We start from the raw sequence: 112898 nt of genomic DNA on the forward strand, positions 1-112898 counted from the left end.
TTCACAATATTCTGAAGATCCCTGTCCAAATATTTAGAAGGACCAGAGTTCATTTTTATTTTCTTATCCTGCATTCTCTCATTTCAAACAGTTGTTGCATGTATTGCAACTTTAAAACCAGAGCATAAGGAGGGGCAGGGAACATTGCCTGATCAACACACTCTAATCTCAGCAGATAAACACTTTAACTGAGTGTTTTTGTTCCCTGGTGAACATTTTCCATCACAGGAATGAGAATAAAGCAACAACAAATGATAAAACCCAAACCACTTGCAGAATGCGCCCATTATTTTCAAGCTAAGGCACAGAAAAGCAGTTTCTGAAGCCTTTCTCTTGTATATGTTTTCCTTTTAGTAAGTAAATAAGTACTTTTAATAAGTAAAGCTTGATGCTGATAAAGATTTTTAGTATCATGTGAAACTGCTGGTATTTTGGAAGTCGGTAATTCTGAAAGCAGGGCAAAGATGTTATGTCGAGGGCGACACCCTTCAAATATAGACAGAGCTTCCATTGTGGCTGCTGCTCGGACTTTTGAGACCTTATGGCCATCCCTGACATAAAAGGTAAATAAAACAGTATTAATACGATTTTTATTCACACTTACAGTAAGTAAAAAATGAATCCCTGAAGAACAATATTGCAAGATCGTAACGTCACAAGGCCTAACGTGAGTTTTAGTTGTTCATCAAGAGTTAATTTAAACGTAGGGAAATCGTTTGGATGCGACGGACAGTCTGAGGAGTTTCAGCGAGCATCCGAAGATGGATGGGTAACTGTTACCCACGCGTAAGTTAAAAAAAAAAAGAAAAGAAAAGAGATTAGTTGCCTTCAGAAGCGATCTCTGTAGATTCCCAAATATCTTCATCCACAGCAGGAAACGCAGAGATTTCCTCGCTTTGAAATACTTCCTTTGGTTGTGTTTTGTTCGGGTCAAAATCGAGAGGGTGGATTAATTGGCAAGGTTCGACTGCTGCCAAATTCTGTGCGTGCTCAGGAGTTAGCTCGCGGTCCGACAGTGCGTCTGAATGACTTCCTAAGTGCAATCCAAGGCCGTCGTTCTGTAGGATGTAGCGGATACACTGCAAGATCACATTCCTTTCGTGCCGTATGTCTTTTGCTAAAAGCTGCAGGGAAGGAAGAAAAAGTAGACGGTATATATTAATCCCCAAGAAGCTCTATTAAAACAATGGTGGAGAAACATCTGTAGAGCTTCTCCGTCATTCAGGTCTTGGTTCTCCCAAAGGTGCTTTTTCAGGAGGCATCTGGACTTTCTTGGTTTTTCTTTGCTTCCTGAAAACAGCACCTTTGGGACAACCATGCCCTGAATGACGGAGAATCTCTACAGACTTCGAGCTATACAATTTGGGATGAAGACTCTTGGAATGGGGTGGGAGGAGGAATGGATTTGCAGAGGAAAAAATTGCAGACTACAGGAACCATTTGCACCACTCAGGTGACCCTGAGGACACAGGTAAACCTCCAAGTGGCCTCAACGACCCTCTAAAAGGATGCAAATGACCAGCTGTCTGCAAGGAGTATAAATCCTTCCATTCCCCACCATCCAGTCAGAGCTGAAAAAGCTTCTTGGATGATAAGAGAAACGTCTTCAAAGAAAAACCAGAAAGTCCAGTTGCCTCCTGAAAAAAGCACCTTAGGGACAGTGGTGCAAAATACAGGTATTCCTCGACTTTCGACCACAAGTGAACCCAAATTTTCCATCGATAAATGAAACAGTTGAGTTGCCCCATTTTACAACCGTTCTTGCCACAGCGGTTAAGTGAATCACTGCAGTTCAGTTAGTAACATGTTTTTAAGTGAACCTGGCTTCTCCGTTGATTTTGCTTGTCAAAAGGTCGCAATAGGGGACCACGTGACCCCAGGACATTACAACTGTCGTAAGTACATGCCAGTTGCCAAGAGTCTGAATTTTGATCACGTGATCGTGAAGCTTCTGCAAAGTTCGTAAGTGCGAAAAACGGTCAGAGGTCACTTTTTTCAGTGCCGTTGTAACTTGGAACGGTTATTAAGTAAATGAACTGTTGTTAAGTCGAGGACTACCTGTAATCGTATGACATTACTATCCCATAGTTTTTCAATTACTCGTAACATCCTGTACAGATCTTTTTTTCTTGCGATATTGACGATGCCGGAGAGATTTTTTTTTTTGCCATGAATTTTAACAGCTGCTTTTCTTTGCCATTTATAGTTCCTGCTATGCATGTGATAAACCTGAGTCGAGGCCATCGGTTCGAAAAGCCCACGGTTTGTAAATCGAGGCACAGCCTGGAGCCTTGGTGGCGCAGCAGACTAAAGTGCTGTTAAGTAGCACCACTGCCTGCAATTACTGCAAGTTCAAATCTCACCAGGCTCAAGGTTGACTCAGCCTTCCATCCTTCCGAGGTAGGTAAAATGAGGACCCGGATTGTGGGGGCAATAAGCTGACTTTGTATATATAAAAAAAAGAACACCACTTAGGGGGGGCCAAAAGCCCTACTAAGCAGGTATATACAAAAGTATGAAGGCTTTTGCTTAACGCATTGTAAGCCACCCTGAGTCTCCGGAGAAGGGCGGCATATAAATCAAACCAATAAATAAATAAATAAACCTTCTGAGGGTTTTCTGAACAGGCAGGGTTGGAAGGAAGCTGGTCACCTGCCTTCCAGCCATAAAAAGGTACAGAACGTCAACAAGAGATTTCAAGTTTATCAGGTTTCCAACAAAGTAGATTTTTGAACTCTACAGCTAAACTCGCATATCGTGCTCAAAAGCAGTTTGCTGAATAAACACAACGTGCTCAGCCCAAACCAAACAGTCTGCCTGGATATACTGGATAAAACCCAACCTGGTTTTGTAATATATATTTTGAGGAAAGAATTTGGGGGGGAAAAGACTGCTTAAATCAACATTTCCATAAGAGACCTTTTTATACGTCCCGTTTTACTTCTGATATATTGGAATAATGCTAAAGTCTCTGCTTTTCAGGAGGTCTAGTCTAAGTCCCGATTCAATCTGATCAATCAATCAGAATAGAGATGGAAGGGACCTTGGAGGTCTTCTAGTCCAGCTCCTTGCTTGAGCAGGAAACCCTATACCATTTCAGATAAGTGACTATCTAGACTCTTCGTATAAACCTTCAGTGATGGAGTGCCCATGATTTCTGGTGGCCAGCTGTTCCACTGGTTGATTGCCCTCACTGTTAGGAAGTTTCTCCTTAATTCCAGGTTGCTTCAGTCCTTGATGTGTTTCCATCCATTGTGTCTTGTCCTGCCCTCTGTTGCTTTGGAGAATAGCTTGACTCCCTCTTCTTTGGGGCAGCCCCTCAAATACTGGAATATTGCTCTTACGTCCCCCCTGGTCCTCCTTTCCTCTAGACTAGCCAAACCCAAATCCTGCAACAGTTCTTCATGTGTTTTAGTCTCCAGGCCTTTAATCATCTTACTTAATCTTCTTTGCATATTTTCCAAGGTCTCAACATCTTTTTGTAATGTGGGGACCAAAACTGGATGCACTAATTTTTTTAGAAAGTTACGAAGAGCGATTGCTGTTGCAGCAAGATGAGCAGCAAAATTTTTTAATAATCAATAAATAATATTTCTGCCAACCTCTGGGCTAGCTGGATTCTTTAAAGTGCCTTGAAATGGTTTAAATCAGTGTTTCTCTTCTCTTCTTTTCTCTTCTCTTCTCTTCCTCTTCCCTTCTTCCTATTCCTATTCTACCATCGTGTGAAAAATGGTCATGATTTTTCAGTGCCGTTGTAACTTCCAACGGTCACTAAACGAACTGTTGTAAGTGCAGGACCACCTGGGGAAAAAAATACCAAAAGTAACAGGCCTCTTACCATTTCTAGCAAAGTTGGATGGTGGGTTCGCAATGCCGGAAGCGTTTTCTTCTGCCTTTTCTGATTCCTCGTGTTCCTTGAATGTGATTTTGATCTCCCTAATGTGGCCCCGTTATGTGGGTTAGAGAGAGTTTCTTGAGCCTCGTGCTCACGGCTTTGAGAGTTATTTGAAGACCCAGGGATCTTTCTGAGAATGGCGTCATCATTTTCAGTTACCGTCTTTGCCCTGGGAGCGGTGGACTCTAAAAGAAAAGATTGAGCAATGAATTAATATGCAAGGGCTCAAAATAACGAACAGCTGTGAAAAGATATTAAATTATGAGCATTATAGAGCAGGTTTCATTTGCATCGAATGGATCAAGTTACTGCTGTTATAGTTAACACAGGCTATCACAAAATTAAAGCTCAACTTAACTCATATTTCTTAGAAAGAACAAAAATCAAGGCTATCCATGCACCCTATTTTATCAACTTTTATAACATGTCCCGTTATAGGTTTAAAATTAAACAGTTTGAAGACTGAACATCATACAAACCTATCGGTCACAGTTTCTTCATGTAGAATTATTTTATGCTCAGATAACTTTTGATACAGTACAGATTCATCAACTGATGATAGCACAAAACCCAAGTTCCTTCCATCTGGTGTTTTTTTTTTTTTTAAATCACCGCATGGATGGTAGGAGTTGATGTGCTCCATAAATTAGTCTTAATCTTCATCTAAAAGCAGCTAAACAAATGCTATTCACTTTGGGCACAGTAAATTCTCCAAGTCTGTCGTGCATGCATTCATGTATGAAAAAATATTTTGGCCTGAACATGTCATTTTCATAGATCAGTTATTATAGTGGTGCATAACCTACTTCGTGGGTCCATAATGAAACATTAAGGTGAACAGTCCTCCCAATTTTTTTTTTCAGGGGAACTAAAGTACCCTAGTTTTTATAGTTTAGATATTTTGTAATTTAGATGTTTCTTTTAGAAACTGTTGCTTTTAGAAACTGTGACTGCATAAGGTGGATATTTGTTACTTGCATATAAAAAGGAGAAACAATGTTAATATGGACAATCCCTCCTTATTCCTGCAGATAAAATTAACTATTTGCTAATGACAGAAAGGAACATTTGTAGCTCAAGGTTGAACTGTGGGGTCAATCTTGGTGGTTTTCTTGCACTGATGATGTTACCTGGCTGGGTAGTGAAACGTCTATAAGAAAACCACTCAGCTTAGAGAGCACTGAGGAGCTTGCAAAAAAAACATTGGGAAAATCTTAGGGTAAAACTGCACACTTCAAAATGGGTGCAACATTCCAGCCAACAAATAAGGTTAGGAGTGGAGGAAAGCATCCCTGGAAACCAGCTAATTAAGCTGCAATCCAGCTAAAAATAAACCTAGGAGGAGCGAAGGAGATATCTTTGAAGAACAGTTACTGAGTTTGAAATGTTCTTAAGAGAGGAATAAAATACTTTATGTTGATTATTAGACGTGAGTTAAAAGAAACATTGAATTGATTTGGATCTTTGAAGTAAGGAGAATACATGAAATACTGATCGTTAAAATGATAAATGAATATTATAAAGAGCTGTTTAGATTTTAAGTTTAAGATTTAGGGTGATTACATAATAAAATATTAAATGTTAGAATAAGATGTTAGATTGAATGATAAAAATTGGGTTTAGATTTGTTCTTCTTTTTTTTTTCCTTTAAGATGTTAACTGATGAAATTTGGAATTTATACTTATTTTATCCCGGATCAAACCCTTGCTCTAAAAAGATGCTGTTTTATGTTTTATGTTTAAAAATAAATAAATAAAATTTCAAAAAAAAAAAAAATGGGTGCAACATTATTTTAGAAAACCCTGGTGAGGGAGGGAAGGAGGGAGGCAGGCATGAAGGAAGGAAGCGGAAAAGGGAGGGAGAGAAAGAAGGTAGGAGGAAGCAAAGGAAGGAAGGAGAAAAGAGAGAGAGAAAGGAAGGAAAGCAAGCAAGCAATAACAATAACAATAGCACACAGACTTATATACTGCTTCACATTGCTTTTACAGCCCTCTCTAAGCAGTTTACAGAGTCAGCGTCTTGCCCCCAATAATACTGGGGACATTTTCCACGTTTTTTTTAATTTCACCTGCTTCCGTAAACACCCAAGATGGATGGAAGGCAGCTCAGTGGGCTTACCTTCCTGTTCACTCTCACTTTCGGACAAGCTGCCATAGTTCACCACCAGTGAGCTCAGGGCTGAGGTCAGCTGTTTCGGAACGATACTAGTTTCCAAAGCTTGATCTTTGGGAGTTCCCGCCTCTTTGTCGGATTCTGGGAAGAGACAGACATTATTTATTGACGGCTTTATTCGACACGCGGATGGTAAGCGGGCAAAGGCAACACTTTGGCAAAAGCTGGCCACAAAAATAAAGAACGGGAAGATACAAGGGAGTGGCAGGAGAGTAGACACTTTGGGATTTGTTGTGGTCTGCCCGCAGCCTGCGGAGCTGGCAGCAGAGTCAGACAGCGATGAGGCTGAGGAAGAACATGGGCCAGTCTTGGAGGCTGGAGAAGGCCCGGATGAGGGCTCTGCGTCGGAGGCAGAGATGGGGCCAGAGCCATCGGGGAGTGATGCGCGGACTCCGGAGCCTCCAGAGGCTGACAGTAGAGAGGCAGAGGAAGAGGAGGAGCCTGTTCCTAGTGCACGCATGAGAAGAGCTGCCGGAAGGCAAGAGCAGCTAAAGCAAAGAGGACAACTCGGGAGTAGGGCCAAGAGATGATTGGCCCCTCCCATAAGGCTTAAAAGACCAGCAACGGCTCTTGGGCTCTTTGTCGGAAAACAACGTTGATAAACTTGGTTCTTATCTTGCTTGGCATCCTCTGCTCCTGAACTTTTGCCAAGAGAAGCCTGTGGCAGCTTGCCTAATTATACCAAGGTTGGTGATAAGACTTTATGAAGACTTTGTTTGATTTTGTTTGGACTGCGCTAAGAATGAGTTAATTCTCAGCTGTTCTAATAAAATCTGTTTGTTTTCGAACTGTTTGTGTTTAATACTACCTACTTGGGCCTGGGTCACAACAGGATTTCTCTGGAAAGGCTCATGGGCTGGATGTGTTGGGGGGGAAATGCCCACTGAAATCAGGAATGAAGTTTTGAGATGGACAAGGCAAAAAGAAACCTTTATGGGCCGACATAGCCAGAGTGAAGGAATGCAGCAAAACCACAAGATACACTGAGTTTCACACCCTCTGGAAATCATACACAGACTTATAAAAATGGTGTGATGACACAACCTTTCCCTCAGGAATGTAGGATGTGATAACAACGTTTGATAACAGGTGACCTTACTATGGGTTAAAACATTTTTAAAAAATGAATAAAAACAAGATTTTGGAATAACTTCTCTCTAAATACAATGCAACCATCCCGCAGCCCCGTCTGGGGTTGCTTATAAACATTGTTAAGTAATTTGTTATTTAAAAAGTAAAAGCCTTGTTTCTATTAGCTTATTTAATGTGTTTCCTTTAGATTTCCTTAACTGTAGCTGTGAAATTCTCTCTTCTGCAGGACAATCACGGATGTTCATCTGGCTTTGGAAGCTTCTCCTGGTTTATTAAACCAATTATTCTTCTCTTAACCCAAACAAGCTTTCTTACAGTGATGGGTTAGTTTATTCACATGGTCTCCCTCTAAACCAGAGTCCCAACACCCTGAGCTATTTCGATCTCTCCTAGACGCTGAAGAATTCATTCGGACGGACTACTTCTTTTCCTCATGCGATTACAAATGCTATCAATCTCACACAGCTACCTCAAATCCCCAATTCTCTACTGCTACCCTTCCTTCAACCAAATTTCTCTTAAATTCGGAGCTTCTAAAAGGAGCTTCTCTCCAGCTGATTGCGCAAAGCAACAACGTGCATCATTTTAAAAAATAATAATTAAAATATGCAAAAATAATGGCACCGGGTTTATTTTATTTATTAGTGAAAGAAAACATGATTTCTTCTGTCGTTGCTTCACTAACTGTAAACAAAAACCAAAAGAAGTTATCTTACCAGGATCGCTGCTGGCCAGAATGCTCAAAGGGTCTTTATCAGTCATGGAGCCTTCTGCATCTCCGCAAGGTCCTCTTCTAACCTTCTCCTCAGCTTCATGGTTGTCGGAACTGGTCCCAGTCGAAGAGTTCAGTTTGTTATTAGCAACATTCCTAGATTTATTCCAGCGCTGATTTGTTCTCCGCTGTGCGTTTCCTTGCTGCCTAGAACCTTCGTTTGGAGGTTTCCACATTCCCTTCATCTTGCTGAAAGAGAGAACGTTGGTTCCAGGCCACGTCTTGGATTAATTGTGAGACGCGCAAATGCCATCCTTCACAAACACCCGGATTCCTGATTTTTTTTTTTTTTTTTACAAAACCTTTTGAAACGTTCACATTTCTAGCCAAGAATCAAAGAATTTGAGAAACGCTCAATCCGGAAAAACGACAACACGAATGAAGAGTGAGGCTCCACACTCCTTTAGCCAGTTTCTGGCAGGAGAGCAGCGTACATGAATCTTTAAAAGTGGAAGATGTGGTTCTGGAGTGGGTTTTAAAGGGTTCTTTACCTGTACCTATCTGGAGAAGAATGGAATGGAATAGAGAATGGAATAGAGAATGGAATGGGATGGAATGGAATAGAGAATGGAATAGAGAATGGAATGGAATGGAATGGAATGGAATGGAATGGAATGGAATGGAATGGAATGGAATGGAATGGAATAGAATAGAATAGAATAGAATAGAATAGAATAGAATAGAATAGAATAGAATAGAATAGAATAGAATAGAATAGAATAGAATAGAATAGAATAGAATAGTTGGAAGGGACCTTAGTCCAACCCCCTGCTTAGGCAGGAAACCTTACACCACTTCAGACAAATGATTATCCAACCTCTTCTTAAAAGCTTCCAGTGTTGGAGCATTCAGAACTTCTGGAGGCAAGTTGTTCCACTGATTCATTGTTCTAACTGTCAGGAAATTTCTCCTTAATTCTAAGTTGTTTCTCTCTTTGATGAGTTTCCACCCACTGTTTTTTGTCCTGCCCTCAGGTGCTTTGGAGAATAGCTTCACTCCCTCATGTTTGTGGCAGCCCCTCAGATATTGGAAGACTGCTATCATGTCTCCCCTAGTCCTTCGTTTCGTAAGACTAGACATATCCAGTTCCAGCAACTGTTCCTTATATGTTTTATCCTTGAGTCCCCTAATCATCTTTGTTGAGAACAGCTATATCCCCCAAACAGCAGCCATTTTAAAATGCTTCCCATGTTACCCAAGTGTTTTTTTCATCTTTTCAAAAAGATGAAAAGCTGGTTTACTAAGAAGAGCCAAGAGGTTACAAGAAGTCTTACCCAAATTGTAAAGTTGTCAGCACTTCTCCCCGACATTCTTTTTCCACCTTTAATGCTTTCTTCTTTTCAATATTTGCCAAAGTCGGGAAATTTCTACAGCGAGACACAGAGGAGGCTGAATTAGCAACTAATTTTAGGACAATAAAGTGCTTAGTAAGTTTGACAATCAGCCTCACCATTGATCAAATGGCTACATCCATTGTCATTTTTGGGGCTCATCATAACCCTAACTGAGACAGCTTTCCTCTATTACAGAGAGTCCTCAACTTACAACCGTTCGTTTAGTGACCATTTGAAGTTACAACAGCATCCCCATGGTCACGAGATCAAAATTCGGGCGCTTGGCAACTGACATTTATTTATTTATTTATCTATCTATCTATCTATCTATCTATCTATCTATCTATCTATCACAAGTTTTTATTGGCAATTTGGTACAATTTGAAGGAAAATGTTGATTTACCAAACATCTGTTAAAAACAGTTGCTTTCTCCCATTCAGGACGCAGCGTGGCCGTTTTTCCTAACACAGCTAAAAGCTAAACTCATATTTACGACGGTGTCAGTGTCCCGGGGTCACATGATCCCCTTTTGTGACCTGACAAGCCAAGTGAACAGGAAAGCCAGATTCACTTAACAACCGTGCCGCTAACTGAACAACTGCAGTGATTCGCTTAACAACGGTGGCAAGGAAGGTCGTAAAACAGGGCAGAACTCACTTAACAACTGTCTCGCTTAGCCACGGGAATTTTGAAATCAGTTCTGGTTGTTAGTTGAGGTCTACCTGCGATTGCTTGGGGAAAAAAATCAATCAATCCTGCAAATTGAAATTTACCTCCTGCAAATTTGCAGGCAGAGAGATGGAAGCAAGAGAAATTTAGGAGGGAAAAAACCCCACCTACCCTCCTTTTCTGCTATTAATAATCCAGCATTCGTATCGTTACCGACTAAGACCTACTCACTTTTTCCTCTCTTCTCTCCATCTTGCAATTTCATCTGGGGTATCTAATTTGATCCGCTTGGCACCAGAAGAATGCATCTGAGGAGGAAGACACAAACAAAGACACCTCAAAGCATTCGGAAACGTGCACCTCTTTTAAAATTATTTGTAAAAAAAGTACTGTGTAAAATAAGAAAATAACGCCAATAGCTCCCATTTCTACAGTAGTGGCCAAAATTGTGGAAACCTTTTGGGAAAAGTGTATTTTTTGAGGTTTGATGGCTAATAACACCACTTTTTTTTTGGAGTTTCAAGACAATCCTATTCCACTGCTGGAATGGCCTGGGAATAGCCCAGACCTTCACCCAATTGAAAATCTATGGAACTGACTAAAGAAACTTGCTAGTCAGAAGCGACCCAGCAATAAAACCCAGTTAATAGAAGCCATCCTTCAATCTTGGTTTCACATGATAACAGCTGCAGAACTAAAAGACTTGGTTCACTCCATGGGAAGACGTTGTAAGGCCGTCATTCATGCTAAAGATTACCCAGCTAAGGATTAACTGACATGGTGGTAATTTTTGTATATCTCATTTTTTCTATGGCGATAATTTTTGTAGATCTCATTTTTTCTATGCGTTTCACTTTTCTTCTTTATACTGTAACTGCTATTCTAATACCAAATCCTTCATAAAAGCTATTGCATTATATTCTTGATTAATTTATCTTTCCATTAATACATAATTTTATGGTACTACTCCAAAAAAAAAAAAGGGATGTTATTAGCTAGTTTTAGAAAATACACTTTTCCCAAAAGGTTTCCACAATTTTGGCCACTACTGTACTGCGTTTGTCTTGTCCACAGTGACGGAAGGCAGTTCAATCCCTTATGAAGCCTTGCTGAATAAATAAAAAAAAATGTTGGAGAGAAGACTGATGTATTTAAAACTCCAAAAAAAAAAAAAAAAAAAGGAGCTTGTCAACTATTTATGACAGTTGCAGTGTGATTTCCCTTTTGTGACCTTCCGACAAGCAAAATCAATGGGGAAGCCAGATTCACTTAACAACTGTGTTACTGATTTAATGACTGCAGTGATTCACTTAACAACCGTGGCAAGAACGGTCGATAAAATGGGGCAAAACTCACTTCACAAATTTCTCCCTTAACAACATAAATTTTGGGCTCAATTGTGGTCTTAAGTTGAGGACTTCCCGTATGCAATCAGTCTCAAGACTTGACCATACATTTCGTAATACCTAAAGCTCATTGCACAGCCTTCAAAACAGCTCCATAAAAGTGTTCTGCTATTTATTCGCTGTAGCCGTTTAACAAACATTTGCAGCTATGTTGGTCAAATTCCAAAAAAACAAGATGTGTAAGGTAGAAACACTCAGAAGAAAATTCTTAGAAAAGAGTTATCAACCTGAACCAGGCAAAAATACGTACATTTCTCCAGTGGATCTGAACCAGTTTCTCATGTGCTCTAAAGTTACAGCCATCTTCAGTGCACTGAAAGAAGAGAAATATTCCAAATCAGTTTAGCAAGCTAAAAAGGTGGCAGCACCACATGTTGAAATTACAATTTGATTCCTTTTTTTCTCCCTTTTAATTCTTCTGCATCCTCACTGATACTGGTTTTCCTCTTTTTTCCAAAATGGATTAATTCTCTAATTATAGGGAAGTTTGCTGCTTAGTCCCAGCTTAATTGAGCAATCTGTAACAATCCTTATTCCAAAATCTTGACATTGAAGACCGCAATAAATTTTAATTTTAAAACTATATAAGTGCGGGTCACTTCAGGAATCTCTCTCATCATATGTAGCTGCAATTCTACAGAAACCAGAAGTAACTGACTGAGGTTAGCTGGGACACCAAATGCCATTTCTGGAAAGGGGGCTTCTCTTCCAGCTGAACGGAAAATTATCACCCAAGGTGGGGCAAACCACAGTTAAAATCACTGGCTTGCAGTGCTTATGTGTGAAACAGGCTTGTGTTTCAAGCTTCCGTGCCAGCTTTGAAAGACTCCATGATTATTCAATAATTTATGCAACTAATGCTGCCTGCAGCTATTATCACACACACCTGCTTGTGCTGAGAGATATGTTCCTCATATTTCTCCTTGTTTTTAAAGCCACGATCGCACGTATCACAGTAATGGGTAAAAACAGGTTCCTTTCTCTTTTTGTTCTATAAAAAGAAGAAAAGAGGCGTTAATGATGAATTGTTGGACTGCACTACTTCAAGGGCCTTACAATGAATTAAAAACAACAACAACATGCCATCTCAGGCACCACAGAGCTGCTCAAAGGATGCTTGTACTGAAGTTGAACAAATGGCACCAACCATTAAATGTAATCTTACGAAAGTGCCATTCAGGCAACATGACAAACCATGGTTTATTCCAAGAATGAGCCCTATGAAAGCAACCAGAGCAAACCTTTGAAAGAATGGTTGGACAAAATGAGCACAGGACCCCTTTGCCAACATGTCTCCAGCAAAGAGAAAGTCCCTACGGAGAGTAGTGAGGACAGCCGAGAAGATTATAGGAAGCTCACTTCCCTTTATTCAGGATACAAGTGCTACTTGCTTAGAGCTCAAAGCAACGTTAGAGACCCCACATACCCACTTTATGGTCTGTTTCTGTTGCTCCACTCTGGGAGGAGGTTTCAAAGTAGTTCTAGCAGGCCTATCAGATCCTGTAACAGCTTTGGTAAACTCACAAGATTCTTTTTTCTCGCCATGTGCATCTATACACCCGAACTAGACTGTGTTGTTTCTCTGTGTCATATAATATATGTGGGTATATGCATAATTTTGTATTTATTTATTTATCTTGTCATTTTTATGTAGGGTAAAATTGGAGGCGGTGACCCTTTAAGAGCTGTAGGCAACGAAATTGCATTTTTAACCTATGCCAATTAGTGTACGTTCAAAGTGACAATAAAGTTATTCTGCTCTATTCCATTCCATTCTATAGTGATAGTCTAGAATCTTTTATTTTTTATTTACTCATTCGTATCCTGCTTTTATTATTTTTATAAATAACTCAAGACAGCGAACATGTCCAACACACATTTTGCTCTTTCCTGTTTTCCCCACAACTGCTACCCTGTGGACTGGGCTGAGGGAGAGGAACTGGCCCAGAGTCACCCAGTTGGCTTTTGGGACTAGAATTCTCAGTCTCCCATTTTTCTAGTCTGGCACTCATCTTTGCTTCCCTTTTTGCTTTGCTCGCTGCTGTAATAAAAGTGCCCCTGATCTGAACTGTTTTAGTGAAACAAAACAACTTCCAATGATGACCTGTGAAACTAGTTTGTTTTCAAAGATCCATTGTTTAAAATTAAGTACGATTTAGCATTTGGACAAAGTGCAAATCCGCAGTTAATCAAAGCATAAAGAAAAAGCTTCAATCTTATGGCAGCCATCCTTGAAGGAAAGGGTGTGTGCCGAGTGCAATTTGTTCCTTTTGTGACTTTATCAAAACAACCAAACACAAGCACAAATAGTTTAGTCCCAGATGTACAAACAGAATGACGTTCATGTATACTTCTAGGATTATTCACGTCCATCTCAGTAGCCAGGAGGAGAAATAAAGCAGAGCCTGGTTTCACTTTAACAAACTCTTGGGTGTTACATGTGAACCAAGAATTGTAACTGGAAAAGGAATTTGCCACTGGGTTGTTCACAGGAGTCAAGATGTCTTCCTCTGTGAGATCTAATACTTTGTACTTCTCTACTAACTCGAATATTCTCTACCAACTCGAATATTCTTTTCCATCGTACTGGTGGTATATAAATCAAGTAATCCAATTAACTGATGGATTAAATCCTGCTTTACATCAATTATAAGCCAAATAAACTGGAAGCTGCCCAGAGTCACTTAAAACGAGATGGTCGGCAAATAAATTCATGAATAGAATAGAATAGAATAGAATAGAATAGAATAGAATAGAATAGAATAGAATAGAATAAGGGAAGGGAAGGGAAGGGAAGGGAAGGGAAGGGAAGGGAAGGGAATGGAATGGAATAGAATAGAATAGAATAGAATAGAATAGAATAGAATAGAATAGAATAGAACAGAACAGAACAGAACAGAACAGAATAGAATTCTTTATTGCCAAGTGTGACTGGACATACAAGGAATTTGTCTTTCTTGCATATGCTCTCAGTGTACATAAAAGAAAAGATACGTTCGTCAAGAATCATAAGGTACAACACTTAATGATAGTCATAGGATACAAATAAGCAAATAAATCATATTAGGAAACAGTCAATATAAATCTTAAGTATACCAGCAACAAGGTTACAGTCATTCAGTCATAAGTGTATGTATAAATACATAAATAAACACGAACTTCCGTGAAACTCTACATTCTGGTTGATTTCCTCTTGGCAGAGAAATCTATTGGAATTAAACGATACTGTAGCTTAGCATGACGACATCATGAAAGGCTAGTGAGGGACCATTCCAATTGCTTTATTTTCATTCTTCCTCAGTAGCAGGAAAAGGAACCCAACAGTTACAAAGGTTCATCCTAGATGAACCTGCAAAGTCAACTTTTCTTTTTCACAACAAGGGAGTATTTGCCACATACGCTATTGTTCCTAGGTCCACAATGCTAAGAATTACAAAACTGGGATAAATACATAAGGATAGTAAAAATACCAAAATGTCAGGGTTCCAAGGAACAGCCCCAACAAGGGAAGACTCTGAGGCTAGAAGTTCCTCAAAGTTCCATTTTATTAGAGATGTCATTTTGGCACATCTGGGAAAACCCAAATCTGAAAGCTTCCAGGTTTTCCCCACACAACAGAAAGTCCCAAGTCCCTTCCCCTGCACCCACATGTCCATCACATGGTCCAATCTATTTATTTATTTATTTATTTATTTATTTAGTTAGTTAGTTAGTTAGTTAGTTAGTTAGTTAGTTAGTTAGTTAGTTATTTTTCAAATTTATATACTGCCCTTCTCCCGAAGGACTCAGGGCGGTGTACAGCCAAAGTAAAAACATAAATACAAACATTAAAACCAATTTAAAAAGATATATATATGTTTGGCCCCAAAATGAAAAGAACAATAACAAAGCTATTAAAAACATTAAAAAAAAAAAGTGTTAAGCCGTCCCAAGTGGAGAGGACTCCCAGTCATGCCACTCCAGGTGGAGGCAGAATGTCCTGGACTCCCAGAGTCAAGTTATTGTGGCTAGATATCTCTACAACTCGATACAATCCCCCCTCCCAGTTTCCCACAGCACTAAGTGTGGCAGCCCTGAAGATCCAAAGAAAAAGATGGCCTCCAGGGCTGATACAAACAGCTTAATAGCATTAGCACTTAAGACTTATATACCGTTTCATAGTGCTTTACTGCCCTTTCTAAGCGGTTTAAAGAGTCAGCCTATTGCCCCCAACAATATGGGTTCTCATTTTATTGACCTCGGGAGGATGGAAGGCTGAGTCAATCTTGAGCCAGTCAGGATCGAACTTCTAACCACTGCATCCACAGGGTTCTTTCTGTCTACAGCATGCTTATGAAAACGTCTGTGTTCCTTTTGTTGAAATCAGAAATACAAACGAAAGTGGCTCCATACAATTTGCTCTCAACTTGCAATGAAATACCTTCTGTCTGTGCTTCCTGCCTTGACAGGCTCCAGCTTGTGGCAGTCCAGTTTGTTTCACCTGCCAGTCTTCACCAAAATGAGGATGTCTGCCTTCAGTTGGAATTAAGGGTTACAAAATAAATAAAAAGAAATAGAATAGAAACATAAATGCAATTCTATTCAAGAAAGGAAAGCACCGTAAACCCTGAGCATAAACTCAACTTTCCCATAAAGGATGCATTAAAATTTGTTTGCTGCTCATCTAGTTGCTAGGCAACTCTGAGGAGTTTGCAACATTGAAAATAATAAAAACTAGATAAGATAGATAATGAATATACAGATACATACACACAAATATGAGACAAATAGCAGATTCCCATCTCTCCCTATACATTCTGCTCCCTTTTCGTTATAGCCTGTATTTTTACTGTGATTTTATATGTGTGTGTGGGGGTGTGTGCGAATGCATCCATGTGTGTTAGAGCTTGGAATATGTATGTATGTATAACACACATGGATCCATAGGTAGACTATTATTAATATTGTAACAATAATTATAATAGTTATAGATGAGCTGATGCCATCTTCCCTCTCTACATTCTGCTCCACCCTTCCCTCCCCACCTTTTACTTAAATCCCATATTTTGTGTGGGATTTTACTGTGATTTGTGTTTATGGGATATGCTATCGGTCATGTGCCTATATGTATGTATGTATATATGTGAGTGTGTATACACACACATATAGTATATATAGATTTATGGGTGTTATATATAATATATAGAGTTTATATACACTGCTCAAAAAAATAAATGGAACACAAGCAGAAGACATCCGAATGAATGAATAGCCTTATTAAATACTTTGTTCGTTACATACAGTAGTATTGTGTTCCCTTTAGTTGTTTGAGCAGTGTATAAACTACTGTATGTAAAGAACAAAGTATTTAATAAGGCTATTTCATTCATTCAGATCTCGGATGTCTTCTGCTTGTGTTCTCTTTATTTTTATGAGCAGTATATATAGTTTATATAGATATGCGCACAGACAAATATAGTTAGTATATATATATAGATTGTATATAGATATATTCAGTGGTGGGATTCAGCCAGTTCGCACCACTTCGGGAGAACCGAAGTTGTTAACTTTCTGAGCAGTTTGGCAAACTGGTTGTTGGAAGAAATCATTAGGGCAGAGAACCGGTTGTTAAATTACTTGAATCCCATCACTGGATATATTATATATAGATATAGATATCATTCCTCTTTTAACAACCCCATTATCCCTTGCGGGGTGGAGCCTGGGCAACTGAATGGAGCTAGCTAATGGAGAGTGTTTTACTGGCTAGATGCCCTTCCTGTCGCCAATGCGGAGTTTTGTTCAGCAGATATATTCTCAGTGTGCCGAGAGAGAGAGAAATATCTGCCTCTACCTAGGATCGAACTCACAGCCTCCGGATTGTGAGGCGAGAGCTCCACCTCTAGGTCACCGCATCACTGAATATTGTATATGGATATATTGGTGTTTTATACACACACACACACACACACATATACATACATTTATTTTATTTATTTTTTATTTCAAACATACATGCGTTCTCACAAGGAGGGCCTTCTCCGGGTGCCGTCGGCTCGACAATGTCGGCGGCCAGCCCCCAGGGGTAGAGCTCTCTCTGTGGGCACGCCCATTCTTTGGAATCAACTCCCCCTGGGGCTTCGGTTGGCTCCTGATCTGCGCACCTTCCGCCATGAATTAAAAACATGGCTGTTCACATCGCCCAGCCTGGACTGAGGGTTTTTTTGATTATTTTAATGGGTTTTAATATATGTTTAAACTATATATTTATACACTCATGTATTTTATGTATGTACACTTATGTATTTTAGGTCTTTTATTGGGTTTGTTTTTATTTGTTGTGAGCCGCCCTGAGTCCTATGGAGATAGGGCGGCCTGCAATTTCTGCTGGTTCGAATCTCTCCAAGGCTCAAGGTTGACTCAGCCTTCCATCCTTTCTAAGGTAGGTAAAATGACGACCCAGATTGTGGGGGCAATAAGCTGACTTTGTATAAATATACAAAAGTATGAAGGCTATTGCTTAACGCACTGTAAGCCGCCCTGAGTCTCCGGAGAAGGGCGGCATATAAATCAAATTAAAAAAAATACAAATTATATTAAATTTAAATTAAATTAAATTAAATACATACACACAACCAATAACATATCCCATAGACACACGAACCACATAATATAATAATTATAATATAAACATAACATAATAATTATATTAATAACATAACCACATAAATAATTTAATATAATAAAATCCCCATGAAAACAGGGGATTCAGGTAAAAGAGGAAGGAGGGAAGGAGCAGAATGTAGAGATCCAGAACTCTTGTAACTCTTATTACAGTATTAATTTAATAGAGTCTGACTCTGCCATATGGATTCCGGCTCCCCCCTAATTGCCCTCCGCAGCAGCAGCAGCAACAACAACCCTGTGAGGTAGGCCGCTCAAGGGTGTCATGGGACTTTCGGGGCTGAAACCGACCTGGGTGTGGGGGTGGAGGCTGAAGCGAGGCCCAGTGCCAGGGCCCGGGGGGTCCCGGCTGCCAGTGCCCAGCGGCGCCCCAGGCTGGAAACGGAGGAGGCGGCAGCGGCGGCGGATGATGGTACCAAACATCCATCTTTTTCCGCTGGGCCACACGTGCGACTCCGTCCCCTCGGCGATGGCGTCACTTCCGGCGCACCGACCCTGACGTGGGTGGAAAGCGCCCGGAAGTCGCCTTTCTACGCGCCGGAAAGAGCGCGCTGGGGGAGCGTACCGCGCAGGCGCACCAGGGTTCCTCTGGCCATCATGGCGTCCCGTGATGTTATCGGGCCGGCGCTGCCTCCGCAGTTAGCTGATTCCGAGGCCGCTTCGGTGGACTCCGGGTCGGGTGAGAAGGAGGAGGAGGCCCTCGCTCGCGGGAATGAGACGGGAAGGCTCCGCGGGGGAGAAAGGCCCCGCTCGGGGCTTTTTTTCAGCTTTCTGGCTGAGCCAATCTGGGAGGGAGGGAGGAGGAGGAGGGGGCTGGCTGGAGGGGTAAATGGAAATAGGGGCCCTCCTGGCTTCCCTTGGCGGATCCCAACCAGGTCTGGTTTCCTTGGCGGTTTATTGGACGTTTTAGCTTTTTAGATTATTTTAGTATTCAAGGCAAACATGCCTTCGCTTATTTTCCCAACAACAACCTTGTGAGGTGGGCCGGGCTGAGAGGAGAGGAAAGAGCAGCTGGGTTTCATGGTTAAGACGGGACTAGAACTCCCAGTCCCCTGGTGATTGGCCCAAAGTCAGTCAGACACTCTCTCTCTCTCTCTCTGTCTCTCTCTCACACACACACACACACACACACACACCTTTCAGACTAAGGTGGAACTAGAACTCCCAGTCTCCTAGTGATTGGCCCAAAGTCAGTCAGTCAGTCAGTCTCTCTCTCTCTCTCTCTCTCTCTCTCTCTCACAGACACACACCTTTCATGCTAAGGCGGGACTAGAACTCCCAATCTCCTGGTGATTGGTGGAAAGACACACACACACACACACACACACACACACACACACACACACCCCTTTCAGACTAAGGCGGGACTAGAACTCCCAGTCTTCTGGTGATTGGCCCAAAGTCAGTCAGTCTCTCTCTCTCTCTCTCCCTCTCCCTCTCCCTCTCTCCCCCTCCCTCCCTCCCTCTCTCACACACACACACCTTTCATGCTAAGGCAGGACTAGAACTCCCAGTCTCCTGGTGATTGGCCCAAAGACATTGCACTATAATAGATCAGTTAGCCCAAGATAGATTTGTATTTATATAAATAAACATATTTATAAGAGACTATAAATCAGTGCTCACATAAAAGAACGTGCCTATTTTTATTCTTATCTCCTTAAAAAAAAAAGTTGGATAGTCCAAAAACAAATAAAGCAATATTCATCTGAAATATATAATGATAGAATAAAATTTAGTTGCAGGACCAGCATTGCCTCCTGGCTTCAAGGAAAACTCTGAAAATGAGGAGAAACGTGTGTCTGCTCAGACGTCCAGAGAGACAGATTCTGATTCCGAAGAGGAGGAAGGTTCAAGTCCAGTTCCCAGGTTTGTGCATTGGCTTGAAAGTATGGAATTGTTTTAAGGGGCAGCTGATGCCATTATGTCAATGATAGTTAAATTTTGCGTTCTGACTATTGCTCCTGATGCCAGTATGCCTTGGGGGAGGGGGGGTACTAAAATATATAAATATCACATACTTAGGACGTCATCGCCCACAGACATAACAGAACAGAATAATAGAGTTGGAAGGGACCTTGGAGGTCCAACCCAATGGTATAGGATTCCCTATAGCATTTCAGACAAATGGTTGTCCTATCTCTTCTTAAAAACTTCCAGTGTTGGAGCATTCACAACTTCTGGAGGCAAGTTGTTCCATTGTAAACTTGTCCTCCAGGAAACAAATTGTTCTCACTGTCAGAATATTTCTCCTTAGTTCCAGGTTGCTTCTCTGCTTCATTAGTTTCCACCCATTGCTTCTTGTCCTTCCCTCAGGTGCTTTGGAGAATAGCTACCCCCCTCTTCTTTGGGGCAGCCCCTGAGATATTGGAAGACTGCTATCATGTCTCCCCTAGTCCTTCTTTTCATTAAACTAGCCATGCCCAGCTCCCACAACTGTTCTTCATATGTTTTAGCCTCCAGTCCCCTAATCATCCTGTTTGATCTTCTCTGCACACATATGCAGCAACATCTTCATCAGCCTGCCTCTTTTTTAAGCAGAAACATGAAAATTAGGGCACCTTTTTCTTCCAGCAAAGAAAGTTGAGCTTCCTGAACTTTTCCTTCAGTTCATCCCTCAGCTGCTCATTGACTGTTAGCACAACCTCAAGGCATTTTCCTTGAAGATTCCTTGCATAAAAACTTCCAGTCGTTGCACTGTCTTTGAGATGTAAGCAAAACCGCTCTTTGTATTTCAAATGCCCTTATTTCTGCCTTCCTTATCTCTATAAAGGAAACTGAGAAGATCTCAGGAAGAGGATGATGATGGGTTTTTTGGGCCTGCTCTTCCTCCAGGATTTAAAAAGCCAGAGGAATCACCGGAAAGGTAATTCACACAAGGATGTTAGAACCACACTAACTGCTAACTCAAGGAGCAGGCAAGGAACCCGTGACTCCTGCAAGCAAGCTAAATTCCTCTGTAACATTAGCTGAGTTAGTCCTTGACTTATGACCGCAATGGAGCCCAACATTTATATTGTGAAATGAGAAATTTGTAATGTGAATTTTGCCCCCTTTTACAACTTCTCTTGCCACATTTGTTAAGTGAATCCCTGCAGTTGTTAAGTTAGGAAGACAGTGGTTCAGTGAATCTGGCATACCTCTCAACTTTTCTTATCAGAAGGGATCCCATGACCCCAGGACACTGCAAGCGTCACAAATATGAGTCAGTGGTCCAGCATCCGAATGTAAATCACGTGACCATGGTGATGCTGCAATGGTCAAAAGTGTGAAAAATGGTCATAAGTCATTTTTTCATTGCCGTTGTATCTTTGAATGGTCACTAAATGAACTGTCGTAAGTCGAGGGCCACCTGTATCGCAGAGGAATGCGGGGGCAGATGTGTGTAAGTGGGATATGAATTCACCTGCTTGCAAATATAGCTTTGAGAGTAACTTTTTAACAGCCCATTCTTTATATGCTTTATATAGGGGAATGTTATTAAAATCTAATTCTATTCTTGAGACCTATTATAGGTCCTGCTTTGCCACCAGGCTTTAAGAAACCGTCAGAAGATGCTGAAGAAAAACGAGGTAACAAAAGCCAGGTATGAGAAATAATAAAAACAAAACACAAAGAATTCAACATTTGTTTGTGGGATGTGTATGTGGAGCAAAGTATTTTGACCCAAATTCCTTTGCCTGGTAAAGTTTCTAGCTTTGAAAGAACTCTGGGTGATTAATCATCCAATGGATTTAGATGTAATTCAGTTGTCAGATGATGTGTGTTCTCAGTTCACTGGACATTAAAATATGTAGGAGACACCTGTATATGTGAAGGATATCTCTACAACCATTCCTATCTTATGATAGTAATAGAAAGGCTGGGGGAAAAAATCAGAAATGTGAGGCAAGCTTTGAAGAAACTTGACCTTCAGTTGAAGGAGGTCTCAACTTCTTCAACTTTTTTTTTCCTTTTGTGACCCCCCTCAACTCACTCAGGGCCAGGAGCACCATGCTGTGGCACTGCAAAACTTTCTCTTCTGGTAGGCCACCTCATGGGAAGAACTAGCTTCTAATACTTCATAGTTTCTTTTTTATTGTTTCCTTAACTGGAGTCTGTTGTTGGCTACCTTCCCATCAGCTCTCATGGAGAAAAGGAACCTCAGCAGGCGTCCCAATTCTACAACTTTCTGAAATTCAGTACTGTATCCTGAAAGGATGGGAGTTAAACTGAACACAGAAATATTGTGAAACTCAATTATACCAATAGAATCCCGAGCAATTGTCATGATAGATTCATGCTGATGTTGTCTCTGAAAAATAAGTAGGTGGCGTCCGAGATTAGACCCTTGCAATAGCGTGGAAGACGAGGATTTCAAGCAAGGACACGAGAACAGTTTGTTCCTTATTAATCAAGGCAAATCTACGTGTCCCAGGATAATATTGCAGGATCCAATCTGTCACCAGGAACAGAGGTTTAGTTTTCCCAAGTTTTCAGACTCATGCTGGAACCCATCCTCAGGGAACTGCTCATTGACTAGAATGTGTGTTTGTACCATATGTATCTCACAACAAGAGTTGATATTTCTATGTGAAATGACCCTCTTGTTTTTTACAAACGTAAATCAGAAAACTACAGGTAGATGTGCTACATTCTTTGCTGCTAAGAAATGATGTCTTGCAGTACCCTTGAAAGGATTGTCATGCACAGGAAGCTTTAGAGGCCAAAGGGCTGCCTAAACACTTGGTATTATTTAAAATCTCCATTTGGCTGAACCGCCAGGATTTTTGTCTTTATTCTGTGTTGCGCTAAAGGCGAGCGATAATGAGGAAGAGGGAGATATATTTGGCCCTATGCCAGCCAAGGGATCGGTGGACTCCAACCCAGGTGCTGAGATTGAGGATCGGGCTCGAAGAATGAAGGAGAAACTTCTGGGAGATGCTGATGTGAGTTGGGTACATCGTTTCTGTTGCTTTTTCTCAAACACCCAACAGCGTTCCGAAGGCATTCGTTGGCCGGTCCTTCACGGATGCTTCTCAATTTTGTTTCCTGTCAAAGGACGAATCCAAACAAGCTAAAAGAGAATCTTGGATGACCGATCTTCCCCCAGAACTCAAAAACTTTGGTTTCGGTCCACGGACATTCAAAAGAAGAGCCAATGATAATTCTGGGGACAGATCCATTTGGACGGATACTCCAGCTGATAGAGAAAAGAAAGCTAAGGTAAGTCTTTATTCCCACCTGGTTTGTCAGTGAAAATATTCTTCATATTTTTGGGTTGGCAGATCTGGTATTTATCCAGCAATAAGTCAAAGAGAAGTTTGGAAAGTTTAAAATGGACGCTGCTGACGTGGATTTTTAACGTTTCAAACGTCCTTGGCTTATAGTTTCTTACTCAATAGAAATGATTTTATGACCTTCTGTCTTCCTGACTCTGAATGGTTCCCAAGCAAGAAAACCAATCAATGCAACATTAGTAAATCGAATTGTTATAAAGCCAAATAATGAAGATCATAAACAAGTCTCATAATCATAATATAGCCCAGAGGTATCAAACTCAAAGCCTGTGGGCCAGATGCAGCCCATGATGTGGTCAGATGCAGTCTATGGGCCATCCTGGTCTACCCGTGTCACTTTGGCCCGGTCTACCCAATGTGAAGAGGAAACATGCCAGCAGTTTGGGGAGTGGTGTCAAGCTGGCCACGCCCACCCGGCCCCCCAAGGTCAACCACAGCCCTGATGTGGCCCTCATTGAAATTAAGTTTGACACCCCTGATATAGCCAATCCTGATCCTAGCAATGCCAGCCATTCCAAGCACAGCCAACAATCGCCTGTCTGTCATCAAACACTCTTCAAAATAGTTTCAAAAACTTTCTGATGATGGAGGGAGGCACAGTCCCAGAAGATGGGGACCCAGTGGGGATCCTTTGCTACCACTCATCAGGCAGGCAAATTTTATTTGAATAATCTCTTTTGCTTTAATTCAAGGACGTTGTCCTTTATGGATGGAGGCAAATATACGTGTCCCAGAATGATGTTGCAGGAACTAATCTGGGTTGGTTACCAGGACCGGAGGTTTTGTCTTCCAAGCTTTCGGACTCATGCTGGAGCCCATCCTCAGGGAACTTCTCTCCAGCAGAGCGTGTCACATGCTGAAAAACACACATTGACACATTCCAGTCGAGAGAATTTCCCTGAGGATGGGCTCCAGCACGAGTCCGAAAGCTCAGAAGGCCAAAACCTCCGGTCCCGGTGACCGACCCAGATAAGTTCCTGCAAAATTGTTGCTACTTTTGCAGACTTAACAGTGTGGTTCTGTGGTGTGTGAATTCCTCTCAATTCCTCCGATTAGCAGTGCAGCTTCGTTGCCAAGAGACAGCTGAGCCAAGAACTTTTGAGAGTTGATCCTTTTCTCGGTCCTCCCAAGATTTGAAGCTGACCTCATTAAAACAAACTGTTGCTATGCTTACAACGGTCCAATTTTCCCACCACGTCTGACACAATAGAAGTTGTTGCATGCTAACTCTTTCCTTACGTCTAGCAGGCTGTAGCATGCCTGGTGTTACAGAAGAGGTCAGATGGTTGAGTACTTTGTTCCTCGGATGCTTCTAAATGGTTTTCTGTGGGAGGTGAATGTGGCCAGACAGGCCCACCCTCCACAACTTAAATAAACCCAGCTGTGGAATCATTTCCAACATTGTTTCATTTCTTAAGATTTCTTAAGATCTATTGACTTTAAAAAAAAAAAAAAAAGCTTATAAAGATAATAAGTCCTCGACTTATGACCACAATTGAGCCCAAAATTTCCATGGCTAGGCAAGGCAGTCGTTAAGTGAGTTCTGTTCCATTGTATGACCTTCCTTGCCACCTTTGTGAAGTGAATCACTGCAGTTGTTCAGTTAGTAACATGGTTGTTAAGTGAATCCGGCTTTACCGTTGACTTTACTCGTCAGAAGGTCGCAAAAGGGGGAATCATGTGATCTCAGAACTCTGCAATCTGTCATAAGTACATGCCAATCGCCAACTGTCTTGAATTTTGATCACGTGACCAAGAGGACACAGCAACAGCTGTCAGTGTGAAAAACGATCATAAGTCACTTTTTTCAGGGCCGGTGTAACTTTGAACAGTCACTAAACAGATGGTTGTAAGTCAAGGACCAACTTTAAAGCAAAATTCATTGAACTCAGTTCAGCAAAATAGAAATCTGACAGAGCTGGGGGGGGGGGAATGGAAAATGGCATATGAAATACTGGAGAATTATAGGGCAAATACAGGTTTTACAGATTACAGAATACCAGAGTTGGAAGGGACCTTGTAGGTCATCTAGTCCAGCCCCCCGCCCAAGCAGGAGACCCTACACCATTTCTGACAGATGGCAGTCCATTCTCTTTTTGAAAGCCTCCAGTGATGAAGCTCCCACAACTTCTGAAGGCAACTTCTGTTCCATGGGTTGATTGTTCTCACTGTCAGAAAGTTTCTCCTTATTTCCAGGTTGAATCTCTGCTTGATCGGTTTCCATCCATTGTTCCTTGTCTGGCCTTCAGGTGCTTTGGACAATAGCTTGACCCCCTTCCTCCTCTCTGGGGCAGCCCCTCAAATATTTGAACACTGCTATCATGTCTCCCCTGGTCCTTCTCTTCAGGTAGTCCTCTACTTACAACAGTTCACTTAACTGACTGTTCAAAGTTACATCATCACCGAAAAAAGTGATTTACGACCGTTTTTCACACTTACGACCATTGCAGCATCTCCGAGGTCACGTGATCAAAATTCAGCTGCTTGGCAACTGACTCACATTTATGACGGTGGCGTTGTCCTGGGGTCATGCGATTCCCTTTTGCGACTTTCCGACAAGCGAAGTCAACGGAGGAAACCAGATTCCCTTAACAACCGTGTGACTTAACCATTTTGATGATTCGCTTAACATCGGTGCCAAGGAAGGTCATAAAATGGGGCAAAACATGTCACAATTGTCTCAGCAACATAACATGGGCTAACTCGAGGACTGCCTGGTATTTGAACTCCAGGAGGAAACAGATTTGGGTCAATAGGATTGCGCAGAGCTTCACTTTGGAGATTAGGTGCCAATTCAGTCCAATTTCTCCCATCGAATTGAAACGTTGGGTTGGATTCGATGTGCCTGCATTGACCTGATGGCTGTTTTTTTCCCTGCTGGCCCCCTGTCAAAAAACTGGACCCTGTCAGTCAGGGTGGATTTGATTTAAATCGAGTTGATTTAAATCCCTATTTAAATCATGATTTAAATCACTAGTGAAAAGGCTTGATTTAAATCAACTCGATTTAAATCATAATTTTTAAAGAGCAACTGTCATCTCTGCTACTCCTTTGACCCGCTGTTGACTCACCGATAGTCCCAGTGTTGCAGAATATACAGCCTCCTGCTACATAACTAAGCTCCGTTTCATGCTGAATAAACTAAATTATTTCTGTATCTTAAATAGAAAACTATCTTACGATAGATTTTTACCCCAAACGTTTTTTATTAAAATAAATTTGATAAAAATCAAAAAAATCCAATTTAAATCAAACAAATCTGATTTTTTTGATTTTTTTAAAAAAAATCATTGATTTTTATCCACCCTGCTGTCAATGGGACTCTTCAAATGGAAAGGTCCAAAGCTGAATTGGCTTGCAAATGAAACTCGTTTTGAGATGCAAAATAGAAATCTTGCTAAGGATTCCAATCGCATCGGAGCAGCTCGACCAGGCCCTGTAAATAAACGTTAGCGCCCCCCCCCCCCAAAATACAAGTTGAAGAACCTCTTTAGCCTTCAGCAAGCGAGGGCTCTCATTCTCTGTGAGGATAAGAGAGAAATTTACAAAACCCTAGTAAGGCCACACCTGGAATGCTGCAACCCATTTTGGTCCCCATACTGCAAAAAAAGATGTTTTGAGACTTTGGAAAAGGTTCAGAGAAGAGCAACTAAGATGATCAAAGGCCTGGAGATGAAAACATACGAAGAACGGCTGCAGGAATTGCGTAGGTCCAGTTTAGAGAAAAGAAGCACTGGGGTGAGATGATAGCAGTCTTCCAATATTTGAGGGGCTGCCACAATGAAGAGGGGGGGTCAAATTATTCTCCAAAGCACCTGAAGGCAGGACAAGAAACAATGGATGGAAACTAACCAAGGAGAGAAGCAACCTGGAATTAAGGAGAAACTTCCTAACAATGAGGACAATTAACCAGTGGAACAACTTCCCTCCTGAAGTTGTGGGGGCTCCATCACTGGAGGTTTTCAAGAAGAGAAGAGACTGGACAGTCACTTGTCTGAAATGGTATATATATGTTCTGCTTGAGCAGGGAGCTGGACTAGAAGACCTCCAAGGTCCCTTCCAGTTCTATTCTAAATATATTTATAATATAATCTAGATTATATATAATAATATATATAATCTAAAAATTCTAGAAATGGAATTTTAAAGCATGATTCCCACCTTGTTTCTGAGAGTTGATCTTGCACAGGTTAAGAAAAGCCGAAATCTCTCAGCTGGAACCTTTTGAGTCAACCCTAATAATGTTGAGAACGTCCCTCTCCACTGGGTACATTCTCAGCATGAATAGATAAAATTCTCAGCATAACATAAATAACATTTTCTTTTTTCCTGGCATAAAACATTGTGTACCAAGGCTGTGCAGCCATGATTTTTTCTACCGCGAGAATCAAAACTGTCCATCGATCTTATCATTTGGCTGCCTTAAGATACCATAAAGAAGATCTCAATTAACCAAGGTTCTCCTCTGGTTTGTGCGTTTCTTTGGGCGCCTGCTAACTCATCTTTTCTTTTCCTTTTTCCCGGTCTTCAGGAACAGCAGGAAGCAAGAAAGCCCGTCTCCAAGGACAAGGCAGAAGAAGCCTTCCCCTCCGAGAGAGACAAAAAGCTGGCTGAGCAGATATCCTCGTACAATGTAGGTGTTTCGTCATCTGTCATCCGTCCCCCTCCTTCCCCCAGCGATGCTGGTTTCTGTGGAGATGTTTCTTTGGCTCAGACCCTCTTTTCTTTTCAGAAATGTCCTGCTGGTTTCAAAAATACTGGGCCTGAACCACAATTTCTTTTTCGGCGTTTCTATGGAAACGTGATCATACACTGCATTCTAGCAAAGTTATCGAGACTGAAGTCACTAGCATAAACATTGCTTTTACTTGATGAGCAGAACTGACAATATCCTGGATTGTCTGTCTGTCTGTCTGTCTGTCTAAAATTATCTATCTATCTATCTATTTACCTACCTACCATTTATGTATCTATTTATCTATTTACCTACCTACCTACCATCTATGTATCATCTATCTACCTACCTACCTACCATTTATGTATCTATTTATCTACCTACCTACCTACCTACCTACCATCTATATATCATCTATTTATCTATCTACCTACCTACCATCTATGTATCATCTATCTATTTACTTATCTATCTACCTACCTATCATCTATATCTACCTACCTACCTAACATCTGTCTGTCTGCCTGTGTCTGCCTGCCTGCCTACCTACCTACCGTGTTTCCCCGAAAATAAGACCTTGTCTCATATTTTTTTGAACACTGAAATAAGTGCTTGTCCTTATTTTTGGGGGAGATCTTATTATTTTGGGGTGCATGGAGCAAGACGGGGCTCCTCTTGGCTTCTTACCTGATTTCCAGCTCTGTCTCCCTAACCAGAGGAAATGGCGAGGACCGGCTGCGCATACGCTTAAATATTTTTGGGGAGGGCTTATTTTCGGGGAAACACGGTACCTATTTATCTAACAAACATCTGTGTATCTTATCTATCATCTAACATCTGTCCGTCCGTCCATCTTTTTTTCACGTGACCATTTTCACACTTATCACCATTGCAGCATCCTCATAGTCACATGATCAACATGCAGACACGTAGCAACTGGTCCATATTTATGACGGCCGCAGCGTCCCGGGGTCACATGATTCCCTTTTGCGACCTCCTCTCAAGCAAAATCATCACCGGGGTGGGGGGGGGAGCCAGATTCACTTAACAACTGTGTTACTAACATCAGCTACAGTGATTCACTTAATGGTGGCATCATAAAACGGAGCAAAATTCACTTAACAGTTGTCTCACTTAGCAACAGAAGTTTTTGGCTCTATTGTGGTCAAAGGTTGAGGACTGCCTGTATGACCCTTATAATTCTTGATGAATGTATCTTTTCTTTTTATGTACACTGAGAGCTTATGCACCAAAAACAAATTCCTTGTGTGTCCAGTCACACTTGGCCAATAAAAAATTCTATTCTATTCTATTCTATTCTATTCTATTCTATTCTATTCTATTCTATTCTATTCTATTCTATTCTATTCTATTCTATTCTATTCTATTCTATTCCTATTCCATTCCATTCCATTCCCATTGCATTGCATTCTATTCTATTCTATTCTATTCTATTCTATTCTATTCTATTCTATTCTATTCTATTCTATTCTATTCCTATTCCTATTCTATTCCATTCCATTCCATTCCATTCCCATTGCATTGCATTGCATTGCATTGCATTCTATTCTATTCTATTCTATTCTATTCTATTTCTATTCCTATTCCTATTCCTATTCCTATTCCATTCCATTCCCATTGCATTGCATTGCATTCTATTCTATTCTATTCTATTCTATTCTATTCTATTCTATTCTATTCTATTCTATTCTATTCTATTCTATTCTATCTATGTAAACAGTAGTCTTTGAATACTTAGATGTCCCTTCTCTGTGGTAACTGAGTTGCTGTTACTTGTCTATGTCATAATTCCATTGTCTTTCTTCCAATTTTCTAATTCTTGTAACATTTATTATTCTAAATATTCTAAATTCCAGGACTCTCAGAGATCTGAATCTCTGCTGGACATACACCGGAAGAAGCTAAAGAGTAAAACTGACGGAGAAAAGAATCAACCTCAGGAGAGAAGGCCCTTTGACCGAGATCAAGACCTTCAAGTCCACCAGATTGATGAAGCCCGAAAGAAAGCCCTCATCAAACAGTCCAGAGACTTGAACACCAGGTTTTCCCATGGCAAATGCAACACGTTTTTATAATGGATGCCGACCGAAATGGCAAGCGTGCTAAATAAAACATGTCCTTTGGACATATAAACACATACGTGAAAAAAATTACGTTCCTTTAAATTGAAGTTCTACCACATTCTGTTGCATGGATGACTGGATTTTGGTTGCACGAGTCCAGCTGTTGGTGGCAGGGAGGAATCTAACAGTGGGATGAGTAGAATTTCATTCCTATAATTTCCTCCCCTTCCCCTGCACCAGTGGTGGGTTGCTCCTGGTTCAGCCCGGTTCGGGCGAGCCGGTAGTGGTGATGATGTGATGTCAATGAACTGGTTCTCTTTGACTGTGAGCTGGGCCCTCTCGTCTGCCCCTGCGTTATACCTACCTTTATTTGACATTTTTTAGCCCAGCTGATAGGCATGGCAGAGTGGATTGCTGCGCCTCAGCTGGGCAGAAATCTAATGCACTTCCACGGAGTGCAAGTTCAGCGCGTGTGCGAGCAAAGCCAGCATGCACGAAGAGAACCAGTGATAACACCGGTTGGAACCCACCACTGCCTTGCACAAACGTAGAAATAATTGCTGTGCCTCTTCTTGGTGATCTTCACTGCATAGTTTCCTTCCCCAAGAATGGCGAAAGGGGAGTTGTGAAGACTCCACCTGCTCTTGGGAAGATTTCCTTTTACATTGTTCTGAAAAGGAATCGGCCCATTTGAAATATTTTACGTTTTAAATAACCCGTAGGTCTACTACTCCGTAAACGGAATTTTTAAAAGAATACATTTCTTCAGCTCAGATTACCTTGGGATTTCAAATGTCACAACGGTAGGCGTGTAACTCGACATTTGGAGTCGAGAGAGAGAAAGAGAGAGAGAGAGAGAAATCAGATGGCTGCTGCAAATACTTGGGGATCTGATCATAATTTATCACAGGAAAGATTATTAACCTTACCTGTACATTTGACAGGGTTATGAATAAAGCATAACCATCTCTGTTAAAATTGTCCCAAACTGTCTTTCTCACACCCCTGCTCTCTCTCTCCTGCTTTTTCCAAGTTGATGGACAGGAGCCATTGATAAACTGCATTGGAATTCATTAAAAAAAGGGTTTTAATTCCGAAGAGTTTCCCTCAAGATTTCTCTGAAATCTCTGTTGGAATATATTCCTTATTTAATAGATTTCTAAAAGCGTATCCTATTGCAAAGCATCTTGAAGCGGTTTCCAATAGAAACCACACTAGCGTCCATAATAAACAGTGCATTAAATGAAGTAAAACATTAAAGCCAAATATATTCATTAAAAAGGGGAAGGGAACAGGTGGAATGGGCAGACATTGTTTCCATATCCTTACCAGGATATTCTAGGTCAGGGGTCTCCAAATTTAGCAACTTTAAGCATGGCTGGCTGGGGAATTCTGGGAGTTAAAGTCCACAAATCTTAAAGTTGCTAAGTTTGGAGATCCCTGTCCTAGGTGGAAAGATTGTAAGGAATGAAGTAGCAAAAGAGGAGCCACCTTGCTTTCATGACAGTAGCCAAAACAGCCATTGACTAAGAAAGGTTATTTGAGATGATGGCCAAAGATAATGTGGATTTTAACCCCTGGAACTTAAACCCTATATTGGTTGTGATCTTTGCACGCTGTACTCTCCTGGCAAAAATCTGTATATATGGCTTCATTCTTGTCTGCAATAAAGATCTTCAGTTTTGTGTCTGCAGTCTTTCTGCTCTTCAATCACATCTCAAAGCTTGGGTGAAGTTTTCCAACGGATGTCTAAAGACACCGAAGACACTTCCTGAATTCTAGTGGATAGTGGATGAAGGTGAGTGGACTTCCATTCCCAGAATTCCCTAGCCAGCTGACTGGGGAATTCTGGGAGTTGAAGTCCACACCTCTTCATGTTGCTAAGGTTGGGAAACTGGTCTAGACCAGTGTTTCTCAACCATGGCCACTTGGAGAGTGTGGAATTCTAACTCCCAAAATTCTCCAGCCAGCCCACTGAGTTAGGGGATTCTGGGAGTTGAAGTCCACACCTTGAGAAACACCTGCCTAGGCAAGATTAAACTCAGCCAGTGTGTGTTTTTGTGCCTTCCTTTTATACATCCTGCCATTCTCCCATTTTTTAGCAACAGAATCCCTTCTCTTCCTGGTCTTAATTCCTTGTCCCAGAAAGTTGGGCCTGCTTTGATCGAAATCCAAGGAGTTAAAAGACCATGTCACGTCACACTCCTTAAACCAGCACTGATGATGTTACCTAGTTGGGTAATGAAACGTCTGCAAGAAAACCAAGGTCAGAGAGCACCAAGGATCCCACAATACTACTACCCCGCCTCCTAGCAATTCCCATTCCCTTCTAACACTGATGATGTTACCTACATGGGTAATGAAACGTCTGCAAGAAAACAACCAAGCTGAGAGCACCAAGGACCCCACAGTTCCTACTCCTCTTCCTCCTCTTCCTCTCCCCAAACCCCACTCCCTTTTAGCACTGATGATGTTACCTAGTTGGGTAATAAAACATCTGCAAGAAAACAACCCAGCTCAGAGAGCACCAAAGAGCCCTCACATCGCTTCTCCAATTTTCTCTTGGTTGAGGAGAGGAGGGGGAGGGATAGATTATCCCCGCTGGGATAACATGCAAGGGTCATCTGATTCATGCTTTGAGCACTGAATTGCTTATCTTAATTTATAAATCTTGATTCCAGCTCTGGCTTGATGCCTTTATTAGTCATTCTGTGGGAGGAGGAAGTAATAGACATATAACCCCTCTCCCTTCCCCTCATAATACAATATATAGGGAACACTCTACTTACATCATTTATTCAATGACTCCTCAACGTTATATCATTGAAAAAAATGAGCCTTACGACCGTTTTTCATCCTTACGACCGTTGCAGCAGCCCTGTGGTCATGTGATCAAAATTCAGAGGCTTGGCAACTGACTTGTCTATATGTCGGTTTCAGTGTCCCCCGGAGGTCACGTGATTCCTCTTTTGCGACCTCACAAGCAAAATCCACGGGGGGGGGAGCCCAATTCACTTAACAAAATGTGTGACTAACTTAAAACAGCAGCGGTTCACTTAACAACGGTGGCCAGAAGGCCATAAAATAAATGGGGCAAAACTCACTTAAATATTGTGTCTTTAATTGTAGTCGTTAAGTGGAGAACTACCTGCAGAAGTCTAGATTCGGTTAGCTTTGCGAGATCCTGATGGAGATGCTTCCCAGTTCCGCCGTCTCAAATTAACTTAACCTGAGATTTCTGCAATCCCCCCCCCCGTTAGAAGATCCCCCCCCTCCCGGGGCTTGCATTAGCAACATCTTCCTTGTAAGTACCCCCAACTCATGCTAGAAAACCTTGCATGTTGTGCAGTGTCCCTTGGGGATGTTAAACCATTCATTGCAAGGAGAATATCGCCAGTTTTCCCAGCCACGAAATCAACGGGAACGAAGAACGCTGGAATTACAGATTAGATAACAGATTAATAGAGTTGGAAGGGACCTTGTAGGTCATCTAGTCCAACCCCCCACCCAAGGAGACCCTACACCATTTCTGACAGATGGCAGTCCAGTCTCTTCTTGAAAGCTTCTATTGATGAAGCTCCCACAACTTCTAAACGCAACTTCTGTTCCATTGATTTGATTGCTCTCGCTGTCTGAAAATTTCTCCTTATTTCTAGGTTGAATCTCTCCTTGTTCAGTTTCCATCCATTGTTCCTTGTCTGACCTTCAGATGCTTTGGAAAACAGTTTGACCCCCTTCCTCTCTGTGGCAGCCCCCCAAATATAGGAAGACTGATATCCTGTCTCCCCTGGTCCTTCTCTTCACTAGACTAGCCAGGCCCAGTTCCTGCAACCGTTCATCAGATGTTTTAGCCTCCAGTCCCCTCATCAGGGCAGCAGGGCTGTCAATATAATAATTTTAAATTGGGGTATTTTAATTTTTAGGGTTTTAAATCGGCCAAATCTATTTAATTATTTTAATTTTTAATTATTGTTGTGTCTTGTGTTTTTAAATTGGCTGTACACCGCCCTGAGTCCTTCGGGAGACGGGCGGTATAGAAATAAATAAATAAATAAATAAATTTATTTATTTATTTATTTATTTATTTATTTATTTATTTATTTATTTAATCATCCTGGTTGCTCTTCTCTGCACTCTTTCCAGAGTCTCAACATCTTTTTTATAGTGTGGTGACCAAAACTGGATGCAGTACTCTAGGTGTGGTCTTACTAGGGCTTTATAGAGTGGTATTAGTACCTCCCTTGATCTTGATTGTATTCCTCTGTTCGTGCAATTTAGGATTGGATTGGCTTTTTTGGTGGCGGCTGCACACGGCTGGCTCATATTTAGCTGGTTGTCCACTAGGACTCCAAGGTCCCTCTCACAGTTACTGCTATTAAGCCTGGTTTCCCCCAGTCTATATGCGTGCTTTTGGTTTTTCTTGCCTAGAAATGGATGGAATCGAAATGGAAGAGAAAACAAGTGAAGCCCCGGAGGCTTTTCTGTGTCGAGTTTTTGTTTCTCGATTAACATACTGAGCACGATCAAGAGTTCAACTCTTTCGAAAGTATTGAAGCCTCGGCTGGAATTTCACTAAGCCCAGAGGGAACAAACAGTCAAGGCTGCCAAAACTTGATGTCAGGCTGTAGGAGACAAGCACACGGTCTCCCTGGCAACCAGCACCGGCGGAGGGAATTCTTGCTAGCAGAAAGCATCTGGAGAGCTATTAATGCATCAGATTGCATGGGTCAGATGCTGCTCGAATCGCTCGCAAGCAATTAAAAATCACAGCGACGTCGGCTAAAGTGTTTGTGTGTGTTTTTTTTTAAATCAGCATGGAAAAAGGGAGAACAATTGAAGCAAGTGGTTTTGTGCTAGCGGGCAGGTCACACAAGCAATACTGTACGCTCCAAACGGTGAAATTAGAAATTATTAGATGTCCAGATGCTTCAAAAACCTACTTCAAGGCACTCGTTCATAAAAGCCAAATCATTTCCCTCTCCTTTGGCAGTAAAACTAGTTAGATTTCTACAACATGGTTAACCAAGACAGTTAAAAATCTTGACTTTTGCAGAACAAGGAAAATTAACTTTTAACCTTAGTTAATTTATATGGGGGTCTTAGTATACTGTTCAAATCCTAATGGTTGAGGTAGTTTATAATTTGTTTAATTGTGGACAGCCAACAAGTGTAAATGGAAGAGAAAGTACCAGGTGGATCCAGAAGTTTCTTATTTGCTAATCATCAGAAACTGAGTAGCAACTATTGGGATTAACACAATTATTAAAAGGCAGACACAATGCCTTTCAATAAAATGTGTTCATCTGAAAATGGGACGCCCAATCCTAACACAGCTGTCCTTTTACCAGGATGGATTATTTGCTAGGAACTCAAGAGGATTATGGTTGTTCTAAATAAGTCATTAGAAGGGAGTAGACAATACCTTTTTTCTTAGTCTTAAACTCATTTAATTTAGAAATTCCTTGAATTCTTAGGGATTTCTGCAGGAAGCAACATTCTGGAAAGATTCCTTATATGGGTTTTTTTGATGGATCAAGATTATGTTTCCAAGATGGTCACTAATTTTCCCACTCCCTGAAATTTAGTTCAATTCCTCTGCCGTGTTGCTTCCTGACAGAAACAACGGAGCACAACTGTTAAGTCCTTGACTTAACAGCCACAACAGTGACAATAATTTATGTTGCTCAGCAAGACGGTTGTTAAATAAGTCACACCTGATTTTACAATATATATTTTTTACAATATTTGTTAAGCAGAGCACAGCCATTGTTAAATGAATCGAGCTTCCGCATTGACTTTGCTTGTCAGACGTTCTTGGAAAGATCAATATTTATCTATTTGGTATACATCGTTGAGTAATAATTTTGTTTGTACAACATCTGATGGTTGTGAGCCTTGCAGGGTGACCCTGGTAGTTAGAAGGCACAAGTTAACTAACTAATTAACTAACTGGGCTGTTGGCATGTTTTAGTTTAGCTACCATCTCATTTGCATCTTCTGAAGTGGCTTTGCTTTTTGCTACGTGTCTTTTCTAAATGTCAGATTGTTCTGATCCTTCCAGAAAAAAAAAGGTTTTTGCCCTGACATTTTATTGCTTTACTCATGGCAAAAATGTCAGTTAGGTTTGCTGACAAGATAAGATCATCCATCAGATTGTGGAAGATCACATTCCCCCAAAGGGCCATTCTTTCAGTAGCGTCAGCCCTTCAAACGAGGTCTAGAAACAGAACCTGCAGAGATTCCAAGGACAAATTAAAGGTAAAGGTAAAGGTTCCCCTCGCACATATGTGCTAGCCGTTCCCAACTCTATGGGGCGGTGCTCATCTCTGTTTCAAAGCTGAAGAGCCAGCGCTGTCCGAAGATGTCTCCATGGTCATGTGGCCGGCATGACTCAACCCCAAAGGCGTACGGAACGCTGTTCCCTTCCCACCAAAGGTGGTCTCTTTTTTTCCTACTTGCATTTTTTATCTGCTTTCGAACTGCTAGGTTGGCAGAAGCTGGGACAAGTCACGGGAACTCACCCCATTACGCAGCACTAGGGATTTGAACCGCCGAACTGCCGACCTTTCGATCGTCTCCATCTCAAATTCCTTTTGAAATAGCCAATAATTAAATCCTAGGATGTTGGGATAAGGCTTTAGGGGCATAAATTCAAAGCATAAATTGGTAATTGAATTCACCCTTTTTCTGACCTTGCACTCTATTTTGAATCCCCAGCCAAGCGAGTTGTGGAATACTGAAGTTGCCAAGCCACGAAATAAATAAAATTATTTATTTAATCACATTTTATGATGAATGTATTTTTACAATGACTATGATAATGATCTATCACTATTGTTGTATGTACACTGAGCTTATGCAGTGGAGACAAATTCCTTGTGTGCCTCTAATCACATTTGGCCAATAAAGAATTCTTTTTTTTTTGTTCGAATTTTTATTTATTTATTTTTCATCAACATGTTTAAATGTACAGTCTTTTATCCATCCTTATCCATTGTTCGTTTATCTTCTTCAACTTCCATTAGGTAATTAATTATTTGTTCGGGTCTGCTCTTTTACCATTTCCTTCTTTTGTTTTCCTACAACCTTTCCTTTTTCCCTTCCCTTCTTTCTCCTTTCTTTCTTCTTTCCTCATTCCTCCTCTCCTTTCCTTTCCTACTTCCTTTCCTCTTTCCCCTCTCTTCTCTTCTTCCTCCCCTTCTTACCCTCTCTCCTGCTCTTCTTTTCCCTTCCTTCTTCCTCTCCTTTTCCCATTCTTTTCTCTTCTTCTCACCTCCCAACTCCCTTCCTTTCCCCACTCTACTCCTCCCCTCTTTTCCATTCCTTTGTTGTTTCCTTTTTTAATTCAATCTGAGATGGTATTCGAGCAGACCGGATTTCTATTTACATACGTCTTCATTTCCAATTTCACTTTACTATTTTTTACTTTACTTTACTTTACTTTACTTTACTTTACTTTACTTTACTTTACTTTACTTTACTTACTTTACCTTACCTTACTTTACCTTACCTTATCTTACCTTACTTTACTATTATTCCTCTAGTATTCCTGTACATTTTTTAATCAATCCATGTATCATCTGGGTATAACATTTGTGATATCTTTTTTTTTTTATTTGATTTATATACCGCCCTTCTCCGGAGACTCAGGGCGGCTTACAATGCGTTAAGCAATAGCCTTCATACTTTTGAATATACCTGCTTAGTAGGGCTTTCGCGCCCCCCAAGTGGTGTTGTTTTTTATATATATACAAAGTCAGCTTATTGCCTCCACAATCCGGGTCCTCATTTTACCTACCTCGGAAGGATGGAAGGCTGAGTCAACCTTGAGCCTGGGGAGATTTGAATCTGCAGTAATTGCAGGCAGCTTGTGCTACTTAACAGCACTTTAGTCTGCTGTGCCACCAGGGATCTTCAAAGTTTAGCATTATTTCTTAATAAAGAATTCTAATTCTATGGTCGTCCACCTCACAAAACCCAACTCTGGAATCAAACAACAGATTAATTAATGATCAAAACAACTAAAAAACCCGAATTCTTTAATTAATAAGTTTCATGAATACATTTGAATGAAATGCATTTAATTAAATTGATTAGATTAATTAAAATGTTTTATGGATTAAACTTTAATTCATAACATTTCCTTTCATTAATTTAACTAATTAATTTCCAAAGCAACTGAAAGCACCAGCAAAATTAGCCAATGGACAGATTATAACAGAGTTGGAAGGGACCTTGGAGGTCATCTAGTCCAACCCCGCCCCAAGGAAATTAAATTCTATTAAAGCGAAGCACAACACGGGCACCCTGGATGTGACTCATGCGGACCTGCCTGCTTTGCAGCCCATTAATACCCACAGCCTAAAATTGGCAACTTTATTCCTTAAAAAAAAAAAAGGATCCATGAGTTTAAAAAGCTTTGGCAGAAAGCTCCGCCTCCGCATGCGCAGCTTTGGCTCCTCCTCCTTTTCCTCTCGCCCGCCCCTTCCTTTTGGGGCCACGCCCCGTCGTCGAACGTGCCGCCCCGGCAACGCGTTGGGGCGCCGAAGCCTTTTTTTTTTGTGTGTGTGTTTTGACCCCGGTGAGGATCCGTCGCCTCTGGTCCGTCGCCGATTGTGGTCCGGGTGGCTGCCTTGGCTCTTTGCGGCCGGTAAAAAAAGTGTCCGGCCTCGCCGCCGCCGCCATGAGCGACAAGGGGGAGCTGGATCTGACCGGCGCCAAGCAGAACACGGGGATGTGGCTGGTCAAGGTGAGCCTCGGGGGCCGGTGGAGGAGTGTCGGCCTTGGGGAAGGAGGTAGGGGACCGGGGAGGCTTCCCTTCCCCCTTTGGGGATGGGGGGTTGGTTTAAAAACGACCGTTCATCTGCGGAACTCCCCGCCACGAGACGGAGTAAAAGCTCCCCCCAGGAGGAGAGTTGGGCTCCTGAAGGCGGGCGGGTCCTCCTAGTGGAGCCTCCATGGTCAGGAGCAATCCGCCTTAGGGGTGGGGGTGGGGGGGGGTCCAAGGCTGATTTATTTAATTAATTTAATTTAATTAATTAAATTTATATGCCTTGATAAGCAAGCCTTGCTGGACCACCGGCTCCCCTTTTGCGTAGGGCTGGGGGTGAAGCTCGATAAAATGCAGAGTAGTCCTCGACATACGAGCCCAAAATGCCCGTCACTAAGCGAGATGGAGAGTTAAGTGAGGTTTCACCCCGTTTTTACAACCTTTCTCGCCCACCATCGTTAAGCGAATCACCGCCGTTCAGTTAGGGACGCGGTCGTTAAGCGAACCTGGCTTCCCCGCCAGAAGGTCGCGAAATGTAACCCCAGGATGCTGCAACCGTCGTTAAGTGTGAGTCACGTTGCCAAGTGTTTCGATTTCGATCACGTGACCGTAGGGACGCTGCTGCGGTCGTAAGTGTGAAAAAAAACCCAGTCACATGACTTTTTTTCCCAGCGCCGTTGCAACTTCGAACAGTCAACTAAATGAAAGGTAAACTCGACTTGCGAGTCACAATGGAGCCCAAGATTTCTGTTGCTTAAGCGAGACATTTGTTAAATGAGCTTTGCTCCATTTTACGACCTTCCTTGCCACTGTCGTTAAGGGAATCGTTGCAGTTCTCATATAAGTAACGACATTGAACCTGGCTCCCCCATTGGCTTTGCTTGTCAGAAGGTCACAGAAAGGGGATTTTAATTATTTTGGGCTTCACTGAATACTGGGTAAGCCAGGATCGATTGGACCCTACGTTAAACCCTCATAAGATTCTTCTATTTCAGCTTTGCATGCTCTTAGCCATGATGCTGTAAGCTAATCAGCTTCTGTTTAGCAATTTGGGAAGGAAAAGTGAAACTCAGCATTCTCAACGATGTAAGGAAGGCTTCTAAAAAGTGGATTTCAGAGCAGTGATAAATAGCATCCTATTGCAAGGCATAGTACAGGTAGTCCTCGACATACGACCACAATAGAGCCCAACATTTCTGTTGCTAAGTGAGACGTGGGTTAAGTGAGTTTTGCCCCATGTTACAACCTCTCATGCCACAGTTGTGAAGTGAATGACTGCAGTTGATACGTTAAGTAACCCGGTTAAGTGAATCTGGCTTCCCCATTGATTTTGCTTGTCAAAGGAAATCACATGACCTTGGACACAGTCATAAGTATGAATCAGTCGGAATTTTGATCACATGACTGGGGCTGCTACAAAGGTCGTAAGTGTGGGAAATGGTCATAAGTCACTTTTTTCAGTGCCGTTATAACTTTGAATGCTCACTACATGAACTGTTGTAAGTTGAGGACTGCCTGTACAAGAAATCAACATAGGTTTGTCTATTTCATCTTATTTTACTTTTTTGCAAGGATAGCTTTCTATTAGCGGGAGTGCAATAGTCATAATATCTACTTGACGTCAGGAAAGAATTTGACAAAGAGATTGGACAGCCATTTATCTGGATTGGGATAGGGTCTCCTGCTTGAGCAGAGGGTTGGACTAGAAGACCTCCGAAGTCCCTTTCAACTTTATGCTGTTATTGTTTCATTTTCCTGATTGTCCAGAACATACATACATACATACATACATACATACATACATACATACGTAAACATTGCTCGCTCAGCCTGTCGCATCTATTCAAGTAGGTTTTCTGAAAAGGAACCGATTTACATTCTGATTATGAATATACTGTGGTTTCTTTTTGCACTGTACAAATATATAACCAATCTAAATTACTAGCAATTTTCATCAAGCAGAACAGGGGAACAAACCGTACAGAAGAAATGGCATAAAAGTTCTGGTCTGAGCCGAACATTAAAGCTGGAAAACAATAATCTTTTGGTGGTTCACTAACTCCAATTAAGCTTAATTAGGTAACATCTCTAATAGCTGCAGGAGATGGAAATCTGAAATCATATGGCTCTTTTTCATATTGGGAAAAATCGTTTTCTGAAATGAGATTTCACCCGGGGTGGCTATATGTAGTCTTTTTCAACATGTAGAATCTGCATTTCAGTTTTATGAAATATCTAAATCAGAATGGTTGGATTTCATTAGATTTATAAATCATTGGCTACAATCCTTCATTATTATGTTTATAGTAATAATGTAGAATAGAATAGAATTTTGTATTGACCAAGTGTGATTGGACACACAAGGAATTTGTCTTGGTGTATACGCTCTCAGTGTACATAAAAGAAAAGATACATTCATCAATTATTATAAGGTACAACACTTAATGATAGTCATAGGGAAACAGTTAATATAAATCTTAAGGATACTAGCAACAAGGTTACAGTCATGTTGTATGTGCTAATATTCATAATTGTATGCACTAATTAGTATCTATAATGAGTTAATATTTAAGTATTAAGTATTTATAACTAATAATATTCTAGAAAACTTTCTTCGTATTTTAAATCCCTGGTTTATTTATTTACACATGCACCCACACCAATCTTTTTTCAGTGTTTCCTCTTGTATTTGTTACTGTATTTTTCTTTAGAGTAGTCCATAAAAGGGGAAAAACATAAGCAGACAGACCTCAACAGAAGTATCATTATTTGGTTTGCAGGAAAACAAAGGTGTAAATAAAACAGGGAAAAAGCAACATTTTGGCCACAAAATATCACATTGAATGTTTGGAGATTTCTGGAGCAAGAGAGATACAAATTGAATAAGTGGTTGTTTGGGATTCAACACTGGGAAGGATGTGTATCTCATGTGGACAGAATTAAGATTTTTCCTTCTCCCAGGATCGTTTTTTAAGACGATAAAAAATGTGGGATTAGGCTTCAGATTTTTTTTCCAGATTATTATTATTATTATTATATTGAATTTTTATACTGCCCTTCTCCTGCTGGACTCAGGGCGGTGAACAGCCAAGAATAAAAAACATCCAATACAAAATTTAAAATTATTAAAAGAATTAAACAAATTTTGGCCCAGATCGCTCCCATAATCCCCCGCGCGGCCACATTCTGCGCCAGTTGGAGCCTCCAGGTGCTCCTCAAGGGGAGCCCCACGTAGAGAGCATTGCAGTAGTCCAGGCGGGAAGTGACGAGAGCCTGAGTGACTGTGCGTAAGGAGTCCCGATCCAGAAAAGGATGCAACTGGCGAATCAGGCAAACCTGCTTTAATCCTATTATAAGACTGACATGGTATATATATGTGATTCCTGACTGCAAGGCTGAGGAATAGCACATTAATTTTCAGCAGTTGCAGTTCGAAAAAACACTTTCCTTCCGGAACTTCCAGGCTGTTTTGGATTTAACAGGCCTCATTGATTTATTTTGACTTTTAGCTTTCAAAACGATGCCCTTTGCTGCTTTCTTCTTCCTCCTTTTACTCAGCAGTCAGGAGGAAGGAAGTAGGCATGAAAAAGTAGCAGAAGAAGATGGCAAATACAGCAGTGAGTAGCCTCTTGTATCTCCGCTACCATGGTGTGTAAAGCTGCTGAACTGAGTTTGTGTCATGATGTGGTTAACATTGTATTATACTTAATAAAACTTGAACAGGTCAAAATTACATAGCTCTCAGGTCTGAGAATTAGGAAGAAGTTTTTTTTTATGATTGAGATAATCCTTGGAGGCCAACTCTTTCCGATGTCTTCCTTGGCAAGACAATCTTAGCTAAGTGTAGGTAGATAGGAGGGCTCCTTGGTGTTCTCTGAGCTTGATTGTTTTCTTGCAGACGTTTCATTACCCAACTATGGTGACAGGAAGGGCATCCGGCCAGTAAACACTCAGCACCATTCAGTTGCCTAGACTCCACCCCGTAAGGGATTATGGGGTCGTTAAAAGAGGATGATTTCATTACCCAACTAGGTATCATCACTGCTAGCACTGCCCTAGCACTGATGATGTTACCTAGTTGGGTAATGGAATGTCTTCAAGCTCACAGAGCACTAAGGACCCCTCATTTCAACCCTGAGCTACAAATGTTCTCCTTTATTAGGTGGACCTACCTCTTGTTATGCTTCCAAGACCAACCTTAAGTCATCCACTGGTTGGCAATAATTTTGAAGACTGATGTGATCTTACATAAAGTCTTGAAGTTGGTCCAGAAGATGCGGCTAGCAAGGACCAGGTTACTTGTTGGAGATCTTGTTCTCTTACAACCACTAGAGTTGGCTTACTCCATATTCCATCCATCAGGTCATCTAGTGGGACCTGAGAGTCATGCCTTCTCTTTGAGACTGCTCTGTGGAACAGCTTTCCTCCAGCCTTCCTGATGACCTGAGGCATTCGAGACCTGAAGGTTCTTACAGGTATTGAGATGAGAAGGTTGCTTTGATCGTTGTGTTTAGTGATTGAGGAGGAGTGGGGTTTTTTTTCCACCCCAGCCATGTATAAGAGAATAACAGGGACTCTGGAGGTCTTCTAGTCTAACCCCCTGCTCAAGCAGGAGATCCTATACTATTTCAGACAAATGCTTGTCCAATCTCTTCTTGAAAACCTCCAGTATTGGAGCATTTACAACTTCTGGAGGCAAGTTGTCCCACTGGTTAATTATTCTCAATGTCAGGAAGTTTCTCCTTAGTTCTAGGTTGCTTCTCTCCTTGATTAGTTTCCATCAGGGTGGATTTGATTTAAATCGAGTTGATTTAAATCACAATTTAAATCACAATTTAAATCACTAGTAAAAAGGCTTGATTTAAATCAACTCGATTTAAATCATAATTTTTAAAGAGCAACTGTCATCTCTGCTACCCCTTTGACCCACTGCTGACTCACCGGTAGTCCCAGTGTTGCAGAATATACAGCCTCATGCTACATAACTAAGCTCCATTTCATGCTGAATAAACTAGATTATTTATGTATCTTAAATAGAAAACTATCTTACGATAGATTTTTACCCCAAAAGATTTTTAATAAAATAAATCCGTTTTAAATAAAAAAAATCCGTTTTAAATAAAAAAAATCCGATTTAAATAAAAACAATCTGATTTTTTTGATTTTTTTTTTTAAAATCATTGATTTTTATCGACCCTGATCCATCATTTCTTGTCCTGCCTTCAGGTGCTTTGGAGAATAGCTTGACTCCCTCTTCTTTGGGGCAGCCCCTGAGATATTGGAAGACTGCTATCATGTCCCCCCAAGTCCTTCTTTTCATTAAACTAGATATATTCAGTTCCTGCAACTGTTCTTTGTATGGGTATATTATAGTGTGGCTTGTGTTGTGTATTGATTTTATTCAACAAAGTTAATTGCGGTTTCAGTTTTAATCTTAGCATGGGGGTCAACCTGTTCCCCCAAGGTCCTTTCCAAGTCTGTTATTCTGTTCTAATCTGATTTTCCAGCTAATTGCTCTGAAGATTCCTCAGCTTTCTCTGTTCTTTGTCTCCTTTTTTTCCCCAGTTGCTTGTTTGTTTGATAGATTGTCTTATTGGTTTTCCTTTACATATCATTCTGGGCTCCCTTATAAGGAAGAGCACTAGGCAGATGAATCATACGGTGACAGTTTTATAACATTCTGCTTGGTACAGTTCAGTTTGAAATTCTACAACAAGGGAGCTACTAAATTATTATACAGCTGGTGTGGGGGGGGAAATAGAGGTTGATTATTTGTTTCTTTTTTCTTTAACAACCATCAAAAGCTTCCTCTCCTGTCAGTTTATAGCAGAAGCTTTTTCTAGTCGGTGCTTCTGCTCCTTAACTGTTCTTTGTCTCCTCCAAAATCCGAAGGGAAAAAAATCTTCTTTTTGTTATAATTTCTCTACAGGTAGTCCTTGACTTATGACCACAACTGAGCCCAAAATTTCTGCTAAGCAAGATAGTTGTTAAGTGAACTTTGCACCATTTTTACGACCTCTCTTGCCCCTGTTGTTAAGTGAATCACGGCAGATGTTAACAGTAATTAACATCTTCCCCCTTGACTTCGCTCCAGGAGGTCGCAAAAGGGGACACCGCAGCCATCATAAATCTGAGTCAGTTGCCAGGCGTCTGAATGTTGATCAGGTGGCTGTAGGGATGCTGCAGTGGTCATAAGTGTGAAAAACTGACATAAGTCCCCTTTTTCAGTGCCGAAACGGTCACTAAACAAACTGTTGTAAGTCGAGTATAGAACGTGCTGTTTTTGGGATCCAGCTAGAGAATTGGATTTGGGCTGTTATTAATTCCATTTTTCTTGCATGACTTGTGTTAGAAGTCTCAGCCTTTTGCTATAAACATTCCTAGTGCAAGAGGAGAGACACTAATACTACCTTACAAGCAAGAGCAGAAATCAATGTTAACTTAATACAGCAACCGATCGTTCTGCTTTATTTGCCCCAATGAAGACAGCGTGCTTTATAAACTTGCTGGAGAAAAGAAGATAGTGTTAGAGTCAAATAATTCTATTATGATGTTTCACTGCTGCTGTCTGAACTCTTGCCTTCCCTGGCTGGCTACTATCAGAAATCTGATTTTTCTAAAAAAAAAAAATTAGCACCCTGTGGCATTCGGTTGACTTTGTCGAAGCTGGGAAGCTAAGCAAGGGAAAGAAACGTGTTGGAAATATTACGGGAATATATATTATGGGAATATTATGAATGTTGGAACTGTAAGTGCCTTCCATTGAAGACCTGTCTACTGCACGAGTCAAAAAGAGGGTTGTGAAAATATTTACAGACCCCTCGCATCCTGGACATAAACTGTTTCAACTCCTACCCTCAAAATGACACTATAGAGCACTGCACACCAGAACAACTAGACACAAGGACAGTTTTTTCCTGAATGCCATCACTCTGCTAAACAAATAATTCTCACAACACTGTCAAAGTATTCACTAAGTCTGCATTACTATTAATCTTCTCTTCCTTCCTAGTACCTATTTCTTCCCACTTATGACTGCATTACTTTAACTTTGTTGCTTGTATCCTTACGATTTATGGTGATATTGATTGTTTCCTAATATGATTTGATTGCTTATTTGTTCCCTATGACTATCATTAAGCGTTGTACCTTATGATTCTTGACAAATGTATCTTTTCTTTTATTTACACTGAGAGCATATGCACCAAGACAAATTCCTTGTGTGTCCAATCACACTTGGCCAATAAACTATTCTATTCTATTCTATTCTATTCTATTCTATTCTATTCTATTCTATTCTATTCTATTCTATTCTATTCTATTCTATTCTATCCTATCCTATCCTATCCTATCCTATCCTATCCTATCCTATCCTATCCTATCCTATCCTATCCTATCCTACTCTACTCTACTCTACTCTACTCTACTCTACTCTACTCTACTCTACTCTATTTTCAAGTAAAGAAAGAACTTTTTAATCATCTATGGTGGACATGCGATAAAGCAAAACAAATTTTTGGAGTATGATTTACTTGTTAATACAGAAAATTTTGAAAATGGAGATAAAGATGAAACCAGAACTTTTCGTTTTGGGCCTAATGGAAAAAGAACTGGAGAAAAAAATGGGAACTTTGTTATTATATATGTTGACAGCAGCAAGACTGTTGTATGTGCAAAAATGGAAGGACAGTCCGATTCTTAGCATGGACGAAGGGCTGCAGAAGTTGATGGAGTTTGGCGGAAATGGCAAAGCTGGCCACTTTGATTAAAGAAAAGAACATAAGTACTCTCGCTTCCACATGGAGACAAAGCTTCTGAACTTCGTGCTTGATGTGGAAAAGAATGAAACGTTGATTTTGGGTTTTACCGAGCAGATTGTTAAATCTTTACAGAAATGGCTGGTTCATATTATTGTGAAAGAGGAAAAAGTTGTGATTTGATGTTAATGCTTTATTTTACTGCAACAGTGAGAGTCGGAATGTTTCTATTTCTTTCTTTCTTTTTCTTACCCTTCCTCACTTCTCTTCCCCCTCTCCCCACCCCCTGCTTTTCTATTTACTTTTGTATTTTACAATATTTTATCTGTATATATAAAAGCAAGAACCACTCATGCCGTAATCATGAAATCTCCAGAACTGCAAAGCCTACAAACTTGAAATTTGCCACGTATGTTCCTCTTGGCTTCTAGGTGCTCATTAAGAAAGGATTTTTCTAAATGACCATTAGTATTTCCTATATTATTATTAACATAATAATATGGCCTTGATAGTACAGGGGTTTAGTGCACCCTGTAATTAACACAGCTGCCTGCAATTTCTGCTGGTTCGAATCTCTCCAAGGCTCAAGGTTGACTCAGCCTTCCATCCTTTCTAAGGTAGGTGAAATGAGGACCCAGTTTGTGGGGGCAATAAGCTGACTTTGTATAAAACATACAAAAGAATGAAGGCTATTGCTTAACGCATTGTAAGCCGCCCTGAGTCTCCGGAGAAGGGCGGCATATAAATCAAATTAAAAAAAAAAAAAAAACATGCTCTGATGCTAAGGAGTTCTACTCCACCTCAAAAGAAATCTGTTCCAAATGGAAAACGCAAGCAGAGGAGAGGAGTTTCACTTTCAGTTTTACTTTCACAGCAGCAAGCAGCTTTACTATAGAACAGCTGAGCTAAGCCACGCCCAGCCTCCTTCCTGTCTCCTTCTTGCTCACACAGCAAATACCGTTTGAGTTTCCAAACACCCCTCAACTCTCTCACACACTGACAGGATGCTAGCCAGATGTATACCAATGGATGCTACAGGCTGGGACATTCTACTCCCCTCCCCCTCTGTTCCAACTGCCAGTTGCATTATATTAACACATATTGATATTACGGAGTTACACATTCTACATTAAGTTTCAGACTGCAGGTGTAATTTATCAAGCCGGAGCACATACTTTCGTAGCAAAGCATGGGCTAGTAAAGCTAGTAACTCAATAAAAATGTGAAACTGAAAAAAAAGAAAGAAAGAAATATTATGGGAGGACTAGAACGCAGGAAGGAAGAATCAGATTTACCCAACCAGACAGAAAATGAGAGCCTTTTCTTGGCCCAAGTGGGAAGAGACAAAATAATCTGGATTTGGGTTTTCAGCACCTGCCATACCTTCTGTTTTTATCTCTCTACGGCACTGAGAAGTTTGTAACTTAAAAACTGATCGAGCTGTTTATAAGCAGCAGTAGGGAAAGATCGTTTTTCGGGAGACATTTTCCCTTTACTGAGGCCGGTCGCTCAATAACCTGCCTGGGTCTTAAGACAGCAATTCAGGCCCAGATACGTCTCAGTAGCTACCTGGAGGTGGTGCAGACTCTGCTCGCTTTGGAGAGGTGGTTAAAAGGTGGACTTTCCAATCAGACAGGGAGAAAACATTTAAACACGCTGTGCTCGGGTTAGTCTGACTTGCACAACCAAGCCCCCACCCAAACAGAACACACCCCCATCCAATCAGAGCACAGCCAACCCCCCATCCAATCAGAGCACAGCCATGCCCCCAACCAATCAGAACACACCTCCACCCAATCAGAACACAGCCAAGCTCCCACCCAATCAGTTCACACCCCCAGTGGCAGTTAAAAGGAAGAAACAGCTGCGATCACACACATTGCTCCTAGAAGCACGAAGCCGAAGACACCAGCCTGAAGATGACGAATGAGACTTCGTCGAAACGTCGCCAAGAAACCTCTAATTTTACGCGGGAGAAAACCCGAAAAACCAAAGACCTACATACAAACACCCGCGAAAATCTCAGAAAACATATGCATATACATACATACATACATACACACACACACACACGTACCATGTTTTCCCAAAAATAAGACCCTGTCTTATATTTTTTTGAACCCTGATATAAGCGCTTGGCCTTATTGCCATGTGCTCAAAATTGGGCTTATTATCAGGGGAATGTCTTATTTTGGGGGAAACAGAGTATATATATATATATATATATATGTATATATACATATGTGTTTGTGTGTATATTTGTGTGTGTGTAGATAGATGATAGATGACAGATGATAGATAGATGATAGATATAGATACAAGATAGATACATAGATAGATACATTGATCGATCGATAAATAGATATAAAAGATTCAGTGAGACATTGCCTGCAATGGGCATTGTTTTTGATAGAAACCAGAAATAAATGTCAGTTTCTGCTAAAAAAAAAAAAACCCATCGTATATTGCCATCATGTTACCGCAGGATGCTGCCAATGGCAATCAATGCAGGCCAGTTGCCAAATGCCCAAAATGCAATCACATGACTACGGGGAGGGGGCGTGGCTAGCCATCGAAACTTCAAATCAGGGTTTAGTCCAATTTGGGGGGTCTGTTGTAACTTTGAACAGTTGCTAAGTGACTGGCTGGACTAAGACGACTATATGGACATGTAACTATGTCTTTACTAATAGCTTTTATTTGGAGTGGCACATCCTATCTGATTGTTGCATGTATAAGAGGGTGAGGGACAGGTACCTCGGTCTATATAGTAAATAAATGACCCATTGGGAATCCCCATATCAAAACAACTTACCTTAGGTGCGGCCAGAATTTGAAAACAACATTTAATACGGCTCAGTACTTGAGCAAAATGGTTTCGTTGAGATCGGCATATGTGGGACTGATTGGGGTAGATTGTAGGGGTGACACCAAAATATAATTTTGTTTTATTTTATTTTATTTATCCATATATTAAATTATTGTATTTTATTCCAATCTCATTTTAAAGTGTATTCCACTTTCATTTTCAATCGTATTTTATTCTCATTTCATTTTCAACTGTGTTTTATTCCAGTTTCACTTTCAATTATATTTTATTCCAATTCTATTTTAAATTGTATTTAGGAATAATTTGTGTCTGGGACTCTGCACTTTGATTGGGCCCATGGGCTAATCAATAAAGTAAACTAACTAACTATTTTTTTATTTTATTTTTTAATTTGATTTATATGCCGCCCTTCTCCGGAGACTCAGGGCGGCTTACAATGCGTTAAGCAATAGCCTTCATTCTTTTGTATATTTATACAAAGTCAGCTTATTGCCCCCACAAACTGGGTCCTCATTTCACCTACCTTAGAAAGGATGGAAGGCTGAGTCAACCTTGAGCCTTGGAGAGATTCGAACCAGCAGAAATTGCAGGCAGCTGTGTTAATGACAGGGTGCACTAAACCACTGTACTATCAAGGCTCTATGACATTCAATAGCTTTTATTGTAGGCCTTTGGCTTCCCAAAGCTGCTTTTAAAATTCTGAAATGACATAACGGGTGTCTTAGCAAATACTAAATTGCCCTGCTTTGGAAACCACTTATTTCTCTGTTAGCGACGAGACCTTGAGATGCTCATGGATCGATTATGTCCCATCAAATCATCTTCAACTCCTGGTGACCACGTAGAAAGATTTTTCTCCATGTTCTTTCAGGCCTACAGTACATCGATCGCCATTGTAACTAACTCCATCCACCTCCTTGGTGCTGGTTTATTCCCAATGTATTGCTATTTGTTGCAGATTTTTCTTGATCGTTTTTTTTTTCTTCTCTATTTCTTTTAGGTCCCAAAATACCTGTCTCAGCAATGGAATAAAGCTTTAGGAAGAGGCGAAGTAGGAAAGCTAAGGATTGCCAAGTAAGAAAGTTCATATTTTACATATTCCAGAAAGTGGGCAGCCTCCAAGGGCTCTTTGGGGAGGGGAGCTCCAGAATTTTAAGGCTCGAAATGATAGTTAATCGGCTGCAAAATGTAAGGCATCTGTTTTGCTTCACAACTTAGCAAAGCCAAACCACAATAACATGAAGAGGGGGCACGTCTTTAGCCCTCCCATAAAAATAGTATCAAACTGCATAGAAATTTAAACATCTTTTGGGACTATATTACTTGTGTTGTCGTTATTAGAAAAAAATTAGCCCTAAAATAACATTGTTTGTTTCTTTTCCAGAAATCAAGGAAGAACAGAAGTAAGTAACAGATTAATGTTTATCCTTATGCATGCCCGTATTTTGATATAGAGTTATCCCGAATCATTACAGCCTTTCCTCTTAAAATTTTATTTGCTTTTGCTTAGCCTCTTAGTGGTCTCTCGTATAAATCTGGGCCCATCCTAGATTTGTCGTGCTTTGAACCCAGAACTTTCGTAAAACAATGCACAAGGCAATCTTAAAAAAAAAGAAAGAAAAAGATGAAAGCCAATTTTCTAAACGTTGGAAGGAAAATAATAATAAAAAAAAACCAGATGCTTTCTTTATGAAGGAAGCCAATATTTTGGAGTAACAATTGTGTTATCATATGCTTTCTTGTTGGACGTCGTAATTTGATTACTCGCTGTATTCCAAGGAAAGGGATGGGCTAGAAATAGCTTTTGCAAAATAATAAACAGAATAAAATGATGGTTTCTTTAGCTCAGTCTTTTATTTTATTTCCTGGATAGGGAAATGGAGGGAAAGGAAGAGCTAAGCAAAAAAAAAAAAAAGAATAATTTTCAAGCCAAGGTTCAATTCAGAAGGGGGCTTTAAAGGCTAATAGGGCCGAGAGAGCAAATGATCACGCCAAGACAGAGAAACTGAATTTCCATACATATTAACTCTGACACAGCGGGCCATCTTCAATCTGCCACTCTGGACTGAAATAAATCAGAATGAATTACACGGCAATCAAATTCTGTGCTTATATATATATATGTATCTTATATAATATGCATTTTTTGAGGGGCTCTGGAGGTGGCTCTTTAGCCATAAAATAAAGGATTGTTTTTGGAGGCATTTGACTTGAAATTCTAGTCATGTCAAGAAGAGCAACTAGGATGATTAAAGGCCTGGAGGTTAAAACATATGAAGGATGGTTGGAGGAAGTGGGTTTGGCCAGCCTAGAGAAAATAAGGACTAGGGAGGACAAGATAGCAGGATTCCAGTATTTGAGGGACTGCCACAAAGAGGAGGGGGGCAAATTATTCTCCAAAGCACCAGAAGGCAAGATAAGAAACAATGGATGGAAACCAAAGGAGGAGAGAAGCAACCTGGAATTGCAGAGAAACTTCCTAGCAGTGAGGACAATTAACCAGTGGAACAGCTTGCCACCAGAAGTTATGGGTGCTCCATCACTGGAGGTTTTTAAGAAGAGAATGGACAGCCACCTGTCTGAAATGGTATAGGTTCTCCTGCTTAAATAGGGGGCTGGACTAGAAGACCTCCAAGGTCCCTCCCAGCCCTATTCTGAGTCATGTCTCCCTGCCGGCTGCATGTGACATAGCTGTGGATTACCCCTTAAATTGTGTGGGATAGTTCATGCCCTCTTCGAAATATATTTTTAGAGAAGATGCTACAGGCAGTCCTTGGCTTACGAGCACAATTGTGCCCGAAATTTACTTTGCTAAGCCTGACATTTGTTAAGTCAGTTTTGCCCCGTTTTACGACTTCTCTTGCCAAACGTCGTTAAGTGAATCACCGCAGTTGATAAAGTAGTAACCCGGTTGTTAAGTGATTCTGGCTTCCTTGTTGATTTTTGCTTGTTGGAAGGTCGCAAAAAGGGACCACGTGGCCTTGGGACACTGCAACTGTCATAAGTACAAGTCAGTTGCCAAGCTTCTGAATTTTGATCGCGTGATCACGGGGATGCTGCCAAGGTCATAAGTGAGAAAAACGGTCATATGCCTCTTTTTTTTCCCCCACTGTTGTCGTAACCAATGGTCACTATAGGAACCGTTGAGGACTAGCTGTCGATCCCCATCGCCAAGCCTCCAAATTTTGATCCTATGACCATGGACGATGTCGCAACAGTCATAATGTTGACTGACTTTGTCCCTGGGAATTCATGGCATTCCCACACAGAAAAGTCCAGGCAATAATCCTTCCAAGGGTTAACTGACCGGGAGCTTGCCAGGCCGGGAGCTTCCAGCCACAAAGCTGTAAATCAAACACTCTCAAGCAGGCTCTGAGACACGAATTACGATGCATAAATCCAAACGGTTGTTTCCACTTCCCTTTTAGCTTCTATTTATTCCCCAGCCAGGGAGGGGCCATTCAGCGTCCACGTGTGCTTAGTTGTTCTCCTCTCCGGACAGCTCTGCGCATAAGTGCATCTGGAAGTAGGTCCCAGCTGTTCTTCTTCCCACTTACCTCCAACTCCGAAGGCAGCTGGGAAATGTCGGACGGCCCTGGCTCTCTCTCTGCGTCTGACACAGAGCATCCATCAGAGCCTTCCCCAGACTCTAGGACGGGCCCAGGTTCCTCCCCAACCTCCTCATCCTCTGAGTTTGCTGCCAGCTCTGCTGGTGGCTGGCAGGCAACAACACACACGTCTGAAAAACATTAGCTAAATCACTTTGTCCCGTGCCATTATAACTTTGATCACCAAATGAATGGCTGTAACTCAACGACTTACCTGTATCGCACCGTGGCCAGGGGTGAAATGCTTCCGGTTTGGACCGGATCGCCCGATCCAGTAGCGATGGCGGCGGGTGGTTCGGAGAACCGGTAGCAAAAATCCCTCCCCCCCCCCATGCCCCAGCTGAGCCGTGAGATCATCAGAGGCTGTTTTTTTTTACTTTTAAAAGCATTTTTTCTACAACCTCTTCGGCTGAAAAAATGCTTTTAAAAGTTAAAAAAAAAGCCTCTGATGATCGCGCGGCTCAGCTGGGATCGTCAGAGGCTTTTAAAAGCATTTTTTCTACAACTTCTTCAAGAGGTTGTAGGAAAAAAATGCTTTTAAAAGCCTCTGACGATCCCAGCTCAGTTACCTGATCGGCAGAGGCTTTTAAAAGCATATTTTTACAACCCAACGAAGAGATTGTAGAAAAAATGCTTTTAAAAGTTTTTTAAAAAAACAGTTGGCCACACCCACCCAGTCACATTAACGCCCCCCCCATCAAGTCACGCCCACAGAACCGGTAGTAACAAATTTTACATTTCACCACTGAAGGTGGTGTTTGCACCCACGTGTTGATTTGATGAAATACTGTTAAGATATGGACTCTCCTTTGGTGGGAAACGACCAAAATGGTCTCCCACCCGCTTCCTGGCCAAATCTTGCCAGCCCCCCCCCTCCCCAATCAAGCCTTTTCTTGCTCATAAATATTGAACGCCCTTTCTGTTTCTTAAGGTCTCCTTCACCTTGAACGAAGATCTCGCCAACATCGAGGACATCGGTGGGAAGGCAACGTCCATCAGTGCTCCGAGAGACCACCCATTCCTTTTGCAAAATGTGGGAGGGCAGACCCTCACCGTCTTCACTGAGAGCTCTGGAGGTAAGAGGGACGGCAGAGCCCCTAAGCTTGCAAAATGGCGGATAACGCTGTAACAGAATTGAAGTCCAGCTCCCAGCTTTTGAGATGCTCTTCACTGTTTTAGGATTAATTTGATTTTGCGACCAGGTTTCGGGCATCCTGTGCTGGAGGGTCATAGTTAAAGGTGAAAGAGTCAACGAGCCTAGTGGACAACCATTTAAACATGAGCCAGCCGTGTGCAGCAGCTGCCAAAAATGCCAACCCAGTTCTAGGCTGCATTAACAGAGGAATAGAATCAAGATCACGTGAAGGGTTAATACCACTTTATCAGGCCTTGGTAAGGCCACGCTTGGAATCCTGCCTCGAGTTTTAGTCACCACAATGTAAAAAAGATGTTGAGACTCTAGAAAGAGTGCAGAGAAGAGCAACAAAGATGATTAGGGGACTGGAGGATAAAATATATGAAGAATGGTTGCGGGAACTGGGTAGGTCTAGTTGGATGAAAAGAAGGACTAGGGGAGACATGATGGAAGTCTTCCAATATCTCAGGGGCTGCCCCAAAGAAGAGGGAGTCAAACTATTTCTTCAAAGCACCTGAGGGCAGGACAAGAAGCAATGGATGGAAACGCATCAAGGAGAGAAGCAACCTAGAACTAAGGAGAAATTTCCTGACAGTGAGAACAATTAACCGGTGGAACTGCTTGCCTCCAGAAGTTGTGAATGCTCCAACACTGGAAGTTTTTAAGAAGAGTTTGGACAACCAGTTGTCTGAAATGATATAGGGTTTCTGTTCTGTTCTGTTGTGTTCTACTCCACTCCACTCTACTCTACTCTACTCTACTCTACTCTACTCTACTCTACTCTACTCTACTCTACTCTACTCCACTCCACTCCACTCCACTCCACTCCACTCCACTCCACTCCACTCCACTCCACTCCACTCTAGATACTCTACATCTATTCTATTCCATTCCACTCCACTCACCCTTACTCCTATTCCTATTGAGAATTTCCATAAATTTCTAGGCATGTGTTAGTCTTAAGCAGAAGGTTTCATACTCAGAGTGTTAGTTTCTCCCACATTTAATCAACTGGTGCTCTTGAAATCTGATTTGAAGCTATCCAGATATCTTATGTTGAAAATCTTGACTAGAGTTCATCCAATATAATTCAGCTGGAAAATCCAGTTTATTGAGCTGCTCTCAAGTTTATATTCCCGATCCTTCCTTCCTTCCTTCCTTCCTTCCTTCCTTCCTTCCTTCCTTCCTTCCTTCCTTCCTTCCTTCCTTCCTATCTCTAAAACCCAGCCTGAGTTCATGGAAGCTGAGAGGCCTCTATGATGAGCCTAGTTCAGAATGCTTGGCAGATATTTTGTAGGCTGGTGGAAACCAAATCTGACTTTGGGTTCCATGCGAGGTTCTCAGCAAATTTATGGGATTGTTGATTTGTCTACCTCCTCTGGGCAGTTGAAATCACAACACCATTCAAGGTGGCTCCTCCGTACAATTCTGCTCCTAGGAAGGGCATGATGAAGCAAAAATCTCTTGGGCCACCAGTCCTTCATGTCACTTGATTAGTGAGGAAGAGGAGGAGAAGGCTGGGTGGCATTTGCTGGGAGTTCTCCCATGTTGCTGAAGCCCCCCCAAGCTTCACGCTGCTCGTAACACGTTTTTTCCATAAGGAATTCAGCATTCTCTCTCTCTCTCTCTCCCTCCTCCCCGCTTTCTTCCTCCCTGTGTTTGGACTGTCAATGTTTCAGGGCTGTCAGTCACTGAATTATTATTTCTAACAGTAACAGAGTTGGAAGGGGACCTTGGAGGTCATTTAGTCCAACCCCTTGCTCACGCACGAGACCTGTATAATTTGTTTTATGTATTCTAACGGTTTTAATCTATTATAATCTGGGACAGGTTTCTCAGAATGCAAAGTGTTAACGAAAAAATTACGAAGCAGTTTCATATTTTTAATGCCGGAATGGAATTCTTTTTCAAAAGCTCGGAGAGTTGGCTGGTTGAGAGAGAGAGAGAGGGAGAGAGGGAGAGGCCCAGTTATTATCTTTGCTTGGCTATTTGGTTGTTTATGCATGAAATAGAAACCATGTTTTCGTTCTGTGAAAATCACCGTATGTACATCACCAGTTGCCATGCAACGGTGCAATTTTGGTTTCCCATTATATTGCCTTTAAGGCTGCTCCATTTCTACGTTTTGGGAATATATTTCAATATTAAACAGACACCCTGGGCAAACTGTGCATTTTTTCCCCCCAAATAGAGAGTTACAGTATAATCTGGTATTTAATCTGCAATAAAACTGACATGTTTCGCTGCTGAACAACATAGCTTGATGAGTCAAAGGTTTAGAAACACTGAATAGAATGCAGCTAGTCCTCAACTTACAACAATTCACTTAGTGACCATTTGAAGTAACAATGGCACTGAGAAAAGTGATTTACGGCCATTTTTCACATTTATGACCATTGCAGCATTCCCCCATGATCAAGTCAAAATTCAGATGCGTGGCAATGTATTTTGGCTTGTATTTAAGACGGTTGCAGTGTCTCGGGGTCACGCAATCCTTCTGAGGTCGGTAAAATAAGGAACCGGATTGTTGGGGACAAGACGCTGACTCTGCAGACTGCTTAGAGAGGGCTGTAAAAGCACTATGAAGTAGTATATAAGTCTAAATGCTAATGCTATTGCTATAAAAAACATTCCCACTTCCAGGAGTTCGATCCTGACCAGCTCAAGGTTGAGGTAGCCTCCATCCTTCCGAGGTGGGCAAAATGAGGACCCAGATTGCTGGGGGCGCTGACTCTGCAAACCACTTAGGGAGGGCTAGTAAAAACACTATGAAGCGGTATATAAGTCTTGTGCTAAGTGCTATACCTACATGCTTCTGCATTATAACCAGAAGCATGTAGGTATAACACTTAGACTAGCTCAGGGATCTGCAACCTTAAGCACTCAAAAGAGCCATTTGGATCTCTTTTCCACAGAAAAGAAAACACCGGGAGCCACAAAACCCTTCCCGTGCCTGACTATTTCTTGAGCGGCCACAAAACTAGCATACGTAGTTGAATTAAATGTTCTGTTTAAGCAAAGGGGTGAAAGAGCCACATGCGGCTCCAGAGCCGCAGGTTGCTGACCCCTGCACTAGCTGTAGGAGGTGGAGTGGCAGAAATGGGAGGTGGAGTGAAAAGAGGGCTCAGCCTGGAATCCCTACGTAGCCACAAGCAAAACTAAGTCCAACTTCCCGTGAATTCAGTTGATCCTTATCTAACTCCAAGCAGGTGCTAACCATTCGCTGAGAAGATTCCTATGCATAAAAGTCTGTAGAGATTCTCAGTCATCCAACTGGACTTTGTTTTTTCTTTTGAAGACATTTCGCTTCTCATCCGAGAAGCTTCTTCAGCTCTGACAGGATAGTGAACAGGATAATCCTTCCATTCCCCACCATTCTGTCAGAGCTGAAGAAGCTTCTCGGATGAGAAGCAAAACGTCTTCAAAAGAAAACCAAGAAAGTCCAATTGCCTCCTGAAGAAAAGCACCTTTGGGATTTCTGTGCCTTAGGTATCTTAGCAATAAATCAGGCTATTTGCACCTTCATTTGCTTTACTTTATTGTCACTGCACCTCATGCAATGAAATTAAATGCCATCTTCAGTGTACATTGTAATTATAATAATAAAACACGAAAACACATCCTTCACATTCTGTACAATTGACTTGAAAACCCCTGATATTGCATTAATATTGCACTATACCTGTGATGGCGAACCTATGGCACGCGTGCCACAGGTGGCACACGGAGCCATGTCACCTGACACGCCAGCTCAGCCTCTCTAGGAGTTTCTGGAGGCTGGGGACAACAAAAAATGTCAATTCCTGTCCAACCAACGAGCCGTTTCAGGCCTCCGAGGGGGTGGGGAAGGCTGTTTTTGCCCTCCCCAGATGCATAGAGAGGATCTGGAGCCAGGTGAGAAAGAAAAATGGGCCTACCGGGCCATTGTGTGCCAGGAGCAGGGGGCAGGGAGGGGGGGTCATGCATGCATGCGCAGGGCGGGGTGCATAGAATTATGGGTACGTGCATGCTCGCAAACCTCCCCCGCCCCCCCTTCCTGGCACGCGATGGCAAAAAGGTTAGCCATCGCTGCACTATACCGTAGAATCCAATATAGTTACTGCCCTGGGATAGAAGCTGTTTTTCAGCCTCTTTGTCCTTGTTTTTATTGTCCTGTACCGTCTGCCAGATGGTAATAGTTCAAAAAAAGTGTGAGATCCAGGATGAGATGGATCTTGAAGAACGTTTTGAACATTCTTAAGGCAGCGGGAGTTATAAAGCTCTTCCAAAGAGAGGAGAGGGCAACCAGTGATCCTCTGAGCAGTGACGTTGACCCTCTGGAGCGCTGTCCTATCTGCCACTGTGCAACTCTGCTGTGCAAATCTGCCACTGTGCAATTCCCACGTGTACCCAGCTTTTCGTACCCGAGACTGGCCCAACGAATAGTCTTTTAGGTATACATAGGCGCTCCTGTTTCCTCTGCAAAACGACATTCGCTGCTTCCCTGCTGTATTAGCCACCGAGATTGAAACCTTTGAGAAAAATATACACCTACTACGTGTTTAAAAATAACACAGCCACAACCTCTGGCTTGTGCCCACAGCACCTCCCTACTGTGAAAAAAAGGAATATGTGTTGAAATGTGATCTCTCTTATTGGCGTTCTTTCCATCTACCACCTCTGCACCGCCTCCCTCTCGGTAGGCTCACCTTCGTGCGTTGACAGCACACGATCGGAGATGACTGCATCGCTTGTCCGCGGGGTGCGTTGTTCCTCAGCCTCCCCACAACAGTTGAGGAACAAAACTGGAGAATTGCACGTTTCTTCTTTCTCTCTCTCTCTCTCTCTCTTTCTCTTTTTTTTTCCCCTCCAGAGAGAGCAGTGTACATGTAGTCCTCCACTTAACAACGCTTCATTTAGGGACCGTCCGGAGTTTGCAATGGCCCTGGAAAAAAGTGACTTATGACCGTTTTGCACACTTACCACCATTGCAGCATAACCCCATTGATCAAAATTCGGCTGCTTGGCCACTGGTTTGTATTTATGACGGCCGCAGTTTCCCATGTGATTCCCTTTTGCGACCTTCTGACAAACTCAAGTCAGATGGGAAGCCAGTTTCGCTTAACAGCTGTGTTGTTAACAGTTGCAGTGATTCACTTAACAGCTGGGGTAAGAAATGTCGTAAAATGGGGTGAAACTCACTCCACTGTCTCACTTAGCGACAAATTTTCGGATCGGTGGTGGTCGTAAGTTGAGGACTACCTGTAGACAACAAATGATGCTTATCTCAAAGGTACTTTTTTTTTCAACAGGCACCTGGAGTTTCTGGTTTTTCTTTGAAGAGGTTTCGCTTCTCATCCAAGAAGCTTCTTCAGCTCTGATTCCATTCTCCAGTCAGAGCTGAAGAAGCTTCTTGAATGAGAAGCGAAACCTCTTCAAAGAAAAACCAGAAAGTCCAGTTGCCTCTTGAAAAAAAAGGACCTTTGGGACAACCTTGACCTGGGATGACTGAGAATCTCCATAGACAAATGGTGCTTACTGTATATACTCCACTGATTTGTCTAATTCAGAGGTCTTCAAACTTGGCAGCTTGAAGACTTGTGGACTTCAACTCCCAGAATTCTCCAGCCAGATGCTGGCTGGAGAATTCTGGGAGTTGAAGTCCACAAGTCTTCAAGCTGCCAAGTTTGAAGACCTCTGATCTAATTGTTTCTTTAAAAAAAAAAACTTGTACTAAGATGTGATCATAACCACAATTCTGATGGGGGCACATTTTTATAATTCAGCTGCACGCTGCGTAAATAAGTTATTTCTTCTACTGCAATTCTACCTTCACCAGAGGAATTCTTGCTGATTCTATCTGTCAATGTCGATAGCTTGCAATGTAGCAGCTCCGGCCAAATTTTCTTTGCAGCCTCATCTCGGGCTCCAATTTTAAAGCTATTTTATATTTCGCTCTGTTGGTGTGCTCTCCTGCAAGAATATCTTCCCGCCGAAGGCAAAATTGTCACGGCTTGCCTTCTTCTATATAAATAAGTGAAAAAGAGCTGGCACAGATCCGGATGAAGAGCTAAGAGACTTATATTATGATTGAGTTATGGGATTTCCTTGTGGTTGAGGCACGCTCTTAATTTCAGTGAATCTGTTTCTAAATATCATGGCACAATTCCTGTGACTTTTAAAAGATAAGCAAGTTAAGGATTCAAAAGTGGTTGGAGAGGTAATTGCTTCTCCAAGAACTTGAATATAATGGGGCTTGTTAAAACTATTGACTATTAAGATATTTTCTTTTACAAGACAGCGTTCTCTTTTCGTACTTAAAAAGGAAATGGTGCATCCTTTTATCAAAATAAGACCTGGACAATAAATAGACCTGTTTAGGAAGAAATGGATGAGTACAGCTAATGGTTGGGGGAAGTGGCACTCAAAATGTCCCCCATGGAAGATCTTTACAGAAAGTCTTGTATATATAGCCTTTATTGTCATTGTACATCATGTATACAACAAAATTGGTTAATACCAATTTTGTATTGTAATACGTCCGGTGCTTCCTCTTCTGATTTAACCACAGACACATGGGAACAAATGCAGGTTTACAGCTTTTATAATTCGCTTTTTGAACTAAACGCTTGACTCTTGCGTTCCTCTCCAATTCAAAATATAATTTAGAACAGAATAATAGAGTTGGAAGGGACCTTGGAGGTCTTCTAGTCCAACCCCCTGCTTAGGCAGGAAACCCTACACCACTTCAGACAAATGGTTATCCAACATCTTATTTAAAACTTCCAGTGTTGGAGCATTCACAACTTCTTGTGGTAAGTTGTTCCACTGGTTAATTGTTCTCACTGTCAGGAAATTTCTCCTTAGTTCTAAGTTGCTTCTCTCCTTGATTAGTCTCCATCCATTGCTTCTTGTCCTGCCCTCAGGTGCTTTGGAGAATAGTTTGACTCCCTCTTCTTTGGGGCAGCCCCTGAGATACTGGAAGACTTCCATCATGTCTCCCCTAGTCCTTCTTTTCATTAAACTAGACATACCCAATCCCTGCAACCGTTCTTCATATGTTTTAGCCTCCAGTCCCCTAATCCTCTTGGTTGCTCTTCTCTGCACTCTTTCCAGAGTCTCAACATCTTTTTTACATCGTGGCCACCAAAACTAGATGCAATATTCCTAGTGTGACCTTACCAAGGCCTTATAAAGTGGTATTAACACTTCACGTGATCTTGATTCTCTCCCTCTGTTTATGCAGCCCATAAACTCTGAGAAATGATCAAGTTCTTCCTTTTACAGGAAGTCTTCATTGCTCCATTTCGGCCTTCCAGATTTAATGGGACTGCAATTCCCTTTTTTGTAATTAAACCAGCATGGCCAGCGACTCCAAATTTTTAATCCCAGCTGGATACTGCTGGGTTGGAGAAGGCAGATTTCTTGACCGAATAGGCTGACCAACGCCCAAAGACTTGTTCGGGCATAACACTGTATAAAATCCATTACGTTGATTAAAATAATTGATCATCTGACATTAGACATTTTTGGCAATAAAACGAAGCACAACAACTGTGGAATCCTTTGATTTTTTTTTTGCAGTCATGGCTTTTTCGCTTCAGTGATATATGCTCTGAAATGGATTTTTCTCAGAGTCTAAGAAGCTGCGATGGAAAATATTTTGACTTTATGAAGCAGATGCTATTGGTACCCCAATTTTAAAAAAAGAAAAGAAAAAAATTCCCCATATATTGCAAAAACCTGCAGGAACAGATTTATCGGTTTTATTCGTTTTTCCACTCTTTCTTTGTACTTTATAGCTTGCAGTTTGTTAAGGTACCCAGCTGTTATCCTCCCTTTCTAAATATGTCATTAAATCTCTTTGCAACCTCAGTTATTTTCCTTGTGTGTGCTATGACCCCCCCCCTTTTTTTTCCAGTCGTTTTTAAGCCATCAACCCTTTTCCTCTCATCATACCCCCTTAATTTTATGACAACATTTTGGGCAAACTGTTGTCCATTTTTTATAGTACAGGAAGAGAATTATGACAGACTTCAAGGGACATTGAATTGCGGAAAGACAGGAAATTGAATTTCTATCATAGGAATATACTGAATTTTTCTACTGATACGTGATTAGATAACCGCCCTAATGTAGTATAGGCTTAGATTAAAGATAACTGCAATCTTAGAATGATGAGGCTGCCTAGTTTAGTAATGAAACATCTGCAAGGAAACCACCAAGCTCAGAGAGGACCGAGCCCTCAGTCCTCCTCCTCTTTCTCCTCCTCCTCTTCTTCTTCTCCACAATACCTTCTCCCTTCTGGCACTGATGATGTTACCTAGTTGGGTAATTAAACGTCTGCAAGAAAACAAAGAAGCTCAGAGAGCACCAAGGAGCCCACAGTTCTCCTCCTCCTCCTCCTCCTCTTCTTCCTCCTCCTCCTCCTCTCCATAATACCTTTTCCCTTCTGGCACTGATGTTACCTAGTTGGGTAATTAAACATCTGCAAGAAAAGCTCAGAGAGCACCAAGGACCCTAAAGCTAGAGGCTGTAAGGCAAAATTACCTTATAATAGTGCTAACGACAATGTAGCTCAAAATAAAAAAAATCCTGACTCTTGTTTTATCGTTCTTTCCAGAGAGCCAGACAGATGAAAAATCAGACAGCAGCAATAACGGTAAGGCTAACCTCTTGATTATGAGGCTAATAATATTCATCACAACCGTTCGTGTTTAATGTTTGTGTTAGGCTACCTCTTAAAGCTCCATCCAGAGTGTCACGAGAACCGCTGGGGTGAAAGCATGAATTCAAATGCCTTCATTGCTCTAAATGGCTTAAATTATTCAGATGTGGTCTTTCTGAAAGAGAGGATAGTTCCTTAGCATCTTTTAAACGATTTCCGAAACTTAGGAAATCTTACGCCAAGTGTATCTGTGGCCATTTAAGGCACCGGAAGAAAATGTTCTTCATTGCTTTCATTTAAGGGCTAATAAGCCATTTGCTTACCTTGGGGAAAAGTTAGGATAACTCAAGAGACAGTTTTTAACTCTCATTTTGCAAACCAAATATCCGTGAAGCGTAGCGTTTGCAAGGCAGCTCTTCTCAACCTTGGTAGCTTGAAGATGTATGGACTTCAACTCCCAGAATCCCTCCCAATGTGCTGGCTGGGGAATTCTGGGAGTTGAAGTCCACACATTGTATTGAAATTGAACGCGTGTCTTTGTTCATTGCAAGGTGAGGCTACCAACGAGTTTCGGGTCTCCTCGTCTGACCGCTCGCTTGTTTTCTTCCAATCTGCTGGTTAGCTTCATCCTCATCTGTCCTAGATAGTCCCAGGGGCAATCCGTGCAGCGGATCCGGTAGATTACATTGGAAGTGTCTCCCACCTCCAAACGATCATTGCAATCTTTGCTACTAAATCCACCCTGCAGTTTGCTAGAGTCCCTCTAGGACAGGTGCTTCTACCAGTGAAAACTGAGCTCAGGAAGGCCGTGCGCGGCCCTCCCAGGCTCCATTTTCAACCACGATGGTCTCCTGCAGCCCTCTGCCAGCAAAAAATGGAGCTTTGGGGGTGGGGGTGGGGCTTGTTTTCGCTGGCAGAGAGCTATCAAAAACAAGCTAAAAACAAAACAAAAGAAAAAAATGTTTCTTCCCCTTTTGCATTTGAGCATGCAAGAAGGGACAGGAAAGGAGAAAGGGAAAGAGGAAAGAAAGAGAAAAAGAAGAAAGATAGGAAAAGTGCAAGGAAGGACAAAAAAGGAAAGAGGGGAAGGAAGAAAAGTGGAGAATGTAGAGGGAACGACAAAGAAGAAAAGGGAAGGAAAGAAAGAAAGAAAAGAGAAAGAAAGAAAGAAAGAGAGAGAGAAATAAGGAAGGAAGGAAAGGAAGGGAAAGGAAAGGGAAGGGAAGGGAAGGGAAGGAAAGGAAAGGAAAGGAAAGGAAAGGAAAGGAAAGGAAAGGAAAGGAAAGGAAAGGAAAGGAAAGGAAAGGAAAGGAAAGGAAAGGAAAGTTATAATGTGAGTGTGGGAGAGTCTCAGGGAAATCCTGTCTTAGTACTTGGCCACCACAGGTACCCCCGACACGAGTCCCGTGTCACGCCCATCATGGCCACGCGCACCCTGTCCCTCCGAGGTCAAACACAACCCTCAATGAAATCAAGTTTGACATCCCTGCTCTAGGAGTAAGCATGCAGATCTAGGAATACTTCAGCTCTACCTCCATCCTTCCAAAATGCTCCACAAATTGTTCTTTCCCCCTGGCATCGAGCCCCAACCTCTACTCGAGACCTTACTTTAGGTGGTGCATTTCCCCAGCCGAATCTCTGCATGTTTCTTTTTGTGAGAACGTAACAACCAACAAAATACGGTGCTTGCCTGAACGTCTTCTTTGAGAAGCTGGGTTTTTGTTTTTTTTTTGTGGCCTGGACCTTTTCACGGCGAGTTAGACTTTTGCCAAGGCTCATGTGTTGGCATAAACGTTTGTGGATGCACAGAGGGGTATGGTTGTGTTTGGCTGACCGACACGTGGCCAGTTGGCCATCTGCGCAGAGCTGCTACACAAATGGGCGTCAATGCTGTTCCTTTTTAATGTCACAAGGTTCCCTGCAGAACTGAGCAAAGTGTCCTTGGCTAGTCGTCTTCTTCTTCTTCCTCTTCCTCTTCTTCTTCTTCTTCTTCTTCTTCTTCTTCTTCTTCTTCTTCTTCTTCTTCTTCTTCTTCTTCTTCTTCTTCTTCTTCTTCTCCTTCTCCTTCTCCTTCTCCTTCTCCTTCTCCTTCTCCTTCTCCTTCTCCTTCTCCTTCTCCTTTTCCTTCTCCTCCAGGATCCTCTCCAGGATCCTTGCCCTAGTTGCTTGTTGACACCTCCTGTTTGTCAACACAACAGATGCTTTTTGGAACCCCAACTCATTGTTTTGGTGTCTTCTCCTGGAGAGTATTCATTTTTACTCAGAACGAGACAGCTTTGGCTTTGGCACCTTCTGGGAACCAGACCAAAGGTCTTTATTTGACAGGTTGAGCCTCACCCGTAACCATCTTGCAAGGTTTGAGGTGGCAGATGGAGCCTCCTCAGAAGATATTCCCAAACTAGTCAGCCAACCGCTCGGTTTGAGGAAGGAGAGAGTTCCGTAGTTGGCTTGAAATGAATAATGATTTACTTTTCCAGATAACAAAGGTTGGGTTCTAAAGGACTCGGTGTTTCAATTCTGGTTATTTGTGCATTTCTGAAATTAAAGGTAAAGGTTCCCCTTGCACATATATGCTAGTCATTCCGGACTCTAGGGGGCGGTGCTCCTCTTTTTTTCAAAGCCGAAGAGCCAGCGCTGTCCAAAGACGTCTCCATGGTCATGTTAACGCCAAAGGCGCACGGAACGCTGTTATTTTCCCATAAAAGGTGATTCCTATTTTTCTACTTGCATTTTTTACCTGCTTTCGAACTGCTAGGTTGGCGGAAGCTGGGACAAGTCACGGGAGCTCACCCCATTAAGCGGCGCTAGGGATTTGAACCGCTGAACTGCCAAACTTTCGATCGACAATCTCAGCGTTTTAGCCACTGAGCCACCGCACCCATTTTTTTCTGAAATTGTAGGTGCCCAAATATTCGGACTGCTCTTACTGTTGGTTACTGTAGACCGGTGTTTCTCAACCTTGGAAGCTTGAAGATGGGTGGACTTCAACTCCCAGAATCCCCCAGCCAGCGCTGCTGGCTGGGGGATTCTGGGAGTTGAAGTCCATCCATCTTCAAGCTACCAAGTTTGAGAAACACCTCTGTAGACCTTCAATCAGGTTATCCATCCATCATACCTGGGTTAAAGTGTTCTGAAGGGCCTCCATAAATAACATTTTTTGAGCCTTCTCACCATTGCTCCTTCAGTTGGTTGTGGATCTTAGTTCTACTTTCCTTTTACTCTCTCAGGAAATGGGACATAACGCTCGAAAATTCACTGTAGGCAATCCTTGACTTACAACACTTCATTTAGTAACCGTTTGAAGTTACGATGGCGCCAAAAAAGGGACTTAGGACCATTGTGGCCTCCCCAGGATCACGTGATCAGAATTCAGCCGCTTGGCAACTGACTCACATTTATGACGGTTATAGGATCACGTGATCCCCTTTTACGACCTTCCGACAAGCAAAGTCAACGGGGAAAGCCAAGATTCACTCAACAACCGTGTTACGAACTTATCAGCTGCCGTGATCCACTTAACAACCGTGGCAAGAAAGGTGGTAAAACGGGGCAGACCAGAATGGTTTTCAGTCCACCTGTCCCAAAGGGTGCTTTTCCAAAAGGCAACCTTTTGGACTTTCTTGGGTTTTTTGTTTTTTTCCCCCTCTTGAAGACGTTTCGTTGCTCATCCAAGAAGCTTCTTCAGTTCTGACCGAATGGTGGGGAACATAGTTTGGTCAGAACTGAAGAAGCTTCTTGGATGGGAAGCGAAACGTCTTCAAGAGGACAAAGTAAGAAAGTCCAGATTACAGATTAACAGATTTGGAAGGGACCTTGAAGGTCATCTAGTCCAACCCCACCCCCATCCCCCCAAGCAGGAGACCCTACCCCGTTTCTGACAAATGGTAGTTCCAACTCTGTTATTCTGTTAAAGAATAAAGATTAATAATGTATCAATTGATAGGAATAACATTTTTATGTGGTTCTCCATAAGAGATGCTCTTTGGGAGGTTCATACAGTCAAGAATAAAGCATGATATGAGAATCATTGATTGAAATTGCCCATTATCGTAGCAATGGGAAGTAACGATTGAAAAATATTTCTATATATACCAAAAAGTAAACGGTTTTTCCTTCCTAATAACTCTTCAGAGTATATTTTCAAACCTTTATTTATGACCCTTTCTGCACCACCTAATAATGGTTCCTAGAAGAGGAGTTAAATCTGGGAAACAAAACACAATAAAATGTAACCGCTAAAAACTTAAAAACAGCCGTTGGTAAAAAGTAGAGGAAAAAATGGAAGATCAAAAGAAGCAAAGATTGCATGATGGTTTTTTTTTTAAGCCTGAAAGATTTAAAAGGTTGCGGTGACGATAATGATGAAGTCCCTTTTTTCAGTGCCGTTATAACTTTGAACGGTCACTAAACAAACTGTTGTAAATCAAGGACTACCTGTATTTGTTTGGCTCCAGAATTCCACAGGAAGATCCTAGATAGTGTTGTGACCTCAGCTTCCTGAGTCATTAAAACACACGAGTAGTCCCAGAAACCTCTTTTATTGCAACAGCTGTGAATTACGTTCATTCACAGCTGAGTCCCAATTAGTCGCAAAAAGTCCTTTGGGAGAAGTCCTTTGGGGTAATCAACAACTTTTATCTCCTTTGACACGCTGCCAAAGACCTACTTGGCAAAGCCACACAGAGTCCAGAATCAAACAGAGATGTCGACTGGGAACAGAATTAACAACGTTGCTTTCCTGCAAAGGGCCCACATGCCTCTGCTCCTCTTTTAAGCCTTATGGGAGGGGCCAATCATCTCCAGGCCTTACTCCTGAGTTGTCCCTTTTGTTTTAACTGTTTGTGCCTTCTGGCAACTCTGCGCATACATGCACTAGGAACAGGCTCCTCCTGTTCCTCTGCCTCTCTGCTGTCCGACTCTGGAGGCTCCGTAGCCCATGCATAACTCCCCGATGGCCCTGGCCCCATCTCTGCCTCCGACGCTGAGTCCTTGTCCGGACCTTCCCCAGACTCTAGGACTGGCCCATGTTCCTCCCCAGCCTCCTCACCGTCCGACTCTGCTGCCAGCTTCCCAGGCTGCTGGCGGACCACAACAGATAGTAGAATAAAATATCTCAGCGTCCACAAAGTTGAAGTCGTGTTCTTGGCTCCTGTTTGCCAAAAAATGTCCTCTTGCTGGCTTCGTAAGTGTAGTTTTCACTTGTATCCCATGTGTTGTGCTTCGTTGGTGGAACCACAGTTGAGAAACTGAAACTTTATTGAACGGATGATTATGGAGTGAAGGCCTTTCCATTTTCCCGCTTTGAAACCTGGATTTTTCCAAGCCCGAGAATAGATTTGCCCAAAAAGTCATCAGTCTGGAGTCTTTTTTGAAGCTACGTTGGCACAGTTTCCTCAACATGTTCAAGAGAGCTTAATTTATAGAGAGAATGACAAGTGCATCTTTTGTTCGAGTCATTCAAAGCAGCTTTGCAAGGCGTTTTGTTGAACAGGAAAATAAGCTTAATGTCAGATGAACATGCCTGCCCTTCTCTTCTAAAGTGCTGCGCTGAACAGAATTAATGTGACATTTTCCTAAATGGGTCCTTTCCCAAGTCAACCTGTAGGTGAAAATGCTTTTTAGAAACCTTAGCGGGTTTTAGAAGAATAATTCTGTTCAGTACATTTGATGTATAATGATTGCCTTCTGTCGGATATCCTGCATTTTCCTTCCAATGTTCTTTACTGATATTCGTACCAGTCCTCCAATACAGGCTGATGAAGATACTGCTTCAGATGGAAGAATTCATAATCTGAAGAATGTTTCTATGGAGATTCTCTAGTCATCCAGATCAGTGGTCACTAACCTGTGGTCCATGGACCCACTGGTGGTCCGTGAGAAAATTTTGGATGTCTGCAGAAAAATTATTTGCATTTTTTATATTGCACTAAATACCATTTATCTTTTTTAAAAGAATCATATTATTTATTTTTATTTATTTATTTATTTTGAATTTATATACCGCACCTTCTCCCGAGGGACTCAGGGCGGTGTACAGCCAGATAAAAACATACAATACAAACATTAAAAACAATTAAAAGGATATATATTAATTTGGCCCCAATTTAAAATAACAAACCAATTAAAAATATTTAAAAATATGTTAAAAAATACGTTAAGCCAGCCCGGCTTGCTGAAAAAAGAAAGTTTTAAGGGCACGGCGGAAGGCACCAAGGTCTTGGATTCTCCTTATCTCTGGGGGCAGCTGATTCCAGAGTGGTCCAGATATTAGTGGTCCATGGGATTTAAAATTATGAATTTAGTGGTCCCTGAGTTCCAAAAGGTTGGTGACCCCTGATCCAGGCCATGGCTTATTCCAAAGGTGCTTTCTTTCAGAAGGCAGATGGACTTCGTTGTTCCTTGAAGACATGTCACTTCTCATCCCAGACGCTTCAGAGCTGAAGAAGCTTCTGAGATAAGAAGTGAAATATCTTCAAGGAAAAACAAAGACCAGTTGCCTTCTGAAAGAAAGCACCTTTGGAACTAGCATGATCTGGAGAATCTCCATAGACCTTTAGCTATGCACACTTTGGGATGGACATCCTTCGGATGGTGCGGGAGTATGAACGGATTTCCAGAAAAATTGCAGACTTCAGGATTCAGGGCACAGATAAACCTCCAAAAGACTCTCAGAGGGAATGCTAACAACCAGATGATTTCAAGGAATATAAATCCTTCCACTCTCCATCATCCAGTCAGAGCTGAAGAAGCTTTTTGGATGAGAAGCGAAATGTCTTCAAAGCAGGGGTGAAACTCAGCAGGTTCTAACAGGTTCTGGAGAACCGGTAGCGGAAATTTTGAGCAGTTCGGAGAACCGGCAAATGCCGCCTCTGGCTGGCCCCAGAGTGGGGTGGGAATGGGGATTTTGCAATATCCATCCCCCAGGAGTGGGGTGGGAATGGGGATTTTACAGTATCTTTCCCCAGCCACGCCCACCAAGCCACGCCCACAGAACAGGTAGTAAAAAAAAATTGGATTTCACCACTGCTTCAAAGGTGCTTTTTCAGGAGGCAACTGAGGTTTCTGGTTTTTCTCTGAAGCTGAGGAAGCTTCTTGGATGAGAAACGAAACATCTTCAAAGAAAAACCAGAAAGCGCCTTTGGGACAACCACGACCTGGAGGCCTGAGAATCTCCACAGGCAGAAGTGAAATGTCTTCTGGCAAAACAAGGAAGTCCAGTTGCCTTTTGAAAGAAAGCACCTTGGGGATCTAAAGAGTGGAGACATTTTTTGAAGGCTTCTCCAGGTCCAGCACCTGGAGAACATGGACTACGATGATGCTGGACTTCAAGCAGTTAACGCATTTTGAGTTGGCACTTGTAAGCTGCTCATGAGCTATGAGAACATCTCATGAACCTCAGTCCCCGTATATGATGAGGAGTAACGTTCCCGACACTTTTATGTTTTTAAGAAATCTTGTTTCTGTATTTTTATCCTTTTTTTTCTCCTTATTTATTTATTTATTTATTAAATTTATATACCGCCCTATTCCTGAGGGACTCAGGGCGGTGAACAGCGAACGATAAAAATACATGTAATACAATTGTTAATTAAACAAAAACCAATTAAATATACTAAACACTCTGGTCCTAGATAATTCAAGACATCCCAGTTTAAAATAAAATCGAAAGCAATATAAAGGGAAAGTTAGGCCAGGCCGGCCTGATGAAACAGGAATGTTTTGAGGGCACGGCGGAAAGTGCGCAGATCCGGAATCTTCTGTATCTCTGGGGGGAGCTCGTTCCAGATGGTGGGTGCCCCCACAGAAAAGGCTCTCCCCCTGGGGGCCGCCAGTCGACACTGTTTGGCTGACGGCACCCTGAGAAGCCCCTCTCTATGGGAGCGTACTGGACGGTGAGAGGCTATTGGTGGCAGAAGGCGGTCTCGTAAGTACCCCGGTCCTAAGCCATGGAGTGCTCTAAAGGTGGTAACTAAGACCTTGAAGCGCACCCGGAAGACCACAGGGAGCCAGTGCAGCTCGCGCAGGAGGAGAGCCACATGGGAGCGCCATGCTGCTCCCATAACTACCCGTGTGGCCGCATTCTGGACCAGCTGGAGCCTCCGGGTGCTCCTCAAGGGGAGCCCCATGTAGAGAGCATTACAGTAGTCCAGGCGTGAAGTGACGAGGGCATGAGTGACCGTTTTTAACGAGTCCCGATCCAGAAAGGGACGCAACTGGCGAATCAGACGAACCTGATACAAAGACCTCCCGGCCACAGCCGTCAAGTGTTCTTTTAAAGACAGCCGTGAGTCCAAGAGGACGCCTAAGTTGCGAACCCTCTCCATGGGGGGCAATGACTCATCCCCAATAGTCAGTGATGGTACCAATTGACTATATCGGGACGTCGGAAACCACAGCCACTCGGTCTTGGATGGGTTGAGCCTGAGTCTGTTCCTCCCCATCCAGATCCGTACAGCCTCCAGGCACTGGGACATCACTTTAAGGGCATCATTGGGGTGGTCCGGGGTGGAGATGTATAGCTGAGTATCATCAGCATACTGATGATACTTCACCCCAAAACCACGGATGATCTCACCCAGCGGCTTCACATAAATGTTGAACAGAAGGGGTGAGAGAACCGACCCCTGTGGCACCCCACATACAAGGGGCCTCGGGGTCGACCTCTGTCCCCCTGTCAACACAGACTGCGACCGGTCAGAGGGAAAGGAGGAGAACCACCGCAACACGGTGCCTCCCACCCCTAACCCTTCCAACCGGTGCAGCATGATACCATGGTCGATGGTATCAAAAGCTGCTGAGAGGTCTAATAGGACCAGGACAGAGGAGCAACACCTGTCCCGGGCCCTCCAGAGATCATCTACCAATGCGACCAATGCCGTTTCCGTGCTGTATCCAGGCCTGAAGCCCGACTGGAACGGATCTAGATAAGACGATTCATCCAAGTACTGAGGAAGCTGTCGCGCTACCACACTCTCAACAACCTTCGCAACGAAGCGAAGGTTGGAGACTGGACGGTAATTAGCCAACACTGCTGTGTCCAGGGAAGGCTTCTTGAGGAGAGGCTTCACCACTGCCTCTTTCAAGGCGGCGGGGAAGGCACCCTCTCTCAAGGAAGCATTTATAATCCCCTGGAGCCAGCCTCGTGTAACCTCCCGAGAGGCCAGCACCAGCCAGGAGGGACACGGGTCCAATAAACATGTGGCCGCGCTTAGTCTGCCCAGTATCTTGTCCACGTTTTCCGGAGTCACAGAATCAAACTCTTCCCAGATAATATTCTCAAGACTTGCCTCCATCCTCCCTCCCGAATCTACCCAGTCAGAGTCCAAATTTTCCCGAATCTGAGCGATTTTGTCATACAAATATTGTACAAAGTCCTCGGCTCTACCCTCCAAGGGGTCCTTCCACGCTTCCTGGTGGAGCAGGGAGCGGGTCACCCTAAACAGGGCGGCCGGGCAATTATCTGATGACGCAATAAGAGCGGAAAAATAGTTACACTTTGCCGCTTTTATTGCCACCAGGTAGGTGGTAAATGATGGTAAATGATCCTTGGCACGTAAATGATGTGTTTTCCAGATACCCGAATTCAGCCGTTGAGAGTTGGGTAGTGGGAATCACGTTGGCAGGGGATGCTTCTCTCTTTTGCTGGAAGAGACGGTGTGCTGCCTCTCTGCCCCCAATTTGCCACAATTGTGCATTTCCCTCCGCTAATTACTGAGTTGAGTAATTATTGTCAAATATGCCTCAAGCACTCCACTTCTTTCCTAACGCGATTTCCCTCTGCGACGGTTTCTCTATGACAACTGTAATTGGCCTCGAATTAAAAACCAAGCTATCCGCTGGTTTCAGATTCTGTTCTGTTCTTTTTTTTTTTTTTGTAGGAAGAATTAAGCAGATTTCTCTATCTGAATGTCTTGGCATATTATTTCTAATGCCAGATGGGACTCAAAGTCCATTCATCCTTCCTCAAGCCACTGTTTGGGATACTGAGGCAAGGCACTGTCCTCATTGAGATGTCCTCCTGCTAAGGGTAGGGGGCAGGGGTGAAATGTAAAATTTGTTACTACCGGTTCTGTGGGCGTGGCTTGGTGGTGGGGGTGGGGGTAATGTGACTGGGTGGGCATGGCCAATTTTTTTTTTTTAACTTTTCAAAGCATTTTTTCTAATGCTTTGAAAAGCCTCTGCCATCAGGCAACTCAGCTGGGATCGTCAGAGACTTTTCAAAGCATTTTTTTTACCACCTCTTCGGCCAAGAGGTTGCAGGAAAAAATGCTTTGAAAAGCCTCTGCCATCAGGCAACTCAACTGGGATTGTCAGAGAGGCTTTTTAAAAAATGCTTTGAAAAGCCTCTGACGATCCCAGCTGAGCCGCACGATCATCAGAGGCTTTTTAAAAAAACTTTTAAAAGCATTTTTTTCCTCGGAAGAGGTTGTAGAAAAAATGCTTTTAAAAGTAAAAAAAAAAAAAAAAGTCTCTGATGATCGTGCCCCTCAGCTGGACATTGGGGGGGGGGGCGCATAGGGATTTTTGATACCAGTTCTCCGAACCACCTACCGCCATCGCTACCGGATCGGGTGATCCGGTCCGAACCGGGAGCATTTCACCCCTGGTAGGGTGCAGGGGGTGAAATGCTACCGGTCTGCTCCGGTTTGGGCAAACCGGTAGTGATAAAAACTACCGGTTCGGGCAAATCAGTAGTAAAAAAAAAAGCTAGCAGTTCGGGCAAACCACTAGTTAAAAAAAGCTACCAGTTCCTCCGGTATTTCTGATGATCAGCTGTGCAGCGGGGTTTAGCTTTGCTAGAAAGCAGGAAATCCTGCTTTCTAGCAAAGCTAAATCGCGCACCCCAGCTGATCCCCCTCCCCGCTTCCACTTACCTTCCCAAGCCTCCTTTTGGCACGTATTGCTCATGCGCGCACACAGAGTGTGCGTTTGAGGCACTGTACGCTTGTGCGGCCAGCGAATCGGTAGCAAACCGTTTCGGATTTCACCAATGGTAGGGTGGGATAGGATAGGGGACAGGACAGGACAGGAAGAGAAGAGAAGAGAAATGGAGTGGAGTGAAGTAGAGTAGAGTAGAGTAAGGGAATAGAATGAAGAGGAGAAGAGGAAAGAAGAGGGGAAAGGGAATAGAATGAATGGAATGGAATGGGGAATAGAATAGCAATAGCACTTATATACCACTTCACAGTGCTTTTACAGCCCTCTCTAAGTGGTTTACAGAGTCAGCCTCTTGCCCCCCAACAATCTGGGTCCTCGTTTTATCCACCTCGGAAGGACGGAAGGCTGAGTCAACCTTGAGCCTGATGAGATTCGAACTGCCAAATTGCAGGCAGCCGGCAGTCAGCAGAAATAGCCTGCAGTACTGCATTCTAACCACTGGGCCACCATGGCTCATGGAACGGGACGGGACAGGACAGGACAGAACAGAACAATACTTTATTTGGTCAAGTGTGATTAGACACACAAGGAATTTGTTGCCAATGCAGAAGCTCTCAGTGTACATGCAAAACAACAAAGTAATCATAATCCTAATAAGAGAATGTCGTAGAAAAGATGAGAAGGATAATAATCATAATTACTATTATATTGTAAGGGGCGTGCATAAGTGCACCAGCGAGCCTACCGTCCCTGTCCTAATATTCCTTTTTACTTACTCTTTGCATGTATTCAAATTATGTTTATACTTTTACCTGTTATCTTATATATACTTGACAAATAAACTTATGATTATGATTATAATAATTATAATAATACAGTCACACCATACAAGCTAGAGAGACATACTAATTTTATGCAGAACGGGGTCTCCAACCTTGACGTCTTTAAGGCCTGTGAACTTCAACTCCCAGAATTCCCCAGCCAGCCATGCTAGTAGATCCCAAGGGATCACTTCACCCAGCTGGCAGTTCTTGGTGCAGATTTCAGATATTTGTAAGTTCCTGAAGTCTTCCTTCATAGGCAAATGAGCCCTCTAAGAAGAAGAACAGAGTTGGGAGGATCCTTGGAGGTCTTCTAGTCCAACCTTTTGCTCAGGCAGGAAACCCTACATTACTTTAGACAAATGGTTATCCAATATCTTCCTAAAGACCTCCAGTGATGGAGCAGCCACAACTTCTGGTGGCAAGTCGTTCCACCGGTTAATTGTCCTAATGTAAAACCGAGCAGAGTGGCAAGAAAGCAGGCTCAGATTCTTCCTGGCGTGCTGTGTCTTTTGGCAAAGAGGTGACTTTGATTGACGATGTGCATTTGGACGAAGCGAGACCTTGTAGCCCAACGAGGGGTTGAAACTCGGGGGTATTCCGAAATGCTTTCTTCTCAATTGTCAGTCTTTGTGCTCTGTTCCTGAATTCTGATCTGCCGTCGCTCCCATCAAAGTGTGAATATAAACCAAGATCCAGAGGGTTACCACGATAGGGGGGCATACCATCGTGTTGGGGGTCTTGGAGAGCCCCCCCAACCCTTCACCGCATGTTATCCTGAGATCTAGTTCTCTCGCGTGACCATTAATCACAGATCCCCGTTGCATTAGAAGTAGGATGAATAATAGGGATGGCAACAGATGGGTGAACCAAAATTCCCCCCCCCTTTTTTTTTAAATTAAAAAAATGTGGGAAACTGGTTTTTTTAAAACATTGACACTCTATTCCAGTGTTTCTCAACCTTGGAAGCTTGAAGATGGGTGGACTTCAACTCCCAGAATCCCCCAGCCAGCTGGCTGGGGGATTCTGGGAGTTGAAGTCCACCCATCTTCAAGCTACCAAGATTGAGAAACACTGCTCTATTCGTTTCTTGAATCGGGAAATTACTAATAATGGAGAACGCAAACCTGTTAATTACGCAAACCCTTTTCTGTATTGTTTGTTCACAACTCCTTATATAATACCGCTTGTTGCAGTGTGTAGTTTCCAAAAGAGAAGACAGCTTTAGCAATGGCTGCTTCCTTCGTCCTGTACGATAAAATACTTGGTTGGCTGTAAATCATGGCCCAGAGTGTAATTCCAAACCATAATTTAACGAAGTTAGCTTCTGGCTGCACAAAACATGGTTTGGGGACTGAGAGTTCCAGTTCTGCCTTAGCTATCAAAGCTGGCTGGATGACCTTCGGCCAATCACCAGGAGATTGGGAGTTCTAGTTCTGCCTTAGCTATGAATGCCGGCTGGGTGACTTTGGGCCAATCATCAGGAGATTGGGAGTTCCAGTTCTGTTTTAGCTGTGAATGCTGGCTGGGTGTCTTTGGGCCAATCACCAAGAGACTGGGAGTTCTAGTTCTACCTTAGCTATGAAAGCTGGCTGGGTGTCTTTGGGCCAATCACCAGGAGACTGGGAGTTCTAGTTCTGCCTTAGCTATGAAAGCTGGCTGGGTGTCTTTGGGCCAATCACCAGGAGACTGGGAGTTCTAGTCCATGGCATGAAAGCTGGCTGGTGGGCTTTGGGCCAGTCCCTCTCTCTCACCCTAACCCACCTCACAAGGTGGTTGTTGTGGGGAAAGTAGGAGGAGGAAGGTGTGTTGGATATGTTTGGCACCTTGGGTTGGTGGTAAAAATAACAAGTACAATATAAATAAATAAGTGAAATAACACCATGCTAAGTGCACATTACTTCTGTTGTTTTAGGTAGTTTTATAATCGAACAAAATTTGGGAATTGAAAGGAGAGACGCTTTATAAGCTGGTTAATGGATTTTTAAATGAAAGTTGAATTTCACAGTTGAGCTAAGAGACGGAGCTGTAAGTCAGGAAGCCGCCTGGGTGGACCTCTCCTCGGCCACCAAAATGCAGAAAGTCCTCAACTTACAACTACTCATTTAGTGACCATTCAGTAACAAGGGTACTGAAAAAAGTGACTTATGGTTGTTTTTCACACTTATAACCGTTGTACCATCCCATGGCCACCTGATCAAAATCCAGAGGCAACTGGCATGTACTTATGACAGTTGCAGTGTCCCGGGGTCACACAACCCCCTTTTGCGACCTTTTGCCAACCAAACTCCACGAGGAAGCCAGATTCACTTAACAACCGTGTGGCTAATTGTGGTCATAATTCAAGGACTGCTTGTATAACAGGGCAATGATGCCCTCTTGAAACAACGGGAGGCTTCCAGAGGGAAAGGCACCCTGCTCCTTTTCAGCAAAGCGTTTACAAACACACTTTTTTTACGGCTTCTCCTCTCTACAAGTTGCAAGAGCCATTGTCGCTGTTCCCCCTTCGTTGTGAGATGGGGAGTGTAGGAAGAGGAGACAGGTGAGAAAATAATTTGGGACATGCCTTCCCCCATCTCCCTCCCAGCCAACCCATCCTACAGTAGTGGCCAAAATTGTGGAAACCGTTTGGGAAAAGTGTATTTTCTAAAACTAGCTAATAACACCACTGGTTTTTTTTTTTGAAGTAGTACCATAAAATTATATATCAATAGAAAGATCATTTAATGAAGAATGTAATGCAATAACTTTTATGAAGGATTTGCTCTTAGAATAGCAGTTACAGTACAAAGAAGAAAAGTGAAACACGTAGAAAAAAAACGAGATATACAAAAATGATCTCCATGTCAGTTAATCCTTAGCTGGGTAATCTTTAGCATGAATGATGGCCTTACAACGTCTTCCCATGGAGTGAACCAAGTCTTTGGGTTCTGCAGCTGTTATCATGTGAAACCAAGATGGAATGATGGTTTCTATTAACTGGGTTTTATTGCTGGGTCACTTCTGATTAACCACTTTCTTTAGTCAGAAAATCCATAGATTTTCCATTGGGTGAAGGTCTGGGCTATTCCCAGGCCATTCATTCCAGCAGTGGAATAGGATTACCTTGAAACTCCAACAAAAAAGTGGTGTTATTAGCCATCAAACCTCAAAAATACACTTTTCCCAAAAAGGTTTCCACAATTTTGGCCACTCCTGTATGTTAAAAAAAATCCAGATTTTTTAAAACTTCCTAATAGTTTAGGAAGTTTAGAACAGATTAATATATTAGCAGATTACTCTAAGATGCCCTGTTGCGAGTTCAATTCCGAAACACACGACAGAAATAATTGCAAGTCGTAGTAAATGGAAAGCAACTCCAGACTAGCATAATGTTTAGCTCTGTGTTTTCTTTCATTACTGTAAGTTTGGACAGAAAAACGTGAGTTGTTAAGAAAGAAAATGAAGTTATGATGGAAATCAAACTTGGGTGCTTTTTCACGCCTTCCTATCAGCCCCCAAAGCAACGTGTAATAGAAAGTCTGGTTGTCTTGTTCGATGCTGATAGTGTTACTATAGGTATACTATAGTCTTACTATAGGTAGCTCTCTCCTCTGCAAGGCTAACTAGATTTCCACACAGACCCCTTATTTTGGCACAAATGTGTATTTTCGAAAAGATAAGAGGTTTTGAAAATGTAAAAGACGATCAATATCGAAATCTCCTTTTCTGCAACTCTGAACAGTTTTGTCTTGGTATAAATTGTTCTCGAAAAGACCAAAATTAATAAAAGGTTAGATTTCCCCCCCCCTTCCCTTTCCTCCTATTGTTTTGATAGTTAAAATGTGACATCCTCAACTATACGTGATGTGGCATCTTCTGTATTGCTAGTTAAATTGGATGTCTGTGTACAATTTTAAATCCCATTGTATTTTAGATCTTGCAGCATGATTTACAGAATAGCAGAGCGGGAAGGGGACCTTGGAGGTCTTCTAGTCCAACCCCCTGCTCAGGCAGGAAGCCCTTTACCATCCCAGTCAAATGGCAGTCCATTCTCTTCTTAAAAACCTTCAGAGTTGGAGCACCCACAAGTTCTGGAGGCAAGTTGTTCCACTGGTTAATTGTTCTCACTGTGAGGAAATTTCTCCTTAGTTCTAGGTTGCTTCTCTCCTTGATTAGTTTCCATCCGTTGCTTCTTGTCCTGCCCTCAGGTGCTTTGGAGAACAGCTTGACTCCCTCTTCTTTGGGGCAGCCCCTCAGATCCTGGAAGACTGCTCTCATGTCACCCCTAGTCCTTTTTTTTAACTAGACCAGACCTACCCAATTCCTGCAACCACTCTGCATATTGTAACATTTCAACCCATACAAAGCCAAACCATTTTTCTCTGGAACCAGCATCAGCCCAGGAAGACAAACAACAAGTCAGAAAGAGAAAGCATTTTTATCATTCTTGTGCAAGAAGCTACGCATTCTGGCCACCCTGAAATGCAGAGCAGCCTGTTTCATCGATAGGCTCTGGGTAGGATAAAAGCAGAACTGAACAAACACAGATGGAGGCAGCTTCAACATTCACTTTCATTTCCATCACATCTAATAAACACCTTTTTTTATTATTATTATTATTACGCTGGTTGTGATGAAAACGGACACAATGAACTCGCAGGTGGATTTTTGTTGCTGTTGTTAACGATTGTACATACCATAAGTTCTTACGAATTCATTAGCAGCAATGCTCTGGGATTGGCAGAGCCGGATAAACCGTTTTGCGACGTCTGGAAGTTGAATGAGACTCACAGGCTGCATGCGTGTGGCCTTTTTGGTCCCAGGGCGGAGAGGAGGAGGAGGAGGAGGAATTACTTGATGAAATGGAGAGCGTCGCTGTGAACAATCGATCCTTTCGAACAATCCAGGCTGGTCAGCAATCGGAAGCCGCATTTGAGTGCCATCATGATGGCTTCGAACTTGAGCGTCTCCAAGGTGCAAACGAAGGTGTTGTCTTCCTTCAAAACCAGCCGAGTCCCGTTTTCCGACTTGATGAAGTATTTAAACTGAATGATGTTGGAAGAGACGGAAAACTCTTCGGGGAAACCGTCCAGCCTGCTTTTCGAGACCAAAACGATGCGAGATTTGATTTTGGCGATGAAATCGGGCGCGTTGCAAAAAATCCGGAGGCCCTGGGCACGGTCGTGGCTGTCGGTGATTTCCAGAAAGGTGGCTTCTCTTGAAGCCAGCTGTTCCTTCTCCCACTTGGCTTTCACCGCCTCCCCCAAGGGGTGAAGCTGGAAAAATTCGGCCTCTTGGGCCAGAAGTTGGCTTTCCTTAAAGCCCTCGGGGAGGAGCAGCTCCCCGTTCCTGAGGAAGTTCAGGACGTGCCTGAACAGGAGACCGTCTCTGTCGATGAAGAAATGGCCCTCCGCGTCAGACGGACAGAGGGTTTTCCCGTTGACTAACCTTTCCAGGAAAGAGTCCGTGTATTTGGTGAGAGTTTGCCTCTGGGTAACATAGAGGTAGCCCCCGACGTTGAGGGTAACCGGAGACATGTTAGGATGCTTGCCTTGGTCCCTGCCTTCCGACGCGCTGCCTTTTTTCTCGTTCTCCATCTCACCCCAGCGGGTTGGTTCACGCGGGCTGCTCCAATGAGGGTTAGGATGGCCCACCTGTTCGTCTCGCCTGGCCTCCCTCTCTCTCTCTGGCTTGGTGCAGGAGGAAGATTTCTTTCCGAAAACCCCTCGATTCAGCCCGGGAAGCACGCTGGCAAGGAAGTGCGCTAAGCCTCGCATGAGCTTGTCAGCACAGTTTTGCAGTAGGTGGCGTAGGAACTGTGTGTGCTGTTGCGTTGTTCCTCGGAGCAGGTCTGGAAAGCTGAATTTGCATTTAACCGTGTGAGGGTAAGAAGATGCTTGGGGGGGTGTGGGGGAAGGAAGGGGGAAAAGTGGGCTTTTCTTTTCCCTTTGAAGTCCCTGGAATTGATATTAGAAAAGGGAGATTTTTCTGGGATGCAGGGAGTCAGAAAGTGAAATGCCCACAATGCCACCTTAAGGCTGAAACCCAGATTTGGGAGACGGTGAAATAAAAGAGCTCGCCTTCATTTCATTCCATGTTGTGCCACGGCTTTCCAAGATAAGGTATTCATAAACATTCTGAAAAACAACAAAACAACAACAACCCTGTTTCGTTTAAGACGGCGGACTCGTTTTTTTCAGAGCTTTGCATCCCTGTTGTTGGCTGGGCATCTCTGTACACAAAGGCAGCAATGAAAATATTGGAAACCAGCAGACTTGCTTTGACTGTGGATTTAAATACGATTCCTAGGGTTGGAATTTGCTTTCCGATAGCTTGGAATAGCCAGGAGGGTCTGGTGGGGAGGGGTATTTATGATAGAAAGCCACACTTTGCCTGCAAATTGCAATAGGGGGGAAAAAAAGGACTTTACTGCAAAATTTGATTTATGGGGAGATGTTTGACGGATGGGGTTTATTTTCAGTCCAAAATGGGGTTGCTGTTTCTATAGGTAAGAGAACTGGTTGGTCAAACCTTGGTACGCCAGCAGCCTGACACCTTAGCAACACTTCAGGTTGGGAGAAAGGTGAGAGAAGACGTAACTCACTTCTGTTGATTAGCTGCTATGACTTTAAAGGCTGACTTTTCAAAAATGCAAACGTTTGCACCAAGGTATAAGACAGAGGAAAAACAGGTGGCTGAGGTCTCTTAAGAGGAGGGGAAGGACTCAGAAGGGATATAATATTTTATTTATATATATATATATATATATATATATATATATATATATATATATATATGTATGTATGTATGTATGTATGTATGTATGTATGTATGTATGTATGTGTGTGTATTATATAAATGTATATATACTGTATATATATAAACAGAAGTTTATATGGATTCAGAAGAGGAGAAATCTGCAGGTTTCCATCCCATAATAGTAGACAAATGCTGCCAGCTTTCTGTACAGGAGGGAGCCTTTGAAACGAAGGTAGCTTGTGGCTTATTTGCCAGAATCGAAGGACCAGCTACAGGTGGTCCTCAGCGCACAACCACACTTCAGCCCAACATTTCCATTGCTAAGCGAGACTGTCGTTAAGTGAGTTTTGCCCTGTTTTACAACCTTTCTTGACACAGTGTGGAAAGGAATCACTGCAGTTGTTAAGTGAGTAACCCGGTTGTTAAGTGAGTCTGGCTCACTCTGAGTGGAGGACAGAGGAGCCTCTTAAAGAAGAAGTTACAGGTCTGTGAGAACCAGAAATCTTGCTTGTTTGTAGGTGACCAAATATTTATTTCCCACCATAATTTGCAAATAAATTCTTTCCAAATCAGACAATGTGATTGTCTGGATTTGTTTTCTCATTTTGTCTCTCATAGTTGAGGTCTACCTATGATGACAATTACAGGCCTCTCTCATCTTTTTAAGTGGGAGAACTTGCACAATTGGTGGCTGACTAAATACTTTTTTGCCCCAGTGTGTGTGTGTGTGTGTGTGTGTGTGTGTGTGTGTGTGTGTATCTGTAATCAAATACATTATACTAAAATGGCATACACGTGCAACATTTCTAGTTTCCAAACTTTTATCTTTAGTCATGTGAATTAATTCCATGTGTTTCATTCATTAGCTCGGTACAAGAAAGTTAATGTGCAGATTAGCAGATTAAATTAACAGACTTAAAAAATGTAGGTTCCTTTCCCTGCAAAGAGTATCCAGATACCTTATAAATAGCTGCTATATTATGTGAATTATGCTACTTAGTCCTGTTTTTCTGGTGGAACCAAGCCATGTGCTGGCAATCACCTTCACGAAAAACACCCAATTTCTAGTTCTGTGCAGCTGGCACACCTATGCACGAGAAAGCAGATTGATCCTTTTAATAACGTCAGAGAATGTCTTCTCTATTTATAACAGGTTTATTTCATTAGAATCCTGGAATAAACCAGTTCTGTATCAACCAAAAAAAAAAAAAGAACAATCCTGAAAAACCTTGAGAAGAGCATTTTGGGAGACCTATAGGTAGTCCTCGATTTATGACCACAACTGAGCCCCTAATTTCTGTTATTGAGTGAGATATTTGTTAAGTGAAATTTTGCCCATTTCACGATCTTCCTTGCCATAATTGTTTTTGTTTTTAATAAACAGATTTTATTTATTTTTTTCCCCTCTCCCACATTCACCCCTTTTTTTTTTTTTTGAACAGAGTGTTGGCCGTTTCTTATCTTATATAATTATTCAAATTCAAATACATTTTACTCAATTACAATTTTTGCCAAAATCATCTTCCCCCCTTTTTAAAAAAAACATATCTCAATATTTCTATACTTGCATACATAAACACCATCTTCATTTGTCACTAAATCCTAACTTTACAGTATTATTCATATTTATTCTCTCTTATTCTTAAACAGTTCATTCTTTATCTTAATATATTTTTATTTATTTGTTCGGCGTTGCCTTTCTTCCACTTCATCTTTTTTATTGTACAGCAATCTTTCTCCTCAAACCTACCCTCTCCCTCTTCCCTATCCCTTCCTACTTTCTTTCCCCATCCTCTTCTTCTCTTCTCTACTTCCCCTTCCCTTCTCCTCCTCTCTTCCTCCCTGTCTTACCTTCTTTCCTGCTCTTAATTTCCCTTCCCTTCCTTCCTCCCTACTCTTCCGTCCCTCTCTCTCCTTCTTCCTCCCTTCCACCTCTATTGCTGTATTCATTTTCAATTTAATATTTTCCACTGTGCCATAATTGTTAAGTGAATGACGGCAGTTCTTCTGTCACTCACACGGACGTTAATTGAACCCGGCTTCCCATATGACCCCGGGATGCTGCAACCGTCATAAATACGAGTCGGTTACTGTCACATGACCCAGGGGGGATGCCACAGCGGGCATAAGTGTGAAAAATGGTCATAAGTCACTTTTTCCAGTGCCGCCGTAACTTTGAACCGTCACTAAACAAACTATTGTAAGTCAGGGACTTCCTGTATTTTACAAAACCGAAAATGTCTTTTTTTTTCCCCTGTGGGTTTCGGTTCTAATTCAGGTCTTTTCTCATTCCAGAAAAACTGTCCCTGGAAGGAATCGTGGTCCAACGAGCAGAATGCCGGCCTGCAGCCAACGAAAGTTACATGAAACTGAAAAGGTAAGGAAGTTTCCTTTTGGGAGTCTGCGACGGAGTACACGGAGTCCTCGAATTACGACCACAACTGAGCCAGGAAATTCTTTCTGTGGCTAAGTGGAAACGTTTGTGAAGTGATTTTTTTTTTTGCCCCCTTTGACCAATTTCCTTGCCCAGGGTGGGCTTGATTTAAATCAAGCCGATTTAAATCACGATTTAAAATCACTAGTAAAAAGGCTTGATTTAAATCGACTCGATTTAAATCATAATTTTTTAAAGACCAACTGTCATCTCTGTCCCGCAACGGCTCCTCCTCTGACCCGCTGTTGACTCACTGACCATCCCAGTCACTTTAACGGGGCGGCTGGTGATACGGCAGTGACACAACAAGTGAGGGACGTGGCGGGCAGCAGGTGAGTGGATGCCCGCTAACAGGCGCTGCCATGATGGATCTGAAATGAATGGTGCATTTTATTATTATATTTATAAGCTGCTTTAGAAGGTTTCACTTTCATTGTTACTGCTTGCCCTTCCTCCTCACACTTAAGAGCCTGGTGGTACAGATGCATTTCTCTTCAAACAATCATACAGTTTGTAGTGTACATAGATTTGCAACACAATGGGATAAAGGCTTATTCTTGAACTTTGTTTTAATATTTATTCTCATGGTTTGCTGTGAAATTCTGTGAATGCATCAATGCAGTGCATGTTATCTCAGCTGGCAGAGCTTGGATTCATTGAATGAGTTTACCAAAAATGTAAATATTGCAGAATATACAGCCTCATGCTGCATAACTAAGCTCCCATTTCATGCTGAATAAACTAAATTATTCATGTATCTTAAATAGAAAACTATCTTTTGATAGATTTTTTTTACTCCAAAAGCATTTTATTAAAATAAATTTGATAAAAATAAAAATAAAATCCAATTTAATTTTTTTAAAATCTGAGGGTTTTTTTATTATTTTTTTAAAAAACCATTGATTTTTATCCATCCTGTCCTTGCCAGAGTCATTAAGGGAATCACTGCATTTGTCAAGTAAGTCACATGATTGTTAAGTTAGTTTACTTTATTGATCAGCGCTTGGGCCATATCAAAGGGCAGAGTTCCAGACACAAATTATTACTAAAAATCTGATAAAAACGATTTAAAATGGAATTGGAATAAAATAAGATTTAAAATGAAATTGGAATAAAATACGATTTAAAATTGAAATTGGAACAAAATGCAGTTTGAAATGAAATTGGAACAAAATACAATAATTTAATACATAGATAAATAAAATGTGATACAATTATGTTTAGGTATCACCCCTACAATCTAGGAAAAACGAGTGAGCAAAAACTCGCTTCGTTAACACGCAAAAATGTTTTGCTCATTTTACGATTTTTCTTGCCAGAGTTGTTAAGTGAATCACTGCAGTTGATAAGTTAGTCTCACTTAACAACCAAATGTCTCACTTAACAACAGAAATCTGGGGCTCATTTGTGGTCGTGAGTACATAAAACTACCTGAGACTTAACCAGTATTTCTGAGAAGAAATAGAGAAAAGGGAGAATCTTGCTGTAAGTTGAAAGGCCTCCGTTTTTGAGCGTCTATGTTTTTTTTGGTTAAAAAAAAAAAGAAGAGAGAGATTTCCATTTAAAAGTTATGTTTTTCAAGAACAAAGGTCTGAAAATTAAAGGCTTGGCAAGCTTTGTAGTTGAGTTGCAAGACGTTGGGATTCATTAGTCCTCTTTTTCCAAGCTGCCCTCTCTCTCTGGAACCGCTTTCTTCAAAGTTCTTCTTGAGATAAATATCCTTTTCATCTGGGCATGAAAGAAAATTAAAAAAAACCCCGGAGGAGTCTCATTTGAGCAGATTTCTCTACTTGAACTTAATACCAGTAGAGGTGCTGCAGAATAAATCTTTGGCTTCCAGTTAAATTCCATTTAAATTAAAGCACCTGGGGAGACAGCCAGGATTGCAGCGACGAATTTTAATTCGTGGCCCAGGAACATTCTTGTTCTCCTCTCCAGTCTACAACCACGGATTATTCCTTCCCAAATCGAACTCGCAGCCCTGTGCCTCTTGGTTGAAGACGGGGCAACAGCTGGCACCTCTCCATATTATCCAGTTGTCGAGAGGCAACTGGACTTTCTTCGTTTTTCCTTGGAGGCGTTTCTCCGCTCATCCAGGAAGCTTCTTCAGTTCTGACCGAATGGTGGGGGAATGGAAGGATTTATATTCCTTGCAGTCATCTGGCCGTTAAGCGCTCTTTCTGAGAGTCACGGGAGGTTCAAATGTGCCCTCAGGGGTCACATGGATAGTGCAAATGGGCGCGGAGCCATTTTGGAACTGCTGAAGAACCGAAGAAGCTTCTTGGATGAGAAGCGAAACGTCTTGAAGGAAAAACAAGCTCCGGATGTCTTTTGAAAAAAAAAAGCACTTTTGGGACAACCATGACTGAGAATTTCCATAGATATCTACAATTGCCTTTCCTTTGGCACCAGAAGTCAATCAATACAATCAGAATAGAGCCGGAAAGAACCTCAGAGGTCTTCTAGTCCAACCCCCTGCTCAAGCCAGAAGTCTTTAAGACTTGTGGATTTCAACTCCCAGAATGAATTCTCCAGCCAGCTATGCTGCCCTATACCTCTGCCCTACACCATTTCAGACAAGTGGCCAACCAATCTCTTCTTAAAATGCCCCCCCTCCCTCCTTAATGGAGCACCCACAACTTCTGGTGGCAAGCTGTTCCACTGGTTAATTGTCCTCATTGTTAGGAAGTTTCTCTCTTAATTCCAGGATGCTTCTCTCCTGCATTAGTTTCCATCCGTTGTTTCTTGTTCTGCCTTCAGGAGCTTTGGAAAATAAATTGACCTCCCCCCCTCCCCCCCTTCTTTGGGGCAGCCCCTCAAATACTGGAATTTGAGCATTTCAGTCAGTGGAAAGACCGAGGTTCTGAGAACATTTTAAGTAATCTGGGAGATGTTTAGTCTGGCTCCGGCAGACCGGAATTCCTTGGAATCCTGCTCCTTTCTAGCACTGATGGCATTACCTAGTTGGGTCATGAAACGTCTGCAACAACCTCCCTCCCCCCCCCCAAACTCAGAGAGCACCAAGGACCCCAAAATTCAGCCCTGAGCTGCAAATATTCTCTTCTATCCGTATTACAAAACCCTTCGTTCGTTTTTCCTTCCTTTTCTTCATTGGAACTATCACTTTCGACGACTAAGCGGGTAATTAAGGTGCATGTCAATAACCAGGAACTCAGCTTCAAGGATGAGGGGGTCTCCTTTACAATTCAAGGATTTTAAGTGAGTTGGTTTTATTTCCTGCTGCCAAAGCAGGCTGCGGAGGCTCCTCCAACATCCCCTGGGCTCCGAGCCAAGAGGGCTTTTGCATGACAAAGAGCAAGTCTCCAGGCAAGAGAATTAAAGCAGATCTAGTGGGGGAGGCTCCTTTCCTGATTTTGGGGTGGTGGGGAAAAAAAAATCAGGGCTACTGTACAGAGCCTCTCAGGAAAAGGGCTTGCTGCTTTCTTAACCTTCAAAAATCGACTTTTTTTTTCAAAATACAGGTACAGGAGTGGCCAAAATTGTGGAAACTTTTTGGGAAAAGTGTATTTTCTAAAACTGCCTAATAACACCACTTTTTTTGTTGTTTTGGAGTAGTACCATAAAATTATATATCAATGGAAAGATCATTTAATGAAGAACGTAATGCAATCGCTTTTAGGAAGGATTTGCTCTTAGAATAGCAGTTACAGTAAAAAAAAGAAAAGTGAAACACGTAGAAAAAAAACGAGATATACAAAAATGATCCCCATGTCAGTTAATCCTTAGCTGGGTAACCTTTAGCATGAATGATGGCCTTACAACGTCTTCCCATGGAGTGAACCAAGTCTTCGGGTTCTGCAGCTGTTATCATGTGAAACCAAGATGGAATGATGGCTTCTATGAACTGGGTTTTATTGCTGGGTCGCTTCTGACTAACCAGTTTCTTTAATCGGCTCCATAGATTTTCAATTGGGTGAAGGTCTGGAGAATTGGGAAGCCTTCCTTTGCCTTGGGGGTCTCCCTCCCTCCCTCCCTCCCTCCCTCCCTTTTTCTGTCTTTTCCTTCCTTCCTCCCTCCCTCCTTTCTTTCTTCCCTCCCTCCCTCACCTCTCCCTCCCTCCTTTCTTTCTTTCTTCCCTCCCTCCCTCGCTCCCCCTCCCTCCCTCCCTCCCTCCCTCCTTTCTTTCTTCCCTCCCTCCCTTCCTTCCTCCCTCCTTCCCTTCTTCCCCCTCCCCCTCCCTCCCTTTCTTCTCTCCTTCCCTCCCTTCTCTCCCTCCCTCCCTTCTTCTCTCCCTCCCTCCCTTCCTTTTTCTGTCTTTTCCTTCCTCCCTCCCTCCTTTGTTTCTTCCCTCCCTCCCTCACTTCTCTCCCTCCCTCCTTTCTTTCTTTCTTCCCTCCCTCCCTCCCTCCCCCTCCCTCCCTCCTTTCTTTCTTCCCTCCCTCCCTTCCTTCCTCCCTCCTTCCCTTCTTCCCCCTCCCCCTCCCTCCCTTTCTTCTCTCCTTCCCTCCCTTCTCTCCCTCCCTCCCTTCTTCTCTCCCTCCCTCCCTTCCTTTTTCTGTCTTTTCCTTCCTCCCTCCCTCCTTTGTTTCTTCCCTCCCTCCCTCACTTCTCTCCCTCCCTCCTTTCTTTCTTCCCTCCCTCCCCTTCCCTTCCTCCCTCCCTCCCCCCTCCCTCCCTCCCTTTCTTTCTTCCCTCCCTCCCTCCCCCTCCCTTCCTCCCTCTCTCCCTCCTTTCTTTCTTCCCTCCCTCCCTCCCTTCTCTCCTTCCCTCCCTTCCTTCTTCTCTCCCTCCCCCTCCCTCCCTTCCTTCCTCCCCCCTTCCCTTTTCTGTCTTTTCCTCCCTTCCTCCCTCCCTCCCTCCTTCCTTCTTCTCTCCCTCCCTCCCTCCCTTCCTTCCTTCTTCTCTGCCTCCCTCCCTCGCTCCCTTATCGCACAACTAGGAACCCGGCAGCTCTTCCCCTCGTCCTATTGTGAGGGATTTAGGGACACCCAGTCGTGAGAAAACGTAACGTCTTCCTTAAACCCCGTGTAGTGACTGTGCACGTGGTCCGCAGTTGAGAATCGATGGGAGCGGAGACCGTCTGTGGACCGGCAGCTTCGTGCTCTGAAGAGGCAGACCAAGCAGGGAAGGGTGGCAGATGGCTGTGGATTGGATGGGGAGGGGGGGGGGTTTGCAGGGAAGGGGGCTTGATTTATGCTTCATGCCTGAATTTTCAGCCTCCCATCCGAGCAGCAGTGAAGATGGATTTGAGGAGAGTCGGTCATAAACAAGCCAGACCCTGCAGGACTACATCGCTTCATTTCTATCCCTATTGGAGATCAAACACTTTGTAGACGTATCTTTATGGCCGGGTTAACCATACACAGTTAACATCTTTGGCACTTTGTTTGTGTTCCTTTGGACTTTTCCTCCTGGTGTTTGTCCTGCTCCCCCCCAAAAAACCCTCCTTTATTTCCCCCTAACAGGAGAAACAGAATCATTTTAAGACTGCCAGTAAAGGAGAATATGTGGAGCTCAGGGTTGAAATGACGGGGTCCTTGGTGCTTTCTGGGCTCGGTGGGATTTTTTGCAGACGTTTCATTACCCAACTAGGGAACGTCATCAGTGTCAGAAGGCAGCAGGGTTTGCTCCATTCTTCTAAAGCAAGAAGCCTAGTTGATACCACAAAATGTTGCTATTCTGTTTTCCCGTTTGGCCAAATAGCTATATCTCAACAATATTTATTTATTTATTTATTTATTTATTTATTTATTTATTTATTTATTTATTTATTTTATTTCTATACCGCCTTTCTCCCATAGGAATCAAGGCGGTGTATAGTCAAGAAAAATATAGATACACAAACATCATAAAATTGCTAATTAAAATTATTATTATAGCATAGTTTGGCCCAATGAAATAGAACCTAAAATTAGATAACATTTTAAAAAACAATAGCCTTACTACAGCTTGGAATGATTAAATGCCGGTGAGATTTACAGCCCCTTCATTAAAAACTGTCATCTTTCTGTAGCTGATGCAACGGTTTTATCCCCACGCCTCTATTTTTACATCAGCTAATATCAATATGTAATCTTATTTTTCTTCCCCCCCCCCTTTTTCTTTTTGAGAAATGCTGTTGCTAATTCCCAGTACAAAATTAGGTGTTCTTCGAAGTTTTTCAGGAGGGTGGGGCTTAATTGAGTTCTCTCCCCCCCCCTTCCCTGCCAACACGTCCCCCCCTCCCTCCCCAAATACACTCCTGGCATTGTTCAATCCCATTCCAGCTTGGATGTATCACAGCGCAGATGTCTGTTACCCTGATAATAAAAGTCAGGAAAATAGGAGCCGTTTAATGACTCACCGCTCAATCTGGACTGTGCATGAGATGCTAGCATAGGAGGCATAAGGGATATCGTGCTTTTTGAAGCATTGTGCTTTCCGAAATCCGAAATCCTTTTTACATTTTTTTCCCCGGAGGAAGAAATATTCCAGCTTTTATTAGCTGAGAAAGTCTTCAGGTGATCTTAGATCAGGGGTCAGCAACCTGCGGCTCTGGAGCCGCATGTGGCTCTTTCACCCCTCTGCTGCGGCTCCCTATCATTCAAAATATGCGTCACAACCACCAATGTGCGACACCTGCCGGCAGGTGATTTATTGAGCTTTTCAACCCCCGGTAGGCCAACCATGGATAAATCCAAGAAAAGAAAAATTTCAGAAGAAAACAGAACATTTAATTCAACTACATATGCTAGTTTTGTGGCCGCTCAAGAAATAGTCAGGCACGGGAAGGGTTTTGTGGCTCCCGGTGTTTTTTTTTCTGTGGGAAAGAGATCCAAATGGCTCTTTTGAGTGCTTAAGGTTGCAGACCCCTGTCTTAGGCGATAATAAAAGATGGAAACTGCTTCTGAATTCGGTGCTTGAAGTGGGAAAGAATGAAGTTTCGATTTTGGGTTTTACCGATTATTAGCTTGATAGATTTTTATAGAAATGTCTGGTTTATATTATTATTATGAAAAACAAAAAAAGTTGTGATTTGATGTTAATGCAAGAGAGAGAGAGAGAGATGGAAGTCAGTGTTTCTTTTTCTTTTTCTTTCCTGTCCTTCCTCACTTCTCTTCTTCCTCTTCCTCCCCACCATTCCCCTATTTACTTTTGCGTTTTGCATCTTATTTTATCTTGCACCTGAATAAAATTGTTAAACTAGGAGATCGTAACAGGAGATCAACATCAGGCCTTTCGACTTCCGATGGTCCAGAATTGGCAAAATAATAAGTAGATAGGTGGTCCTCTACTTATGACTGCAATTGAGCCCCAAATTTCTGTGGTTTGGTTGAGCGAGACCAGTGTTTCTCAACCTTGGAAGCTTGAAGATGGGTGGACTTCAACTCCCAGAATCCCCCAGCCAGCGCTGCTGGCTGGGGGATTCTGGGAGTTGAAGTCCACCCATCTTCAAGCTACCAAGGTTGAGAAACACTGAGCAAGACATTGGTTCAGTGAGTTTTGCCCCATTTTACAGCCTTCCTTGCCACCGTCGTTAAACGAATCACGGCAGTTGATAAATTAGTAACCCCGGTTGTTCAGGGAGTCTGGCTTCCCCCGTTGGCCTTGCTCATCAAGAAGGTCGCAAAAGGGGATCATGTTTAACCCCCTGGGACACAGCAACGGTCATAAGTATGAATCAGTTGCCGAGCGTCTGGATTTTGTTCACGTCAGCTGCCAAGGTCGTAACTGTGAAAAAAACGGTCATAATTTTTCAGTCCCGTTGTAACTTTGAACGGTCACTAAACTGTCGAGAACTTCCTGTGTTAAATAAAGGCAAACAAAATGCGAGCATTTTTTTCCAGTTGTTTTTAACCCCAATAATATACCTGACCTCAAATAGTTTGAGAGAGCTCAGATCTGCCGTGTTCCACATCATGCTGACATCCCGCGGGGGGGATTTTCCCCCCCTCCCAGCTACAGTATATAACCTATAGCAGCAATTAATAACGGCAATTAAGGCCATTGTCTGTTGAATTGATTTAGCTCCCACACGCACGGTGACCGTGATAGCAGAGAAACCTGATGCAGAGTTTGCCAGTTGTTTTGGCAAGCAAAAAAAAAAAGTATTTTGGAGAGCAGAAAAAGTTAATGTTCTATTTGCAGCTGGAAACAAGTAACTGCCACGTCTTGGGAATAAAAAATGTAGTACAAGCAGTTCATTTAGCGACCGTGAACAATGAACAGCACTGAAAAACAGGATTTATGGCCGTTTTTCACAATAAGGACCAGGAGTGAAATGCTCCTGGTTCAGACCGGATCGCCTGATCCGGTAGCGATGGAGGCGGGTGGTTCGGAGAACCAGTAGCAAAAATCCCTGCCCCCCCCATTGCTCAGCTGAGCCACGCAATCATCAGAGGCTTTTTTAAAATTATTTTTAAAAGCATTATTTCTACAACCTCTTCGGCTGAAAAAAGGCTTTTAAAAGTAAAAAAAAAGCCTCTGGTGGCTCAGCTGGGATCGTCGAAGGCTTTTAAAAGCATTATTTCTACAATCTCTTCAGAGGGTGTAGAAAAAATGCTTTCAAAAGCCTCTGACGATCCCAGCTGAGTTGCCTGATCGTCAGAGGCATATAAAGAAAAAAAGCCTCTGCTGATCAGGCAACTGGGATCGTCAGAGCCTTTTGAAAGCATTTTTTTACAACCTCTTCGCCGAAATGGTTTTAAAAAATGGTTTTAAAAGTAAAAAAAAAAAATTTGGCCACGCCCACCCAGTCACATTACCTCCCCCCCCACCAAGCCACGCCCACAGAACCGGTAGTAGCACATTTTAGATTTCACCACTGGTTCACCTGATCCAAATTCACACACTTGGCAACTGGCATGTACTTATGACGGCTGCAGCATCCCAGGGCCACATGATTTCCCCCTTTGGCGAACTTCCCAGTCAACGGGGAAAGTAGATTCACTTAACAACCTTGTGGCTGACTTAACAGCTGCCGTGAGAATGGTGGCAGGAAAGTTAGTAAAACAGGGCAAAACGTCACTTTTAACAAAATGTCTCACTTAGCAACCTAAATTGTGGTCGTAAGTCGAGGACTACCTGTACTTTTACTTGTGTTGCCGTGACCTTTAACTAGGCCAAATGGTGTTTCAGTGGTGGCAACCCGTTTTTTCGAACCAAGCTCTGACCTCCACTTTACAGAAAATCCATGAAATTTGGGGGTTTCATTCGATCCGTACGGCAGGCCCACAGCCATTTTCTCGGAGGCTGAACAAAAAGTCTAACCCCGTCACTTCAAAAAGCAGAGGAGGCAGCAGCTAATTCTCTTTTGAAAACCTGAGTCGTTTTTCCAAGAAGGTGCTTCTTTTCCCAGTTCAGAAAATACCTGATTATTTCTCTTGGCAGTTGGCGGTTTATGAGATGTCTTTCATGTTTCATCTACCGCGGTAGATGAATGGCGCGTCCAAAAACAACAAAAAAAGAATTTTTTTAAACATCTTAAGTTCTTTTAATGTTTGTTTTCTGCACAGAAACTGGGACATTTTTTTGTTTGTTTGTTTCAGGGCTAACTTTTCAGAACTAAGTTTGTTGGGACCAGGGATGGGATTTAGCCAGTTCGGTTCAGGGAAAGATTGCGCTAAAATCTTCTAGGGCAGGGGTCTCCAACCTTGGTAACTTTAAGCCTGGAGGAGTCCTCCAGGCTTAAAGTTGCCAAGGTTGGAGACCCCTCTTCTAGGGAAGCTTGCAGTCCCAAAGACTCATATTATCCCCCCAGGTTGATGGCACCAGAGAAATCTTAGGTTTTCTGAACATTTCTCAGACTGTAAAGTGACAATTACTTTGTTCTCGACGCCTTAAAGAGAGATTTTACGGTGCCTGCGTATGCAACACGTTTCTCCGCTGCTTCCACTGAGTTGTTTATCCGTAAGAAATCAATCTTCTCATCTAACAGTCATAACTGTGAAAGGTTTCTTCCTCCTCCTCCTCAGAAAAAAGGCCTCCGAGGCCTAATCCGAAAAGTTATTTTACCCTTGACAAATTTGCTCTTCGATCTGTATTGTTTTACCAACATGTTTTGGACAATCAAAACGATGGGCAGAACTCCTTAAGGTGACACCATTTTTCATGTCCCCTCTGATTTTGCCGTTTCTTCCTTCAGGCTACAGATAGAAGAATCCTCCAAGCCGGTAAGCTGGACAATGCAGCTGGACAAGGCCGTCACCACCAATTACAAACCCGTGTCTAATCATCAATACAACGTGAGTTGCTTCTAACCCTTCCTTCTGCTCCTTCGGCCAACGCTCCATGCCTTCCACGGGTGTGAAAAAGGGTCATAAGTCACTTGTTTTTCCAGTGCCGTTGTAACTTTAAACGGTCACTAAATGAGCTGTTGTCTCTTGCAGAAAACCACGAATAGAACAGAATAGAATAGAATATCGGAATAAAGAAGAGAAGAGAGAAGAGAGAACAGAACAGAACAGAATAGAATAGAAATCGGAATAAAGAAGAGAAGAGAAAAGAGAAGTGAAGAGAGAAGATAATAGAAGATAATTAGAATAGAACAGAAGAGAAGAGAATATTGGAATAAAGAAGAGAAGAGAAGAGAGAAGAGAAGATAGAAGAGAGAACAGAATAGAATAGAATAGAAATCAGAATAAAGAAGAGAAGAGAGAATAGAATAGAATAGAATAGAATAGAATAGAATAGAAATCAGAATAAAGAAGAGAAGAGAAAAGAGAAGTGAATAGAATAGAATAGAATAGAATAGAATAGAATAGAATAGAATAGAATAGAATAGAATAGAATAGAATAGAATAGAATATCAGAATAGAGAAGAGAAGAGAGAAGAGAGAACAGAATAGAATAGAATATCGGAATAAAGAAGAGAATAGAATTAGAATAGAATAGAATAGAATAGAATAGAATAGAATAGAATAGAATAGAATAGAATAACAGAGTTGGAAGGGACCTTGGAGGACATCTAGTCCAACCCCCTGCTTAGGCAGGAAACCCTCCATCACTTCAGACAAATGGTTATCCAACATCTTCTTAAAAACTTCCAGTGTTGGAGCATCCACAACATCTGGAGGCAAGTTGTTCCACTAATGAATTGTTCTCACTTAGTTCTTTTTTAAGACTAAGTGTTCCTTTAAAAAAAAAAAAAGAGTTAAAGCCCCTCCATTCTTATTTCCTTTCTCGGATTCTTTGCTCTGGACAACTGCCCATCGTCCATGGCTTCCTACTAGGCTTGCCCAAATTCGAAATTTGCACTAAGTGGAGAGCTACAAATTGACTGCACACTCGACACATCACACCCCCAATTATTACAATTGTTGTTGTCAAGCACCACTCTGGGGGGGGGTGTCTCCTCCTGTCTGTTTGACAAGCACAGCTTCTTTGGAGACACCTGCTGTGTAGCATTCAGAAGATTGAATTGATCTGCTTGCTTGGTTACAATTCACCTGACGAAATAGCTTCGGTGGCAACTCTAGGCCACCGGATGGAGACGATTCGCAAAAAAATGGATCTGGGTTCGAATTGCCACCGAACCACTCGTCTGCCTGGAGATAACACCTCCGGACACGAGAATAGCCCTGCCTTGGGAGGTGGGTCATTCATTCCCATGGGATTGGAGACACGCTACCTCCAGAGCAGAAACATAATGGTGAATTGAGCTTCTACTGTGGCTTCTTCTAGCCAGCACTTCCTCGACTTAGATGGAAAGTCCTTCATTCCCATTTTAAGCCCTTCTCCTGCAAGATCATTTCGTGCCCTGGCAAGTCCCGCAAAAGAAAGAGATGTCCCAAAAGTGCTTTTTTTTAAAGAGGCAACTGGGCTTTCTTGTTGTTGTTGTTGTTTTCTTTGAAGACGTTTCGCTTCTCATCCAACAAGCTTCTTTGGCTCTGACTGAATGGTGAAGAAGGGAAGGATTTATTGCAGTCGTCTGGTCATCAGCGCTCTCTCTGAGAGTCGTTGATTCCCTTCTCCATTCAGTCAGAACTGAAGAAGCTTCTTGGATGAGAAGCGAAGCATCTTCAAAGAGAAAGAAAGTCCAGTTGCCGCTTGAAAAAAAAGCACTTTTGGGACAACCATGACCTGGAGGGCTGAGAATCTCCAGAGACATTTACGATTAGAGATTTTGAGCAATATAGTGAGATAATTGTCATTCCTTAAGAGAATTGGCTGCTATTACAAAGACATATGAAAATATTGTGGTCCTTGGTGCTCTCTCAGCTTGGTTGTTTTCTTGCAGACATTTCGTTTAAAAATAATTTTATTGAGTTTTTAAGTTTTAAAAACAAAGTAAAGAAAAATACAACAAAAAACAAAAATACATTAAAAACACCTAACAAACATAACATTACATCATATATTATTTTACAGCTTACTGTATCAACATGGATATGTATTCTCTATTTCTTATTCAATCTTTCATCTACGTACTTATATTTACATTAGTATCTATTTACAAAACCATCATCATCCAGTTGACACTGTTTAGCAATTTACACTTCCTAGTTTTAAATTAACATTCCGAATTGTTATTTTGTTTTCTTTTTTCTAACCAATCATATAGTTTATTCCACACTCTATAATATTCCGACTCTTCCCTCTCCTTAATTTCCAGCGTCATCATATCCATTTCTGCACATTGTAGAATTTTTTTCTTGCAGACATTTTATTACCCAACTATGTAACATCTTCAGGGCTATAAAGGGGTGGGGGTGGGGGTAGAGGAGGAGGAGGAGGAGGAATGATGACAGTGGAATCCTTGGTGCTCTCTGAGTATGGTGTTTTCTTGCAGGCGTTTCATTACCAAACTAGAGAATGGCATCAGTGCTAGAAGGGAGTGGGGTTTGTGGAGCAGAGGAAGAGAAGGAGGAAGAGGAGGATTGTGGATTCCTCAGTGGTCTCAGCTTGGTTGTTTTCTTGCAGACATTTCATTACCCAACTAGGTAACATCATCAGGGCTAGAAGGCTTTGTTAGAGCAAGCCCCATTCCTTTCTATCACTGATGATGTTACCTAGTTGGGTAATGGAACGTCTGCAAGAAAATAACCCAGCTCAGAGAGCACCAAGGACTCCACAGTTCAGTCCTTAGCTACAAATATTCTCTTTTGTTGTGTCTTACATTAAAATTGGTTTGTTGTGTCAAGAATGGTTTTGAATGTCACATGATTGGGTTGAATTGCTTGATGGGATCAATTAAACCTTAAAAAAAAAACCTCAGTTCTATCAAAATATCCTAAAATCCCTCTTTGGGCTACCATAAAAGTGAAAGGAATTGGATTATTTTATGTGGTTGCGGTTAAACAACGTTCCCGAACTAGGTTGAAAATATGTCTTTTTCTTCTTCTGTTCTTTCGATTAATAGATCGAGTACGACAAGAAGAAGAAAGAGGATGGAAAACGGGCCCGGGCTGAGAAGCAGCAGGTGCTGGACATGCTATTTTCTGCTTTTGAGAAACACCAGTATTACAACATCAAAGACTTGGTGGATATAACCAAACAGCCAGTGGTAAGTAAATGCTAAGAATAAAAACAGGAGCTGAAACCACAAATAGCTTTATTGGGTGCAATCCCAGAAAACGTAAATGAAAAATATCACAGTTTACTAAAGTATAAGATGACAGTTTCAAGAACAAATTATGTACAGTGTTGGAAAAGAGGAATCGTAGATTTGCATAGAAACCTAGGGCTGGAAGGGGCCTCAAGAGGTCTTGTAGTCCAACCCACCACTGCCCAAGGCAGCAGACTTTATCCCATCCTGGTCAAAGGGTCTGGTGGCTCAGCAGACTGATAGCATTGTGATTAACACCAGCTGTCTGCAATTACTGTAAGTTCGAATCTCGCCAGGCTCAAGGTTGACTCAGCCTTCCATCCTTTCTAAGGTAGGTGAAATGAGGACCCAGATTGTGGGGGCAATAAACTGACTTTGTATAAATATACAAAAGGATGAAGGCTATTGCTTAACGCATTGTAAGCCCCCCTGAGTCTCCAGAGAAGGGCGGCATATAAATCAAATAAAAAAATAAAATAAAAAAATGAATGTTTAATCTTTTCTTGAAAACCTCCACAATTTATGGAGGCAACTTCTGTTCCACTGATAGTTCTAGCTGTCAGGAATCTTCTCCTTAGTTCTAAGTTGGATCTCTCCTTGTTAAGCTTAAGAGATATTTTTTAAAATGCTCAGATTTAATCTGAAAAAGAGATTCGACCTGGAAATAAGGAGGAATTTTCTGACGGTGAGAACAATCAACCGATGGAACAGAAGTTGCCTTCGGAAGTTGTGGGAGCTCCCATCACTTGGGAGGCTTTGAAGAAGAGACTGGGCTGCCATCGGTCAGAAATGGCAGAAGGCCTGAAGTGGCACGCGGAGCCATGTCGTCTGGCACATGCGGTGTAGCCCGTTCCTCTTCCGCATTTCTGGCGCGCATGTGTGCACGACGATCAGCTGGCCTTCATGCGTGCAGCAGTGCTGGAAACTGGAAGAGCAGGTTTTCCGTTTTCCTGCGTGAGCATGTGTGCCGCTGATCGTCGTGCACGCGTGCATGCCAGTAACCAGAAGACTTAACTGGCCACCGTGCGTGCCCATGCTGGAAAACGGAAGTTCATTTTCGGGCGTGCGCATGTGCCCTGGGCAGTTCCTCTTCCGGGTTGCGGGCCAGACGAGTGTGCACGCTCCCTTTTTGGCACTGACGGTTCGCCATCCCTGGTTAAATGTTTCCTGTCTGAGCAGACGTCCAACGTCCCCCACCAACTCTGTTATTCTGATAAGAGAAGTAACTTTAAACAAGAGTCACATTCTGTAAATCTCCTTGCAGTCCAGGGGACTCTCAAGAGCCTCCTCCAGCACCCTCATTCGAAAACGCCTGTAGATGATCGTTCCCCCGTGTCATCTACTTTCACAGGTGGGGAAAGTTCATCCCCACAACTTAACAGTTGACAAAGAGATCTCTACAGGGGGTTCATTCTGTCGTTGCCTCCAGTGACCTCGGCTTAGTTGCACCGTCTTATTTTGCATCCATCCACTTGCCTCTCCTGCGTTGAAGGGTGTGGTGTCCCAGGCCCAAGTAGGTATTGTCAGACGCAATCAGTTCGAAACAAACAGACAGCTGAGAATTAACTCATTCTCAGCGTATTCCAAACTAATTCAAAACAAATTCTTCGTAACACAGTTCTTCAGCCTTGTCACCAACCTTGGTCTAATTAGGCAACCTGCCAAAGGCTTTTCTTGGCAAAAGTTCAGGAACAGAAGAGGCCGACAAGAAATAAATGCAGCAAGACAAGAAGCAAATCTATCAACGTTGTTTTCCGACAAAGAGCCTAAGAGCCGTTGCTGGTCTTTTAAGCCTTATGGGAGGGGCCAATCATCTCTTGGCCTTACTCCTGAGTCGTCCTCTCTGCTTTAGCTGCTCCTGCCTTCTGGCAGCTCTTCTCATACGTGCGCTAGGAACAGGCTCCTCCTGTTCCTCTGCCTCTCTACTGTCAGCCTCTGGAGGCTCCGGAGCCCGCACCTCACTCCCCGATGGCCCTGGCCCCATCTCTGCCTCCGACGCAGAGCCCTCATCCGGGCCTTCTCCAGCTTCCAGGACTGGCCCATGTTCTTCCTCAGCCTCATCGCTGTCTGACTCTGCTGTCAGCTCCACAGGCTGCGGGCGGACCACAACAAAGGGTGTGGAGTAGCTGTTTAGGAATCTGTCGCTATATATTGAAATGTTTCTCCCGCAGCTGTGAGCCGTTGCTCTGGAGAAGCCGAGCCGTAGATATTTATTTTATTTCTAGACACTGAACAGCGGCTCTCAGCCTCCCCTCCGGCAACTCCTGTTCAAACTCCTTCGCCTCCTACAAAACTGAGAAGCTACTAATTGTTTTCTTTCTCCGTGACAGATGTTGGTTTTGCTCCTCTCTACAGGAAGGCAAGAAAAGAGGAGAATATTGACGCAGAAGCCGGGAGTTGGTGTGGGAGGGATTTGAGTGGATGGAGTAAATTTTAATGGATTTAATTTTTTCATGGCTAGAGAAAGGGAACGTTAATTTCGGAGGATAAAACAGAGACAAAGATTAATAAAGTCTGTCGTATTCTGAGTTCTCCCAATTTCCCACCTGTCTCTCTCTTGACTGACTCTTGGGAAGGAGGCATGCCGTCACTTGTCTCCGTCATGAATTTTACGCATTGTGTCATACACCTAGTCCACAACCGAGCCCAGAATTTGTTTTGACAAGTGGGGAAAAAAAATTTGGTTCGGCGGATTCTGTCCCATTTTACGAGCTTCCTTGCCACATTTGTTAAGTGAATCCCTGCCGTTGGGAAGTTATAGTCGCCGGTCGTTAAGCGAATCCAACTTTCCCCATGGACTTCACTGGTTGGTTGGAAGGTCGCAAAAGGGGATCGTGTGACTCCGTATTGTGGCCCATACACGGCCTGTGCAACTAGTAGCTGATTCAGACAGTGAGGAGGCTGATGTGGTGCTGTGCCAGCAGCCTGTGCAGCTGGCACTCGAGTCAGACAGTGAGGAGGCTGGAGAAGATGTGGTGCCAGAGGCGGGGACTCAGCCAGGGCCTTCAGAACCTCCAGAAGCTCCCTTAAGTGAAGAGGAAGAAGAGGAGGAGCCTCTTCTCAATGCACGGGCGCGCAGAGCTGCCAAAAGGCAGGAGTGGCTCCTCAGGAGGAGGTCTCCTCGAGAGTAAGGCTTGGGGCTAATTTGGCCATTCCCTTAGCTTATTTAAGGAAGGACGACGACTGAGGCAATTTGCAGGGAACAACTTCGTTCACATACCTTCCTGTCTTGTCTTGCTTATCTTATCAGCTTCCTGCAAATTGCTCCTGGGCATTCTGCCAACTGCAGTAACCTTTCAGATATTATTCTTTGAATTCTTGGCGGCTGTTAATGCAGTTAATTAACAGCCGTTGTTGTAAAAGACTGATTTATTTATTAAACCAAGGTTTGAACAGACTTTGCATGTGCTGCGTCCTTTGGGATCCACAGCTGTGGCAGAACACTCCGGGACTCTGCGACTGTCATAAATACGAGTCAGTTGCCAAGCGCCTGACTTTTGATCCCGTGACCACGGGGGATGCTGCGATGGTCGTAAGAGTGAAAAACGGTCCTAAGTCACTTTTTTCAGCGCCGTTGTTAACTTCGAAGAGTCAGTAAATGAGCTGTTGTAAGTCGAGGACTTGCCTATATGTGGTATCCACAGAACGTCTTCAGAAGTTCTTAAGAGTTCAAGGTGCGGCTGTGGTGTCGGCAACGCTTGGGGCTTCCCACTGGGGTTCTGTGAGGCAAGCCGAGCTGTTAGCAAAGCGAGACCTTCTTGAGGCTAAAAATGTGCCTGTGGAACTACCGACCACTGGAGTTAAAACAGCTCTTTTCTGCTAAAACTCTCCAAAATGCATCTCCCCCCATTTGGCTTCTGGAGTTGAGAATGTTCCTGATCTGCTTTGGCAGTGATGATCCTTTTTAACATCGGTAGTAACGGATGAAGGATCCTGAGAACTTAGGATAAAGGGTGGACGAGGGCTAGAGCGACCGCTGGGGAAGTTGTATGGCTGGTGTGTAGCCTTGGCTTGTTGGGCCGGGTGGGAGGAGGGAAGGTTGTTTGGGGCACTTGAGGACATTCTCAGTCTTCGGTTGTTCCTCCATGTCTGGAATTGCCATCCGATATCTCAGTAGGAGCCCATGTGAGGCCATCCCTTCCTCTTCCCATGGTCTTCTGTCTTCATCATCCGTGGCCCTTGAGGTCATGGGTGACTCCTTCTCTTTCTCCTTCCTCCCTTCTTCTTCTTCTTCTTCTCCTCTTCCTTCTCTTTTTCCTTCCTTTCTCCCTCTCCCCTTCTCCTCTTTTTCCTTCCTTCTCCTTCCTCTCCTTCTCCTTCTTTTTCTTCTCCTCCTCCTCCTCCACCTTCTCCTCTGTCTCCTTCTCCTCTTTCTCCTTCCTCCCTGTTCCTCCTCCTCCTCCTCCTCCTTCTCCTTCCTTCTCCTTCTCCTCCTCCTCTTCTTCTTCTTCTCCTTCCTCCCTTCTCCTTCCTCCTCCTCCTCCTCCTCCTCCTCCTCCTCCTCCTCCTCCTCTTCTTCTTCTTCTTCTTCTTCTTCTTCTTCTTCTCCTCTTCCTTTTTTTCCTTCCTTTCTCCCTCTCCCCCTTCTCCTCTTTTTCCTTCCTTCTCCTTCCTCTCCTTCTCCTTCTTTTTCTTCTCCTCCTCCTCCTCCACCTTCTCCTCTGTCTCCTTCTCCTCTTTCTCCTTCCTCTCTTTTCCTCCTCCTCCTCCTCCTTCCCCTTCTCCTTCTCCTTCTTCTTCCTCCCTTCTCCTTCCTCTCCTCCTCCTCCTCCTCCTTCTTCTTTTTCTTCTTCTTCTTCTTTCTCCTCCTTCTCCTTCTCCTCCTCCTCCTTCTTCTTTCCCCTTCTTCTTCCTCTTCTTCCTCCTCTTTCTCCTTCCTCCCTTCTCCTTCTTCTCCTTCTCCTTCCTCTTCCTCTTCCTCTTTCTCCTTCCTCCCTTCTCCTTCTCCTCCTCCCCCTTCTCCTTCTCTTTCTCCTTCCTCCCTTCTCCTTCTCCTTCCTCCTTTCTTCTCCTCCTCCTCCTCCTTTTCCCACTAGTGCAGGCTGATCCTATTGTTTTCTAAATCAACTTGAGTGTGGATCCATTAGTTGTGACAGAGACATAAATCTAAGCAAGTGATAAATACAAGTCTACTTATTAAGTATACGTTTTACTCAAAGCACACGGTTGCAGCTCCAACATCTTTAAATTGGAACATTCCTCCTCTGGAAAGTACATTTTCTTCTAACTATAATTTTTTCCTGCTTGGCGAGGCCAGGCAATTGAAATGTCCTTTAATTAATCAGTTCCTCTTAATTAATGGTTTCATCACATTGTTTCTGTCTTTCCTTTTCTTTGATAACGGCAAAAGCCTATTTGACTACAGAAGAAAACAGAAGTAGAGGAAACCAGTCATTAGAGAGGGAGAGAGGGAGAAAGGGAGGGAGGGAGGGGGAGACGGAGAAAGGGAGGGAGAGGAAGAGAGAGGAAGAGAGAGAAAGGGAGAGAGGGGGAGGGAGAAAGGGGTGGGGAAGAAAGAGGGACAGAGAGAGGGAGAAAGGGAGGGAGGGAGAGAGGGTGGGGAGAAAGAGGGAGAAAGGGAGGGAGAGGGGAGAAAGGGAGAGAGGGTGGGGAGAAAGAGGGAGAAAAGGAGGGAGAGGGAGGGAGAAAAAGAGAGGGAGAGGAGAAAGAGGTGGGGAAGAAAGGGACAGAGGGAGAAAGTGAGGGAGAGAGAAAGAGAGGGAGGGAGAAAGGGAGGGAGAGAGAGGGGAGAAAGAGGGTGGGGAGAAAAAGGAAGAGGGTGGGGAGAAAGAGGGAGAAAGGGAGGGAGAGAGGGAGGGAGGGAGAGAAAGGTGGGGAAGAAAGAGGGACAGAGAGAGAGGGAGAAAGGGAGGGAGAGAGGGGGAGAAAGGGAGGGAGAGGGAGAAAAGAGGGAGAGGGAGAAAGAGAGGTGGGGAAGAAAGAGAGGAAGAGAGGGGGGAGAAAGGAAGGGAGAGAGAGGTGGGGAAGAAAGAGAGAGGAAGAGAAAGAGAGGGAGGGAGAGAGAGGAAGAGAGAGAGAGGGAGGGACTATTTAAAGGACAAGGACCTATGAGAATCAGTAATTCCCAGTCCTGCTGAAATTAGAATAAGAGAGTTGGAAGAGACCTTGGATGCAGTACTCCAGGTGTGGCCTTACTAAGGCTTTACGGAGTGCTATTAGTTACCACCCTTGATCTCGATTGTCCGGTTTCTCCTTTGAGAGGATCCTTTTCTGTTCTTGCTCACCGAAATTTTTTATTTGGGGCTGACTCAGGTGGTCAGTTGCTGCCCCCTCGTGGGGATTGTTGCAATATTTGGAGATTGCCTTTAGTCTTTTAACTGCTTTCTTCAAAGAGCTTTAAATATTTGGAGAGCCTGGCATCCCGAGACACACAGAATTCGCACATCTGAAGTCTTTTTCTGCTTTGAATCTGCAACTATTCTGGAAACCAGCAGAGGAAGTGCTTACAATGAAGATCCAGCTGGCTTCTATTAAGCCAGATGTTAAAGAGATTTATATCTGGCTTCATCATCATTATTTTAGCTGCTGCCTATCCATTGCAGGCAGGATGGAGGATAATAGAAACAATCCTATTCTCATTATTAAAGAAAAATACAGCTAGTTCCCATTAAAAATTGTGCAAACATGTAATTGGTTTATTGTCCATTTAAAAAAAATATTAAGAGATATCTCAATTTTAAATGGAAAAGACATTCAACCTACAGGAGAACTAAGGAGAAATTTCCTGACAGAGCAATCAACAGCTTGCCTCCAGAAGTTTTGGGTACTCCAACACTGGAGATTTTAAAGAAGAGATTGGACAACCCTTTGTCTGAAATTATATAGGGTTTCCTGCCTGATCAGGGGGTTGGAGTAGAAGACCTCCAAGTTCCCTTCCAACTCTGGTATTCTGTAATTTTTAATGCAGTAAATATCAACATATAGAATATAGAACAGAATAATGGAGTTGGGAGGGACCTTGGAGGTCATCTAGTCCAACCCTGTCAAGCAGGAGACCCTATGCCATTCCAGACAAGTGGTTGTCCAACCTCTTCTTAAAAATCTCCAGTGTTGGAGCATTCACAACTTCTGGTGGCAAGCTGTTCCACTGGTTAATTGTTCTCACTGTTAGGAAGTTTCTCCTTAATTCCAGGTTGCTTCTCTCTGTGATGAGTTTCCATCCGTTGCTTCTTGTCGGGCCTTCTGATTCTTTGGAAAATAAACTGACACACACACCCTCTCCTCTCTGTGGTAGCAATAACGGTTTAATAGCTTGTGTCCACAGCTGGTACATAATTATGGGTGGTTTGAGTGAAGTTTATATCCTGTTGATAATTGATAATGAGCTCACCCGCTTCAATGCGGGTATACAAAACCCTTTTTCTCTACTTCCTTTCCCCCACCTCCATTAAATTCAGAGGAAAAAGAAAAATGAATTAAGCTCCACCTTCAACTTGGTGTAAATGTATGTCTTTTTGAAGGGAGATTATCCTTGGGGTCTGGAATAGGGGATACGGTTGGATTCAACGTAAAGTATATCCTGTGCTCATACTATGTTGTTCAGTCCATCTCTCTTGCTTTCTTTCAGATCTATTTAAAGGAAATTTTGAGAGAAATTGGCATCTACAATTTTAAGGGGCCGCACAAAAGTACTTGGGAGCTTAAGCCTGAATACAGGCATTATCAAAATGAAGATAAAAGCGATTAGCAGCCAGGAAGCCAACAACGTTTGAAGAAAAAAAAAAATCCCTCACCATTAAAAAAGTACGTTTTTCTAATCAGCCCGTCTTCCTTGCTTTAAAAAGATTTTTTTTCTGGAAAGCTACCTAATTTTTTTTGTGGTATGTTTTATTGCATACAAATTATTTATAGAATAAACTTGTATTTGGGTTTTTAACATATGGCCTTTTCTTGTAACTTCTTGCATTTTATAAAAATATAATCATGTTAATAAAATTGAGAAGTTTTATTTAATCCCGGGTTGAATTTATCCTATTACGACTAGCCTCTTGAACAATAGAGAAATCTGATAATATTTTAAAGACGAATGAATACATTTATTCTGCAAATTGTTTACCTTTAGGGACCCAAGTTACACTTGTGTTGTTGTTGCAAATGACACAGCTACGCCTTTGAAAACTGTTTTCCAAGAACGTACCATGGGATGGGAGAATAACCTTTGCATGCTTGTTTATCAGAATAATTAGAAGTGGGACACATTTTCAGTTGACCATAAGTAGTTTGTGAAGTTTCCGAAAGATGCCCTAATTAATTCATGAGCCATGAGCCGAACTTCAAAAGAAATACAGTCATTTATTAGGAGCACCATTTCGGCAATATTTGGATGCAGTTAGAACTAATCCCACGTAGATTTACGTTCCCCTGTGACCCTGTCTCTCCCCTCCTCTCTGGCCATGTCATAAATCACAATCTCCAATTAACCACTTTGGCTGGCTGTGAAATCCAACACCCTCCTTCTGATTGCGGTCAGGAAGAATGTATGGAATGCACTTCAGTTCTCCCTCCCTCCTGCTCATGGCAACTTGAAAGCTTTGCAAGTTGACATTCGGCTCCCCTCACTTCCCGAGGGCGACCTGCGCAAAGCAAAACAATTTGAGTACAGATGCAAAGCTTTAGAATAAGCCAAGTAGAAGAAACTTTGTGTATAGACATATAGCTGATAGTGAAAGGAAGGGGGGGGGGGAAAATAACAGAATTGCAAAAGCAGACAATTCCGGACATAATCCAATGTTCTGTTTCCATTGAGAACCACAAATCATCTGGTGTTTCTCTTGCAGTCTTTAGAATTAGTTGTGGGACGGTGGTGAAACTTAGTACATTGAATAACAGAGTTGGAAGGGACTTCAGAGGTCTTCTAGTCCAACCCCCTGCTCAAGCAGGAAACCCTATATCATTTCAGACAAGTGGCCGTCCAGTCTCTTCTTAAAAGCCTCCAGAGATGGAGCCCCCACAGCTTCTGGAGGAAAACCATAATTGTCCTCACTGTCAGGAAATTTCTCCTTAGTTCTAGGTTGCTTCTCTCCTTGATTAGTTTCCACCCGTTGCTTCTTTTCCTGCCTTCTGGTTCTTTGGAGAATAGCCCCCTCTTCTTTGTGGCAGCCTCTCAGATATTGGAACACTGCTGTCATGTCACCCGTGGTCCTTTTTTTCTCTAGATTAGCCAAACCCGAATCCTGTAACCAAGCCAGGATGGGAAGCCACCATATCTGGTTTCCAGGAGTGGGTGTGCTTCAGAAGCTTTTATCCCTCCAAGTCCTTGCTTCCTTTGTTTTGCTGATTGACCAAAGTGGCAGCTAGTCTTGCTTTGTTGATTTGCAAAAGTCTTCTTTTCTTTCTTTAAGGACTTGGTTTCTCCTTATCTATCTCCCTAAGGCAGGGGTCTCCAACCTTGGCAACTTTAAGACTTGTGGACTTCAACTCTCAGAATTCTTTGCTGGCTGAGGAATTCTGAGAGTTGAAGTCCACAAGTCTTAAAGTTGCCAAGGTTGGAGACCCCTGCCCTAAGCATTTATTAAGTACCTGCTTCATTTTTGGGGATGTCAGCTTCAGCCAAGCCTCACAAGGGCTACCATGATTGAGTTGGCACTTCCCCCATTTATAGGATACCTCGGCTTCCATTGCGAGAGATGCCCTCAAGGCAAAATGATTGGAGATGATGATGGGTCACGTAGCAAAATCTTCACAGCTAATAAATAGATCAAATATATCAGGACTCTATAAGGCAGAGTCAAGTGACTTCCCAACCCACATTCATTAACAGCCAACATCACATCAATTTTTGTAAACATTGGTGTCTCAAGTAGGACCTTCTCAACACTGGTCTGGCTGAAGACCATCGATGTAGGAACATTTCTCCATAATCTTCCCTTTCGGCTAGAGACAGAAAGTGTTTGTTTGTTTGTTTATTGGTTCGATTTATATGCCGGCCTTCTCCGGAGACTCAGGGCGGCTTACAATGCATTAAGCAATAGCTTTCATACTTTTGTATATACCTGCTTAGTAGGGCTTTCGGGCCCCCCCTAAACGGGGTTCTTTTTTATACAAAGTCAGCTTATTGCCCCCACAATCGGGTCCTCATTTTACCTACCTCGGAAGGATGGAAGGCTGAGTCAACCTTGAGCCTGGTGAGATTCGAACCTGCAGTAATCGCAGGCAGCTGGTGCTACTTAAGAGCACTTTAGTCTGCTGCACCACCAAGACTCTTTTTGAGAAGAAAGGTAGAAAACTGGGTGCCGAAGCCGGTTTTAAAAAGAGAAAAAAAAAAACTCTCTTCCAGATTCTTGATGAAAGATCAGATCAGCAAGAAGCTAGATTAAAAACTCCAGGAAGCTGCGACTTCACAAATCCTTACAAAACAGGAAGACAGTATAGCTAGAAACACAAAAGATCAGCCTTTTTTATTGGAGCAGATTTATTGTCTCTCATACAGCAATCTTAATTGTTGCCAGACAGGTTCGTCATGCATTGTGTGTTTTTTTGTTTTTGTTTTACTGGAAGCTTTTGAGGCGTTGTTGTGTGTAGTTTGTGTACTCTTTTCCTGCATATTTATCTTTCAAGAGGTTCAACAAGCAGCTGCGATTCAAACAACTCTGTATTTTTTTAAAATTATGTTTTGCACGTAGCTTTCAAGTTTGTAGGTAATTGTTAAGGCAACTGATTTTTTTTAAAAAAGTAAAAGTTTGATTCTACGACTTAAGAAAATTTTGCGTTTCCTGTTAAAGGGGGGATATTTGTCTAGCCGCAGGCCTCGAGGACCCCAAAGTTGGTACAATAAAATTGGTTTCGCCTTTTGCTCCTCAGAAAGGGGCACAAGCTGTGGGATCCATCCCACCCCTTTCAGATATGATGGGCTTAAGGATGCAAGGCAAAGGGAGATGATGATTACCTTGAAACCACTAGAATAGGTTGAATTCCTGAGAGACACTTGAGGCCTGCAGCCTTACAGATAGAGATTTTTTGATAGCTGTCTTTCTATGACAACACTTACAAAATAAGCTATTGAGATCAAATCTCCTTTTATGGGTAAATCTGCATCACACAGCAACACTTCAACTGGACCAAAACCTCCCTGGCTTTGTCTCCAATTATCTTCCCCAATAAAAGAGCTAATAAAACCAAGGATAACATTGACATCTGTAGGTTTGGGATTTAGATAAATTGGTTGGGTAACATGGCACTTAAAACGAGGGGAGCTACAAATAATTGATCAGAATTGCACCTACCCCTTTAGCGTAGCCATATTGACTGGAAGGTCAGCCAAGGGAGTTACGACCCATAAGTCTCTCTCTTCTATTGGTAGTAGGGTTGTAGTAACGCTCTTATCAATGGTAGGTTTGTAGTAATTCTCTCTCTCTTCTATTGGCGGTAGGGTTGTAGCAGGGGTCCTCAATCTTGGCAACTTTAAGACTTGTGGACTTCAACTCCCAGAATTCCTCAGCCAGCAAACCTTCTCTCCTTCAAAGCTGGCTGAGGAATTCTGGGAGTTGAAGTCCACAAGTCTTAAAGTTGCCAAGATTGGGGACCCCTGGGTTGTAGTAATGCTATTGTCAACAACACCTGAAATTTTGTTCCAGGGTAGTTATCTCACCAGCAGGATAAGTAAAGGTAAAAGTAAAGGTTCCCCTCGCACATACGTGCTAGTCGTTCCTGACTCTAGGGGGCGGTGATCATTTCCGTTTCAAAGCCGAAGAGCCAGCGCTGTCCGAAGACGTCTCTGTGGTCCTGTGGCCTGCATGACTCAACGCCAAAGGCGCACGGAACGCTGTTCCCTTCCCACCAAAGGTGGTCCCTATTTTTCTACTTGCATTTTTTACCTGCTTTCGAACTGCTAGGTTGGCAGAAGCTGGGACAAGTTAACGGGAGCTCACCCCATTCCGTGGCACTGGGGATTCGAACCGCTGAACTGCCGACCTTTCGATCGACAAGCTCAGCATCTTAGCCACTGAGCCACCATGTCCCTAAAGACCCTGCTTCTAATGATGTAGCTTTTGGGAGTGATTTCTTACTAAAGCATGGAATATCCCATTACATCCTCTGGAGGAATTTTCTTTGGTTCCAGTGACTGAAGAATGAGGAATAGGAGCTTACGACCATTTAAATTTTATTTTACCAGATCTGTTCTCAATTCTGCCTTTCATGGCCAGTTCAAACCAGCCCAAGATTCGCCCAAGATTTGGCTTTCAAACACTGATCTTTGCTGGCCACTAAGCCTCTGACATCTTTTTGATTTTGTAACATCTTTTAAATTGTTGTAAACCATTTCAGCATTTTTTTAATAGAAAGAGGTATATGTGTGTGTAAATAGAGACCTTCTCACAAGAGTATTTCAAAACTAACATCGGTAAGTTTATCTGGAATATTGCGTGTGGGATTGGATAGCAATTTTCAGGAAAGGGGGATCTCAAGTCGCAGTTGTGAAAATCTAGAGATTTCGGGGGGAAAGCATTTTTCTTTGCCACGGAAGAGTGTCAGGTTTGTGTACACACACACATTTCCATAAAAGCGTTTTATAAAATGTGGCGGACTGAATTCCCTTAAAATGGCAAGCGCTTCAACTTTTCATCCAAAGCAGGGAGCAAAAGACGTTCCTGACAAAACACGGCAGGACTGAAAGTTACAATTTATAGAGATGTTGCCAAAGGGATTATTAAAATAAAACCAAGTCTATCGGAAACGTTCAAGAATAAATAATGGAAGAGTTAAAAGCGGCTCCCATGAATTTTTCACCACCACCACCAATTTAAAAATGAAGTTTGGACTTCGCATCAAACGTCAACGCTTCTCTGGCTCTTGACCTGAAGGTTACATGTTTTAAGATTACATGCCTTTCCTGCCTGAGCAGAGGGTTGGACTAGAAGACCTCCAAGGTCCCTTCTTGTTATTCTAATAAATGTTTTTGCATTTGGTCCTGCCTGCAACCCACATTTTACATTGTAATAGCCTGAATACTCTTAGGCTGGTTCTTCTATGGGGTGTCAAACTCGATTTCATTGAGGGCTGCATCGGGGGGGGGGCAGCTCGATGTCATTCGTGTCCGGGGAGCGCCTGTGGTGGCCCAAGCACTCTGCCAGCAAAATCGGACTCCCGAGCTTCATTTTTGGCTGTGACGGCCTCCTGCAACCCTCTGCCAGCGAAAACGGAGCTCGGGAGGGTCGCACCCAGCCCTCCCGAGCTCCGTTTTTGCTGGCAGAGGCATCGTGGGCCGGTCCTTCGATGTTTCCAGGGCAGGCCTGCGGGCCATATCTAAGCACCCCACGAGCTGGATCCGGCCCCCCCAGGCCTTCAGTTTGGCACCCTTGTTCTGTGGGAACAGACCCCCTTTTAAAAAATGCATTTGCTGCTTCAGGCCTAGGTACTTAGGAACGGACAGTCTTCCTAGACTTAAAAAACTTTTTATCCAGCTGTCCCAAAGGTGCTTTTCTCAAGAGGCAACCGGACTTCCTGGTTTTTCTTTGAAAAATTTTCGCTTCTCATCCAAGAAAGCTTCTTCAGCTCTGACTGAAGAATGGTGGGGAATGAGAGCTGAAGAAGCTTCTTGGAGAAGCGAAACGTCTTCAAGGAAAAACCAAGAAAGTCCAGTTGCCCCTTGGGAAAAAAAAAAAACACCTTTGGGACAACCATGACTTAGAGGACCGAGAATCTCCACAGACATTTTTATCCAGCTGTTTTTAAGTCTCGTCTTCTTGGAAACTTTCAAGAATAAAGACGCCCAGTTTTATGCACTGAAATAGTCCTGTTGCAGTGAATAGTGTCACAGAATCGAATGAGTGACAAGATCCGGATCTTGATGGCCAGGAAATAGCAAAAGGGTATAACTTTGCCCATCGATAGGTGACTTTTCTTGAACAGTTGGACAGGTCTACTTGGGTTGACCATGTGCAACTCTTTCTCAACAGAAACTTGAGCACTGTGGACTCCCCCCCTCCACAGAACACACCAGCTCCTCCAAGCCCAACCTCATGTATTGGACAAGCATCAAAACAGGAAGCCTGGCAGTACGATGAATAGATCTTACACTGGTGCTTTTCTTCTATTTATCCCAGCAGAGTCCTTAATCAAGGCTTGCTTGAATACAGTCCGTCAACGGATCGCTTCGGATTCAAAGTCTGCCAACGGTTAAAATGGAAAATGCTTACCCCGTGCATACAAAAGACCTTTTTCTTAGGAATTAAGCTCCTTAGTCAAGTACCTGGAGTTTGTAGAATAGAGATTGGAAAGGAGGTAAGTCACAGAGGCTTCAAAAACAACAACCACCCTGTAACATCTAAGCTAGGAAGGGAAACATTTAAAAGAAGTGATTTCAAGGGTCGTGAAAATAGCAAAGCTGAGCCAAAATACACGTGCAAATGTTAAAATCACAGGAACGTTAAGCGTTTTCCAATAATACAGTTTCGATTAACACTCTACTGGCTAACTTTCATGTGATGGTTTTCTAAAAGGTTATGAAAGACCCAAGAAAAGAAAAGCTACAGATGAAAAACTATCACACACTCACTTCTACGTGAAGGATATTTCCTCCAATGATATTTCCTCTCTACTACCTTGGAAGCAATACTTTCGGCCATAGAACGTGTTTGCTCTACCTAGTAACACAAAACACACGTTTTGTTTTTACTCCTAATGTAATGACTAAATTACGTAATAATGTAATCAACTAAATTACTCATACTAATGAGTAATGACATGTTTTGTCATTACTCCTAATGACCAATTTATCTTCTAATATACCCATGTAATATGGAATTGTTTTTAAGAATCCTTTTTTCAAAAAAACTGTGCCAAAAAGCAAAAGCTCTCCGGTGTTGGATTCTAAAGACCTCTTACTTTGAGGGGAGGACTGTGTGCCTATTTAGAGTACTCTGTAGAACATGACTGAAACACAGAGGATCAGCTGCTCACCAGTGAAAATGCCAGAACCACACAAAATACCCAGAGAGCACTCTGCTTTCCTATCTTGTCAATTACAGCTAGCAATTCCCCTTAGAAACAACTCCGAAACTACACTTTAATAACTTGACTTGCATATTTAATAAGATTTAAATAGGGATGCATCTATTGTATCTGTCCTTCTATCATCAATCTATCCTATATTGAATTAATCCTCTCTCTCTCTCTCTCTCTTTAATCTATCCACCCACCAGCCAACGGTTAAGTTTTATAGAAAAGCAAGGCCATAACAAAAGTGAAATTGATTCAACCCTCAACTCAAACTGCCATTCCCTAAAATAAGGCACTTTTTCATTTGCAGTTATTTTTTTTAATCGCATCTGCCTTTATCTACCATTCTCCTGGATGCAGAGAATCCACAGCAGCTCAATCTGGGCTCAGCCATCCTAAACCTACGCACAGGTTACCATGGGTGCCAAGCTGAGGCAGCCGTCTCGTTATTCGGGTTGAAAGTGAACCTACCTAGCCTGGTTTTTACCCAAGAGAGGTTTTGATGGAACGGAAACATTTTTGAGGGTTTTGAGCATTTCTTTCCGCTTACAGAAGCACCGGGCAACAACTCCTTTGTGCAACTGAGCTTCCAAAAGAGCATTCAAGACTTAAGTCCTGTTATGGCAACACATCGGGCTCCCTTCCCTACACATTATGCTCCAAAGCCGTTTTGCTGACTTGCGTTTCCTAATTTGTCACCTCAAGAATCTCTGTTGCAGGCACACACACACCCCTTTCCCTCCAAATGGAGAGCAAAGATCGGCCTCTTTTTTGAAGCAACATAATCATC

General features: G+C 42.6%; 4 protein-coding genes across 7 annotated transcripts; 2 read left to right on the forward strand and 2 right to left on the reverse strand.

The window, feature by feature from the left end:
* Positions 1–573: 573 nt before the first annotated feature.
* NUFIP1 (nuclear FMR1 interacting protein 1) lies at positions 574–18503 on the reverse strand. 2 transcript variants are annotated; one of them, XM_060686498.2, is made up of 10 exons: positions 18297–18503; positions 15763–15854; positions 12229–12333; positions 11593–11655; positions 10168–10244; positions 9207–9299; positions 7877–8121; positions 6015–6149; positions 3839–4080; positions 574–1124 (listed from the first exon to the last, which is right to left on the reverse strand). In XM_060686498.2, exons 1-10 carry the CDS (start codon positions 18430–18432, stop codon positions 819–821), a joined length of 1494 nt encoding a protein of 497 aa, XP_060542481.2. In that variant the 5' UTR covers positions 18433–18503; the 3' UTR covers positions 574–818. The 2 variants fall into 2 exon arrangements, with proteins under 2 accessions (XP_060542481.2, XP_087751726.1); XM_087895600.1 differs by lacking the exon at positions 15763–15854 and having other exon boundaries at positions 18297–18497.
* Positions 18489–31736, forward strand: GPALPP1 (GPALPP motifs containing 1). Of its 2 annotated transcripts, none has more exons than XM_060686495.2 (8): positions 18489–18684; positions 19745–19874; positions 20779–20871; positions 21510–21591; positions 22802–22933; positions 23046–23210; positions 27816–27917; positions 29837–31736. In XM_060686495.2, the coding sequence occupies exons 1-8, from the start codon at positions 18603–18605 to the stop codon at positions 30053–30055; spliced, it is 1005 nt and encodes a 334-aa protein (XP_060542478.2). In that variant the 5' UTR covers positions 18489–18602; the 3' UTR covers positions 30056–31736. The 2 variants fall into 2 exon arrangements, with proteins under 2 accessions (XP_060542478.2, XP_060542479.2); XM_060686496.2 differs by having other exon boundaries at positions 18569–18684; positions 19751–19874.
* A 6795-nt stretch (positions 31737–38531) lies between these two features.
* GTF2F2 (general transcription factor IIF subunit 2) lies at positions 38532–105124 on the forward strand. Of its 2 annotated transcripts, XM_034416316.3 has the most exons (9): positions 38532–38792; positions 50401–50474; positions 50785–50803; positions 53940–54084; positions 62746–62784; positions 83526–83607; positions 93749–93848; positions 96965–97108; positions 104739–105124. In XM_034416316.3, the coding sequence occupies exons 1-9, from the start codon at positions 38727–38729 to the stop codon at positions 104856–104858; spliced, it is 789 nt and encodes a 262-aa protein (XP_034272207.1). In that variant the 5' UTR covers positions 38532–38726; the 3' UTR covers positions 104859–105124. The 2 variants fall into 2 exon arrangements, with proteins under 2 accessions (XP_034272207.1, XP_087751727.1); XM_087895601.1 differs by lacking the exon at positions 62746–62784 and having other exon boundaries at positions 38616–38792.
* KCTD4 (potassium channel tetramerization domain containing 4) lies at positions 78891–80353 on the reverse strand. The gene has a single exon (XM_034416301.3). The coding sequence runs from the start codon at positions 80246–80248 to the stop codon at positions 79322–79324; it is 927 nt and encodes a 308-aa protein (XP_034272192.1). The 5' UTR covers positions 80249–80353; the 3' UTR covers positions 78891–79321.
* Positions 105125–112898: the final 7774 nt, after the last annotated feature.

The sequence above is a fragment of the Pantherophis guttatus genome, chromosome 5, assembly GCF_059756535.1.
Source record: "Pantherophis guttatus breed Tessera chromosome 5, ASM5975653v1, whole genome shotgun sequence".
In the NCBI taxonomy this organism is placed as follows: domain Eukaryota; kingdom Metazoa; phylum Chordata; class Lepidosauria; order Squamata; family Colubridae; genus Pantherophis; species Pantherophis guttatus.

Coding starts and splice junctions, on each gene's coding strand:
- NUFIP1 (XM_060686498.2), bottom strand. CDS start 18,432: ATGGATGTTTGGTACCATCATCCGCCGCCGCTGCCGCCTCCTCCGTTT. Junction 10,245..11,592: donor TTCAGATCCACTGGAGAAAT/GTACGTATTTTT, acceptor CTTCCTCCTCAG/ATGCATTCTTCTGGTGCCAA. Junction 9,300..10,167: donor TGGAGAGAAGAGAGGAAAAA/GTGAGTAGGTCT, acceptor GTCTCGCTGTAG/AAATTTCCCGACTTTGGCAA.
- GPALPP1 (XM_060686495.2), top strand. CDS start 18,603: ATGGCGTCCCGTGATGTTATCGGGCCGGCGCTGCCTCCGCAGTTAGCT. Junction 18,685..19,744: donor TTCGGTGGACTCCGGGTCGG/GTGAGAAGGAGG, acceptor AATAAAATTTAG/TTGCAGGACCAGCATTGCCT. Junction 20,872..21,509: donor CCAGAGGAATCACCGGAAAG/GTAATTCACACA, acceptor TCTATTCTTGAG/ACCTATTATAGGTCCTGCTT.
- GTF2F2 (XM_034416316.3), top strand. CDS start 38,727: ATGAGCGACAAGGGGGAGCTGGATCTGACCGGCGCCAAGCAGAACACG. Junction 62,785..83,525: donor ATCAGACAGCAGCAATAACG/GTAAGGCTAACC, acceptor TTCTCATTCCAG/AAAAACTGTCCCTGGAAGGA. Junction 93,849..96,964: donor TGTCTAATCATCAATACAAC/GTGAGTTGCTTC, acceptor TTCGATTAATAG/ATCGAGTACGACAAGAAGAA.
- KCTD4 (XM_034416301.3), bottom strand. CDS start 80,248: ATGCGAGGCTTAGCGCACTTCCTTGCCAGCGTGCTTCCCGGGCTGAAT.